A 144,179-nucleotide genomic window follows, 5' to 3' on the forward strand; every position below is an offset into this window, starting at 1 on the left:
AAGCACAGGGTTCATGAAGGTGAAGTAACTCTAGCTTATGTTTAGCTTAGATAAGTTGGAGGTGTTCTAGCTCACTCCTAGTGAAGTAAGATTCTAGTAGGGATGGATGGATCAATTGATCCCACATAGGGTCTAGTGCTTCTACTTAGTCATTAATGGTTTTGAAGTTATAAAGTACTCATTTTTTATGGCATTACTTTATGGTTGGCTTATTTCATTTAGTTGAGACATTGAAATTTTTTCTTTTGTGATTCTCTTGTGTCATCTAGGCACTCTATTTCACCCTAGACTACTCTTTTTCCCTCTTTGGTCTACACACATATTCACCCTCCACTTGGTCCTTTTTATAAGTATATCCATGCACATTCAAAGGTAGCACTAATAGCTAGGTACCTCTGGTGCATTTCGGCTCATGGCATAAAGTCCATGCTACATAAGGTGGTGAAACTCCCTCGCCTATGTTATTACTTCCGCACTTCGATGTCTATTGAAATTGTTATATTGATGGAAAGGTGTAAATTGTATATATCTCAGGGTCCAGGTAGAGGGGAAGGGTTGGTTGCGTAGATCCCTAGGGAGGGGATCTCTCACCTAGTATTAGAGACAAAGGTTATTTTTTGCACATAAAGGGTAAACTAAAAATAATATTTCTAAGAGAAAACAGTATTAAAGAGCAAGTTACTTTTTGAAAGCGCCAAAAAGCATTCTAAAGCGAAAAATGAAGTACTATACATTGGAAAACTATATTCTTATTTTTAAAAGAGACTCAAAAATTGGAGATCTTACAATTAAGCTCTTTGGAGCAATTGTGGACCGTTGGATAAAGCTAAAAGAGACTCAAAAATTAGAGATCTTACAATTAAGCTCTTGGGAGCCATTGTGGACCGTTGGATAAAGCCTATCGATTGGTGCCATATGGAAAGGTAATGATTAATAACTCCTTTTCTTCCTATTTCTTGGAAGAGAGATATTAGTTAAGCATCGTCTTAAGTATACCACTCTGAGAGAGAGTTGACATTTATTCTCCCATTTCGATAAAGAGATAGTCATCCTCTTATGTAGGCCATAGTGACGTTTCGATTGATAATCATCTTAATGCACCATTGGGCTCCTAATTTCCTCCTCACAAACTCTTTCAAAAACAAAACAAGGTATTTCTGCGATGAATAGCTTTTGCTCCCTACATTCGAGTCTAAAAAGTGTTGGATGGTATGCATGTTGTAAAGGGTAGCAAATTCAACATCCAATGGAGAAAGGGCCCTTCAATGAAGAGCCCCTTTGAAGAGCCTAGGGTGGAGGGCTCCAAGGCCCACTAGCATACCACATGTTCTTGCTCAAATTGTTTCAAGCAATGCATTATCATCAGGTCACCCTGCCTTTTGGCTAATAGTAACTATCTTGTACCATAACCCACAGATTCAAGTCAACTTCATGCTAAGTACAGTATTAAGAAACCATAACTGCTTCTACCTCATTTTCAGCACTGGTTCTAGGAGGATACAACTGTTCTTCAGCTTTCAGTATATTTCAATAGCCTGATTCAAAATGATCAAAGAGAGAAGAGGAGTTTTTTTTAGGAACAATCCCAAGAGACCTCGAAGATATATTCAATAAGTCTTGAACTCTAGACCTGTTAACCACTCTACAACACCAATTCCCTCTTCTGATTCACACGCATACATGCACTCGTGCTCGCGCGCGCACACCCCCATGAGAATAGAACTGTCTAAAACCGTAGGAACAATCCCAAGAGACCTCAAAATCTATCTGACGAGTTTAGTATGATCATTCCATGTGGATGGGCAAAAGTACCACAGAGTATTGGATGCTTACAATGAGGGCCGCTTGACCCAATTGTTCTCGTACCACAACAGCAAACCCTCAAAGGATATGTGGGATATTCCTGTAGTGGAAGAATTTCTCGAACAGATCTTGATTAAGCTTGTAATTGGTTAGAGAGGGCACACAATGTATCCTGAATAGGGCCACATCAATCCCTGGTCACGTAATGGTTAGATTTACACCACCTCAGCTTGATTGGACTATGCACACTTGGCGTTAAGTTAGTGTCAGCATTCTATTCTGTGTTCCTTTGGAAGATGAAAGCTTTTAACACCGCTATGTATCATCCGATCGAACCCTTGCCTCACATACATCAGGAATTATACCAAAAGTTTCGAGTGTGTCCATCAATAGCTTGTGCAACTCACAGTACTTTGAGTATAAAAGGTCTCCCTGCAGCACAATTAATGAACCCACATTAGTATTTGTATATAAAAGGTCTCCCAGCAACAAAATTAATGAACCCATCATAGTATTTGTGAGCACCACAGCTACATTTTGATGTCACATAGCAAGCGCATTTCAGAAAAAAATCAACTTTGTATATGCTTTCTTACCTCAGCCTCTGCCCTCACAAGGTTTCTCTTTAAAATAACTAACAAATCTGCCAAGTATCTGGTGGTTTCATTATCCGATCCAGCAGCTTCCCTAAAAACAAACATACGCTTCAGCCATTACTGTCTTCATTTCCCCAACAGCCCAACAACCCAAAGATTGTGATTATTGAAGGGCAGTTTCACACGGGCAGCGTTCAACCCCCGCCTACTTGCATCATCAAACGGAGCTTCAAGCTGTCCACTCTACCGATTTTGGCAAACAGCCTGTTCTACCCCCACTTGTATTGTTGATGCTGGAACCCGAAGTTTCTGCTTTACGCAGCATACGCCAAATTTGATGACAAGAGACGGGGGTTTTACCCCTGCCCGTGTGGAACTGCTCAAAGCACGAACTAGCAAAATTCTTACTCTATCTTAGCTGTGACCTCCGCATCGAAATCTGGAAAGTTCTCTTTCTCATCTAAGGTGCAAGCTTGAAGCCTTCCAACCTGTGGTAAACATCCATTAGAAACAAAATAGAAGGCAGAGTGTAGTCGTCCACCACCAACAGAGCTCTAATCAAGGCAACCTTGTTTATTGTGCCGGAAAGTTTGGTCCTGTCAATCAGTGCATTCTTGCTAACCTTCCGTCGAGCCACACTCTTGATTTCTTCACGTGCCTTGCAAGCATCAAAAAGTACTCTTTTTGTCCCTCTAGCATCTTTGGGAAGCAGTTTAGGTGGGCTCTTTGCAGCAGTTTCAATTTTCCCTGCCTGCAACAGAAAATTTGTAACGAACACAAATACCGATTCAAACATGCCATTGGCCGTGAAAAGGACAAAAGACTCTCAATCTATAAGCTGCATGAATAACAACAAAACCCACATGTTGATCCAATGCCCAAAGTAGGTTCAAAGACAGTACATGCCAGCAATATGCAGCTCTGCTAGCAGTCTTGAAGACGTAATCTCTAAAGAATATAGGACTGGTAACATAAGGGAGACCAGGGCTTGACAGAGTGTGCAAGTGGTCATTTCACAATTATACAGCCAGCGATCAATTAATACATCAACGTGATCATTATTTGCTCAGTTGGATATGCGCACAAAAATCATCCACTCTTAGTGCATGCGTGTCTTATAAGTTGAGCACAAAATACCACATACCTTCAACGAGACAAATTTGCCTGTCCGACATGCTTCATTGATCCGCTCATGTGCCTTTGAATCCTTTCCACATTTTTTGCGTGCTGAGCGACTCAAAGAATCCAAATCTGGTGATACGGTATGACTCTTTACAGAAGAATGATTTTTTGATGACAATCTCATGTCAGAGCACTCGGTTCCTATAGTGGCTCCCAGCCTTGCTTTGATCTCTGGTGAGGAGAAAGCCTGCATTATCACCAACAGCATGTTGAGAGAACGACAAGAGGTGATGTAATAGTTCAATGCATTCCACTTTTAAGAAAGTTTGAAACATTAGGATCTGAAATAACTCAACCACCTGCGATTGACCTCCATTGGAAGCTTTTATAATGCTTTCAACAAAGCTTAAGGTCGCTCTTTCCCTCTCCTCTGCTTCCAAAGCCAGTTGCTCAGCCTGTGCAGCTCTCCTGTCCGCCTCTGCCCTTCTTTCCTCGGCATCCTCTGCTGCCTCTGCAAAAATTTCCCTGTCATTCCTGAAGAGTTCGCACTCTTTCACCAATTGATCATAGGCAGCTTTGAGAGTATCAAACTCGCCAATCTTCTGTTTCAAAGCTGTGGCACTCAGAGAGGCCTCCACCTGCAAATGATCATCACCACATGTTAAAGCGGAGATCATAGTTGATGATTATCAGATGTTTGAAAAAGTTTGAAAGAATTGGAGTTTAAAATCGGGTCTCAAACTTGACCCTATTTGGATTCTACAAATTGCGTTCTCTTTGCAATAATCATTGATTCATGACCCATTCTATGCACACTGTTCGATTGTCATGAAAATGCTACTTGCTTGCAAATGCTCTATTTTAATACTCAAAAGTTATTTGGACCTCCAGGCTAAAAATTTACTAAAATGCTGAAAAATTAGGGTCCAAAATCAAACTCATTTCAAGCTTTCAAACTCATCTGCGTTTGACATCTGATTGGTGTTTGAAAAAACTAAGGCAGAGATCTGTAATCCAAGCAAGAAGAACTACAACATGTGTAACAACAATGTAAATGTAAAACTGGGTTTTGGGTCATCTTTTGACAAGCGCCTCACACACCTATAAATGATAGAGAACCTCAATCTTTTCAGAGCAGCTCAATTATGATACATGAAACAAAAAAGTGTGTCATGACAATACTAAATCTAAAGCTTCTGTTTGGGTCAGTGCTCAAAGCAGTGGTGCTTTGCCAATGCCAAATTTTAAACAAGTAGATGTGCGAAAACAAAACGTTTGCATCTAGTCAAGAACTACAAAGTGTGTCACCACCATGATACCGCGATCCTGCATGAATAGCGTGAAATTGCTTGGTGCGTTTTTAAACTGGAAATACTCTTATAAAACCGGCTCTTGAGTAGCAGTCTGCAGATATATAGGTTCTCCAGTTTTTGATGACAAACTTACACACATAGCTATTAATACTGCTTGGTACAATGACAACAATAGACAATTGAGAAATAAACCAGCTGACATGAAACAAACAAACATTTAGAACTACGACAATGCGTGATCATAGCAAAACTCATTTGAAACCAGCTCATCTATACCTGACATGATGCGTGAATTTTTTTCTGGACCTGAAATACAAAACAGTGCTGGCTAGTGACCAGCCAAGCAACAACCCGTTTGACCAAGAGAAAATCGGATAATATTACTCCAAGGCTTGGTTTTGGCAACTTGCATTTCCACTATGTCATTTTTTGACATAAAATGCAGAAACTGCACACCTTACACCTTGCTATTCGACCTACTTTACATTTATCTCAATAAGAAACATAACAACAAAGTATGAAAACCACAAATGAAGCCATAGCCTTGTAACGTCACAGAGAAATGCCTCTGTATTTGGCAGGAACTAAGTATACTTTTCTAACCAAAGAATCACAAAGAAAAGAACTAAAGAAAAAAGAAACCGACCTTGGCTGAATTGTATCGGGCTTCAAGCTCTTGATGCTTGTGCAGCAAATTTCTGAGCTGGGCGTTGAGGAATCGAACAGAACTTTGGGAGAGGGATAGGTGATGCTGCAGCTGAGCTTCCACAGACGGCTGCCCAATCATGGAATAAACCATAGCACTGATCTCATCAACAACATGCCTTGAAATTTCACCTGTTGCCTCTGCCATGCCCGTTTCTGCTAGGAAGGCGCAAAACAGGAAGCAAAGGCAGTGCTCGTGAAACCCTAATTCAAGCTCTTGCTGCGGTGAACTATTGATGCAATTCCAGCAGGCACAACGAGAGGCAGAACACAAAACCTCAAATCAGCTAAATGTCCGCAAGACCATCTTCACATACCCTAGTCGGGGCACTAGGATTGGAACGTGGATTATTCTTCAGTCAAATTTTACTAGTAACGGAGTACATACACAGAGGGTTCGGAGGGAACTGTCTTACTCGTCATGCATGAGTGCGGAAAACTTGGCATGAAAGGCAGCGGTATCCAGGGGACTCGTTTAGTGCCTGCTTCGGTTTCCTTTGAAGCGCGAAGCTACCAAGAAAACAATGGGGAGCTCGTCTCTGAGGGACTGGAGGTACCGTTGGCCTTTCAAAAGAGAGCTTTGCGGCTCCAGTTCATCTTGGGTCTCGTGAGTCGTGACGCCCGGCAAAACTGGTTGGAAGAAATTTTTGTTGAGCGCCGCCGGCAGTGCTCGAAAAAAACCTAGGTTTAGTGTAAGGGAAAATTACCAAAATACCCCTCTAATTTGTGGAAATGCCCAAAATACCCTTCAAATTTCAAAAATTCCCAAAATACCCTCGATATTTTGTCATAATTTCGCAAAATATCCCTCAAATTTTCCAAATTTCCCAAAATACCCCCAGTTGTGAGATTAAATTTTTCCAAAGATTAAAAAATTTGTACCTTTCATAAGAAGACTGATTGTCTATCAATACAAGATACTAAAACTAGAATTTGAGTAGGTTATGTAGGCTTTGGAGATGAATTGCTTCATTATTTTTAGATATAATTGCCCTTTTTTGCGAGGTAAATTGTGACAAATTACATGCTAAGCACTCAAAAACGGATCTTGATTGTCAAAAAAGAATAAAGGAATGATAAGCTTGAATAATTCAACCAAAATAGATACAAGGGTATTTTGGGAATTTTTGAAATTTGAGGGGTATTTTGGGAATTTCCACAAATTAGAGGGGTATTTTGGTAATTTTCCCTTAGTGTAATCCCACCACCTTTAAATTATATTTGATTGAAGGTGAGAAAACCTACAAAATTTTGAAAAAATTAGTGTAATTTGGTATAAAAAACCTTCAAATTTTGTCAATTTACCGCTGTTGTTTCAAATATGTATGTTTGCCAAGTTTTTGGAATAAAAAATTTTTCGAGCATTGGTGCGTAGCGGCTAGGCCTTAAAGTTGACTCCCGAGTCCCTCCCCTAGATTTTGACTAAATATACATGAATCTTAGTTTACATTTTTTGAGCTTCAAATGACACTCAGCGTGTAGAAGTTGAGCGTCGATACTGTGAGGCCCTCTATGGTCGTGGGTGCTTAGATTTTCCTAGATCAATTACTTGATCAATCAACGTACTTTGGTGTGGGTGAGATCTGAAATCTGTTGTTACGACTGCTCCTCTAGCTGTAAAGAAATTTGTGATCTGTCTCTGAGACCTCAGACGAGACCTCAGACTAGCTCTCCCTTGATGTCCTTAGCAAGGTCTCTCTATACATGCGTAGCTCAAGTAAAGGCAATCCGAGCAACCTCTAATCCTTGTATCTCATGACTCTAGAGAGTGGTCCAAAACCAAAACAATGGAAGCATCCTCGTATCTCATAGTACATCAGGCAATGACATATATAGTGTAGCTCTGTCTCTCGCTCTATACAACATAAGTGACATGTTCTAGCCTTTTCTCATACTCCTCAAAATTTGCACGCACACACACACACACACACAGATTGTTTTGAATAAGACGTGGCCTCGTCTACAACTTCCCCCATCAACAAAGCTTACTCCACTGATATCAAACATAAATTACACACTATCACTAAAATCAGTTTTGTAGTAGGTAAGGAGGAAGATACACAATCCGCAATTCTGTGAACATGGGATCTCTGTTTATAATCAAATGATGGCAAGCCACTCCCTCCCCCCTTCTTCAACCAAGCCTTATCTTGCATGAAGGTTTGTCCGGTCGATGTCCAATGCCACGATGCCAAGATATAATCTCTCTTTCTACTATGTGCCCCTCGTTCGCATTAGTGTCGGCAACACCTTCGTCTTCATTCAAAATCTACGTTCGTTGTGAGCCCTGACGGTGTGCATGGTGGCAACATCCTCGATGCTGGCACACCCATTGCAAAGCTCAAGTGAAAGACCAAAGGATGGACTGGCATGTGGTTCTCCTCCCAACCTCCCTACTTATAGCCCTTGGCCCTTGCAAGTAGGTCCCCTTAACTCATGCCTGGCCCTCGACTCCTAGGTTTACTGAGCCATTCAGTCCCTAACCCTTGGCCTGCTGCCCGGTCCTACCATTGGCCTGACATTACTCCCCCCTTGGAGAAGCGTTTTCTTCCTCGAAAACAAAAGTGATGGTATCTTCATAAGAACACTAATGTTTTCCACCGTGGCATCCCTCATGGATCCAACAGTTCATCAGAGCGGAATCCGGTTCAGTAGGAGGCTCAATAAAATCAAGAATAACATCCTGATTTTCCACATTGTTGTCCCTGTGCAACCGTCGTGGTTAACCGACTCATAACCAACATAGCATGAAGACTCCATGTAGAGCTCATTTGAGAATGCTAAACGAGTTATCACAACTAAGAGGTGTCTAAATACAAACCCAGGTTTCATACTTTCTGAAGATACTGGAACGTGCAATAAAACCTCTGCTCAACTTTCCATGAAAGTAATATGCTGACATACTCATCAGCTGCAACCAAGTCCTTGACTTGCTGTTGTTTCGTGCCAGTAGCAAACCTCATCAAAACTGATGATGAAGGGTGAGAACTTGAGAATAACAAGCAAAGACTAAAAGTAGTCGCAACATGCCTTTCATTATATGAAGCAAACTCCAAACCAAAAAGGTAACCGATCCAGTTGTGTCGCTTCGTGCTAACGTATGCAATTAACATATCCTTTAGCGTGGTTTACTAACGTATGCGCTTAGCATATCCTTTAGTACTAAATAGAATGGTTGTAAACTGTCCATCCAACGTGGGATGAATAGCAGAGAATAAGAGTGAGGTGCTTTCCCCAATCAATTAAAGACAGTCTTCCGTGACTAACGATAACCTACGACTAACCAAGTAAGGTTCCAATTGGATACTTGATGTGAATTTGAGTAAAGTAAACTCATAGAGTCTAGGTTATCCAATCACAGACACCCATACTAAATCATTATCGTATATGGTCGGGTGTGAACTCATACTAAATCCGCTAGAGAGGTTGCACTTGAAGTGCAAATACTTGCAGAAACAATAAAGTCCATGAATTTGCATGCCACTTCGAACAAATATGTGTTAAACACCAGGGCCCATAACACCTAGGGTGCATGCATTTAACAAAACAAATTCGAACTGCAATTTCATGACCAGACTTGCCATGGTAACGACGTGAAAGCCATGTAACATAAGTTGGGCCATAATAGAATGTGAAAATGCAGTCACACCTAGGTACCAACCGTGAGACATTCTCATTAACATAGTATACTTGGCTATACGTAGAAACAACCATCCGTTACTTGGTTGTTTCATAGCACTTGTAATCTCAACAAGTCCGTACTTAGTACCCGACAATTTTTGGCCACTTAAATTGTTCCTGATAATGTGTGCTCCAAATGGTCTAACAAACGAATGCGACCAGCACCTAGGGACGTCGTCGCAACACATCATTAGAAATTAGGTGCCAGTGTGTCAGTCCCAGAGACTCATATTCTCCACATGTGGAATATGTCTCAAATGAGGATGTCAGCAAAAGTGACATCCATCAAGTACGAGATGTACTTGTGTGTGGAGGTAACTGTAAACACTCTGCGACGTGAGTGAGAGGGACCCTCATAGACTTGCTCCACACTGGCTAAACCGAACTCCGTGAGTTCCTAGACCATGTTGTATCCCATGTGACAACATGTGCCAAACGGAACCCTATCATGTAGTTCTATAATTGTTTCAACAAGAATCAAACCTATCATGGTATCTTGATGAATAGTGAAGAGAGAAAGAGACAACACTTTCTCAAAAGGCGATACTCATACATGACCTTGTTACGTGGCTAAAGAGCAAGCTGGCTGAAAGACTTCTAGCTTAAACATCCACTTGACAAAGACAAAGAAATTGAAACTTGTAACCCTGGGTGTTGCCTTTGCAATCCAAACTCGTTGGCTATAGTCAACCCATTGGCAAGACCCTTGATATAAACTGCTCAACTAGCAGGTAATGGTAACCAACATAGTCGACCGTGTACAAAAATGTTTGGAATCAACTTGAAAAGTTGAATTTTCCCACTGCCCATGATAGATTGCGGACTTATTTCCTTGAAAGTATAACTGAAATAGATCAAACTGTGATCCTCAATGCCTATGGGGTGATTTAGTAATCACCCGCTGGGTCTTACCCCAAAATTGCGCTTCCATAGACACTCGTAGTGCTATAGAGAGAGAGCAAGAGATCCACACAAGTGAGAGACCTAGCTCTTATGAACAACTATGCTGTCTCAACTTTTTGCTGCCTCTAGACTCCCTGGTAAAGATCAGTTGATGTGAGTTTAAGAGTATCAGAAACTCAACTCGATTTTGGCACTAAAAACATGTAGTGCTAATAGAACACCAAAAACAGTTGTAATGGCAAGACTCTTGCTTGGTCATCAACATCGATGGGGACTCGACTAGGTATATCTATTGAAGCTGGAGAACAATCACCCAGGAGATGCCAACATTTGGGTCCTACCCTAGGTCTGACAATGGCTCTTAGCCTTTGTGGCTCATAGCCCTTATGCCAATAACAAATTAGTGTTCAATCAACAAGCCGATGAAGACTAATTTGGGTGACGTCTTGGCCACTTGCTAGTTGAGAGTTAGAGCACCTTGGCTCAACTAACTCACGAGCAAAACATGTATCAAAAGCTTCTTAGAAATTTTCATTATTCTTTGAGAGAAAGAAGAAAGAGAGCATGCTGGGCTGAGGAACTTTCCTTAAGTTGTTGGAGTGTGTACCCAATCTTTGTGCTCTTACGCATCTTATGCCTGGCTTGTAGCTTATCTTATAAGTATGCAACAATCTGCTTGTATGACGCTCTCATCGAGAGAGGTAACAGAGAACACGAGTCACATCTTGACCCATCGATCTTGTAGGGGTCGTGATTGTACGAGGATGACTTAAATAGGGCACTTTTGCCTGTGAAATAAGTGTGAGATTTAGGTTACATTTAGTGTTGTTGTGTGTTGACAACAACCAAAAATCATGTTAAACAATCCATAACTTATCTTGTCCTTGATAGAGTTGCTAGTGTGATAGCGGAAGCGTAATTCATGAGGCGGTAGAATTGAATCCACCTAGCTAGCATGCCTTGCATGCAAAATTGTAAGCCCTTGCCGAGAGTGATGGCCTCAAACCTGAGAGCATCCCTAGCCTTGGCCTGTTGCCTGGTCCTACCATTTGCTTGACATCGAGGCTAGCATCTACTCGGCCGCTATCGTTGTCATCAAACCGTTCATGGCCAATTTCACACTTGTCTGAGGAAGTGTAGGTGTCTACAACACTTGCTACACTTATCCCATTCATGATGATGGTCTTCCCTATGAGGACTATCTAGACATTCCCATCGTTGATCCCTAGTAGCAACACCCTCATCGATGTGCAAGCCAATAAGACGTGTCCGGAATTTTACGCAGCATCTGCTGGCCCGTCGCTTATGTTCATGCATGTTGTTTCCATGTCCCTAGGGCCATACCATTGCCCAACATCAGCCCCTGAAAATGCTCTCTCTCTCTCTCTCTCTCTCTCTCTCTCTCTCTCTCTCTCTCTCTCTCTCTCTCTCTCTCTCTCTCTCTCTCTCTCTCTCTCTCTCTCTCTCTCTCATTAAATCTCCTAATAAGCAAACAGTAACCATTCCCACATTAAAGTATTTCAAACGTTAAAAGCCCATTCTCCTCTTGGCAAAGGCATTCTTCTCCACCCATCACACCCCCCCCCCCTTTTTGCCTCCACATGCCCATCTAAACATACCCAAATACATGCTACATTGCATAAAATTATTGTCACAAGTGAGACCTCGCGAGCTGCTAACAATGATCATGGGCATTCAAGTTTCAACTTAAATATTAAATTGGTTATTGGGACAAAAAGATAGAGCCATGAGCGCCAACCTAAGCAAGAGATTTTGTGAATTGCCAGAGAGGTAGGACTAAGGAATCGAGCTCAGCATTGATGGGTTCCAACCTGTCCATGAGTAGATAGCTTTAGATTCGCCAGCAAGGGGCCAAGGCCTCATGATCCATTGATTGTCGACCTAAAGGTTGAAGGCTGAGCTATTGAGAAACTTGAAAGATGATGGACTTCAGAATCCAGATGGAGTTGGATTCTAAAACCAGGAAGAAGAGGAGGGAGTTCGGACTCTAAAACTTGGAAGAAGAGGAGGGAGTCGGGACTCGGGAGCTGCAAGTGATGCGACTCTCGACACAGATTGCATGGGACTCTCGACACCTTGCTCCTTATACTTGGGACTCTAATGACACCTTGCCCCTAGCACAAAAGCTTCATGCTGACGCCTATATCGACCATTTTAAGCGTCATTTGATGCCCAAGATACCAATGATGCCCAAAATGGCCTCCAAATTTAAGGCCTAGTGCCACTGCTCACATGAGTTCCTTTAGAGCCATCATTTGCCTTTTTCGCCCTTTTCGGACGTACATAAATTAACGAAAAAGGCATTCGTTCAATTATTGGTTGCCCAAAGTCGGCGCCAATAAGCAGCGACTGCTTGGCAGAGGCGTCGCCCTGGAGGCTGAGGCTGGAGACCTGCAGTTTACGTTAACCTCAACTCTCTAGGCCCTCGGTGCACTCCACATCACCCGAGGCTGCTTCGTATTTGCAGCCTATTCGATTAGCCTGATGCAACCCACACCATGAGAGAGAGAGAGAGAGAGAGAGAGAGAGAGAGAGAGAGAGAGAGCTATCATGTCACAGCTAAGGAATATATGATGGCAACAGCTGCTTGCGATCACCTTGGCTCCTCGACCATAACATAGAAGTTCTACATATGCAATTGTGCTTCCTCCTGAATGGCGAGTTCCGATAATTCACAAGCAATTTTAGCTTTAATTGTAGTTCTTTTAATGTGTACAGAGGATAGTTCGCACATTAATGGTGAGCAATATTAAGCTCGATGATTAGTGTAGTTTGTAACAGCTATCCAACATCGCCTTTAGCTTTAAGCTTGCTTTAAGCCACGACAACAATCCAAACTATCTACTGTTGCATGCATTGTTCGGCCCAAAATTCTATGCTGTTGGAATTTGTAAACAATGAATCCATTGCTTGCATTCTACTAGATCATGCAAAGCTGGAAAGCTAGGGCTCCACTCTTCTCCAAGTGCAACATCACAAATGTTATTTATTGCTCTAGTCATCTTTCTATTCATGGCGTCGCCAACGACTTTTGATCAACACCTCGAGGCGCTTGTTGGAGTTCAAGAGTGGTGGATATTCCTGCGCTAGTACGCATTTTGGTCCCAAGTTCAAAGGCAAGACTGGATCCGCGAGGAGGATTACACAGATGATCTTTTCAAGGTACCATATGCCTTAACCAGTCTTTCAAATTATTTTACAAGCTATTGTGCCTTTTCTTCCATCGATCGATAGAGATAATTTTGTTTATCCTCTGATAGACCCAGAACTTGCTCTTAGTTTTACCCTCCTTAGGCTTGCCCACAACAATTCCACCACTCACATTAGTGATACCTTCGGTGTCGGAGAATCAATTGTGCATAAGTATTGTGACCATGGTGGACATCCTTGCCACACGGTTACATCCTCAATACATGAGTGTGCCGTCCGGTGAACGGTTGGTTCAAATTATAGCTGAATTTTTGGCCATCACTATGTTACCGAATGTGTGTGGCACGATAGATGGTACTCACATAAGGTTGGCTAGGAGACCGAAACGTCGTGGCACTCCTGCATAGTATTGGTGTAGAGACCATTTCCATTCAATCCTATTGTAGGCAGTGTGCAATGCAAGGAAAAAATTGTGGGATGTGTGCGTGAGCGTGCCCGAAGGCACTAACAAGGTTGCGCACTGTAAGAGCTCTGTGTTGTATAGGCACATGAGGTCCCGAAAAGTCCTCTCTGCTCCAGTAATTACGTTGGAGTGTTTGCGCATCCAACCATACCTCCTCGTAGACAAAGGCTATGGTTCTTCCTCTATGATGATCACTCCTTTTGGAGAGGGCACCGCTCCTAGTCAGGGACCCTGGGATGAATTCAATCGTCGCATTTCTAGAGGACGCATTGTAATTGAAAATGTTTTTGGCATCATGAAGAACAGGTGGTGAATTTTGTAAAATATGCATGTAGACCTTCGTCAAGCTCCAACTTATGTGATTGCATGTTGTGTGCTTCATAATATTTTGGTCGAGCGTGGTGTGCATGCCATGGATAGAGAAGAGCAGTTTGATCCCCATCCAAATATTTTGCCCGCTCCAAGAAGTGCTAGGAGAGAGCGTATTCTAGGTCAGAGAATCCGCAACATTCTATATAGAGACTGGGTTGCCAGATATCAATTAGCAAATAACAATGCCAGATGAGACTCACGGGAGTTCTTGGCATTCGTCAATTGTAGTGATCCACATAGTTGGTACGTGCACTCTTCCACCCTATCTCCATGTTTCTACCTTTCTATGTTCATACCCACTCCATAGCTCATTATCCCAGTGACTACCTTACTCTAACTTCATCTCTTGCTAACTTGTACGCTAACCTCATCTCCAGTGACTACCTTATGTTCTAACTCCATCTCCCCTTTATCTATAACTCGATCTATCTAACTCTAGATGTCACTCTAAGTAACTCTCACTCAATGTCATACTCTAATTGCCCAACCACTCTAACTATCTTTCTAACCGTCTATGTCAACATCTAACTATTAGCCTAACTATCTGCCTCTCTAACTCTAACTTTTTTGCATATCGCTCTAACTCTAACTATAACGCTAACTCTTTCTCTTACTCACTCTAAATACCCAACCACTCTGACTATCTTTCTAACTCACTATAACAACATCTAACTATAACGCAAATTATCTGTCTTTGTAACTCTAATTCTCTCTATCTAACTCTCCAACAAGGTTCTAACTATAAAGCAAACTATCTTTCTCTCTAACTCTCCAACGAGGTTCTAACTCCATCTCCCATTTATCTCTAACTCTAGATGTCACTCTAACTAACTCTCACTCAAAGTCATACTCTAACTGCCCAACCACTCTAACTATCTTTCTAACCTCTATGTCAACATCTAAGTATTAGACTAACTTTGCAAAATGAGGTTCTAACTCTAACTATAACTCCAACCATCTATCTCTCTCACTCTAACTACAACTCTAACTTATTCTCTAACTTTATCCCTAACTCTCACTCAAAGTCATACTCTAACTACCCAACCGCTCTAGCTGTTAACCTAACTATCAATTATGTCTAACTCTAACTCTAACGCTAACTATCTATCTCTCCAACTCTAACTATAATGCTAACCATCTATATATCTCTCTAACTCTAACTATAACGCTAACTTATTCTCTAACTTTTTTACTAACTCCCTCTCTCTTGTAACCCCTCTATCTCTAACTCTCTCTATTTAACTCTCTAACGGTTCTCTACCTCCATCTCCCCCTTATCTCAAACTCTCTCTATGTAACTCCATACTTCACTCTAACTCTATCTATATAATTCTCCCTCTAATGTATAATCTAACTACCCACTCTAACTCTATCTTTCTAACTTTCTATGTGCACCTCTATCTCTAATCCTAACTATGACGCTAACTGTAACTATAACTGTAACGAAAATTTTCTGTCTCTATAACTTAAACTGTTACTATAAATTTATCCCTAATTAGCATAACTTTAGCACTATGAAAATCTCTAAGTGTTTACCGCACTGTTTTACCGCGTTTTGTAGAGAGAAGGTCCAAACTCAGCTGGAGAAGGAAGAGAGAGGAGGGTGGGGTTTTTTTTTAATTTAAACTATTACCGCGAGTTTTTCCACGATTATTACCACGTTTATTACCTCAGATATTACCACTTGTATTATCACGTTTATTTTCAAAAAAAAAACTTAGCGCCTAAATTTTCAAATTCTGGCTTAAACATCCCCCCCCCCCCCCCCTTTTCAAATTTTGGTGTTTCCCTCCTCTCAATAAAAATTAAAGAATATCGTATGAATTAATTTTCAAATTTAAAAAGAAAAGAGAAAGAGGGATAGATAGATAGATAGATAGAGAGAGAGAGAGAGAGAGAGAGAGAGAGAGAGAGAGAGAGAGAGAGAGAGAGAGAGAGAGAGAGAGAGAGAGGGGGGGGGGGTGGGGGGTGATAATAAAATTACACTTGGTTATAGGTAAAATAATCAATGTCACTTGATTAACATAATTGAGCATGTTCACAAAATTAGAGAGAGGAAGAGGGGGGAGAGATAGATGAATGGATTACATGACCAAAAAACTTCATAACTGCAAAATGGTTATGAATCATCTTCGAAAAGATCCCTACATGAGGCATCATTCAATTCTAAGCCCATGGCTCCTAAATCAATAAAGAGAGAAACGGAATTGTCGTTTGTGGATGCGTTGGCTTCATCATTTTTGAATTCGTCATCCTCCATCTCATCATCTTCATCATCAGGACAATCATCCTCGCTAAGACTTTCCGCCGCCAAACTTGATTCATTGACCTCCCTCTCCTGTGTCTCCACCTCATCCAAAGTCGGAGGTGGAAGAGGGTCGAAGATGGTCTCCACTTCATTAGTGGAAAAAATGGTTCTCCCCTAAGGTGTTACAGGAATTACAAACCAAAGTTTTGGTTGGTGGATTGATGGGATATAGATGACCTATAAAAGTGAAGCTCACAGTGAGTAACATTGGTATAATTAATGCTACAAGCGAATAAGAATAAAAAAGATACATGCCACTCACCTGCTCACAATTATGTGGTAAAACTAAATTGCCATACCTCCCTGTGTGATGCATACTAGAGTCCACCATGTAGAGGCCATTCTCATGTCGTGTAAACACATTTGCAAACAACTTGCACTCGAAGATGAAGGTATGAAAGGTTCTAAGATTGACCTCGAGTATCCTTTCAATTGTAACATTTAATGGTCTAGTAACTTGTGTGTAGCAGAAAATAGCATGAACATAGTGAGCATTTTATTAGAATAGATTCCTAATGAGAATAACAAGAGTGCTTGGGTGGAGAGAGCAACAAAAAGTATAACATCTAGTTAGATAGCATGAACAATACTTCAAAAGAGAGAGAAATTAAGCAATTGACAACAGTTGAAGACCGGATTTGCATGGAGCCGATCCCCCCTCCAGAAGGCTTTGAATTATGGTTTCTCCCATCAAGAGAGACATTTTACAATACAATTCTTTGTGTTCCTTCAATACTAGCTAGTGCAATGAAGATAGAAACTTCAAGCACTAAGCACAACACTTATCAAACACAACATCAATTCCCTCACGGTCTCAGACCCAAGACCTCACACACCTTCGGAGATGGTGAGAGCTAGCGGGGTATGAGAGTAGATTGAGAGGAATAAGGAGTAGTCTTACAAGAAAGATGTACATCTCCTCACATAATCACTCATATTAGCATAGCTTAGCTTGGTAATTACCAATATGGTAGACGAGATGAGCATGCATTGAAGCTTGGCTCTTGGTTGGATTTGCATCACAAAGCCAAGAGTTGTTGGTGTAGGCCTCCCTTGTCACAAGCTTGGAGTAGGTGGTAAGCTTTCCATTAAAGCTTGAGAAGAGAGAGAGAGAGAGAGAGAGAGAGAGAGAGAGAGAGAGAGAGAGAGAGAGAGAGAGAGAGAGTCTTCTTGCTCCACACATCGATTGTGTGAGTGTGTAAGTGAATAATGCCTTTGAAAAATCAGCCCCCTCTCTCTCTCTTGGTCGACCCCTCTTGCTATTTGCTCATGCTCACTCCCTATTGGACGTCCCCAGGCTCAGCCAATGGAAATTAAGTAGCATAAGTGATAGCCTTCTGACATGTGTCCCCCTTTCCCCTTTTGTGAGAGCTTTAGGTAATTAATTAATTCAACTAATCTCTCATTGGACCCCTTTGCCTCTTGGCCAATAAAAATCATGCAAGCCTTTGGGCTACTGAAAGCTCATTGGTCCCCTTAGGACACTGTCTAGAGAGATTAATTCATATTGATTCTTTTATTAAGTGTTTTTGAATTAACTAAACTAGATTTACTCTAGCCTGATTCTCATTGATCCACCTCCAAGGCCATCCAATAGGATTTGAGTACACCTTGTGGCCATCTGGCCTAGGGAGTTGACATGTGTCCCTCTTTCACCTTGTGGCCATCTGGCCTAGGGAGTTGACATGTGTCCCTCTTTCCCCTTGTGTACAAATGAAGCTTGTGAGTGTGTGTGGGTGTTTGTCTCTCATCCCCTACTTCTTGGGCTTGCCCCCTCCTATGTAGGGACTTGTGAAGACTTTTGTACACACACACAAAGCATCCAAATTTCCTAATCTTCGACCTTTGGACACAACCTTTGAATTTTGGAACCTTAGCATTTTGGAAGTCTTAATGGGCTGAAGCCTAAGGTCTTTGGAGCCCATTGTTGCACATAGCTCTTTTGCAGATGGCCCCCCCTTTGGATCCCTATTTTCCCTCTTTTGAATCCCTATTGTGGCCGGTCTACCAGCTTAACCAATATTCTAGCTTTTTCTCCCCTGGCACTTCCCCATATCAAATGATTAGTTTAACATGAGAAAATCATTTAGGAGAATTAGAAATTAGTTATTATGACATTACCTCTCTCTTGAAATCATAGTCGTCCTCGACTATGGGGTAGAGAAGATGAAGCATATTCATTAGTCCTTTTCCTAGCGGGTAGAGGGTCCCTATGTTACCCTACGACATGAGGAATTCCAAAAACCGAGCAAGATTTGTCGAGCGAACTAGAAATCGAGCAAAACCTGCCAATTAGAGAGGATACAACACATGGCATTGTCAACTTTTCTTACATTTCGACAATACTTAATGTCATGTGAGATTTCATAAATTTAGGAAACACTATAAATTTGCTCATTATATTTCTCTACATCTAGAGGCATCTGTACATATGCAAGAAAAACCAGATTTTCTTATAGGTGTGAACATTCCATTTCTCTCTCTCTCTCTCTCTCTCTCTCTCTCTCTCTCTCTCACACACACACACACACATACACACACACACATAGAGAAGCAATGAGAGTCAATAATAATTAGCTATGCACTCTGACCTTTGAGAATGATAAAGAAACCTCTCTCTCTCTCTCTCTCTCTCTCTCTCTCTCTCTCTCTCTCTCTCTCTCTCTCTCTCTCTCTCTCGCACACACACACACACACACACACACACACACACCAACTTTTGGCAAGACAAGAGCACAAAGGAAAGGTGATGGAAGGATCAAGGGATGGTTTGTGCAAGGAATTTGAGGACACAGAGGACATCCGCAACATATGTGTAGGGAATTTGACGATAGAGCATTGGTGACCTTTGGATTTAGCTAATAGGCATGGAGGAGGAGGAGGAAGAGGAGGAGACGGAGGTGATAATTGTTGGGGGGGAGGAGGAAGAGCGCTAACACACACTAGAAATCTGTACACCATCTAGTAGTAGTGGAGGTGAGCATGCTTTAGATGTGTCGTAGCTCTTAACATTCTATAATGTGCTCGATATTAATAGTGAGCGAGAGTGTTGCAAGACCTCTTGCTTGCTTTGCCAGGATTGAATGGTAGTCTTTCACAATGTATCTTGATTGCCTCTAGAATAGGCATGTCTGATGCTTTGTAACCATGCCAATTATGGCATAGTTGCAAAACTAACCTTTTAGGAGCATTCAATGATTGAAAAAACGTTCAAAAATAAAAAATAGCTACCCGCCAAAAAGGCGGAGCCAATCATGCCTCCCATTGCGTGATGATGTCCCCCCCCCCCCCCCCCCCCGTTAGCAATCTACTCCCTCCCAAGCTTGACAACTTACTACTGCCAATTTTCAATATCCATCCCCACTCATAGCAAACCTCCAATTTCCAGTCGTCAATATCCATCGCCACTCGTAGTGAACCTCCAACTGCAAGCCCTCGCCACTAACGATGCCCCACATGAACACATAAAGGAATTTCGATGCCTGCCATTAATGAGGGAAGGTTTAGTAATGCATAGTTATCCCAACGAACAATTATGCCTAGCATGACCATAGTCTTATATATATAATCTTTTGAGAAACCAAAACCTTGTCTAGGAGCATTTAACTGTGAAGACAATTTGGTATCTTTGTTAAATATTCGATTGCATTCGACTACTCTCTCTCTCTCTCTCTCTCTCTCTCTCTCTCTCTCGTAATCGTACCGAGGTCCGCCAAGTCAAAGGTTTCTTGTAGAGCCTTTTGAGAATTTGAAAAACCCCCGATATGTGACGCCGCATTCCAGAAGCTCTCTCTCTCTCTCTCTCTCTCTCTCTCTATGTTAACTTCAAAAACAATGCCATAGAATACCAAATGGGAGCTACAAAAGAAACAATCATGGACAACCAGCGGGGCTTGATAGATACATTCGAATAAAGATGGAAATGGAGGCTGATGATGATGAGATGGCCATTTTCCATTGATGCTCTACAGCTTATGGGTCGCTGCTATGTGCCTGGTCAATTGAATATGGAATTTGTGCTTGGTCTATCTCAATATTATCGGGAGATAGCCATTTCCCTATGACTGTGTGTTGCCCTCATATGCAAGAGCTATAAGGTATGGCACAAATAAAACCAAAGAGACTTGGGAGCTAGATTAATATTTTCGTTGTTGAACTCTCTCTCTCTCTCTCTCTCTCTCTCTCTCTCTCTTTGCATCACATATAAAAGAAGTAGATTGATATTTAACATTCACATACAAATACTCAAAACATTTAACAAACCAACCAAGCATCCATCCCTACACACAACATTGGGCCGAAAGCGATACTGGGCCGTACATCCAAACTAGTGATACTTCACAAAGCCAATGTCCTGAAAGTTGGAATAGATGTGGAAGGAGTGTGCCATTACCTGCCAGAATTTGGGAAAAATCATTTTTCTATACATACAAAACTCCCTTCCTTGAATCTGCCAAGAGGAAATTTTAGAAAATTAGGTTTATTTGTCAAATTTTTACACTATTATTCTCTATTTTGTGTCTCCTTGCCTTCAGCGGGCATTTATGAAACTGAAAACGGTAGGATATTAAGAGAGACGCATTTTTTCGAAGACTGCAACCAGCTTGCACCTTACCAAAGCCTAGCGTGGAGAGAAGGTAGCTGCCAACACTGTATAACAATGGACGATGGGTGTTAAAGATCTCTCTCTCTCTCGCGTCTGTATTGAGCTCGCCACAAGGCAAAACTTTTGAGAACTTGAAAACTCCCTAAATCAGGACGCGGCGCCGCGTCTTGATTTGGAGGGGTTTCTGGCAACAGGGAAGGAGGCCTCCAGACTCCGGCAAGGCACTGCGTTACCCTTCTCCACATAAGTAGTGCTCAAACTTCACAGCAGATTTTCGTAACAGAACGCCTCCAGCCGATTGCTGAGGAAGCTCCTCTAATATGATGAGGATGCGGTCAGCTTGAGGGACAACCTTGGAAACGTCCACCTCCTTTACAGCAGCACTTATAGGCAGCACAATGCTCGCATGACATGAAGAACCCTTAGAGCCAGTGTTGGATGTGGTGAGCAAAGCAGACGGAAAGGCTTCTCGAGCAGAGAAGGCGCTGATTCGTGAAGCTGGAAGGTTGGGCAATGGCAGCAGTCACCACAGAAGCGGAGGATAGTGCGTCCATTTCTTCTTCTCTTCTCTCTCTCTCTCTCTCTCTCTCTCTCTCTCTCTCTCTCGATGTCCGCCAAGTAAAGGTGAAAAGCCCCCAAATCAGGACGCAGTGCTGCGTACTGATTTGGAGGGTCTATTTGGAGCAAAGCTCAAAATTGACCATGCCATCATTGTCTCCTACCCTGCTATGCACCCTCACCATTGGGAAAAGAACACTGCCTCCCATGTTCTATAGAATGATGCTCATAACACCATGTTCTACATGCAATCAGCATCCCCTTGTCTGTGTGTTGCAAGCAAAAACATGCACGTCCACGCGCACAGATACACCCTCTCCGAACATATGCGTGTTGTTGGCATCTCTCCCTCTCTCCATGTTTGCCTTAAACTAAACCATTTGCCTTTGCGTCCACCCTGACACACACCATTGCTCGTCTATTTCATGTCCCTGTCCGACTCTGCCATGTCCCCAAATACTTTGAACGAAGCGGTCAACACACATCCAAACCCCTCAAATCAATCCGCGGCAACGTGGATTGATTTTGGGGGTTTTTAGGTCCACATTTTGAAGCAAGTAGGGGTACAAACATTTAATTCAACATTGAAAGTCCCTCTCCTTGGCTCGATGAAACTTCAACCTCTTGTTTGTCCGTATTCATGTGCACATGCAAAGCCCCCTTCTGCTCTTTGGCTCTTGGAAAGCACTCAAAGCTTCTCACTCTCACAACTTTGATCACCACATGTTCCTATCATGCTCCCATTGCACCTACATGCTCCTGGTCATGTGCTCTCTTTATCATCATCTTATCTACAGCTGCACGTGACAAAGCTCCTGAACATTGCCAGCCACATGCTCTTGTCCCTCTCCCATTGCAGAAATATGCTCTCTGAGCGACAAGTTATAGAAGTATTGTGCGGTTGTTGATAAACACAAAGTGCAGGCGCACGCGCGCACACACACAGAGACTGTGTGTGCATGTGGCATGGCCTTGCACCCATCATTGAGAGACTCCGCGTGCATGCGGCCTAACCTTGTACCCCTCATCGAGAGACTCTGTGTGCATATGACCTAGCCTTGCATCCCTCATCGAGCTGACACAATGCACAATGCACTCGTCATGCAAAAAAATCCATCGCCTTCTCTCTTTCTTTCCACATGCCATGTCCACTTTTTTCTCTTCCACTCACTTTTGCTCTAAAAGACAGAGCATCTCTTAAGATCCTCCTTAGTCAACCTCAACCCAAAATGCCCTTCACCATGCCATAGTGAATTTGCACAGGGCTAGCATTTATCTTGTGATCCCCCCCCCCCGACCACGGTGCCACTCATCTCCGCATCTACAATTGAAGCAACTCTCCTCCCCCTATGCTTAAACTATGTATAACATCTGCTATATATTAGGCAGGATAGAGATAGCCTAGTATTGCACACAACCACGACAGGAGATGAAGTGGGACACGGACAACCCAGTCCACTTTTCGATACCCTCTGCACCCCTCTCGATGTATGTTTGTCCAAAGGATACTGATTCTCTTGCTTCTACTCTCGTCATCAACTATGCAACGGATTTGTCAAGTGTGACACACAAAACGCCTCTTCTACTGTCTGCAAACTTTGGGGGGGGGGGGGGGGGGGGGGGGAGGGGGGGGGGGGGGGGGGGGGGGGGGGGGGGGGAGAGAGAGAGAGAGAGAGAGAGAGAGAGAGAGAGACATAGAACAAAACCGAACCCACATGTGGAAAGAGCGAGAATTCTCTCTTAATCTTTTCCTTCTCTTTCAAATAAAAGGATCTTGTGAGATTCCTCTTTAAAAAAATTGGGCCATCCATTTCTCCTACTTGAGGTCCTTCCATTAGTAAGAATCTACAAAGATGGTCACATGTCTCCCAAAGGAAAAGGCAAGAGGAGAGAGAGAGAGAGAGAGAGAGAGAGAGAGAGAGAGAGAGAGAGAGAGGGGTGTCATTTGTAAGGGCAAGAGACAGAGAGATGGATTTTTTTTTTCATGGTCTATGTTAACTCTTTCTTTCCATTCCATCGATGCTCTGCGGCTTATGGGTTGCTAGTTTGTGCCTAGTCAATCAAATAAGGCAATTGTGCTTCGCAATGCTATCATGAGATGGCCATTTTTCATTGATGCTCTACAGCTTATGGGTTGCTACTATGTGCCTGGTCGATTGAATATGGAATTTGTGCTTGGTCTATTGCAATATTATCGGGAGATAGACATTGCCCTATGACTATGTGTTGCCCTCCTATGCAAGAGCTAAAAGGATGGCACAAATAAGACCAAAGGCACTTGGGAGCTAGATTATTATTTTCGTTGTTGAACTCTCTCTCTCTCTCTCTCTCTATCTATAAGGTCCTGCTCGGTTTTTTGACTCGCTTGAGAAACCTCGCTCGGTGAATGGTAACACTCTACGATATCATTCCAGAATGGATGACTAGTCCATTTGGCGCTTGAGAGCCTAAGCTGCCGCAAGCATGTCTGCACATTAGTCCTATCAATATTCCATAGTAGAGTGACAAGCTCTACTTGGTGTTTGGGAGACGTCATCTCCGCAAACTTGATCTAAGCATGCATACTACTTCATTTTTGTGCACAATAAAGCAAAAGAGAGTCTTATAAGACAAGAAAAACTTTGTTCATTTTGAACATTTGCACATTTGCTTACTCTTGGGAAGCATTGTAAGCATTGACAAGGTTTAGGTTATCCTTTAGTTGTATGCCTTGCATCTATCTAGCATATTCAAAAGGATAATTCTTAAACTTAATAAGATATCGTTGGATAGTCTTACCGCCTCTTAGTACCTTGTCTTCATGTTGGAGAATGGACTCAGGCTGCAGTACCTCTTCTTGGTCCTCGATCTCCGATGGGTCTTCAATAGGTTGTTCTTGAGGTGGCTCTCCTTTGTAAGGCTTTAATAGGCTCACATGAAATGCATTGTGTATGAGCCAATGGCTGGGCAACTTGAGTTGATAGGCCATCTCATTGATTGATATACATTTGGATGAAAACATGTTGACTTGAAGCCATTTTTAGATTATAGTTGAGGTGATGCTTTTGTCATTTTGCAAGCGGGCCACTAGAGAAACATTTATGATGGGTTTATTCATTCTTGATAGATATTATTGGTACATTTTGCCATAAAAATTACCAAAGATTGAATCCATTGGAAGATTCATTAAAAGCATTGATATGCAAAGAGTGTGCCTCTATTCCTAAGGAGCAATATTTTTGCATGAGCATATATTGAGAGTCCCAAGCATCAAACTCTAGAGGTTGGAGAGACACTAGCGTTGGCCGATGTTTGGATTACATGACTAATGCAGAGATTCTACACATTGCTAGATCTAGATGTATCATAGCTTGAAGACCTAAAAGGGAGGTTTGTGCAAGGGTAAGGAGTCTTCAAGAAAGCACCATTGAGGCCTTGGGCAAAGATAATGTCAAGAAGTTTTGTACAGACAATACCAATGCCCACAACCTTGAGCTCTTTTAAGGGGAAAAAAATACTATGGAGATTTCTCATGGATGTCTCTATAAACATTGACGGAGAAAACCTTGAGCTCTTTTAAGGGGAAAAAAATACTATGGAGATTTCTCATGGATGTCTCTATAAACATTGACGGAGAAAACTGTGGCAAGAGATATTCTGATACAACAAAGAGTCTCTTTGAGGCTATTCAATTGTGGGGAGGTACCAGATTGCATAACTTCCTTTCTCTAAATCTTGAGGGTCTACATATGTCCACGACCATGAGAGGTTCAAGGAAGGCACATCGCTATCAAATAGGTCTGCAAGAGGATACTTTTCAACATGTAACAACTATCTACAAGTATCACATGAGTAGAAACAAGGTTCCTTTGGCAAGTGTGTTTGCCATTGTTGCAAAAGATGAGATTGTGATCAAAAGAATGGTTAGATGGATAGCCAACCAGAGATGCCGAACTTCTTAGCTTTTGTTGAAGAAAGCTAGGGCATACATGCCAAGAAGATTTTGTCGATATTGCTGGTGTTGGCAAAGTTGGATATAACAAAATTGTAAATGCCTTTCATGAATATGAGATTGCTCATTATGCTAGGGTATTGATTGCCAATCCTCTCCTTGAATGTCTATCAAATCTTGTACTTTCAGTACAATTAACATGTAATAAGTTTTGACTCTCTCTTCATTAGAGCAGAGTGGGATGCAATATTTTCTTATTGGAATAAGCATTTGAAGGACGTGGTTAGCCCTTTGATTGGTCATGCTTCTGATGGGAACTCACAACAAAGAAAACTCATGAGAGAGGACTATACGTCCCTTATGGGGGATCAATTTTTCATTCCTTGGAAGAATTGGCCGTTAACCATTAGGAAAAATATGGACTTTGCATGGGCCTTGTATGCAATCCTAATTTTTAGGGATTAACGCTAATGTTGTAGCGTTAAGGAGACAAGGGCATTCAAGAGGCTAGTTTTGAATAGGCTTTTTTAGCCTTTTTTTATAGGCACATGTAGGATGTGGACCTAGGAGGTCACTTTCTCTCTTTAGCTTTTTGAAAGTGAAGGGAGTAAAGGAGTGTGGCCACATCATCAAAAATGTGTGTCACTAAGAGCCAAAAATTGACTTGTTTTCAAAAAGAGTCATTTTTACTTATTTTTTTACTTAAAACTCCTCCCCTATAAAAAAAACAATTTTTTGACCTACAAGCACACAAAAAAAACCATTTTTTGATCTTTTTTGACCTACAAGCACTAAAAGTTCACTTTTTCAAAAATATTCTCTCCCTTCCCCCCCCCATTAAATATGATACCCCCTCCCCTAATTTTAAGCTTGAGAGATAAATTATTGGGGGCCGGACCCTAACTTATACGCTTAAGTAACTTGTAAAAGGACCCCCTTCCTCTGCACTTACGTGGTGCGGTAAGGTTTTCATGGTGAATCCCCTGGGTTCCATCCATCCTTTGATAGCCTTTCTACGTTTCTTCAATATCTTGGGAGGGGAGAAGCAGGTTTGTTAGGCTATTGCAAGCGGTTGTCTATGGGTGCAAGTGCTTCTTTGCATTTGTGGATGCACAAATGTCAATCTCTTCAGCTCAAAATAGTGGCATTACAACGAGGTATTACCTCTTTAGAGAGGGAGGTTGAAACTCTCAACAAAAAATATAGGAAAAGAATGTCTACATTATGAAGCTTACCAACACCATCACATATTTGAAAAAACACCCCTTGGTGCAAGGGAACGATATACTTCTTACTTTTGGTTGTGTTCTTCTTATCATAGACTTTGAAGTCTAAGGTCTTGCCTCTACTTGTTTTGCAGTGCTTGGCACAAAGGTTTCTTTTGTGGTGAAATCGATGTGTCAAATAGTGAAAGGTTAGAGAGGTTAAGTGTCAACATTTTTCCTTTTAAAAAACCTTCTTTAGAACATCGTTGTAGGTAGGTGCTTCAAATACATGCTTACTGGAGGTGGGTAATCTCATCATAATGTATATTTTAGGATTGTTTATTCCCAGTTGGAATGAAAATACTTGCAAATTTGTACAATATATACTTAACAAGTGTCTTTATTATACAGCTTGCAAATGTTGAATTCATACATGTCTTGTTTTAAGAACAGGTCTCTAACGTGTCATGGTACAAGGTGACTTATTACTATGCTAGTTGAGTGGTGGCGTTTGCAACAATGGCACAAGAGACGGCCATAGCATGAATCTTTTACGGTGGCACAAAGCTCTCCTCAAGCAATGTGGCTCCCAATACATCAAGAACCATTATGCTAACATGAGAGATCCCTAGTAGGACAATACAACGGCTTTCCATCAGCAACACACCCTTTCCTAACATGAGGGCACCCCACCAAAGACATTTTTTATGTGATAGCTCACCCCATATGAGCATACCATGTCATGGAGTGGATGCAAGAACTATGACCGCACTACCCCTTGTAAATTGTTCATGAATGTATGTTTATCAAAGTCAATGAGAAGAAATTTGGACTTTTTTGTTTGTTGATGTGTAAGAGCACTCTAGATCTACCATATTCTAAGATTTTTTAATAAGTTAAATAAGACTTGTAGTCATTTAAAGTGTAAATTTGTTTTTTTTTACATGAGAAGACATGATAAAGTAAAAGAGATCTTTAAGGAATAACCCTCGGTGAGATTCCTACCTTGAACTTGTGACACCATATCTCTCCTTGAATTCTTTGGTTTCTATCGTTGTGGGGAGTCCAAAGGGGACCTATTTTTGAATTTTTAGCAACAAATTTTATTTGAATGAAATTTTGGTTGTTTAAGAGTTTGTACACAGTCTAGGAGTTCATTCTGATTGTTTTCCTTCAGTTTCAAATTTTGATCGAGGGCACTCCTTGGAAGCCACTTTTGAAGGTGTTAGGGTCAGATTTTGGGAAAGTTTTGTGTGTAAAAAATATTGGCCTTAACACAAGGAAAAACATTGGTTCTTTGAGTATTTTCATATTCCATGGTTTTGATGCTTATTGGAGCCCGTAGATTAAGGAAAAAGTAAGAAATGTCTGTTTTACATCATTTTTTTAGAAATGGCCAACTTGCACGTTGATTTTTGGAGAATCTGAGCAAGATATGACTTTTTTACATCACATGGTCGTCGAAGAGCGTGACAACATGAACAAATTCATGTGAGACAAGCCCAAACAAATTCGGAGCCGATTGGGAGCTACAAGCTATTGAAAACAACTTAAAAGTTCAACTTGAATCATTGCCAAACAACTAAAATATGCTTGTATTTATCATTTTAAGGCCCCATGGACCCTTCACAAGAGGGACCACAAGGGTGATCGAAATGGCCAAACAGGGTCACAGGGGCCCTTGTCTGGCCATTTCGTGCACCCTTGTGGCCCCTGTGACCCCTGTTTGACCATTTCACGCACCTTTGTGACCCCTCTTGTTGAGGGTCCGTAGGGCCTTAAAATGGAAAACAGGACCTTTTTTTAATGTATGGCCATGACCCCCCCCCCCCCCCCCCCCCCCCCCCCCCCCCCCCCCAATTTCCCCCCATTTTGTTATGTGTTCAAAGGCGGGTCAAAGGCCTCACAAATCCTGTGCACTTAACATTAAGCACTAAAAATCGACCAAACAAGGAGCCAGTTTTTACTTCCTTGTGTCCACCCCCTGCTCTTGGGAATGTTTTGGTAAAGGCATTTCTTTGGTATTTGAAACTACATGTAGCCTCTATTGTTATAGTATCCAACCAAAGGGTTCTTGATTAGCATTTTACATAGGCACGACTCGTACATATCTTCTATGCTAAACAATGTATGCGTTAATTATAATTTATGTTTACACTTTCTCTATCTAAATGAGCTACATAGTAGAAGTCAAATCCAGAATTTAACAGTTAAGTTCACAAGGCAATAGCTATTGGTATCATCTTTAGCAATACCAATAAAATAGCTACCAATAGCCAATGAATAGGGATATTTAAGAAGATTTGATACCAAGCACTTGTCAACACTACTCAAAAAAGGTGGCAACTCAAAGGCTTTACAATATATTTATGTTGAAACATGAATCAATAATAAGTTAATTGTTTACCTATCAATCACCGGGTGATGGCATGTATAGGTGGTACCAAAAAGGAGAGTCTTGGACACCTCTGTTCGGAGGAGAGAGAGGGGAATAAGGCGGGCTATCAAAAGAGATTTTAAATTCAAATATAAGAAAATGGATCAACCTTCTTTTATTTAATCCAGCTGAACATTCTAATTTCATTATGATCCACTCCTGGTACATGCCTCTGCTACCATTGGTATTGTGGCTCTCTCTCTCTCTCTCTCTCTCTCTCTCTCTCTCTCTCTCTCTCTCTCTCTCTCTCTCTCTCTCAGTAGCCTCTACTTATGAATTTCACAGCTCCATGCTTGTCTCCCACCTTAGGCATGGAAGGATGATGTTTTTGATGATGAAGTCCATTTGACCATGACTGTTTCATCTTCTCCGGTAGCAACTCAGCACCTTCTATATTCTCTCTCTCTCTCTCTCTCTCTCTCTCTCTCTCTCTCTCTCTCTCTCTCTCTCTCTCTCTCTCTCTCTCTCTCTCTCTCTCTCTCCATATGAATACTATGACTGTATTTTGATGGTCTTCCATGCTATATCATCAACATCATAACTTGTTCCACATGGAACCTCATAATGTTCAAAATGGCAGTACAGGCACCCATCTTCCTCCAGTGTCTAGTAAACAATGCATACCGGGGTATCTTTTGCCCGGTCTACAAAACTGCTGGGTTGCAAAGAAGAGGGAACAAAGAGGCATTGAGAAGAGGATGACACAAACGTGTGAGGATGATGACATTGATGACGAGAGGAAAAGAAAATATGCTGGGAGGTTACTAAGTGCTGGCGTAAACAAACAAACGGGCTTTCCAAGCCTCTTCAAATGAGGATTCTACAAGAACTCCTCCTTCATCCAACGTTCTTAGTTTTGCAACACACATTGGAGATAGTTGAGAGAGTCATTTTCTCTAACATTCATCATACATTATTTGAGGTGAAGAAACCCCATACAACTAATGAGCTGTTTTTCAAACGGGCTACTATCATGGCATGCATAAATGGAGTGGGTGGTGGTGATGATCAAATGAGCAATAGAGATGTGGCCAAGGCTTTAGGACTGCACTGAAGAAATTTCATTGCTGCAAGTTTTTGGCTACATCATGATGCGGAGGACGGATCACTTCCCTTAGACGCTTTTCACTGTCAAGTGCATAGAGAAAGCATCGTAATGAGCGAAGTTAGGGAAATTGTCTTTCAATATTGGATGGTGGAAACCCACATCTCCCCAAACAAGAAAGATGTTGTTCAAAAGAGAATAGGCAAGAGTATGAATGTACTACATCCAGTGCATCTACTTGATTTGCCTCAAGTGTATCACCCCAAACATGTGAGAGTGTGTCATAATGCTTTACTCTATGCTTGTAATCCCTTCCAAATGCTTTATCAACCTTGAAGGTGCCTCCAATTGCTTAATTGATTTCATGTGTATGTTAGTCCATTATAGTTTGTTGTACTTTCAAGTGCTTATGAGTCTTTGAGTGCTTCCAACTACCTGCAAGTGGACCTAGATGCTTGTTAGTGCATTATAGTACTTCACCAATCTTTATGGTTTTTGATAGAGCTTTTTAATGCTTGTCCGTGCATTAAAGTGCTTGCCCTTGCTCTATGGCGCTTGAGTAGTGTTTACATATGTCTCTCAGGGCTTGTACGTGCTTTACGATTCTTGAGAGGTTTATAAGTGTTTAAATATGTCTCTAAGAGCTTGTAAGTGCTTTTGAGTGCCTCCAAGTGCTTTAAGTATACTCGTATTTCAGAATGATTCAGAGTGATTTCCACATTTTTCAAGTGCTTAAAAATGCTTCTAAGTGCTCTCAAGTGAAGGCTTGCTTCAAAATACTTATGAGTGCTTTCAAGATTTCATAAGTTATCCCAGGTGCTTTAGAGTACTTGTATGTGCTCATGGGTGATTCTGAGTCGGCCAAGTGCTTCAAAGTGATTCCAAGTGCTTTAGAATGCTTCAGACTGCTTCCACGTGCTTTGTAGTGCACTCCAAGTGTTTTCTAGTGCTTCTAAGTTATTTAATTACTTTCAAGTGCTTGTGAAGGACTCTATGTGCTTCTGAGTGCCTTTGAGAGATTTTAAGTGCTTTCAAGTGGCTCAGAGTTTTAAGCATATTTGTATTTTAGAATGCTTCTTAGTGCTTCCACATCTTTCAAGTGCTTCAAAATGCTTATAGATGCTTCTGAGTTCTCTCAAGTGCTTCCAAAGGCATGCTTTAGAATACTAATGAGTGCTTTCAAGAGGTCACAAGTGATCACAACAGGTGTTTCAGAGTGCTTGTTTGTGTTCAAGGATGATTTTGAGTCGGTCAAGTGCTTCAAAGTGCTTGTTTGTGCTCATGGATGATTCTAAGTCGTTCAAGTGCTTCAAAGTTCTTCAGATTGCTTCCACATGCTTTGTAGTGCAATTCAAGTGTTTTCTAGTGCTTCCAAGTGATTCTTATTTCTTTCAAGTGCTTGGGAGTGACTCTATGTGCTTCTAAGTGCCTTTGAGTGCTTCTAAATACTCTAGGTGATTTAGAAAGACTCTGATTTTGAGTAATTTGAAGTGCTATGAAGTGCTACTATGCGCTTCCATGTTCTTCCAAGTGCTGCCAATTATTTTTATGTGCTTGTGATTGACTCTGTGTGCTTCAACGGGCTTTTGAGGGCTTTCAGTTACTTCCAAAAGCATGTTAGAGGTACCCAATGTGTCTTACTATGTTTGCAGGGAAACTTCTACATGCGGTTCCAGGAGCTTCATCCTAACATTGGGATCTCCCTCAGATGCTTTGAGGGTCTAAAGCCATACTTTGTACGCAAGCTGAAGGACCGCAACACTTGCTGTTATGAATACCATGTTTAACTTGTTTATCTTAAGGAAGCCTTCAGTCAGATGCGCCAGGGAAGATGTGGGATGCATGGAAATTCATGCTTTTGTAGGTGCCTTGTTTGCAGTCCCATGGTGAAACAACGTGGTGCATAGCATCAAGTGCCACATTTCCAACTTTAACAGATCTATGGGAGTCTATATTGTGCCCAAATCCCATTGATTGTGCTTATCACAATAGAAAATGTTTTTTGGGAACATGCCAACAGTGTGGCATTGAAAGGCTCTTATTGTGTCCATGATGTGAACAGAGTGATGGCATCTCTTTGATGACTGAGAAGCTTTTTGAGCAGGTTCCTATACAAGAAGTGGATAAGACAGATACAAGAAAAGCTCAAAAAGACCTCGTGGTTTGTCATATCAGTCCGATGAGTTTCATTTCCTTGCTTCAAAGAAAATTGGGGAACTTTATCAAACACAACTACAAGTACAGATGGCAAGCTCATTAGTTCAAGGAGTGTTTGGATAACTTTCCTAACAACGTAGTGGTGTCTGTAGTGGATTTTGTAAAGAATTACTCCTTCAAGGTGTAGAATGAGATTCAATCAAATTATGCATTGGTATTCAACTCAGGTCACAATTTTGGTTCACATTTCATACTTACGTTATGTGCTTGGTGCCATTCAGAAGACAACCCACTTCTACATTTGTGATGACAAGAATCATGACACTTTGTTTGTGCAGCATTGTTTTTTGTTACACAATGACTGACTGAAACATCAAGGCTATAATGTCAAGCGACACTGGGTTTGGTATGATGATGCTGCTTTATAGTTCAAAGCAAGATGGCCATTCTATATTGTAGCCTGCTACTTCAATATGAATGGCATCGAGATGATGCACAACTTCTTTGCTTCTGGCTATGCGAAGGGTGAAGACGATGGGGCTAGTGCAGTTCTAAAAAGAGTACCCACACATGAGCAATTGAAACCTGATGGATGCGTGTTACATAACACTTAAACTGTGGTCGCATTCATCAATGCAACCCTTTGAAAACAAGAACCGCAGACAATCAAGAAAGTTGATTGTTTATTCTGGGAGGTCAAGCTTGGCGATTTAGACAGACACACAGAGTGGGATTGCATGCAAATCAAATGGTCTTGATCTTTTTATTGTGTCAATGTTTATAGCCAAGAGAATATGTATGGGCTAAGGTGCAAACTATTGTCTTGATATTGCCATGCATTCATGAAAGGTCAATGGAGGAGATGTGCAAACAAAGACCATGTGGAGGGATGGGAGTACTTGCAAATACAACCCATAGTCAGGGATGAAAATGATAGTCTAGCATCCAATGATGATGATGATAAATATGCCTCCATATATGCTGGCCACCACGACGACCTCAACGATGCTTTGATGGTTGTCCAAAACTTTGCAGTAGCTGCAAAGGAGCCAGACGCAGACTTCTACATTCTCAAGTGCACTAACACATAGTGCTTGACTAAGAGCTGTGAAAGGGATGAATGGCACAACCATATTAAGAAAAAATCATTTGTTGTTGAGGGACTATTTTATGACAAGGTAAATGGGCAAGATGATACCTATGTGCTTTTGGACAACAAGCACGCTGCTCTTATCTACTCCCATCTAGTGCGATGCATCTGTTGGAATTAGGGTTGCAGGAAAAAACACACGGTTTGGAGAAGATGAAGGAAGCTCAAGGCACACAATAGAGAGTGTATCACTTAGTGTGCAATGAAACGATAGATAGCCCTAGAGTCATGGGCGTATATACAATGCACGGGGGGGAAAACCTCCTAAAGAGGGAAAAAATGAAGTATGTGAGAGTGCCCAGTAATATTATCCACAAGGTTTGGTGCATTATTGAAATCCCCACAAAGAAATGCATTGGAATGCCAACAATAGGAGGAGATTGAACCCCAAAACAATGCCCTATCAGCACATGCTATGTATGCATATAATTTTCCAAATTCAAAGACTTCCTGATTAACAATACATTGAATGACCATCCATCTCCCAGCTGGGTCATTAAAAACCAAGATCAGGAAGATCTCATGTCAAACAAGTATAAGCACTCCAAAATATCCAGCTAATCTTCATAAGCTATCCAATAGCCCACGAAGTAATCAGTTTGTCCAAAAAAATTATTATGGTTATGCTCTTGAAGAACAATTATGTCCGCTTTACATGTATGTACATATTTCCAGGTAGTCTGCCACTTTTCATGACTACATAACCCACGCACATTATAGGAGATTTAAGTTGAATAACTATGCATCCTATATAGTATATATAGTGGGCAAGAAAACAAGAAAAAGGAGACTTAAGTGCTAGTTCCCCTTGGCACATCCTCATCAGCGCAGGGTACATGAGGAGGACTAAAGACAGGGTCAGGTTGCAATGAAGAGGCTTCCTCTGTAACTACATCCTTTTATGAGCGAACAACCTTGTCCCAATCCTCAGCCAAAGAAGAGTTGCCGTTACAAGGGAGTTTTTCATTCTTCAATGGGGGCATATAGTTGTGAGAAGATGTCAGAATGCGAGATTTAATTGTTTGCTTGGGCACTATCTGAGCCTGAGAGGTTGAAACCTATTCTTTGCCTTTATCTTTGCATTCAGAGAAGCAAGAAGTGTAGAAAATTGTGATTGCTTCCCTTTGCCTTTATTCGCCCAGCTATCGAGGTGGAAGCTAAAGCACCTTTGGTTTGTACCTCAAGAGAAGATTTCGGAGGTGGGGGAGGCTGAAGGATAGGGACAGCTGAAGGAGGTGGTGGCTTGGTTTTAGACATTCAGACTGCATATGACCAAATTTTCCACAGTGGAAGCATGAATTTGCAAATTTACCCCATTTGAGTTTGAATGGGCACTTTTTGACCATTCTATCCCTAGAATCATCAGAAATGCATGCTAGTGTGGGGATGTTAGTGTCCCACAAAATACAGAAACGAGTTGTGTTTGCCTCTAGCGTAGGAGGGCAAATGACCTTGCCCAACTGGCCAACCAACAAGAAAAGAAAGTGGTGCCCAGTATGAGGAGAGTCCACCACCTCAACACAGACAGGGCACTTATGACAAATGAGGCTCTGATAATCCTTGATGAGACCCTAAGGCAAAACATGAGTCGTTTGCATATTGAAGAAGAGAGGAAACGTTTCAAGCAATGCATCTATGGCATTCATGTCTGCTAGTAAGACCTCATAAGACCCTGTTACGCCAAAGTAAACCTCCGGTAGTACTGCATGCCGCTTGAGTAGGAAATCAACCCATTGGCCTACATCTTGAGCAATAGGCATTTTGCCCGAGAAGAAAAGAATCACTACATTAGGGTACATTGAGCAACGGGATCCATAAGCTCCTGCACATGACTGCGCACTTCCATGATAGGGGCTGGCCCCTCTAGGCGTGCATCTTCGATCCTCGGCATGCATCTTCAATATCCTCATGTAAGCATTCTTTGATAAGAGTCAAGGCATCCATACCCAAATTCTCCATGGCTTTTCAATGCTTGTAAATACATTATTCAAGCAAAACTATCAGTTGACGTATTCACACACCCAAAATTGTGGCTACGTTGGGTGCACCACAAACACCAAACGTTGTACACAAACACACACATAGCCACACATACACACACACACACACACACACACACACACACTTGCATTGTCTCAAACATACACATACATAGGTATACATGCAGCACCTAGAATGAACCCTAACCTTCTAAAAACCCTCACTCACAGGCGGCAAATAGTCCTCGCACGTGCATGGAGAGACCCTGGCAAGAGTGCAAGGCGCTGAGGAGATATGGAAGGCAACGTGAGCGGGTGTCCCTATAACACACACCTTTGCACAATTTTATAACGATCCTCTTCAACAACAAAAGGTATGTCAAAAGCATATGAAAGCCATTACAAACGATGTGACGAAGGCAAAGGCATAACCAAACATACATCAAGCTAATAAGAGAATCTTCAAACATTTATCGATAAAAATATTTCATTTACTTTGCAAAAGTGTTTAAGGTTTGAAATTTGTTAAGTCATAAAGTGTTCCAATGGAACGATCGGATTGGAAATCGGACTCTGGAACTATTAATTATGGCATTTATTTACTTGGAAACGATAGGTTGATATGAGAAACTTAAGCTTTAAGAAAGCAGATGTAATTTTAGAATAGGATGAGTATTTCTAAACGAGAATGAGTATTTTTAGAAAAGAAAGGGAAGTAAGACAAGATTAGAGCTTCTTTTCTTGGAAGCCAAGCCTCTTCTAAAATTAGAGACTCAAATCGGAATGCGTCCGTAAAAAAAAAAGCCGCGAACGTGCACGAACTTATCTTTCTCCTTTTCGTTATTCTTAGCTTGTGATTTTGGCTCTTGAGAGCTTATATAAAGGCCCCTCTACCCTCACTTTCAAGACACACACACAAAAGTTCTCAGAAGCAAAAGCTCTCTTGCCATAACGCCAAAGTTACTTTCTCCCCCTCAACCTCTCACCCCGATCCATCTCCATCTCTATCACCATCGTGTTGTCCCTCGGATTGTTTAGTTCTCTTTCTCTCTCTTTTACGATCTTCTCGCCAAGCAAGGAAACCATAACTCTACTTTTCACATCAAAGCTTTCCTTTTTTCTTTCGTAATACGATGGCCCCAAAGCGAATAACTCGAAGCTCTAAGGATGCTCACATCGTTCCACCTCGAAGGAAGGTGCAAAGGAAGGTATTATCTACTCCAATCATAACTCAAGCAGAGGTATAGACTCCCAAAGAAGTTGAAGCCATCCAATCTCAAAGACAAGAGATCGTCGAACGTGTTGCTAATCTAATAAGATAAATTTATAATTCTGTTTTCTTATTCATGTTACCTGGGAAGCTAAGCATAAGAATTTCCTTAAACCTTCTAAAAAACGTGATTCTATCACAAGAAATAAGCATATATTTTCGTAGAATAGTGAAAGAATTGTTTGATAAATTGTCAATGTTTGATAAGTTATTATTGTTGCTTGATAAAATTGTTACTGTTGATATGAAGAGTTGGTTGATCATGTTTGAAGAATCATTCAAGAAGAAGACTTGTTGGTGAAAGAACATCTTTTGTTCCTTGCGATTAGCAAGATGCCTCGCGATTAGTGAGATGATCCCACGGTTAGCAGAGATTAAGCTGAGGTTATCGGCTCTCTTTTTATTCCTCACGGCTAACAAGATGCCTCGAGATGGGAAGGTTGCGCAACTCGCTGTTAGCTAATAAATAAATCCTTTGTAAAGCTATGTTGGTTAGATAAACAAAGTTGGCGTGTACCGGCAAACCATAAGAATTGGAAATTTTCTTTTTTTTTGAAATATAGGATTGTCTTCATTAGGCCTTGTTTGAATTGTTTTGGTGTTGTTTAAAGAGCTATATAAACGAACCTATGTCTGGAACTAATAAAAGAACCCTGTTTTTATTTGTAAAACAGTGTGAGTAATTAAAAAACAAAAAGAACGAGTGAGTGTAGTGTGAAAAGTGGGAAACTAGTATCCTAATGAATCTAGGTCACGGATGGGTGGACCCGATTAGTTGGATACTTTTCACAAGATTATTAGTTAGCCAAGTATAAGTCTCATATTACACCTATGATTTATGAAAGACGATCGTGCCTCTTAAACGTGAGAAAAAAGGCGTTGTTTAAAGATCTTAAGTATGTCAAGGAGATTTTATCTTTGTGATATAGGAATTAGCTCCGATTAAAAATCCCTTGATTATCGACATGATCTGTGGTGTATGACCCTTGTGTCTACGATCACCATGGGTAGAGGACTTCGTCTCTTCTGTTGCTCATATCTCTACTTCGTGAAAACAAAGTAGGGTGTCGTCAATGAGACTTGAGAATAAGGAAGGTCCTCTATCAAGTCGTCTCAATCTTCTTGGGATTGGGGACCTCACAGTCTAGCCTCTTGACTAGTGAGTGGCCAAACGGCTTGTGAATTTTATAACTCTCTTGCCTACTTTGCTTAGCAGTTAAACCCCCATCCCCTCTCTCTCTCTCTCTCTCTCTCTCTCTCTCTCTCTCTCTCTCTCTCTTAATCCAAAAAATCATTGTGTATCCCACCCTCTCTAGGTAGTGGCCTCATAGACTCTATCTAGAGCATATAACATCATCATCCTCCCAACTAATACGAAAATAACAGTCTACTTGGTGGTTTCTCGGCCATGTGATTGGCTCTCCATGTTTCACAATAAATAAATTGATTAAACGTTAATAACACTCACTAATCACATCTCCGCACGTAGGAAACTCTTTACACACAAAGGTCCTCTTACTCACCCTCACTCCATCTCTCTATGTAGCATACTCACTCTACACTTCCATGCTCTCTACACTCCAAGCACCCATGGTCTCTTGATAGGACCTCACACTATGTAGCATACTCACTCTACACTTCCATGCTCTCTACACAAAGGTCCTCTTACTCACCCTCACTCCATCTCTCTATGTAGCATACTCACTCTACACTTCCATGCTCTCTACACTCCAAGCACCCACGGTCTCTTGATAGGACCTCACACTATGCACACTAAAAGGTTCCACTATTGCACACCATATCACCATCGTGCTCACACCAGGTACCGTATGTTGTCTCCTTTGACACGCGAGGAAAGTTACCTTATGTACGGATTCGATGAATAAATGGCCACACCCAAGGGTTACCTATTTCAGAAGTTTTTAGTGTGGTATGTGTTTCTCGTCGCGTATGATGTGCTACTCGTTACTTGGTGGTGCGTCGCACTCTCCCGCTTTGTTGCTTTATTTTAAGATATATGTATGGCTCTCTCTCTCTCTCTCTCTCTCTCTCTCTCTCTCTCCATTTCTTTATCAAGATATGCATGTGCTCCACTGTTTAGCATGTCATTTCTCTCCTTGCTACATCCTAACCACAAAATAGCTAAGGGGTGCCCCTATGTCGTTTGCTCTTGATGAGGTATTCATGAAGTACCTTAATGTATAGGCCATCGAGTTTATTTTTCATTCCTCAACATCAAAGTAGTCTCCAACATCATGAAGACTACACTTCAAACATATCTTCATAACAGTGGCAATAAATTTACAATCTTTGAGGTGGAATCTTGCAACGAAACAATGTACTTTGCTCGCAACAAAGCAATACCTCCATCAATTCGCTTAAATTGTATGCCCAATTGATGATGCAAAACCCCCAAATCTAAGATCTCAAAAGAGGCATTCAAATGAGCCTTAAAATCAACAATGTGTGCCTCATTTGGTCCAACAAATAACATGTCATCAACATAGATCACAAAGATCAGAAATACATCATCCGCACGCTTAGCATACAAAGTGCTCTCAATGGACTATTTTAAAATCCATGAGCATCCAAGTAAGCAAGAATCTTTTCAAACCAAGCATATGGAGCCTATTTTAAACCATACAAACCCTAATTCCAACCCTTTTTCAATAAAACCTTCAAAAATGCAATTTTAAAGTCCAATTAATTGACATTCCAACCATTATGGGTTACCAATACACAAATGCTACGAATGGTAATCAAACAACAAGTGGAAGACAAGTTCCATTAAAAGCAATGCCCTTCTCTTGGGCATATCCTTTTGTCAAGAGTCTACCTTGTAACGATCAACGCTATCATCAAGCTTACGTTTCATCTTAAATTCCACTTAATACCAATGGTCTTTTGTTAGGTGGCAAGTCACACAAAGTGTCAGGATTCATCACTCAACTTGCGAGAAGACTTTAGGTGGGATTCATGATTTAGTGTGCATTGAATCACATACAACAAAAACTAGAGCTTTGGGAGAGTTTGCATGGGCAAGTTGGTTTCCCTATGTAAGTAGTCATTTTCTTGTTTTTATTGGTATCAAAGTTTCACCTTCCATACCTTCCTTGCCTTGGCACAAAAAAACTCATGGGAGCAATCACATGAAAGGAGAAAGAGACTGTGGACCTCCATAGAATCTTGCAAGAATGCTATCAACAATGTAGACAGATCAAGTTTGGTCTCTACAAGCAACCATGAGCAAATTGACATAGTTCTCTCAAACCTGCACACCGATTTCCAAGTTTCCATTATTTTTTTAAATTTTTAAATTAATATTGAAATGCTTGTAGGCAACTTATTTTGAGTTTCGTCTCTTCACATGATAAAAGCCATTCCCACTCCTCCCGAAAGCTTGAGGAATTTCTTCAACACTTGCGAGTCTGCAATATGGCATCATCAACATCAGCTTGAGAGCTGTTTTTTTTTTTTTGAAATTCTGCTTTTCAGCAACATGTTTTTTGTCTTAAACAGATGCACACAATTGACCTATATCAAAAGTGAAGTCCATGAAGAAATAGAGGTTACATACTCCTAAAAGCTTTGTCAAAGTCTTATCAAACGTGTTTTTATTCACAGTCCAAAGCCCCAAGGGAAGGTTGTTGGCGATGGGCTATGGCATATGCCTTGCCTCTATGTGAGGATGGGCTATGCCATATGACTCACCTCCCCACCCATTATGAAATTCTTGACTAGCAATGTTCATTGAATGTTATAAACAAAACTATGACACAACTTGAGATTCGTGTTTATTCCTTCATACATTCAAAAATAACGCTATGAACGATGAGGGCCCTCAATGGGAGAAACAAAATCCATGCAATAGGAGAAACAAAATCTATGCCCGACATCCACAAAGAACATTTGCATTAAATACCCTCTCAATTTCTCAAGATACTGTAAAGTTTGGTTTAGGGTTGCCGCACCAATATGAATTCGGGAGCACCATCTGCACCAAATACCCTCTAAATTTCTCAAGATACTCCAAAGGGTTTAGGATTGCCACACCAATATGAATTCAAGAGTGTCATTACCCTCAAAAACACATGCACAAAGCATTTTGAAGTGCATGTGTAATTGAGGGTAAGACATTAATAATTGGCCCCAAAAAAAAATTACCGTTAATAGACATTAGCTGATAAAAGACCCTTCCAAACATACTGCTCAGAAATATATATATATAGAAGTGTCCATATGGTTATATTCATCTAAGCACGGTTGGCAGTGATCTCTTCGATCGCAGCTCTTATATCATGAAAATGGCATTACTCCAGAAGGACCCTTGGTCATCCAAGAGGATTCCAACTAATAGGGGCTGAGGCATACCATGCCGACCCTGTAAAGAATTGTGTGCTTTTGTTAAGATGGGCACTCTACTTCGATCTCTCGAAGTTGCAACGCTGATTTCTCTGGATATACAGGTAAAATGTGGCACCCACTCCCAAGCTCAAAACCACCTAGTGTTAACAAGTGTGGCACAACACGAATTGTCCAATGATAAAATGGGATGTTGCAGTAGTCACGAACAGGGGATGAATGTAACATGTAGTTGAAGGGCACATCATTGAAGAGACGCTCCATTTTTCTCACAGTCGTCAAAAGCATCTTAGCTAAGCTTTGCAGCTACAGACGACAAAGCCAACACACGATCCAACTAGTTAGCACAGAATTTGTAAAAATTCTCAAATATAACCTCTGAACCAGAATATATACATACCCAATTTTTAACAGCATACAAAACCACAGATAGCCTGTAGTGTGGGGAAATACTGACGCATGTATACAACCAAATTCAAGCAAATCCATGAACTCAGCACAATTAAGTAGTGGTGAATGAAGACATCATTTATTTACAGAATCACACAAAAAGAGAGATAAAAAAAGGGTAGAAGTTATTCTTACTTGAAGATCATCAATGTCTTCAAAGTTGGAAGCATGAGTTTGTGGCACAATCCACGTCTCATAAGGAAATTTGGGGGCATAAGGTGCAAGCACTGCATATTCTGTCGAAGAGTCTATTAAGCGACTCCCGTCTGCAATGTCATGTCTCACAATATCACAGAAGATGCACCTCCCTTCTCTTTGAAAGTAGCTTCTTGCATTGTCAATCTCCAGCTCCACATGGTGAGGAATGATTGGGAGCGCAATAATTTGGCTATGGGAATGCTCCATAGAAGCTCCTGCTGCCTTGCCTTGATTCTTGAAAACCTGCCGATTGAAAGTTTAATTAAAATGCAGAAAACCTTCCTTCCTGCTGATAGGAAACAAAATCATTCAAGCATTTTAATATGTGCATATCTGCAGCATCATGCACAGACACAAAGAAGCCTACACGTAAATAAAGCTGAATAAAGCATGTATGCTATCCATGTTTCAGGCTCTAAAGCTACCCAAATTAGCTTCACGTCAAGCCAATCCAAGACTGAGGGCTCTTTTTCCCGGAATGGATAATATGTCATTTATGCTGGAGGATAGAAAGAGCATCATTAAATGCATTGTACGAGTTCTATCTTTTTGTTTTCAGTAAAATTCCTCGTACAATAGGCCATCTATGCCCACAGAGGGTGTGGGCATAGATAGAAGTACAAAGTAGGCCCCAGATAATAATATCACCTGACCAGCACAAAGCCAATGCAGAGAAAATGCGCAAGATAACTCGGAAAAAATGGTGAAACCGCAAAAACCAATACAAACTGATACCAGCATAAACCACCCCCCAAAGAGACTAAAAAAGTGACCTGGCAGCTACAAAAGGAAGGAAAGGGAGAAGATAATTGAAGAAGACCCTCTGCTCAAAAACTACAAGCTACAAACACGTATTACAAAGACCATTAAAAAGTGATAATGGAGTACAAAGCGAAAGCATCCCTTAGATGTCATACCAAACCACTGCAAAACAAGTTGAAGCAAGAAACAGAAGCCATTCCAGAAAGCCCAAGCTGCACATGACAAACACCCACCCCAATGTAAGAGAGAGCCCATGCTTGAAATATAGGCACCCAGTACAAAAAACCAAGGTGTGAGAGAAGAAGAGATCAAGGAACTCCAAGGCTTGGAATAACAAGCCCAACAAAACAATTGCTCGAATTATCCTGGGCTGCGTCACGATGCACATTGCACAAGACGGAGCAGTTCACTTGATCAAGGTGGCTCTTCCAAAACACCAGCGCTGCAGTCACAGGCTACTTGTCATTCCTAACAAAAGTGAATTATTCTTGGAAAAGATCCACTTTCTTGGCCACATAGTCACGAAGGATGGTGTCAGAATGGATCCCGCAAAGGTCGAAGCTATTACGACATGGCCAAACTTGAAGACTGTGCACGATGTTAGAAGCTTCTTGGGAGTGTGTTCCTACTATAGAAGGTATCAGGAATTTTGTAGAGATAGCATCACCTCTTCACGCTTTGCAAAAGAAAGAGGTCACTTTCAGATGGACCCAAAAAGAGATTTCAGCTTTTAGTCTCTTAAAGGAAAGGTTGACTTCAGGTCCGGTAATTGTTTTGCCGGATCTCAGGAAGTCATTTGTAGTCCAGAGTGACGAGTGTGGCAGTAGCATCGGAGCAGTGCTAATGCAAGATGGATAGGTAGTAGCTTATGAAAGCTGAATTTTGTAAGGGCCACAGAAGACTATGCATGCAAGTCTATGAGAAAGAGCTCTTGCCCGTGATTGATGCGCTTTCTAGTTGGAAGCACTACCTTTTAGGTGTTGATTTTGTTGTCCAAACAGACCATCAGACCTTGCGATACTTCTTGACACAGTCAAAGCTATCCGAAAAGCATATGCAATTGGCAAACATTCTTTCTATGTTCCACTTCCAGATTATGCATGTGGAAGGCAAGAAGAATGTTGTGACTGGTGCGTTATCAAGGAAGCCACAATTTCAGCTGTCAATTCCTTATCATCATGAGCTGGATGACATGAAGGAACAGTATGTTACTGATGAAGATTTTGCAAGGATTTTTGAACAATTGCAAGAGGGCCAACATCATGAGCACTACCTCCTCGGAGATGATTTATGATGATCCATGGCAGACTTTGTGTCACTAGGCTATTGCGACATAAAGTCATGGTAGAAAGTCATGTCCCACCGTATGCATGGCATCGTGGTATTGATGCGACAATTAAAGCGGTAGACATTCTTCTATTGGCCTCCCTTGAGGAGAGATGTGGATGCCTTTGTGCGAGCATGCATGATTTGCCAAAAGGTCAAGGCAAAAGGCACCAAGGTTGTTACAACCACTGCCGATTCCGGATAAGCCATGGGAAAGCATTGCTATGGACTTTATCTTTGATCTTCCAAGAACTCCAACAGGGAATGATGGTATATGGACCATTATTTGCAGGTTCAGCAAGCAGGCCCATTTTATCCATGTCAGGAGGAAGATAAAACATGATCAGATGGCACGCTTGTTCAATTACAACGTGTTTAAATACCATGGTATGCCACAATCGATTGTCAGTGATCGTGATCCTCACATGACCAGTTTGTTCTCGAGAGGATTGTTTGAGAACATGGGCACTACGCTCAAGTTCCCGTCTTCGTTTCATCCACAAACTAATGGGCACTCAGAAGAGGCTAATTCTATTGTCTTGGATCTGCTGAAATCATAGTTACCGGGGAACGCCCCCTAGCCCCCGTTCCGGCGTTCCGAGGGGGCAGTTCCCTTCCCGAACGTTCCGAAACGTCCCGAAACGTTTGACGTTCCGGGTGGCCAGTGCAAACCGGAACGGCCGTTCCAGAACGAAACGTTCCGGAATGCCCCTGGAACGGCCAACGGCTACAAACAAATTTGGCAAAAATTGAAAAAATTGAAGTAAATGTTTGGGCTTCTTTTTGAAGTGTGCAAGGCCTCAAGGACTCATAAAATGCACCCCCCTCCCCCTTTCTCTCCACAAGCTAATCCTCAAGGCTCAAGCTCTCTCCCTATCACACTCTCAAGATCTCTCCCTCTCAAGACTCACTCTCTCAAGGCTCAAGGCTTTAAGCCTTCAAGCTCTCTTCCTCTCCATCCCACTCTCTCAAATCTCTCCCTCTCCCTCTCACTCTCTCGAGTCTCTCCCTCTCTCTCTCTCTCTCTCTCTCTCTCTCTCTCTCTCACATCATCTAGTCATAGCAAGATTGAATGGTCTTCAAAACGAGTTTTTTGTGAGTATTAGAGTCAAAGCACTCTAATACTCCTTGTATTTAAACACAAGAAGCTAAAAAATGCACTATTTGGGTGTTTTTTATACCTCCCGTTCCGCACTGTTCCCGTTCCGAACCCCTAGCCGTTCCCCCGTTCCGCGGAGATCTCGTCGCCGTTCCCGTTCCGCGTTCCGGGTAACTATGGCTGAAATGCTATGTGTCAGATAATAAGGGCAAGTGGGAACAATATTTGCCTATGCTTGAGTATGCATACAATAATACCGTGCATTCGTCCACTGGCAAGGCACCTTTTGAGATTGTTGAAGGCGGCAAAAACGTTCCTCCCATTTTTCATACAAAGGACAAGATATTTGAGGTAGATAGATATGTTGAGAACATGGATGTTAGGTGCAGCGGAATGAATGTTGTATTTTCTCAAGATTAGTGATCTTTACTGCTCAAGGTTCCTTTTAGTTCTTAGGGAAAGAGAGAGCTTTCCGTCTTATAGAGAGTGTGGTGATCACGAACAAAGTGAGTGGATCTAGTGCGTGCAAATGAATGAGACTGAGAGAAGGAGAGAGAAGAGATACGACACCGAGGGGTTGTAAAACCCTCCTCCGAAGGCCCCACTCTCGTCGGCGAGAGTGGTCTACTCTTTGATTGCACAAATGCGTACAATTCAAATGCTATGGACTGATGCAATGAGACTATGCCGGTTACGACGACGGTGATGACGACGGCGACTTGGGCTGAAATCTGGGATCTTCTAGATGTTGAATTTCTTGGATTGTTTCAAGGCTGAAAATGGACTGTTTTGGCTGCGTCTTTATGGCTGAAAATGGGGGATCAATCTGCAACCATCTAGGGAGAAAATCTGCTACTTTATCATGGCTGAGATCTCCGTTTCTGCAATGGCTGAAACCTGCGTTTTTCTCCTATGCTGAGTGCAGATCTGCTGGCGTTTTTGCAGGGCTGATGGTGGCTGAAAATACTGAGCACCTGCTGCGTGTATAAGGCTGAATCGCTGAGCATTCAATGCTGAAATTCTGCAGGCTGAAACGCTGAATCACTTGCTGCGTTTTGGTCCTTAAAAATGCTACTGATGCATAGGCCAGGCTAGCGTTAGTGATCTTCTGATGCTGCTGCCAATGAAGGTAAAACGCTAGGGCAAGAGGGGCTTGAGAGGGGGCGATGGCAGATCTTGGAAACGCCAGGGAGGGAGAGGTATGGCGCTAGGGGGTCATAGGGGGGGGTACTGCTGAGAAGTTGCCTGTTGAGCGGGAAGCTCCTGCTGCCTCTTCTGCCAGAAAGTGTGAACTTTGGTTTGCTTATATATTAACTTACCAAAATTGCCCTACCTAGTGAAAATCCCAATAAATAGGAAAATAGGCTAAATGCACTGGAAAATTCCCCTAATTGATGCTAATGGATTCTAATGGGAATTCCGATGATCATGCTGTGTGCAACCGGAGGATATGCATCTAAGCTAAGTGACTGGGCATGCACGGTCTACGAATAGACTCACAAAAGTGCCAGATCACTGCTAATCTAGACTTGACTGAACTGAACTAAACCCTGCTGTGGTGTAGCTTGTCCACGGACACATAGGGTTGGGATGTGTGACGTGACATCCCCTCCTTTTCAAAGTGAGGTACTGGTACCGAACTGTATGGCGTCGAAGGAGATCACCAATAGTATCCGGAATCCTGGAAGGGACTCTTCGCCGGCCCACTCTGATGTGTGGGTCGTGCGGTACTTGAACTTCATAAAGGTCTGCAACGCTTGCTTCTTTGAGCCGCGCCGAAAGCGACACAAAGTCTTCTGAATCTCCTTGCTTGCTTCAACTTCGTCTAGAGTCCTGCTTCTTTCGTCTTCAAGAATCTCCATGGCTGAAAATTCTTGAAACCATCTCCAACACAAAACCATGAACATACCCATTCCATGTAAAGTGAAGGAAACAAATATTGTCTTCTCTAAAGACTGTGTATGCAATGTAGATGAACAAATAGACGGAGTGACAACCCGTTCATCAAACACGTGCAAACAATGAGGTCGAATCTTTTCTGTTTGATCGAAATCAATCAACTGTGGCAAATCACAATGGAAATGCCCATGCTTGGTGCCCATACTATCATGTGATCTTTCGGAAACTATGTCATACCAAGGAAGAAACATGGAATGTGACTTCTTGACATACAGACTTTTCAACTTTTCATGAAAATTCCGCATACATTCGTGCTCATCCATGAGAGAAACGTGCTCAACATACAATATGTCATGCCTAGGAAAAGAGATCACATAACGATGCTGACTAAAATACAGGAAACCTTCACAAATGAAACACTCGAACAATGCGTGCGTATCAATCATGCGAACACATAATACTTCCTGTGATGATTCTTTGGACCAAGGCTCGAGAGCCAAGATCGGTTCGTCCTGAATGATCGAATCGTCCTGTGGGGATTCTTTGGACCTTGACTCGAAAGCCAAGATCGGATCTTCGTGATTGATCGAATCTACAACGAGGTTAGCTTTGCTAAGAAAAGCATCCACTAACACATCATCCTTGTGAACAATCACATCCTCTTCATGCAATTCATCATGTTTGTCTTTATCATCCAAATCATCATGCACATCATGGTCAATCAATTCATCACCATGCTTCGCATAATCATGCAAATCCTGTGTGTCATGCTGTGGAGAAAAAAAGATTGAGAGAATCTCCTTCTCTTGAATCTTGTCAATCTTGTCCTGCATATTAGCAATGAGAGATGGAGAATGAGCAATGTCCACTCCATGAAAGACAGTAGGAGAATCACTTTTGGCATTAAGAGTTAAAGTGCTAGCCTCCCAATCAACGAGAGAGTTGATTTCACGAAACCATTTCATGCCTAAAATCATATCACATCCTGAGAGAGGAGAAACAACAAATCTTCTAGTGAAGGCAGTCTGTTGAATTGCAAACAACACATCAAGGCACTCCTTCGTGATGAGAGCGTCCATACCAGGACGAAAGCCAAAGACCTCGATAGGAGATCTCGGACTAACTTCGAGGCGGGCTCTCTCAACAAGAGAGGGGCTGATCACATCATGCATACTACCTGGGTCAAACAATATGACAAAACGGTGCCCTGACATACGACCATAACATTTAATGAGAGAATCATCAATGGGAGGGTCCTGAGAAACTGTGGGCACAATCGTATTATCATTTATTGCATTGACAGATGTAGTGGGTATTGTGGGTTCTTTAGATTCATTCGATTCAAGCTTAGGACATGTTCGTTTTATGTGACCCTTAATGTGACAATGAAAACACGACCTTCCTTAGAATACGTGCTTTGTTCTTCCGAAGTGATGTAACCTCCTACAATTCCTTGTGCTACCTTTTCATCTGGAGTAAGCTTAGGTTTAGCAATTGTGTTAGCCTTACCCTTAGATTCATTGGAAGAATTCTTTGATGAGAGACTGTTGGAAGATTGGTTATAAGAGTTATCATTCTTACCATTCTTACCGTTCTTACCGTTCGGCGGGTTCTGAGAAGTCTGCGAGGTACTTGTGGAAGTCTTGTTCTCCTTATGCTTTCCTTTGTTGTGCTTCATCTCGTAGGCGAGAGCAATTGCTACCGCTTTGTTGAGATCGATTAGATCGAGTACCTCCACATCATACTTGATATACTTGTCTAATCCGTAAAGAAATGCCTCCTTGCGCTTCGCATCGGATTTGCGTAATTGAGTGCTGAGCTGCAAAACCCGATTAGAGAAAGACATAACCGGCATACCGTTTTGCTTGAGAGCTCGCCAATCGTCCTTTAGTCGTGCAAGGTACTGAGGTGGCATAAACCGTGCCTTGAGCTTGTCTTGGAAATCAGCCCAACTAAAAGAGAGGGGCGTGAGATCGTCGGCTTCCTCTAGGTGCGCGGCTAGCTGTGCCTCTTGCCAAGCCTAATACCAATTTATGGCATCACCGACAAGGTACATAGCTGCCGTCAAAACTTTGCTATTGCCTGTTTTCTTAGTTGTCGCAAAATAAGCATTAAATTGATGCAACCAAGAATGAATAACAGTAGCATCCATCTTACCGTCATACTTACTGAAAGTCAACTTCTCTGTGACTGGATTGTGTGAATCCGCCTCGTGGCTTGCGCCACTTGACGAACTCCCACGATCTTTGGGTGATTCGGCCTTCGAGGCTAGGACTTGGGAAATAAACTCTTGTTGACGAATCTCCCTTTGAGCTTCTCGCTCGGCGTCCCTTTCTGCTTTGCGTTCTTTGCATTCAATGCGCTCGCGTTCGAGGGCAAGTCGCTGGTCTTCTTGTCTTGCGGCAATTGCAATGCGCTCACGTTCTTGAGCAAGTCGATGTTCTTCTTGTTGTGCAGCAAGTTTGTCGCTTTGTTTTTCGCGCTCGCGGTCCTTGGCTTCTTGTGCACGGGTCTTTGCCGCTTGTTCATCTGCTTTGCTTGCGAGTTGTTCCAAGGCAACTCGATTCGTTTCTTGTTGTCGTGTCATCATGTCCAACATTGACTTGACCATCATCTCCATAGGAGTGAGGACAACTCGTGGCGTAGATGGCGAAGGGGGAGGGTCGGAAAAATCTCCTGGTGGGGAAAATCCTTCGTCGCCTCTCTCATGCTCATCACCTGAATGCGAAGTATCCATGCCGCTTCGGGTGACGACCATGCACTATGATCTTGGGGTCTTAAGCTCGCGAGGAACTTGGTTCTTGAGGGTCTTGAGGTTCTTGAGGTCCTTGACTCGTGAGAATCTTGGGTTCTTGAGGTTCTTGAGGGTTTCTTTTGCTTGCAAATCGCGTTGGAGAAGGATCTTCTCTTCACCCAAGTTTTTTCCTTTTCTGCGGGCGCACCCCTTGGCGGCCTTGCGCTCACACCAAGGTTGCTTTTTCCCACCTCACGTCGATTGGCCGGCCACTAAGTGCACGGTCCGCTCTCAATGAGTGAAAAGAGACACAAGGGGAGGTTGGACAAGCCCTTCTTTCTTGGGATTCCTGTCACTCTTCAACAAAACACGATTAGGAATCGCCACGCCCAAGTAAACTTGGGTTCGTGCGATTGCAACAAGCAAAAAAAAATTCTTGTGGTTCTTGTGGTTCTTTCCTTGAGTAATGCAGAACACTTCCAAAGCTCTGATTGTGTTCTGCTCAAGGTTCCTTCTAGTTCTTAGGGAAAGAGAGAGCTTTCCGTCTTATAGAGAGTGTGGTGATCACGAACAAAGTGAGTGGATCTAGTGCGTGCAAATGAATGAGACTGAGAGAAGGAGAGAGAAGAGATACGACACCGAGGGGTTGTAAAACCCTCCTCCGAAGGCCCCACTCTCGTCGGCGAGAGTGGTCTACTCTTTGATTGCACAAATGCGTACAATTCAAATGCTATGGACTGATGCAATGGGACTATGCCGGTGACGACGACGGTGATGACGACGGCGACTTGGGCCGAAATCTGGGATCTTCTAGATGCTGAATTTCTTGGACTGTTTCAAGGCTGAAAATGGACTGTTTTGGCTGCGTCTTTATGGCTGAAAATGGGGGATCAATTTGCAACCGTCTTGGGGGAAAATCTGCTACTTTATCATGGCTGAGATCTGCGTTTCTGCAATGGCTGAAACCTGCGTTTTTCTCCTATGCTGAGTGCAGATCTGCTGGCGTTTTTGCAGGGCTGATGGTGGCTGAAAATACTGAGCACCTGCTGCGTGTATAAGGCTGAATCGCTGAGCATTCAATGCTGAAATTCTGCAGGCTGAAACGCTGAATCACTTGCTGCATTTTGGTCCTTTAAAATGCTACTGATGCATAGGCCAGGCTAGCGTTAGTGATCTTCTGATGTTGCTGCCAATGAAGGTAAAACGCTAGGGCAAGAGGGGCTTGAGAGGGGGCGATGGCAGATCTTGGAAACGCCAGGGAGGGAGAGGTATGGCGCTAGGGGGTCATAGGGGGGGGGTACTGCTGAGAAGTTGCCTGTTGAGCGGGAAGCTCCTGCTGCCTCTTCTGCCAGAAAGTGTGAACTTTGGTTTGCTTATATATTAACTTACCAAAATTGCCCTACCTAGTGAAAATCCCAATAAATAGGAAAATAGGCTAAATGCACTGGAAAATTACCCTAATTGATGCTAATGGATTCTGATGGGAATTCCGATGATCATGCTGTGTGCAACCGGAGGATATGCATCTAAGCTAAGTGACTGGGCATGCACGGTCTACGAATAGACTCACAAAAGTGCCAGATCACTGCTAATCTAGACTTGACTGAACTGAACTAAACCCTGCTGTGGTGTAGCTTGTCCACGGACACATAGGGTTGGGATGTGTCACGTGACAATGGATGAAATGGATAAGAAAATTAAAGTTGCCTTGGAGAAGACTCGGGCAAAACGAAAAAAGGATGTTGATCGTCACCTTCGTTAATTGCTATTATCACCTGGTGATTGGGTTCTCTTAAGGTTCGAAAAGGCAAGGTTAAAGAAGATGAAGGGCAAGGAACTGCTGTTTCCTAAGCTCAGCATGCGTTAATATGGGCCTTTTCAAGTGCTTGACAAGATCAGCGATGTAGCTTACAGACTGAACTTCTCTCATGCGTGGAAGATTCATGATGCGTTTCACATGAGTCTTCTAAGACCCTTCGTGGGTGATGTGCCAGAAGATATGCCAAATGAGGATAACCAGAAGTTGAGGAACTTGATGAGATCTTGGGACCTCAGCAAGTTTTGGCACCTAAGGACAGAAAAGTTAAAGGACAAGTTGCAAGACGCTACTTGGTGAAGTTCAAGAACTATCCACCTATGGATGCAAAGTGGATGGAACAGCATGAACTCTCAGAGTCACGAAATGTATTGCACCTTTACCTTGAAGCCTTTGGGTTACAACCTACTTATGCCCCAACCCAACGTGTACAAAGGAGGGCTAATGATAGAGCTAGCACATCAAATTTAGAGCATCTGGACGCAAAGTCTGAGAGCAGAGGTTCCTGCGGGAGTTGTACTTTGCTCAAGATTAATATAAAAGAAATACCGAAAGAGGCACCAATCTTTGGGGCCAATCTCTTTGGGCACAGACGTCGAAACTACGCCGAACCGTGTCGACCAAATTGAATTGTGATTTTAAAGTTGTGAAGTATTTTTAAGTGATTTCCTCTCGTGTCGCGATAGAATCTAGACTTGGGGTGTCCAAGTCTGTTATGATGGTATCAGAGCACGGCCAATTTCTCTTCTACCGGGAAATCCGATCCTTTTCTCGCGACACTTATGGATTCTAACAGACATCAGTCGACTTCTTCTGCATCTGGGAATGCGGGAGGAGATCGCGGAGAAGATTCTCATAAGCAATCAGAGGAAGAGTACGGCCCACCTCGGCCTACTCAGGCAGAGATTGAAGAGAGGGAATGTCAACAATTGGTTGACGATGCGACAAAGATGATGGTTAACATTGTGAAGGATCCAAAATTGGTAAAATATTTTGACTCAGCAATCCTTCGACGAAGTGCACACCCAGTGGTAGAAAGCCACAGAGCCACCCATCAAATCAGCACTCAAGAAACCTCCTGCTCCGAGGATGTTTACAGAGCAAGAATTGGAAGAGGTGGTTGATACACGGATCAGTCAGCTTTTGGACCCGAACAATAAAGTGAAAAAGCGCAACAAAAAGCAGAAGAAGCGTGTACGATTTGAAGGACTATCCAGTTCTTCTTCTTCTTCGGGCAGTTCTTCTAGCTCTTCTGACTCGAGCGAAGAAGACAAAATAGGGAAAAAGCGAAGCAAAAAGCAAAGCTTCAAAAAGGGCAAGAAAAAAGCAAAGAAGACTAAAATTTCTGACGGTTCTACCGAGGACTCATCCTCCGATAGTTCGGACTCTGATGATCATAGGTTTTATGCCAAAAGAAAGCATTTTTACAGAGCCAATCAATATGATTTCCTCGACAACAAGGGAAAAAGCCCAAAGAATTCAAGGAGGGAGGACAGGCAGTAAAGTTTGAGCACTTTTCAGAGTTTCGAGATGCTCCCAAGACATAGCATTCTTCTGGAGGCCGCAATACAGAGCACTCCAAGATCAGACGAGCGACATCCTTTCTAAAAGGCAATGCACGGACTTGGTGATCCATTTTGTTGTTAAGGAAACAAGCATCGACAAAGTGGTTGAAATTTAAGAAACTCTTTATTTCTTCATGGCTCACACAAGAATACGAACGAGACGTGATTACTGACTGGAACCATGTTCGGATGGTCAAGACAGAATCATTGGATTCTTACCGTGAAAGATCCTAGGAAATTTTTCTAGATGTTTCATTCTTTAAGAAGATCAATTTCAAGGAACAGATTGAACAATTTAGTTGTGGACTTCCCAAAGAAATTTGAGACTACTGTCTCGAACAGAAGTCCGAGTCTATACAACAGTTGATGGGACATGCGAAGGGAGGATTTGCTATACATTCGGATAAATTGACTTACCCATTAGATGAACCTTCAACAAATCATAGCAGAAACAATCGACGAAAAGATAGACGACCTTCACTGACAGAAAATTAAAGAGATGAATATTTCAAAGCAGGGGAAGTGTTTTGAATATGGAGAACAAGGATATATCACTACAAAGTGTCCCAAAAGAGACAAGAATCAGAATGAAAGGCACATTGACAGAGCAGCAGGACCAGGCGATACTCGTTCCAGAACCGCTTTTTGAATTAGCATTATGGATTTATGAAACAAACCTTTTGTTTTGGAAGATGATGAATTTTGAATAAAACTGATGTTTTCTGAAGGAATCTGGAAAAAAGAGTAGGACTTAGAATGAGATTGAGCAATGACGGCTTGTCACGTGACACATCCAACCCTATGTGTCCGTGGACAAGCTACAACACGACAAGGGTTCAGTCAGTCCAGTCAGTCTAGATTCAGAAGTGATCTGGCACTTTTGTGAATCTGTTCCCAGACCGTGCATGTCCAGACACTTAGTGTAGATGCATATCCTCTGGTTGCACACAGCATGATCATAAGCATTCCCATCAGAATCCATCAAAATCCTTAAGGGGAATTTTCCAGTGCACTTAGCCTATTTTACCTATTTTTGACATTTTTCACTTATTTATTAAGTGACTTTTGTCGGAAAGTAGGTAGGGCAAATTGAGTAAGTTTGTATATAAGCAAACCTAGACTAGCACTAATTGGCAGAAGAGGCAGCAGGAGCACCATTGCTCAACAAGCAACTTCTCAGCAGAACCCCAAGCCCTAGCGTTTTTGCTCCACAACAAAAGCCTAGCGTTATTGGACCAGATCAGCCAACGATTTGCACTTGCAGATTCCGGCGACAACAGAACATTAGATCAGCCTAGCGTTTTGCATTTGCAGAACAACTGGCGACAGATTTGCAGATTTTCACGAATCACAAGAATTTTTTTTGCTTGTTGCGGTCGTTGTCACCAGCCTGTGACTACTATCTATCCTTTTTGTTGATTTCTTTCTTATTATCTATTTACTTTCACTTTTTGGAAACACCCCTCAGGAAATCTAACTGCCCTGTATTGCATAGCTAGTGTGGAACTGTCCAAAGGGAGTCCAGGCCTGAGAGAGCACTAAGGTTGGACAAGGACTATGGTTAGCCAAGTGGGGTCATTGACTAGCCAAAGTGGAATCCTTTGCTACAGAGGCTACATTTCAGTTCTGGGTGTGGCTGCAGTGTACAAAGGGGGTCGGATGACCTAGAAAGATACAATGGCAGTATCTCCTAAAATTTAGGGAACTGCTATTTTGGGACCTGAAAATGTGTTTGCGTCATTACCTCGGGAATGACAAGGGGAACATTTTCTTTCTCTGCCGTGAAGTCAATTGGGCAACCGGTTGGGAGATTTTTAGCGGCAACCCTGAAACGGGAAAATGCTTATAAATGTGCCAAGTGGCACCTTCTGGTGCACTTTCCTCATGCAAGAGAAGGGGGTGCTGATTTTAGAGAGGAGAAGGGCTCATTTTCAGCCTGTCACAGGTTAAGAACTATGGAGTGCTTGCTTTCCCTCTTATGCACAATGCGGTGCCAGGAGTGATGCCCTGCACGCCACGCATTGCCCTCTCTCTCCCCTATGGCAGTATGTTAAGCCAAATTCAGATGCAAGTGAGCTTCCAGAATTGGCTTCAAAGTTGGGAATCAGACCTGAAGAGATGGGGTATACAGCAGAGGCAAGTTTGGCATGTCCTGGCATACAGAGGCTGTGACACCCATCATTGGAAAGTTGCGTCTACATATCCAGTCCTATGTAGATGCTGAAGAATTTTACATCATGCCACTGGACGGATGTGATGTGTTGTTAGATATTCCTTGGTTGTTTCGTGTACAGGGAATCATGGATGCCTACAACAAAAAGATCACTGTACAGAGCAGGGGAAAGACTATGCTCCTATTACAGAAGGTTTATCCGAAATTTCGTTGAGATTGCTTCACCTTTACATGCTCTTCAAAAGAAGGCAGTCACCTTTAGATGGACACAGAAAGAGATTTCAGCTTTTAATCTCTTAAAGGAAAAGATGACTTCAGATCCAGTCATTGTGTTGCCAGATCTTAGGAAGTCATATGTGGTCCAGTGTGATGCCTGTGGTAGTAGCATTGATGCAGTGCTAATGCAAGATGGCAGGGTAGTAGCCTATGAGAGCAAAATTTTGCAAGGGCCAGAGATAACCATGCAGGTCTATGAGAAAGAGTTACTGGCTGTGATTCATGCGCTCTTAAGTTGGAAACACTACCTGCTAGGTGCAGACTTCGTTGTCCAAACGGACCATCAGACCTTGCCATACTTCTTGACACAGACAAAGTTACCTGAGAAGCATATGCGATGGGCAAATATTTTGTCCATGTTCCATTTTCAGATTGTGCATGTGGAAGGTAAGAAGAACGTTGTGGCTGATGCCTTGTCAAGGAAGCCACAAATTTCAGCTGTGTCAATTCCTTATCATCATGAACTTGATGATATGAGAGAACAGTATGCAAATGATGAAGATTTTGCAAGGGTCTTCGAGCAGCTAATGGATGGACAACGTCATGAACACTATCTTCTCGTCATGAACACTATCTTCTCAAAGATGGGTTCATGATGATGCTTGGCAGATTGTGTGTCACAAAGCCATTGCGACGCAAAGTTATGGAAGAGAGTCATGTCCCACCGTATGCGGGGCATCGTGGTATTGATGCTACGGTTAAAGCGGTTGAGACATTCTTCTATTGGTCTACATTGAGAAGAGATGTGGATGCCTTTGTGCGAGAATGCCTAATATGCCAAAAGGTCAAGTTTGACAGGCAAAAGGCACCAGGGTTATTGCAACCACTACCTATTCCAGATAAACCATGGGAAAGTATTGCTATGGATTTTATCTTTGATCTTCCGAGAACGCAGACAGGAAACAATGGTATTTGGACCATTATTTGCAGATTCAGCAAACAGGCTCATTTTATTCCTGTTAGGAAGAAGATAAAACCAGATCAGATGGCACGCTTGTTTATGAGCAATATTTTCAAGTATCATGGCATGCCACAGTCGATTGTTAGCGACCGTGATCCACGCATGACAAGTTTGTTCTGGAGAGGCTTGTTTGAGAATATGGGCACCACGCTCAAATTCTCTTCGTCATTTCATCCTCAAACAGATGGGCAGTTAGAAGAGGCAAATTCTACTGTCCTAGATCTGTTGAAGTGCTATGTGTCAGAGCATAAAGGAAAGTGGGAGCAGTATTTGCCATTGGTAGAGTATGCATACAATAATACAGTGCATTCATCAACTGGCAAGGCACCTTTTGAGATAGTTGAAGGTGGCAAGAAAGTTCCTCCCATACTGCATACAAAGGACAAGATATTTGAAGCAGATAAGTATGTTCAGGACATGGATGAAATGTACAAGAAGGTCAAATTGGCCTTAGAAAAGACTCAGGCAAAGCAAAAGAAAGCAACTGATCGTCACCGTCGTGAAGTAGTATATTCACTTGGTGATTGGGTGCTTTTGTGCTTTGAAAAGGCAAGGTTAAAGAAGATGAAGGGCAAGGAAAGACTGTTTCCAAAGCTCAGCATGCGTTACTATGGGCCTTTTCAAGTGTGCGACATAATCGGTGATGTTGCATATAGGCTGAAATTGCCTGACAGTTGGAAGATTCACAATGCGTTTCATGTGAGTCTTCTCAGACCCTATGTGGGTGATGTGCCACAAGATATGCCAACTGAAGATCAGCCAGAAGTCGAGGAACTTGACGAGATCTTGGTCCCTGAACAGATTTTGGCACACAAAGAAAGGAAAGTGAAAGGCAAGGTTGCTAGGCGTTACTTAGTAAAGTTCAGAAACTATCCACCAATGGATGCTAAGTGGATGGAAGAAGGTGAACTTGCAGAGTCACCAACTGTGTTATCACTTTACCTTGAAGCCTTCGATTTGCAACCTACCTTGACCCCTTGAGTTTCAAAGCTACATAGATTGTCAATATGACAATGGCTTTTGAAACAAATGATGTACATGGTATTTAAAGTGAGCTCAAATGAAATACCTCTTACATGAATGTTAGAGCTGTTCAGATTGTCAGTATGGCAATTGCTCTTATGGAATGTCCAAAAGTTTAGTTAGTGCTATAGAAGTGAGTATTTCTTGTCAGTTTGTCAAGAATACAGTAATTGCTTCTATTAAAGAGTACATGTGTAACTGCATTCTTAAATTGTCGGTTTGGGTATATTCGAAAGTGTTACGGGATCCAACGTGTACTATAAGACACTGGCAAAATGTGCAGCTACCATTTTGTCATTGGAAAGTTAGTGACTCAAAGCAATGGCAGAGTGCGAAGCTACCACTATGTCATTGGGACAGGGTTCACACGCAGGCAATACATGTGTCGACGAGGTGTTGAATACACCAGGGTTGACAATGAGCATGTATGTGTCGTACATGTGTCGACAAGTGGTGAATACATCAGTGTTGACTAGGAGCATGTACGACATATATACCTTCATAAGTTCAGAATAGTCTGAACTCACGAATTATAAGAGGGAATAAAGCACTCATAAAACTATAAAAGCAAGGGACACAAGAAAAGAAAAGAAAAACAAAAACAAACAAACTAAATCACTTTGTTTGCTACGAAACAAAACTAGATATAACAAAAACATTATTAACTTAAAAATGTTTTTAAAAAAGCATGTGTAAAATAAGTTAATGCAACATATTTGGCTTAAAACAAGTACTCAACTTTAAGGGAGGGAAAAAAAGGATAAGACATCTTAAAAACTTAATCCTAGAAATCAAACTTCACACAACAACTTCTAACGAAACACATTCTTAAGTCCTCAAGTAAGCTAAATACGAAATCGAAAAATCAATACTACTACAAGCCTACAAAGAGCAAAGAACCAAACTTGACAATATGTGATCTCAACTTCGCTGCTTGTCCAAACAGGAAGAATAAGATTATCACCTTTATCATGCATAGCTTGGACAACAACTATGACATCCCAACTCACGTCGTCAGTGCCCAAGAGTAGGTGCAGGTTTATATAGAGGTCATTCATGCTTTGAACGTACTCTACAAAACCAACGAGCTGAGTTTCTATCACCCTCCGGAGGTGATGGGCATACTCAGCCATGATAAAGGCTAACATTTGTCAAGCTATATTAAAAATACTAGAAGCGCTAAAGATCAAAACAACAACATAAGGTGTTATTAAGTCAAACAATAAGTGGGCTTTTTAGCTCCCCACTTCTATTGAATTTACTACTGATTATCTTGAACATTCCAAAGGAAGAAACATTAAAAATAAACTTACTACGATGCAAAAATGAACGAACGTTTTTCATGATTCTTTTGAATGAGTATCCTTTTTCAACTAGTAAAGAAATAAGATGGCAAGATTGAGCAACAAAAGTAGATTTACTAGAACAAAGACGAGAAAATCTAAATAGTTGAGAGCAAATGACATCGTACTTAGCTAAAAGAGAAATGTTCGAAGAAATGTGAGGCATACGGATGATTTTTAGATTGGCATATTCTGGTTCAAGGCGCTTATCATAGATATCTACTTCTAATCCCAAGGGAGTTTGGAAAATCTTAAGGTCTAAAAAGGCACAACAATCACTATTTGTGGTAAGTTAAGTTCACAAAACTCCTTGGGATAAATTCCTCCACCTAAAGAACTCGAATTCAAGTACATAAAATCTTGAAAAGAAGGAACGTCAGGGACAAAAAGATCATCTACAAAGCGTCTTACATTGCATAACTTGTGCAAAAATATTGGGCAAGTGTTAGCAAGGACAAGACGCTCCATAAAATCAAACTCATAAGTAAAAAGATAGAAATTAGCAAGAAAAACAACACAATTGGTACCCATAGGGATACCAATTGTTTGCTTGAAAAGAGAGTCGCCGATGGTTATATATAAATTGTCCAAAAGAAAATCTAACCAAGATATGATGTCAATGTCATCTACAATTCTGGTGAATCTCTTTCTTCCTTTGTCTACATCTACATTCTTAGTTTTCAACCATGAGAAGTCAAAGTTCAAGGCTGACTTTTCTACTAGCAATGCCTTGTACCTATCCTTCTCAAGCTTGTATGCAAAAACTTTTGAAATAAGAGACTTGACTCTAAATCTAAGGTCCTCCAAATTTAGCTTCGTGTATAGCGTTGTAAAGTCAAAAGTTTGGAGACATAAAGGAGAAGATTTCTCCTTGAGGCTTCTTGAAGAGTTCAAAAACTTTAAAACAGGAATCACACCTACTGAATCATTTAAAATCCAACTTGAATCGGTAGGTACGTCTACTTCCTTTAGCATGTTTATCCACAATTCATTTACGCTAGGTAAAATGGCTTTGAAACAATAACTAAGCCATTTGGAAACCTCGGTCAAAGAGGTGTTACAAGAAGCAGCTATAAATCTAGGCTTTATAGGGTTCTTGTGGAACTTCCAAACGGTATATAAAAAAGGTAATTTAGGCTAGCACTTGAAACCAAAAGACTTACAAAAGTCTTGATGTTTTAAGATAACCTCTTGCATAGAAAGATCACAATCATTGTAAGTCTGAGAGTTTACCTCACCTAACAAGCATTCTAAATAGAACTTTTTACACGTAACAACAAAGTTATTAGAGCACTTATCTACATAAGAGATTACAAAATCGCGATGAAATTTCCTAAGAGCATCACGATCAGAAGAAGATAAGCTATTCCTTCCTGAAGAAACGTTCCGAGAGCAAGATGCTAATTTCAAAGAAGCTTTCTTGAGGATTACAGACTTCCAATGGGTAAAAATACCTTGAACTCCTAAAGACTCCTCAAACTTTACTACTAAACTAGAAATTCCTTTTTCTATGGCTTTGAGAAGGCAAGAGTCGTTTGAGGAAGGGAGCCTATATTTAGTACCTCTTGAGAAAAGGTCTTTCAAGGAATCCGAAGGAAGGATAGAACAATCGGCAGTAACTACATGACCCAAAGCTCCATTTACGTAAGAAGAAAAGACATTTTTACTACAAGGGCAATCAATACTTGAGATTGCTAGCCTCTCTTGCTTTTTAAGGTTACGTCCTATGTCACTATAGTTGAAAGCTTTTTGTCCTAAAGTTTTCACGTATTTGAAAGCTACGACAGGATGGTTCCATACCTTTCTCACACAAGGAGGGAGAGCATCCAAAGCTTCTTGAGATCTCAAAATAGAGCTTAATCCAATCTTGTCTAAGTCAGGGGAGGTAAAGATAGTTATCAACAAATCTTTCTTTCCAACCAAGGGATTTTTCAGACTAGGACATTTGGACTTCATAAATTTGCCTAACAGTACTCGAAGTTGAGTACTATGAGACTCTCTTAGCTCCAAATCTTCATAAGAGTAGTTCTCAAGGGTATACAAGAGCTTAAATAGGATCCTTATATTATACCTTTCAAATAATTTATAAGAAAAAGAACCCAATTCCATGGCACCAGCGTGTTTGAGATTTCAAGAGGGGGGTATGTCACCAACGTGTGACTACTATCTATCCTTTTTGTTGATTTCTTTCTTATTATCTATTTACTTTCACTTTTTGGAAACACCCCTCGGGAAATCTAACTGCCCTGTATTGCATAGCTAGTGTGGAACTGTCCAGAGGGAGTCCAGGCCTGAGAGAGCACTAAGGTTGGACAAGGACTATGGTTAGCCAAGTGGGGTCATTGACTAGCCAAAGTGGAATCCTTTGCTACAGAGGCTACATTTCAATTCTGGGTGTGGCTGCAGTGTACAAAGGGGGTCGGATGACCTAGAAAGATACAATGGCAGTATCTCCTAAAATTTAGGGAACTGCTATTTTGGGACCTGAAAATGTGTTTGCGTCATTACCTCGGGAATGACAAGGGGAACATCTTCTTTCTCTGCCGTGAAGTCAACTGGGCAACCGGTTGGGAGATTTTTAGGCGGCAACCCCGAAACGGGAAAATGCTTATAAATGTGCCAAGTGGCACCTTCTGGTGCACTTTCCTCATGCAAGAGAAGGGGGCGCTGATTTTAGAAAGGAGAAGGGCTCATTTTCAGCCTGTCACAGGTTAAGAACTATGGAGTGCTTGCTTTCACTCTTATGCACAGTGCGGTGCCAGGAGTGATGCCCTGCACGCTACGCACTGCCCTCTCTCCCCTCTATGGCAGTATGTTATGCCCCACTAGTGGGCTTTTCATTTGACCAATGTACAGTTGTGTGGGTTCATGCGCGATTGCCAAGGCAAGAGCCTCTTGCACAGGTACTGGATTAGCTAGCGGCTAATCCCCCGCAGGTACAGGTGATTCGGAGAGGTTTCACGCTCGAAATCTCGTCCGATTCAAAGGGCAAGTAGCCCTACGGGTGCGGGAGCTCGAGGACTTGCTAACGATGCAACCGGCACGCGAAACGGAGCCCGAAACAGTAAATTACAGCCTGCTGTGTATTTTTGCAGGTTTAGGGTTTTGGCCCTAAACGGACCCTAATACCCCCAGGAAGTTCGGGGACGCGAGGGGACCGTTGTACATGTGATCTGGTGCATTTTCGGGGCTGAAAACAGAGAATTCAGCGTGCTGCAGATTCTCGCCAGGTTTTGCAAAGTGCCCGTATGCGTCGGGAAAGTCAGTCAATGTGTGGGAATACTGACTGTGAAGGGTCCTAGAACAGTTATGCTGCCGAAATCGGGCCGGAACAGTTGAAATTCAGCCAAGTGTGTGCGGGGCAACTTGTAGGGATCCACAGCGTTTATTCCCTCTTTTGAACAATAAAGAAATACCGAAAGGGGCACCTAAGTTAGGGGCCAATCTGGTGTCGGTCTACTCATACAGGTGCAATCTAGCAGCCTGTATCCCTCTCCCCTTTGTTGTGTCTTGAAAGTACAGGTAAAGTGGACGACAAATTAAATGGGTGAAAGCTAAATCAAGGTTTAAGGTAAAGTCTACCGCCCTTTTTGGATTGAACAGGCCGGTTTCAGTCGTACGAACCCAACTTCGCTTGGGCGTGTCGATTCCTAATCGTGTTTTTGAAGAGTGACAAGAAACCCAAGAAAGAAGGGCTTGTCCAACCTCCCCTTGTGCCTCTTTTCACTCATTGAGAGCAGACCGTGCACTTAGCGGCCGGCCAATCGACGTGAGGTGGGAAAAAGCAACCTTGGTGTGAGCGCAAGGCCGCCAAGGAGTGCGCTCACGGAAAAGAGCAGAACTCGGGTGAAGAGAAGATCCTTCTCGAACACAGATTGCAAGCGAAAGAAGACCCTCAAGACCCTCAAGAACCCCAAGAACCCAAGTTCCTCGTGACCTTAAGAACCCAAGACCACAAGAACCCACGACTTCAGAATGGTCATCACTCAAAGCGGAATGGATACTTCGCTTAGAGGTGATGAGCATGAGAGAGGCGAAGAAGAATTTTCCCCACCAGGAGATTTTTCCGACCTTCCCCCTTCCCCATCTACACCAAGGATTGCACTAACTCCTATGAAGGAGTTGACGCAGTTGTTTATGGAACGACAGTTAGACCGCAAAGCACGAAAAGCACAAAGAGAAGCAGACAGAAAGGCCTATGAAGAAGAGATGGCAGACATGGATCGTGAATACGAAGAAAGCATGGCAGCCATAGAGCGTAAGTACAACTTAGAAGACAAAGAACGACAAGCCAAATTGGATCACGAAAACAAAGAAAGTCAAGCAGAATTTGATCGCGAGTACAAAGCCATAAAAGAAAAGAGCAACCAACACATGAAAAAGTTCTTGCGACTCTTTTCTCAAATGCAAGCATAGATGCAAGAGATTCAAGAGACCGCGACTCTCTCAATCTCTTCTTCTCCAAAGCACGACACACAGAATTTGCATGATGATAAGCATGATGATTTGAATGATAATGATGAGCATGATGAATTGGATGATACTGATGAGCATGATGATTTGCATGATCAAGATGTGATTTCTCACAAGGATGATGATTTGCATGAAGATGACGTGATTGTTCACAAGGATGATGAGTTAGTTGATGCTTTTTCTAGCGAAGCTAACCTCGTTGCAGATTCAATCAATCACGAAGGATCGATCTTGGCTCTCGAGTCTAGGTCCAAAGAACCCCCTCAGGAAGAACCGATCTTGGCTCTCGATCCTAGGTCCAAAGAACCCTTACAGGAAGTATTATGTGTTTGCATGATTAGTACGCACGCAATGTACGAGTGTTTGATTCGTGATCGTTTCCTGCATTTTCGTCAACGTTTGTATGTGATCCCTTTTACTAGGCATGAAATATTGTACGTTGAGCACGTTTCCCTCATGAATGAGAACGAATGTATGCGGATTGTTCATGAAAAGCTGAAAAGTATGCATTCAAGGAAGTCACATTTCATGTCTCTTCCTTTGCACGACACAGTTGTAGACAGAGCACAAGAAAGTATGAGCACCAAGCATGGGCATTTCCGTTGTGAATTTCCACAATTGATTGATTCAGATCAGAAGAGAAAGATTCGATCTCATTGTTTGCATGTATGTGGTGAACGGTTTGGCACTCCGTCTATTGGTTCATCTACATTGCATGCACGGTCTATTAGGACGACAAGATTTTTTCCACTCACTTTACATGGAATAGGTATGCTCATGGTTTTGTGTTGGAAGTGGTTTCAGGAATTTTCAGCCATGGAGATTCTTGAAGACAAAAGAAGCATGACGCTCGACGAAGTTAAAGCATTGAAGGAGCCTCAGAAGACTTTGTGTCGCTTTCGGTGCGGCCCAAAGAAGCAAGCGTTGCAGACCTTTATGAAGTTCAAGTACCGCACGACCCACACATCCAAGTGGGCCGACGAAGAGACCCTTCCAGGATTCCGGATGCTATTGGCGATCTCCCTCGACGCCATATAGTTCGGTACCAGTACCTCACTTTGAAGAGGAGGGGATGTCATGTGACACATCCAACCCTATGTATCCGTGGACAAGCTACAACACGACAAGGGTTCAGTCAGTCCAGTCAGTCTAGATTTAGAAGTGATCTGGCACTTCTGTGAGTCTCTTCGCAAACCATGCATGTCCAGACACTTAGTGTAGAAGCATATCATCTGGTTGCACACAACGTGATCATAAGCATTCCCATCAGAATCCTTCAGGGGAATTTCCCAGTGCATTTAGCCTATTTTACCTATCTTTAACATTTTTCACTTAATTATTAAGTGACTTTTGTCGGAAAGTAGGTAGGACAAATTGAGTAAGTTTCTATATAAGCAAACCTAGACTAGCACTAATTGGCAGAAGAGGCAGCAGGAGTACCATTGCTCAATAGGCAAATTCTCAGCAGAACCCCAAGCCCTAGCGTTTTTGCTCCACAGCAACAGCCTAGCATTTTTGAACCAGATCAGCCAACGATTTGCACTTGCAAATTCCGGCGATAGCAGAACATCAGATCAGCCTAGCATTTCCCATTTGCAGAACAACTCGCGGCAGATTTGCAAATTTTCAGCCCTAGCATTTTTGCATCTACTTCACACCCTAGCGTTTTGCAGATTCTCCGTGACGGAACTTCAAGAAACCCCAGCGTTTTCAGTTTTCAGCCCTTAGACACCGCAGATCAAGTCCCGAACCCCGCAGATCTCACCTTCCCGCCGCAATTCCTCGTTGCACGGTCAGTTTCAGCAAGGTTTACAGTTTCAGCCTGAAAGACACAGATTTCAGCATCTGCGTTTTCAGCACGTCGCCGTCGCCGTCGCCATCGACATCGTCATCGACATAGAGTCAGAATTCAGCAAATACAAGATTTGCAGATTTCAGCCCTTAGAGTTTCCAGATTTCAGCTGTCTCGTCGTCGTCCTCATCGTCGTCGACATTGTCGGCAAGTCCAAGCATTGTAAAGATTTGTGCAATCAATAGTAGACCACTCTCGCCGACGAGAGGAGGGCCTTCGGAGGAGGGTTTTACAACGTCTCTGGTGTCGTATTCTCTTCTCTCTCTATCTCTCAGTCTCAGTGTCCATTCACTTTGTTGTGATCATTGCACTCTCTCATTAAGAACGGAAGACTCTCCCTTCCATAAGAACAAAAGGAACCTTGAGCACAGTTCGGAGCACTCATCTTGAGCAAAGTTCAAACATTCATTCCGCTGCACCTTACACAGCTCCTGAAAGAACCTAATACGAATCATGAATCACGACTGATTCAATGGAATGAATGACTGGACCACTCTGTTCAGCATGAACTTAGTGATGGATTGGGGTCTCGGAAAAGTTTTCTCGAATACGACAGTGCTTGACGGAAAAGATTTCTCGCACACGACAGCGCTTGAGGTGAAAGATTTCTCACACACGACAGTGCTTGAGGCGAATGACTACTTACACATGACAGTGCTTGAGTCAAAAAATCTCTATAGACATGATCGCAATATGGGATTGTTAACCCGACATCAGTGAGGTCCGGAATGGATCTAGATGTGGTTACTAAATACGTTGCTTGCAGTCATTGTCTGAGATTTGGAATGATTTTTTAATGTGATTTGTCACATGATGTTCTGTGATGTCATCTGCAGTAATGTGACTGTCTATCGTCTTTGTACATGTGCTAGATGTGTCGTGTCTAGTACGTAGGTAGTAACAGTCAGTGTCTACTAAGACAGTTTATGGCCTCTGTCTCTTTTGCAAGCGTAATCGAGGGCGATTACAATGCTTTCAAGAGGGGGGTATGTCACAAACTGGTGACGTGGCATGCCCAGACACACAGGCAGCAGGATGATGTGGCAGAATCCCGTATTTTGCGCTACATTGCCAGTCTTTGGGGCCAATCTCTCTGGGCATGGAACTACGCCGGGCCGTGTCAACCAAATTAAACTGTGATTTTAAAGTTACGAAGTATTTTAAGTGATTCCCTCTCGTGTCGCGACAGAATTTAGACTTGGGGTGTCCAAGTCTGTTACACTCTATGGTGAGAGAGGTCTATGCTATTGATTGCACAAATCTCGTACAATGGACTAAATGCAATGGACTTGCCGACGATGTTGACGACGATGAGGACGGCGACGAGACGGGCTGAAAACTAAAAACGCTAGGGGCTGAAAACTGCAAATCTTCTATCTGCTGAATTCTGACTCTATGTCGGTGACGACGGCGATGATGACGACGCGACGACAATGCACTGAAAATGCAAATGCTAAAATCTGCAAATAGCGGGCTGAATCTGCAAACGCAGGCTGATCTGACCGTGCGGCGAGGATCTACTGCGGGAAGGTGAGATCTGCGAGGTTTGGGGGTTGCAAAGCGGGTCTAACTGCTGAAAACTGAAAACGTTGATGCAATGGATGTGCTTGTCGCCGGGAATCTGCAAAACACTAGGATGACTTGCATGTTGCAAAAATGCCACACTGATCTGGGAGTCTGCAAACGCTAGGTGATCTGATGCTGTGGAAAATGCCAGGGCTGATTTGCAACTGAAAAACGCTGGCTGGTCCTTGTGGCTGAAAACGCTAGGTTCCCTTGTCGGTCTTGCTGAGAAGGTGCAGCACTGCCAGATGCTATCTACTGCCTCTTCTGTCGGAAAGTACTAGCGCTAGCTTTTCTTATATACTAACTTACTAACTTTGCCCTACCAGTTTCCCAACAAAGTCACTTAATAATAATAAGTGAAAAATGGCTAAAATAGGGAAAATGGGTTCTATGCACTGTAGAATGCTCCTGATGGGTACTGACTGTAATTTGATGATCATGTTGTGTGCAACCAGAATAATATGCAACTACTCTAAGTGTCTGGATGTTACGAGACTGGGCACCCTCCTGTTGTAGTGGTTAGCTACAATTGGGATAGCTTGCGTAATGGTTAATTATGTGCTGTCTATTTATTTTACTAATTGAGTTGATGATGATTTTGTAGAGTGGAATGTGGGGAGTTGATGAAGAGGCGACGGCAATTACTCTTGGCCATTTTATATTTGCACAGTATCTTAGAATATCATTTCAATAAGCCACTATGGCTCTGTAAATAGTGTAGTGGGAACTCCCCTTATGGGTCATGCAAGAACTAATGAGCTTCACTCATTTACAAAAGTGAAGTGGTTGTAAAAGACGGGCCTCAATTTTTGGCACCTTAAACTCAAAAATAATATATTAAATACCAACTCCACAAGAGAGGTGGCGTGGAGTTTGGGGCTAGATTTAGGCCTTTCTCTTGCAGATTCTCTTCTCTAATCTCTTATGCTATGGTTATTTGCTGTGTACTCTCTAATCTAGTCTCCATCTCTTACACATCCCTTACACTCTCTTACAAGCATGTCTATGTCAATTCTATGTTTACTGTGTGTGTGTGTGTGTGTGTGTGTGTGTGTGTGTGTGTGTGTGTGTGTGTGTGTGTGTGTGTGTGATAGTCTAGGTGTGAGTGTGTGTGCTTGGAAATTGGAAGAAGAGGTGGACAGGTTGATGGTGATGCTTGGAAGCTTGTGTTGAATGGTTTAAGCGATCGATCTCCCCCTCTTCTCCCAACAGTGGTATCAGAGCGAAGGTTTGTGGCAACCGACAACCTGATTGTCGAATTTTAAAGAGGAATTTTCAAACTTGCAGCATCGGATTTGCAAATCAAGGCTTATCTGACGATTAATTGGCATATCGGCTAGTTATTTCCACTTACCGACAATCCAAGTTCGGTATGGCAAGCTTAAAAACTTCAGTATATTAGCTAACTCTTGTGGATTGTTAGAAAGGAATAGCACGAGACAAAACCAGAGCCGAATCCGACATCGGAGGAATCAGAAGGAAGTTTGGACGGCTAAAGCTTGGAATAGACTAAATATCAAGAAGAAGATTAAAAGAAGAAGAGTTTGCGAGATCTTTTGAAGTTGCGTCGGCAATCCATCAAACGAATCCTGCAAACCGTGATTCGAGGAACAAAAGAATTTATTTCGCTTGGAGGGTGCCATTGCCGATTGCGGGAAGCCTCCTTTGCATGCAAAAGGATTTGGTGAAATTCTGCCACATCCTACTCAAAGCTGCCGTGGGAAGGGCCGCCAAGCCATGCTGTCGACCTGCACGAAAAAGCTTGCAAATGCCACCAACATGGTCGCCTAGGACTGTTGGGCAATAGCCGACTCTTCCTCGCGGTCTGAAGGTGACCCTGCACGGTGGGAGGGATGTTACGAGACTGGGCACCCTCCTGTTGTAGTGGTTAGCTGCAATTGGGATAGCTGGCGTAATGATTAATTATGTGGTCTATTTATTTTACTAATTGAGTTGATGATGATTTTGTAGAGTGGAATGCGGAGAGTTGATGAAGAGGCGACAGCAATTACTCTTGGCCATTTTATATTTGCACAGTATCTTAATATATCATTTCAATAAGCCACTATGGCTCTGTAAATAGTGTAGTGGGAACTCCCCTTATGTGTCATGCAAGAACTAATGAGCTTCACTCATTTACAAAAGTGAAGTGGTTGTAAAAGAGGGGCCTCAATTTTTGGCACCTTAAACTCAAAAATAATATATTAAATACCAACTCCACAAGAGAAGTGCCGTGGAGTTTGGGGCTAGATTTAGACCTTTCTCTTGCAGATTCTCTTCTCTACTCTCTTATGCTATGGTTATTTGTTGTGTACTCTCTAATCTAGTCTCCATCTCTTACACATCTCTTACAAGCATGTCTATGTCAATTCTATGTTTACTGTGTGTGTGTGTGTGTCATAGTCTAGGTGTGAGTGTGTGCTTGGAAATTGGAAGAAGAGGTGGACAAATTGATGGTGATGCTTGGAAGCTTGTGTTGAATAGTTTAAGCGGTCGATCTCCCTCTCTTCTCCCAACACTGGACATGCACGGTCTGCGAACAGACTCACAAAGGTGCCAAAACACTTCCTAAGCTAACTCAACCCTAGTCATGAAGTAACTTGTCCACATGCACATAGGATTAGATGTGCACGTGACAAATGGGCTATAGAGTATGGCTACCTCAACTTCATAGGATTATACACAGCCGAGATATTGTATTTAATGAGGCAAAGCTGCTTAAAAACAATGTTGCCTCTGATGTTGACTCTGAAAAGGTCAATTTCAGTATGTACAACCACCTATCGATTCTGAAATTGAGCCTCAAGATGCACCACAAAGCCCTAAAATTCTTGATGAGCCAATGGTTACTGAGCCAGATTATGTTGGACAACCATTGCATGCACCTGAAGGGGATTTACAGCCAAGAGAACATGCGAAAATAGGGCTGAAAATGATAAGACAACCCATAGATGATAATGTTGTCGTCCCTCTTGATCTAGAACCTATGCCAATTAATGTAGATTATTTGGCAGGTTGAGAAGACCGGTTCAATGATTTGACCCCTCTTTGCAATATATTATGATGACAGATGAGGGAGAGCCTCTTACATATAAAGAGGCCATGTCATTTGATTCTAAGAGCAAGTGGGAGTTGGCTATGCGCTAAGAAATCAAGGCACTGCATGCCAATGATACTTGGGATTTGATTAAGTTACCCAAAGGTAGGAAAGCCATTCCTAACAATGGTGTATAAAATCAAAGTTGTCAAAGGCAAACCCAAGTACAAAGCTAGGCTTGTTGCCAAAGGATATGCGCAAAAGGCGCACATTGATTTTCAAGAGGTGTTTTCTCCTATTGTGAAAATGACTACCCTTCACGTTCTTTTTGCCCTCGTTGCTATCTTAGATTTGGAGATGGATCCACAGTAACACGAAACGGGCGGAACGGGGGCATTTCGTTCCATAACGGCGTTCCGAGCAAGGCTGGCCGGGGAAACGGCTACGGGAACGGGCGGACGTTCCGGTTCCGAAACGTAACAGCGGAACGGCGTTCCAGCCGGGCGGAACGGGACGGAACGGCCGGACGGAACGTCTGGCGGCAGTTTTTAAAATTCAAATCTGGGTGGCAGTTTTTAAATTTCAAAAACAGGCGGCAGTTTTTGGAGCGCCCACTCATGGGATGGTTCACACTAGAGGTGTGTGTGTGTTGGGGGGGGGGGGGGGGGGGGGGGGGGTCTTCACTATTTTCTCCTATAAAAGCTAATGCACACCCCTCACAATTTCATAGCCCTCACTCTCCCGCATTGCTACTTGAGTCTTGAAGCGCAACTCTCTCCCTCTCACCCTCCCTCTCAAGCTTGAAGCTTGAAGCCACTCTCTCACACCCTCTCTCAAGCTTGAAGCTTCAAGCCTCTCTCACCCTCTCTCTCAAGCTCGAAGCCACAAGCTCTCAAGGTTGAAGCTTCATCCCTCTCGCAACTTGCAAGCTCCATTCCAATTTCCTTCATCGCATCCCTCTCTCAAGCTCCATCCCTCTCTCAACTTTCAAGCTCCATCCCTCCATCTCTCTCTTGAGTTTCAAGCCTCAAGCCTCAAGTCTCAAGCGCCATCAACATGGCACAAGCTTCCGCATCAAATGAAGGTTCCTCGGTTGGTAAGAGAGGAAAGAAGGATGAGCCTTCATGGTGGGATGAGGTGCACTCCAAAGTCTTGGGCAAAGAAGGCGGTGCAAGATCATGGACGTGCAAACTATGTGGATTTCAACGCAAATCCGGGACAAGCAAGGTTCGAGCACATCTCCTTCACATAGTGGGGGAGCAAGTGAAACTTTGCATTAATGTGACGGCCGAGAAGAAGAAGGAGCTTGAGATCAAGGATGCCATCATAAGAGCCAAAGCAAATGATCGACCCAAGCGGAAAGCCATTGACCCCAATCACTTGGTTTTTCCTTCTTCTACCACTCATTCGCACGCTTCCGTTGGAGGTAGTAGTGCGGCGGCTCAATCATCATTTCAAACGAGCACTCCCTCTCATCCCACCCATCGTCAACGAACTCTAGATTCGTCATGGGATCCAAAAAAGAAGGAGGATGTGGATGCCGCCGTTGCCCGCTTTTTTTATCACGATCATATCCCTTTCATAAAGGCTCGGTAAGTTCCAAGTTCTCAATGCTCTTTCATATCATGACCATAACTAGTATGTTTGTTTTTCAATCTACATTGTCTTCTCTTTTGACCTTTGTGACATGTACATTGTATAGGTCGGACTACTTCAAGGCAATGTGCACAAGGATTGGGGATTACGGGCCACGCTACGTGCCACCCACTTCAGAGGCCCTCCGTACTACTCTTCTTGATAGAGAGAAGGCCGTTGTGGAGATGGCAGCCGTAAACATGAAGCGACAATGGGCCAAGTATGGAGTGACACTCATTGCAGATGGATGGAGCGACACAAGGAGGAGATCCATTCATGGGCTTGTGGCTTATTGCAAGGGAGAGATGTACTTTGCCCACTCACATGACGCCACAGAAACAGGGAAATCCGCCGATGTGCTTGCTGGAGAGTGGGCGTCTGCCATAGAGATCATTGGCCCAGAGATGGTGTTGCAGCTTGTCACGGATGGGGAGGCATCAAACAGGGCAGCCGCCGCCATTTTGGAGGGCATGTATCCCCGCATCAAAGTGTCATTTTGTATGGCACATTGTCTCAACAACCTTTTAAAGGATATAGGGCGCCTACCTTGGATTGAGCCTCTCATTACAAGTGCGTCCAAGATAGTGTCCTTCATCAACAATCACAATCTCCTTCGTGCTGCGTTCTTGAAGCGGTCAGGGGGTAAGGTTCTCTTGAAGTATTGCGAGACCCGCTTTGCCTACAACTACCTAATGGTTCATCGCCTATGCGAATGTCAGAGTGCAGTGCGGCAGACCCTCATCAGTACGGAGTATACTTCCTCATCCTACGCAGGTTCAGTCGCAGGGATCTTATGTGCAAGCAAGTCAGAGGATCCCCAGTTTTGGGAGTCACTGAAGACTATAGACCAAATGGTACAGCCGGTACTCCACTTGCTTCGAGTAGTTGATGGCATGCAACCTTGCATTGGCAAGGTTTATGAGGCCATGGATCGCATGGTGGAGGCCCTCCAAACACTTGAGCCAGATGCAGATAGGTTTGAGGAGATTAGCTTGCTTTGTCAGAGCAGATGGCACGCCTATGCTTCCCCTTTCCATGGTGCGGCTTTTGTGCTGGATCCAGAGTTTCAAGGTGCAGGACAGGAGCATGATGGGGAGGTGACCAAGCAATGGAACGAGATCTTGACCATGTTTCACCCTGATCGAGAAGAGCGCCACAAAATCAAGGATCAACTTGCTATGTACAGGGATATACGAGGATCATTTGGGCTTGCCGATGCCCAAGTTGATCGCACCAAGATCTCCTCAGTTTTGTGGTGGCAGGACTATGGCTCAGATGGGCCAGAGCTTCAGAGACTAGCTATCCGCATCCTCAGCCAAGCGGTTAGCTCCTCTTGCTTGGAGCAATTGTGGAGTGTTTATAGCCACGTTGCATCCAGGAAGAGAAACCGACTTGCAGTGGAGAAAGCAAATGATCTTGTATTTGTGAGTGCAAACTTGCGTATGCTTTGCAAGTCGGCATTCAAAGTATCAGATCCCTTTCTACAGTGGGAGATGGAGGCAGAGGCGGAGATACTTGGGGAGGGTGGATCTACAGAGGTTTTACATGAAGTGGATGATGCGGACGAGCCTGTTGGGGATGAGGATTGGGATGACATCCATGATCTCCATGACACCACTACAGATTGGCAGGCTGGCTCTTCTGCCACTGGTCCTTGAGCCTTGGCCCTTGACATGTTTCCATTATGGCATTTTGGCATCTATGTATTGAGCTCTTGAGTCCATAGTGGCTAGACTTTACTCTTGAGCCTCGACTCTTATCTTTTCTCAGTGCTTACCATTTTGTAGTGCCTTGGCTGGCCTTATAAGCCACACTTGAATTTATAGTCATAGTCTTTTAAGTTTTTAATCAGTCTTTCTGTCTATTCAACTTTATTAAGCTCTTCAATCTTTGCACTTCCTAGATAATGTTATTTGTGATGCACTTAGTATGTTATGAGGTGTCTACAACCCCGGTAAATTGAATTTACATCCGCAACCACTAACGCGCATCACGCACAAGCGACATGTTGAAACTTAAAACATGCTTGAACATGATTCTAATTATCCAAGTAGGTGTTAGAAGCTTGGCTTATAGTTGTTTCCTAACTTATAGGTTGTTTTGAGGCTAATTTCAGCGTTTTTTGGTGGACCGTTCCGGCGTTCCCGTTCCGGTCCCCGCCTATACGTTCCGGTACCGTTCCGGAGCCCCCCGTTCCGGTTCCCCGTTCCCATTCCAAGTAACTTTGGATGGATCAAATGGATGTAAAGACAGCATTCGAGCACCGTATCCTTGAAGAAGAGTTGTACACGATGCAACCGGAAGGTTTTGTCATCCCTAGTACGGAAGAGCTTTTATGTATGCTCAAAAGAAGATTGTATGGGCTGAAACAAGCTTCTAGACAATGGTACAAAAAGTTTGACACTATCACACTTAAATGTCACGTGACACATCCAACCCTATGTGTCCGTGGACAAGCTACAACATGACCAAGGTTCAGTAAGTCAAGTCAGTCTAGAATAGGAAGTGATCTGGCACCTTTGTGAGTCTGTTCGTAGACCGTGCATGACCGGTCACTTGGATTAGATGCATATCCTCTGGTTGCAAACAGCATGATCATCAAAATTCATCAAGGGAATTTTCCAGTGCATTAAACCTATTTTCCCTATTTTTGACCATTTTTACTTATTTATTAAGTGACTTTTGTTGGGAACTAGGTAGGGCAATTTTGCTAAGATAATATATAAGCAAACCAAAGCTAGCACTATTTGACGGAAGAAGAATGTCACGTGACACATCCAACCCTATGTGTCCGTGGACAAGCTACAGCATGACCAGGGTTCAGTTCAGTCAAGTCAGTCTAGAATAGGAAGTGATCTTGCACTCGTGAGTCTGTTCACAGACCGTGCATGTCCAGACACTTAAACTAGATGCATATCCTCTGGTTGCACACAGCATGACCATCGAATTCCAGTCAGATCCCATCAATAGTATTTTTACAGTGCATAGGCCTATTTTCCCTATTTTTGACATTTTTCACTTATTATTTTTAAGTGAGTTTTGTTGGAAAGTAGGTAGGGCAATTTTGCTAAGTTTGTATAATTAAAAACCTAGCGCTAGCACTTTCTGGCAGAAGAGGCAGCAGGAGCTTCGGTTCAACAGGCACCTTCTCAGCAGGAACCCCCAACAAGGCCTAGCGTTTTTGCTACACAGCAACGAGGCTAACGTTTTGCATCAAGAACCGAGATCAGCCAACGTTTTTGCACTCGCAGATTCCCGGTGATAGTAGAACCATAGATCAGCCTAGCGTTTTGCATTTGCAACACATCCGGCAAAAGCAGAACCAACAAAAGCCCTAGCGTTTTTGCAAGAAGACTTCAAATCAGCCCCGGCGTTTTTGCAGATTCACCGCGACAGAACATCAAGAACCACCAGCGTTTTCAGTTTTCAGCCTTTAGCACTCGCAGATCAAGTCTCGAACCTCGCAGATCTCACCTTCCCGCAGCAGATCCTCGCCGCACGGTCAAATTCCGTAAGGTTTACACATTCAGCCCGGAAAAGGCAGATTTCAGCATCTGCGTTTTCAGTGCGTTGTCGTCGCATCGTCGCCATCGACATAGAGTCAGAATTCAGCAGATAAAGATTTGCAGATTTCAGCCCTTAGCATTTTCAGATTTCAGCCCATCTCGTCGTCGTTCTCATCGTCGTCGACATCGTCGGCAAGTCCAAGCATTGTAGAGATTTGTGCAATCATAATTAGACCGCTCTCACCATAGAGAGTGGGGCCTTCGGAGGAGGGTTTTACGTCGTCTCTAGTGTCGTATTCTCTTCTCTATCTCTCAGTCTCATGCACCTTTATTCACAGTGTTCATCCACTTTGTTTGTGTCCATTGCACTCTCTCACTAAAGGAACGGAAGGCTCTCCCTTCCATAAGTAAAAGGAACCTTGAGCACAGTTCGGAGCACTCATCTTGAGCAAAGTTCAACATTCACTTCCACTGCAGCTTACAAAGAAGCAGAGCATCAGGCCCCCAAGTGCAGCAGGCCCTCTGGAGACCCTTCTCAGCAAGACGACCCTCCCCATAGCCTGGCGTTTTCAGCCCTAAAAAGCCAGCGTTTTTAGGTCCTTGAACCAATTTTCAGGCCCTTGAACCAACGTTTTCAACAGTGGTTGCAGCAGCAGCATTCAGCCCTACCAGCGTTTTTCACCTAGCCTCATCAGTGTTTCTTTCAGCCACGAACCAGCGTTTTTCCACAGCCATGAACCTGCGTTTTGCACAGCCATTTCAGCCAGCCATTAGCATTTTCTGTCCACAGCAGTGGAGCGATTTCAGCAGGTATTTCAGCCCGCAAAGGGGCAGCCTATTAGCGTTTTTTGGACAGCGTTTTTGGTGAGCAAGATTATAGCGATTTAACACCAGCAAAATCAACAGATAGAAGCCCAGCCGATCCGGCGATTCCAAGCAAGAAAGAACAGCTACCGACTCGAAGCATTCAGTTTTCAGCCATAGTCTCATCCTCGTCGTCCACACCGTCGACATCGACATCACAGCATTTAGACTCATTGCATCAGCCTTGTATCAGATTGTGCAATCAATAGTAGACCACTCTCGCCACCGAGAGTGGGGCCCTTGGAGGAGGGTTTGACAGCATCTCTGGCGTCGTATTCTCTTCTCTCTCTCTCTCTCTCAGTCTCGTGCACTTCCACGCACAGTGTCCATTCACTTTGTTTGTGTCCATTGCACTCTCTCATTAAAGAACGGAAGGCTCTCCCTTCCCTAAGAGAAAGAGAACCTTGAGCACGATCGGATCACTCATCTTGAGCAAAGTTCGACATTCACTTCCGCTGCACCTTACATTGGTATCAGAGTTTTGGCAGTGTTCTGTATCACTCAAGGAAAGAACCACAAGAACCACATAATTCTTTTTGCTTGTTGCGGTCGCACGTAACCCAAGACCTCTTGGGCGTGTCGATTCCTAATCGTGTTTTTGAAGCGTGACAGGAAACCCAAGAAAGAAGGGCTTGTCTAGCCTCCTCTTGCTCTCTTCTCACTCATTGCGAGCAGATCATGCACTAAGTGGCCGGCCAATCAACGTGAGGTGGGAAAAAGCAACCTTGGTGTGAGCACAAGGCCGCCAAGGGGTGCGCCCGTGGGGAAGAGTATAGCTCGGGTAAGAGAAGATCCTTCTCTAACACGGATTGCAAGCTCAAGAAGAACCTCAAGACTCCAGAACTTCAAGACCCGCAAGAACCCCAGTTCCTCGTGAACCTAAGAACCCAAGACCCCCAAGAACCCAAGTTCCTCGTGAACTTAAGAACCCACAACTTCAGTGCATGGTCATCACCCGAAGCGGAATGGATACCGGGCATGAGAGTGATGAGCAAGAAAGTAGTGAAGAAGAATTTCAGCAACAAGGAGGTTTTCCCGACACTCCCCCTTCGCCATCTACGCCAGGAATTGCACCAAATCCCATGGAGGCTTTGGTTAAGTCGATGATGGACATGATGGCAAAGCAAGAGGCGACTCGCATTGCTGCGGAGCATGACCGCCAAGACAGACAAGATCGCAATCGCTTGGCGGCCGAGGACCAGAAAGAAAAAACAGCGGCAAGAAAGGCCGACTTGGAGCAAGCTCGCCTGGCAGCCGAAGCAAGAAAGGCCGACTTGGAGCAAACTCGCTTGGCGGCCGAAGAAAGAAAGGCTACTATTGAGCGTGAGCTTGTGCCAGCGCGCTTGGCGGCCGACACAAGAAAGGAAGCGGCCGAAGAAAGAAAGGCTACTATGGAGCGTGAGCGTGAGCAAGCGCGAGCGGCCTTGGAGTTAAAGCGTGAGGCCCAGAGAGAACAACGCATGAACGACTTGGTACTACATGTCCTCGCCTCGAAACCCGAACCGGCCAAAGATGTTGGTGGTTCATCAAGTGGCGCAAGCCGAGATTCGGATTCCAACAACCCCATCACCGAGAAGTTGACGTTCAGTAAGTATAATGGTAAGATGGATGCTAGTGTTATTCATTCTTGGTTGCATCAATTTAATGCTTATTTTGCGACAACTAAGAAGACAGGGAATAGCAAGGTTTTGACGGTAGCTATGTACCTTGTCGGTGATGCCATCAATTAATACCACGCATGGCAAGAGGCACAGCTAGCCGCGTATCTAGAGGAAGCCGACGGAGACGCGCCGCGCCCCTTTCCTTCAACTGGGCCGACTTCCAAGACAAGCTCAAGGCACGGTTTATGCCTCCTCAATACCTAGCACGATTGAAAGAAGATTGGCGCAATCTGAAGTAAAATGGTATGCCAGTCATGCCTTTTTCTAACCGTGTTTTGTAGCGCGGCACTCAATTACGCAAATCGGATGATGAGCGCAAAGAGGCTTTCCTTTTTGGGTTGGACGAATATATCAAGTTTGATGTAGAAGTCTTTGACACCGCAGATCTCAAAGGCGGTAGCGATTGCTCTCTCCCAAGAGATGAAGCACAACAAGGGCAAGCCTAAGGAGAACAAATCATCTCAAAGTGCATCCCAGACTTCTCAGAACCCTCAAAATGGTAAGAGCGGTAACTCTTCTAACCAATCTTCCAATAATCTCTCAGAAAAGAACTCTCAAAGTGAACCTAAGGATAAAGCTACCACAATTGCTAAACCTAAGCTCACTCCATATAAAAAGGTAGCACAAGGAATTTTAGGAGAATATATCACGTCGGAAGAGCAAAGCACTTATTCTAAGGAAGGTCGTTGTTTTCATTGTCACATTAAGGGTCACATAAAAAGAACATATCCTAAGCTTGACTCTAATGAATCTAAAGAATCCACAGAACCCACTTCCTCTGTCGATGCAATAAATGACAACACGAGTGTGCCCCAAGTTTCTCATGACCCTCCCATTGATGAGTCTCTCATTAAATGTTAAGGTCATATGACGGGGGCAGCATTTTGTCATATTGTTTGACCCAGGCAGTATGCATGATGTGATCAGTCCCTCTCTTGTTGAGAGAGCCCGCCTAGAGGTTAGTCAGAAATCTCCACTTGAGGTCTCTGGCTTCGCTCCCGATATAGATTCTCTCATCACGAGGAGTGCTTTAATGTGTTGTTTACAGTTCAACAAGCTGCTTTCCGTAGAAAATTTTTAGTCTCTCCTCTTTCCGGATGTGGTATGATTTTGGGCATTCGATGGTTTCGTGAGCATAACCCTCTCATTGATTGGGCGGAAAATACATTCACTTTCAATGCCAAAAGTGACTCTCCCATTATCATTCGTAGAGAGCAAGTTGTTCATTCTCCATCTCTCATTTCTAATGTGCAGGCGAAGATTGAACGGATTCAGGAGAAGGAGACTCTCTCAGTCTCTTCTTCTCCAAAGCATGATACACAGGATTTGCATGATGATAAGCATGATGAATTGAATGACAATGACATGCATGATGATTTGTATGATCAAGACGTGATTGTTCACAAGGATGATGGTTTAGTTGATGCTTTTTCTAGCGAAGCTAACCCCCAGGCAGATTCGATGAAACACGACGAATCGATCTTGGCTCTTGAGCCTGGGTCCAAAGAACCCTTACAAGAAATACTATGTGTTCGAATGATTAGTCAGCATGCAGTGATCGAGTGTTTCATTCGTGATCGTTTCCTGTATTTTAGTCAGCGTCTTTATGTGATCCCTTTTCCTAGGGATGACATATTGTACGTTGAGCACGTTTCACTCATGAATGAGCACAGATGTAGGCGGATTGTTCATGAAACGCTGAAAAGTATGCATTTAAGGAAGTCACATTCCATGTCTCTTCCTTGGCACGACACAGTTGTAGAAAGAGCACATGAAAGTATGAGCACCAAGCATGGGCATTTCTGTTGTGAATTGCCACAGTTGATTGATTTAGATCAGAAAGAAAAGATTCGATCTCATTGTTTGCATGTCTTGGATGAATGGGTTGGCACTCCGTCTATTTGTTCATCTACATTGCGTGCACAGTCTTTAGAGAAGACGAGCTTTTCCAGTCACTTTACATGGAATGGGGTATGTTCATGTTTTTGTGTTGGAAGTGGTTTCAAGATTTTTCAGCCATGGAGATTCTTGACAAAGGTAGACGTATGACTCTCGACGAAGATGAAGTATTAAAGGAGCCACAAAAGACTTTGTGTCGCTTTCGGTGCGGCCCAAAGAAGCAAGTGTTGCAGACCTTTATGAAGTTATCGCACAACCCACACCTCACCGTGGGCCGACGAAGAGTCCTTTCCAGGATTCCGGATGTTATTGGCGATCTTCCTCACGCCATACATTTCGGTACCAGTACCTCACTTTGAAAAGGAGAGGATGTCACGTGACACATCCAACCCTGTGTGTGCGTGGACAAGCTACAGCATGACCAGGTTCAGTCAGTCAAGTCAGTCTAGAATAGGAAGTGATCTGGCACCTTTGTGAGTATGTTTGCAGACAGTGCATGACCAATCACTTAGACTAGATGCATATCCTCTCGTTGCACACAGCAAGATCATCAGCATTCCCGTCAGGATCCATCAGGGGAATTTTCTAGTGCATTAAACCTATTTTCCCTATTTTTGACATTTTTCACTTATTTATTAAGTGACTTTTGTTGGAAACTAGGTAGGGCAATTTTGCTAAGATAATATATAAGCAAACCAAAGCTAACACTATCTGGCAGAAGAAGAAGGAGAGCATCAGGCACTCAAGTGCAGCAGGCCCTCTGCACCCTTCTTAGCAAGATGACCCTCCCGATAGCCTGGCGTTTTCAGCCCTAAAAATCCAGCGTTTTTAGGTCCTTGAACCAGCGTTTTCAGGCCCTTGAACCAGCGTTTTCAATAGCGGTTGCAGCAGCAGCATTCAGCCCTACCAGCGTTTTTCACCTAGCCTAATCAGCGTTCTTTTCAGCCACGGACCAGCGTTTTTCCACAGCCATGAACCTGTGTTTTGCACAGCCATTTCAGCCAGCCACTAGCGTTTTCTGTCCACAGCAGTGGAGCGATTTCAGCAGGTATTTCAGCCCGCAAAGGGGCAGCCTATTAGCGTTTTTTGGACAGCGTTTTTGGTGAGCAAGATTAGCGATTTAACACCAGCAAAATCAACAGATAGAAGCCCAGCCGATCCGGCGATTCCAAGCAAGAAAGAACAGCTACCGACTCGAAGCATTCAGTTTTCAGCCATAGTCTCATCCTCGTCGTCCACACCGTCGACATCGACATCACAGCATTTAGACTCATTGCATCAGCCTTGTATCAGATTGTGCAATCAATAGTAGACCACTCTCGCCACCGAGAGTGGGGCCCTTGGAGGAGGGTTTGACAGCATCTCTGGCGTCGTATTCTCTTCTCTCTCTCTCTCTCTCAGTCTCGTGCACTTCCACGCACAGTGTCCATTCACTTTGTTTGTGTCCATTGCACTCTCTCATTAAAGAACGGAAGGCTCTCCCTTCCCTAAGAAAAAGAGAACCTTGAGCACGATCGGATCACTCATCTTGAGCAAAGTTCGACATTCACTTCCGCTGCACCTTACATAAGGAACGGAAGGCTCTCCCTTCCGTAAGTAAAAGGAATCCTTGAGCACAGTTCGGAGCACTTATCTTGAGCAAAGTTCAACATTCATTCCGTTGGACCTTACATTGATACCAAGCTTTTGCAGTGTTCTGTATCACTCAAGGAAAGAACCACAAGAACCATAGAATTTTTTTGCTTGTTGATGTCGCACAAACCCAAGTTTGCTTGGGCGTGTCGATTCCTAATCGTGTTTTTGAAGAGTGATAGGAAACCCAAGAAAGAAGGGCTTGTCCAGCCTCCCCTTGTGCCTCTTTTCACTCATTGTGAGCGGACCGTGCACTTAGCGGCCGGCCAATGGACGTGAGGTGAGAAAAAGCAACCTTAGTGTGAGCGCAGGGCCGCTAAGGGGTGCGCCCGCGGAAAAGAGCAGAACTCGGGTGAAGAGAAGATCCTTCTCTAACACAGATTGCAAGTGAAAGAAGAACCTCAAGACCCGCAAGAACCTCAAGACCCTCAAGAACCCCAAGAACCAAGACCCCAAGAACCCAAGTTCCTCGTGAACTTAAGAACCCAAGACTTCAGTGGATGGTCATCACTCGAAGCGGAAAAGATACTTCGCTTGGAGGTGATGAGAATGAGAGAGGCGAAGAAGAATTTTCCCCACCAGGCGGTTTTTCCGACCCTCCCCCTTTCCCATCTACGCCAAGGATTACACTAACTCCTATGAAGGAGTTGACGTAGTTGTTTATGGACAACAAGTTCGAACACGAAGCAAGAAAAGCACAAAGAAAGGCCTACGAAGAAAGTATGGCAGCCATAGATCGTGAATACGACGCAAAAATGGAAGCCATAGAGCGTGAGCACGAGCGCGAGAACACAGAAAGACTAGCAAGATTTGATCGCGAGAACAAAGCAAGAATGCAAGAGATGTTGCGACTCTTTTCTCAAGTGCAGGCACAGTTGCAAGAGATTCGGGAAAAGGAGACTCTCTCTGTCACCAGCGTGTGACTACTATCTATCCTTTTTGTTGATTTCTTTCTTATTATCTATTTACTTTCACTTTTTGGAAACACCCCTCGGGAAATCTAACTGCCCTGCATTGCATAGCTAGTGTGGAACTGTCCAGAGGGAGTCCGGGCCTGAGGGCAAGAGAGCACTAAGGTTGGACAAGGACTATGGTTAGCCAAGTGGGGTCATTGACTAGCCAAAGTGGAATCCTTTGCTACAGAGGCTACATTTCAGTTCTGGATGTGGCCGCAGTGTACAAAGAGGGTCGGATGACCTAGAAAGATACAATGGCAGCATCTCCTAAAATTTAGGGAACTGCTATTTTGGGACCTGAAAATGTCTTCGCGTCATTACGTGCAGTTTGACATGGGGATCATTTTGTTACTCTGTGGCCAAGTCAACAGAGGCTGCAGGTGAGATATTTTTAGACCCGAGGGTCTAAAGCGGGAAAATGCACAAATGAGTGACACTTGGCACTTTGAGGCCAGTTTACTACTTATAGAGAAGGCAAAAACGTGATTTATAGCTGGGAGGCTCATTTTGCAAGTCTCTGTCACAGGTTAAGAGCTATGGAGTGCTTGCTTTCCCTCTTATGCACAGTGCGGTGCCAGGAGTGATGCCCTGCACGCTACGCACTGCCCTCTCTCTCCCCTTTGGCAGTATGTTATGCCCCTCTAGTGGGCTCTTCATTTGACCAATGTACAGTTGTGTGGGTTCATGCGCGATTGCCGAGGCAAGAGCCTCTTGCACAGGTACTGGATTAGCTAGCGGCTAATCCCCCCGCAGGTACAGGTGAATTCGGAGAGGTTTCACGCCAGAAATCTCGTCCGATTCAAAGGGCAAGTAGCCCTACAGGTGCGGGAGCTCGAGGACTTGCTAGGGATGCGACCGGCACGCGAAACGGAGCCCGAAACAGTGAATTACAGCCTGCTGTGTATTTTTGCAGGTTTAGGGTTTTGGCCCTAAACGGACCCTAATACCCCCAGGAGGTTCGGGGACGCAAGGGGACCGCTGTACAGGTGATCTGGCGCATTTTCAGGGCTGAAAACAGAGAATTCAGCGTGCTGCAGATTCTCGCCAGGTTTTGCAAAGTGCCCGTATGCGTCGGGAAAGTCGGTCAATGCGTGGGAATACTGACCGTGAAGGGTTCTAGTACAGTTATGCTGCCGAAATCGGGCTGGAACAGTGGAAATTCAGCCGAGTTTGTGCGGGGCAGCTTGTAGGAACCACAGCGTTTATTCCCTCTTTTGAACAATAAAGAAATACCGAAAGGGGCGCCTAAGTTAGGGGCCAATCTGGTGTCCGTCTACTCATACAGGTGCAATCTAGCAGCCTGTATCCCTCTCCCCTTTGTTGTGTCTTGAAAGTACAGGTAAAATAGACGACTAATAATGGGTGAAAGCTAAATCAAGGTTTGAAGTAAAGTCTACCGCCCTTTTTGGATTGAACAGGCCGGTTTCATGGTTCCATCGACGGGATTAAATCACTTTTTCCCATAGAAGTGAGCCTTGGTCAGTTTTGGGCTTGAAGACACAGGGATCATAGACCAGACACAGGGAATTGTAATTATGGCTGACAGACCAGATGATGTGACTGAAGAGGTTTCGTCTTCACAGGGTCAACAGACACATGAAGTAGGTGAGTCCTCAAGACCACCACAGACTGATGACGATATATTCAGGACCCAGTTGGCTACTGTTGTGGCTATGTTCACACAAGTAATGCAGAATCCGAGGTTTTTAGCCTTTCTGCAACCTCCTGTTCCGTCTCAGCAAGTTGGGTCACTGGATCATATTCAAAAGCCTGTTAAGGCTCGAGCACAGGTGATTCATACCGCACAGTCAATGGAAACACCTATACACTTGACGGAGAACATGCAGTCTCCACAACCTGTGCCTAAGGTGCAAGAACAGGTGGCTGAGATGCCAGTTTTTCAAGCTGTACCAGTTCAGCCCGCCACCTTTCAACAGCCTATAGCTGGTTCTAATGGGCAGGGAAGCAACCTACAGGCTATGCAACAGGTCTTCCCACCACCTTCAGTACACCCTGGCTATTTTGGAGGTGGATCGGTATTTCAGAGCATGGCTGGTCATGCACCTGGAAATCAGTTTTATACGCCAGGAACAGTGTTTGGGGGTGCTCAAACGATGATGCCTAACCCCATGTACAGTGTCATGGGTATGCAACCAGGGTTTCAAAGCACTCAGGGACAATTCGGGATGCCACACGCAAATTTTGGTATGGCTGGAATTACAAATCAGCAGCCAAATATGGCATTTCCAGGTCAAGTTAATAGCGGCCAAGGAACACAAATGAACCCTAATAGTGTTCCCATGTTTCAGTCACTTCCATATGACAATTTAACGCCGCTGGAGAGGCCAACTCCGTACAAAGAAGGTGGCAAAGGTGTGTCATTCACGACCTTTACAGGGTTTGATGACAGGAAGAAGGCTCTTTCATTCCTCCAGCAGTTTGATAAGGCCTATGCAGGGGGAAACTTTACAGAGGCTTCAAAGGTCCGCAAGGCAGCCACTTTCTTGACAGGGAATGCGGGACAATGGTGGACAACTTTATTGCTTCAAGGGCAAGCTCCGTCCACATGGATTTACTTCAAGCAGATTTTTGCAGCAGCATGGTTATCTGATGATTTCGAAGCAGATGTCATGACAGAATGGCACCAGCTAAATGCTGCCACTTGCAGAAATCTGGATGATTACAATCGGAAGTTTTGGAAAGCTCTACTTCCAGTAACTTCCTATAGGTTTGTGCCATTGACAGAACAGATAGAAAAATACTGTTGTGGCCTACCCAAAGGATTGAGAAAATACTGCACAAAGACCAAAGTCACTACTTTGACGCAGCTCATCGAGGTAGCAAACACTGGCAATGGTTTGCTCAAGGGAGAAGATTGTGAATTTAACACTGGCGTCAAGGCAGGATCAGGCAAGAAAAATTCAGCCAAGAAGCACGTTCCCAATGAGGCTCCTAAAGGGACTCAGGAGTCGGCCAACACAGGGAAAGACAAAGCTACGGCTGAATCAGAAAAAGGACCAGCAAAGAAATGGAAAAGACGTTTTCCTCGCAAGTCAGAAGAGCAAAAGAAGGTCCTGAGGACAGAGAACAAATGCTTTATATGTGAGCAGCTTGGCCACATTGCTTACAACTGTCCTACAAAGAAAAGGCCAGCTGATTCTGAAGACAAGGAAGACAAGAAAGGAAAGAAGCCCATGGCTGGTCTAGTGCCAGATATGGTGGGCGACAAGCCAAATTCAGATGCAAGTGAGCTTTGCAGAGCATGGGGAAAGGTTAGGGATCAAACAGTGCTTATCTTCTTTGATCCAGGTGCCAAAGCCAACTTTATTTCCCCAGAATTGGCTTCAAAGTTGGGAATCAGACCTGAAGAGATGGGGTATACAGCAGAGGCAGGTTTGGCATGTCCTGGCCATACAGAGGCTGTGACACCCATCATTGGAAAGTTGCGTCTACATATCCAGTCCTATGTAGATGCCGAAGAATTTTACATCATGCCACTGGACGGATGTGATGTGTTGTTAGGTATTCCTTGGTTATTTCGTGTACAGGGAATCATGGATGCCTACAACAAAAAGATCACTGTACAGAGCAGGGGAAAGACTCACATTCTGGATGTAAAGCTTAAAGGGGAGTCTATTCCTACTGTATCAGCTTCTGCTATTACTTCTGTAATGAAAAAGCATCTTTCTGCGTACTTGATTTTTGCACGTGAAGTGTCAGATTGTGATGAATCAAATTTATCTGTGCTAGATAAAGAAAGGTCAATGTTTTTACAACAGTATAGTGACTGTTTTTCCGATTCATTACCGTCTCAATTACCGCCAGAGAGACCCGAGGACCATGCGATAGATTTGGTGCCAGGCTGTAGCCCACCAAATAAGCCTCCGTACAGGGTTAGTGCGGCTCAGCAGAAAGAGATAATGGGCCAAGTACAGGAGCTGTTAGAAAAAGGGCTGATTCAGCCCAGTTCATCTCCATTTTGTTCTCCAGTGTTGTTGGTGCAGAAAAAGGATGGCTCATGGCGTATGTGCATCGACTACTGTGCACTGAACAAGAATACCATCAAGAATAGGTTTCCTATACCTAGAATTGATGATATTATGGACAAATTAGAAGGAGCAGCTATGTTTAGCAGGATAGATCTAAAGAGTGGGTATCATCAGATCCGCATTAGATCAGAGGATGTGCACAAGACTGCTTTTAGAACAACGTTTGGCCTTTACGAATTTTTAGTGATGCCCTTTGGTCTCACAAATGCTCCTGCTACGTTTAATAGGATGATGGACAGAATTTTCCGTCCACACCAGCAGTTTGTTGGTACATTCTTTGATGACATGATAGTCTACTCAAAGAATGAAGAGGAGCATAGGCATCACTTGGCCATTGTGTTCAAAGAGCTACGCAGTCATAGGTTGCTCATCAATGCAAAGAAAAGTGAGTTTTTTCTGGAAGAGATTCACTTTCTGGGACACATTGTCTCAAAGGATGGTGTCAGAATGGATCCTGCAAAAGTTGAAGCGATCAAGTCATGGCCAAATTTGAAGACGGTGCATGATGTCCGAAGCTTCTTGGGACTATGCTCCTATTACAGAAGGTTTATCCGAAATTTCGCTGAGATTGCTTCACCTTTACATGCTCTTCAAAAGAAGGCAGTCACCTTTAGATGGACACAAAAAGAGATTTCAGCTTTTAATCTCTTAAAGGAAAAGATGACTTCGGATCCAGTCATTGTGTTGCCAGATCTTAGGAAGTCATTTGTGGTCCAATGTGATGCCTGCGGTAGTAGCATTGGTGCTGTGCTAATGCAAGATGGCAGGGTAGTAGCCTATGAGAGCAGAATTTTGCAAGGGCCAGAGATGACCATGCAGGTCTATGAGAAAGAGTTACTGGCTGTGATTCATGCGCTCTTAAGTTGGAAACACTACCTGCTAGGTGCAGACTTTGTTGTCCAAACGGACCATCAGACCTTGCGATACTTCTTGACACAGACAAAGTTATCTGAGAAGCATATGCGATGGGCAAATATCTTGTCCATGTTCCATTTTCAGATTGTGCATGTGGAAGGCAAGAAGAACGTTGTGGCCGATGCCTTGTCAAGGAAGCCACAAATTTCAGCTGTGTCGATTCCTTATCATCATGAACTTGATGATATGAGAGAACAGTATGCAAATGATGAAGATTTTGCAAGGGTCTTCGAGCAACTAATGGATGGACAACGTCATGAACACTATCTTCTTAAAGACGGGTTCATGATGATGCATGGCAGATTGTGTGTCACAAAGCCATTGCGACGCAAAGTTATGGAAGAGAGTCATGTCCCACCGTATGCAGGGCATCGTGGTATCGATGCTACAGTTAAAGCGGTTGAGACATTCTTCTATTGGCCTACATTGAGAAGGGATGTGGATGCCTTTGTGCGAGAATGCCTAATATGCCAAAAGGTCAAGTTTGACAGGCAAAAGGCACCAGGGTTATTGCAACCACTACCTATTCCAGATAAACCATGGGAAAGTATTGCTATGGATTTTATCTTTGATCTTCCGAGAACGCAGACAGGAAACGATGGTATTTGGACCATTATTTGCAGATTCAGCAAACAGGCTCATTTTATTCCTGTCAGGAAGAAGATAAAGCCAGATCAGATGGCACGCTTGTTTATGAGCAATATTTTCAAGTATCATGGCATGCCACAGTCGATTATTAGCGACCGTGATCCACGCATGACTAGTTTGTTCTGGAAAGGCTTGTTTGAGAATATGGGCACCACGCTCAAATTCTCTTCGTCATTTCATCCTCAAACAGATGGGCAGTCAGAAGAGGCAAATTCTACTGTCCTAGATCTGCTGAAGTGCTATGTGTCAGAGCATAAAGGAAAGTGGGAGCAGTATTTGCCATTGGTGGAGTATGCATACAATAATACAGTGCATTCATCAACTGGCAAGGCACCCTTTGAGATAGTTGAAGGTGGCAAGAAAGTTCCTCCCATACTGCATACAAAGGACAAGATATTTGAAGCAGATAAGTATGTTCAAGACATGGATGAAATGTACAAGAAGGTCAAAGTGGCCTTAGAAAGGACTCAGGCAAAGCAAAAGAAAGCAGCTGATCGTCACCGTCGTGAAGTGGTATATTCACTTGGTGATTGGGTGCTTCTACGGTTTGAAAAGGCAAGGTTAAAGAAGATGAAGGGCAAGGAAAGACTCTTTCCAAAGCTCAGCATGCGTTACTATGGGCCTTTTCAAGTGTGCGACATAATCAGTGATGTTGCATATAGGCTGAAATTGCCTGACAGTTGGAAGATTCACAATGCGTTTCATGTGAGTCTTCTCAGACCCTATGTGGGTGATGTGCCAGAAGATATACCAGCTGAAGATCAGCCGGAAGTCGAGGAACTTGACGAAATCTTGGTCCCTGAACAGATTTTGGCACACAAAGAAAGGAAAGTGAAAGGCAAGGTTGCTAGGCGTTACTTGGTAAAGTTCAGAAACTATCCACCAATGGATGCTAAGTGGATGGAAGAAGGTGAACTTGCAGAGTCACCAACTGTGTTATCACTTTACCTTGAAGCCTTCGATTTGCAACCTACCTTGACCCCTTGAGTTTCAAAGCTAAATGGATTGTCAGTGTGACAATGGCTTTTGAAACAAATGATGTACATGGTATTTAAAGTGAGCTCAAATCAAATACCTGTTACATGAATGTTAGAGCTGTACAGATTGTCAGTTTGGCAATTGCTCTTATGGAATGTCCAAAAGTTTGGTTAGTGCTATAGAAGTGAGTATTTCTTGTCAGTCTGTCAAGGATACAGTGATTGCTTCTATTAAAGAGTACATGTGTAACTGCATTCTTAAACTGTCGGTTTGGGTATGCTCAGAAGTGTTACGGGATCCAACGTGTACTATAAGACAGTGGCAAAATGTGCAGCTACCATTTTGTCATTGGAAAGTTCGTGACTCAAAGCAATGGCAGAGTGCGAAGCTACCACTATGTCATTGGGACAGGGTTCACACGCAGGCAATACATGAGTCGACGAGGTGTTGAATACACCAGGGATGACAATGAGCATGTATGTGTCGTATATGTGTCGACAGGTGTTGAATACATCAGTGTTGACAGTAAGCATGGACGACATAGATGCAAACGAGGACGTTTGAGATTTCAAGAGGGGGGTATGTCACCAGCGTGTGACTACTATCTATCCTTTTTGTTGATTTCTTTCTTATTATCTATTTACTTTCACTTTTTGGAAACACCCCTCGGGAAATCTAACTGCCCTGCATTGCATAGCTAGTGTGGAACTGTCCAGAGGGAGTCCGGGCCTGAGGGCAAGAGAGCACTAAGGTTGGACAAGGACTATGGTTAGCCAAGTGGGGTCATTGACTAGCCAAAGTGGAATCCTTTGCTACAGAGGCTACATTTCAGTTCTGGATGTGGCCGCAGTGTACAAAGAGGGTCGGATGACCTAGAAAGATACAATGGCAGCATCTCCTAAAATTTAGGGAACTGCTATTTTGGGACCTGAAAATGTCTTCGCGTCATTACGTGCAGTTTGACATGGGGATCATTTTGTTACTCTGTGGCCAAGTCAACAGAGGCTGCAGGTGAGATATTTTTAGACCCGAGGGTCTAAAGCGGGAAAATGCACAAATGAGTGACACTTGGCACTTTGAGGCCAGTTTACTACTTATAGAGAAGGCAAAAACGTGATTTATAGCTGGGAGGCTCATTTTGCAAGTCTCTGTCACAGGTTAAGAGCTATGGAGTGCTTGCTTTCCCTCTTATGCACAGTGCGGTGCCAGGAGTGATGCCCTGCACGCTACGCACTGCCCTCTCTCTCCCCTTTGGCAGTATGTTATGCCCCTCTAGTGGGCTCTTCATTTGACCAATGTACAGTTGTGTGGGTTCATGCGCGATTGCCGAGGCAAGAGCCTCTTGCACAGGTACTGGATTAGCTAGCGGCTAATCCCCCCGCAGGTACAGGTGAATTCGGAGAGGTTTCACGCCAGAAATCTCGTCCGATTCAAAGGGCAAGTAGCCCTACAGGTGCGGGAGCTCGAGGACTTGCTAGGGATGCGACCGGCACGCGAAACGGAGCCCGAAACAGTGAATTACAGCCTGCTGTGTATTTTTGCAGGTTTAGGGTTTTGGCCCTAAACGGACCCTAATACCCCCAGGAGGTTCGGGGACGCAAGGGGACCGCTGTACAGGTGATCTGGCGCATTTTCAGGGCTGAAAACAGAGAATTCAGCGTGCTGCAGATTCTCGCCAGGTTTTGCAAAGTGCCCGTATGCGTCGGGAAAGTCGGTCAATGCGTGGGAATACTGACCGTGAAGGGTTCTAGTACAGTTATGCTGCCGAAATCGGGCTGGAACAGTGGAAATTCAGCCGAGTTTGTGCGGGGCAGCTTGTAGGAACCACAGCGTTTATTCCCTCTTTTGAACAATAAAGAAATACCGAAAGGGGCGCCTAAGTTAGGGGCCAATCTGGTGTCCGTCTACTCATACAGGTGCAATCTAGCAGCCTGTATCCCTCTCCCCTTTGTTGTGTCTTGAAAGTACAGGTAAAATAGACGACTAATAATGGGTGAAAGCTAAATCAAGGTTTGAAGTAAAGTCTACCGCCCTTTTTGGATTGAACAGGCCGGTTTCACTCTCGGTCTCTTCTTCTCCAAAGCATGATACACAGGATTTGCATGATGATTTGAATGATAATGACAAGCATGATGATTTGGATGACAATGACAAGCATGATGATTTGCATGATCAAGATGTGATTTCTCACAAGCATGATGATTTGCATGAAGAGGATGTGATTGTTCACCAGGATGATGGTTTCGTTGATACTTTCTCTAGTGAAGCTAACCTCATTGCAGATTCGATCAATCACGAAGAACTGATCTTGGCTCTCGAACCTCGATCCAAAGAACCCCCTCACGAAGAACCGATCTTGGCTCTCGAGCCTAGATCCAAAGAACCGCCTCACGAAGAACCGATCTTGGCTCTGGAGCTTAGGTCCAAAGAACCCTCACAGGAAGCACTATGTGTTCGCATGATTAGTCAGCAAGCATTGGTTGACTATTTCATTCGTGATCGTTTCCTGTATTTTAGTCAGCGTCTTTATGTGATCCCTTTTCCTAGGCATGACATATTGTTAGGTTCCTTAGGTTCTTTAGGTGGGGCTGTCTTAGGACAAGCCACTTTAATGTGACCCTTGACGTGACATTGATAACAACGACATTCCTTAGCATAAATGACTTGTTTTACCGTTATGTATCCACCTATAATTCCTTTTGCGGCTTTTTCATCAGGGGTTAGCTTAGGTTTAGCAGGTGTTTTAGCTTTACCCTTAGATTCATTGTTAGAGTTCTTTTCCGAAGGATTAGAGAAAGATTGGCTAGAAGAGTTACCGTTCTTACCATTCTAAGGGTTTTGAGAAGTCTGAGTGGTACTTGGAGAAGTCTTGTTTTCCTTAGGCTTTCCCTTGTTGTGCTTCATCTCTTGTGCGAGAGCAATCGCTACCGCCTTGTTGAGATCGATTGGATTGAGTACCTCGACAACAAACTTGATATACTCGTCCAATCCATAAAGGAATGCCTCCTTGCGCTCAGCATCCGGTTTGCGTAATTGGGTACAGAGCTGCAAAACACGATTAGAGAAAGACATAACAAGATACCATTTTGCTTGAGACCGCGCCAATAGTCCTTCAATCGTGCTAGGTACTAGGGTGGCATAAACCGCGCCTTGAGCTTGTCTTGGAAGTCGGCCCAATTGAAGGAAAGGGACACGTCTTCATCAACTGCCTCTAGGTGCGCGGCCAACTGTGCCTCCTGCCATGCGTGATACCAATTAATGGGATCACCGGCAAGGTACATGGCTGCCATTAAAACCTTGCTATTTCCTGTCTTCTTAGTTGTTGCAAAGTAAGCATTAAATTAATGCAACCAAGAATGAATAATAGTAGCATCCATCTTACGGTCATACTTACTGAACGTCAACTTCTTGGTGACAGGGTTTTGGAGTCCGAATCTCGGCTTGCACCACTTGATGAACCACCAACATCTTTGGCCGACTCGGGTTTCGAGGTGAGTACCAACTCTTACATCTAACTCCAAGGCGGCTCGTCTGTCTTTGGCCGCTACTCGTTGGGCTTCGCGTGCTTGCTCACGCTCAAACTCAATAGCTGCCTTTCTTTCTTCGATCGCCAAGCGCGCTTGCTCACGCTCACGCTCCAAGGCTACCCTTTTCTCTTCACGCTCGCGATCCAATTCTACTTTTCTTTCCTCGACTGCCAAGCGTGCGTGTTCACGCTCGCGATCCAAGGTTGCCTATCTTTCTTCGCGTTCGCGATCCAATGATGCCTTTCTTTCTTCGCGCTCGTGCTCCAAGGCAGCACGTTGCGCTTCTTGTTAACATCATGTCCATCATCGTCTTGACCAAAGCCTCCATAGGATTTGGTGCAATCCTTGGCATAGATGGGAAAGGGGGAGGGTCGGAAAAACCTCTTGGTGGGGAAAATTCTTCTTCGCCACTTCCATGCTCATCACCTCCATGCAAAGTATCCATTCCGCTTCAGGTGATGACCATACACGGAAGTCTTGGGCCCTTTAGTTCACGAGGAACTTGAGTTCTTGTGGTTCTTGGGTTCTTGAGTCCTTGAGGTTCTTGAGGTTCTTTCTTTAGCTTACAATCTGTGTTAGAGAAGAATCTTCTCTTACCCGAGCTCTTCTCTTTCCCGCGGGCGCACCCCTTGGCGGCCTTGCGCTCACACCAAGGTTGTTTTTCCCACCTCAGGTCGATTGGTTGGCCGCTAAGTGCACGGTCCGCTCTCAATGAGTGAAAAGAGAAACAAGGGGAGGCTCACAAGCCCTTCTTTCTTGGGTTTCCTGTCACTCTTCAAAAACACGATTAGGAATCGACACGCCCAAGTGGACTTGGGTTACGTGCGACCGCAACAAGCAAAAAAATTTATTATGGTTCTTTTCTTGAGTGATACAAAACACTGTCAAAGCCTGATACCAATGTAAGGTGCAGCGGAAGTGAATGTTGAACTTTGCTCAAGATGAGTGCTCCGACCTGTGCTCAAGGGTCCCTTTTACTTACGGAAGGGAGAGCCTTCCGTTCCTTTAGTTAGAGACTGCAAATGATCACAAACAAAGTGGGTAAACACTATGCATGAAGGTACTGAGACTGAGAGATATAGAGAGAAGAATACGACACCAAAAAAGTTGTCAAACCCTCCTCCAAGGGCCCCTCTCTCGACGACGAAAGAAGTCTTTGCAATTGATTGCACAAATCTCTACAATGGTCTAATGCAATGGTCTTGCTGACGATGTCGACGACGATGATGGCGACGATGAGATGGGCTGAAAACTGAAAACGCTAGAGGCTGAAATCTGCAAATCTTGTATCTACTGAATTCCGACTCTATGTCGGTGACGACGGCGATGATGACGACACGACGATGATGCGTTGACAACGCAGATGTTGAAATCTGCATACAAAGTTACAAACGCTTGTTGATCTGATCGTGCGGCGAGGATCTCCTACGGAAAGGTGAGATCTACGAGGTTTGGGGGCTGCGGTGCGAATGCTAACTACTGAAAATGCAAAACACTGATGCACATGGATGTTTTATCGCGGGGAATCTGCAAAACACTAGGTGATCTGCAAGTTGCAAAACGCTAGGGCTGTTGCTGAAAAAACACTAGACAATCTGTTGTGAATCTGCAAAACCCTAGGTTGATCTACAAGTTGCAAAACGCTGGGGCTGAACTGCAAATGCTGAAAACGCCAGGCTGTTCTTGATAACTCAAAACGCTAGGTTGTTCCGAGAAGGTGCACTGCCAAACACTTGGTACCTGCTGCCTCTTCTGCCAGAAAGTACTAGTGCTAGCTTCTGGCTTGGCCAAATTGCCCTACCCAATTTCCCAACAAAGTCACTTATTAATAATGAGTGAAAAATGGCTAAAATAGGAAAAATAGGTTTTGTGCATTGTAAAATGCTCCTGATAAAATCTGATGGTAATGCTGATGATCGTATTGTGTGCATGTAACAAACTGCTGACGTGTCGACCTACTGAAGAACGGAGCTACCGGCCGAGGGGCCTAAACCCTAAGAAGAACAAGTAACACAAGAAGAAGTCCTACCGACTTATGGGGACCCCGTTCGATGGGGCCCCAAGTGACAAAGGATTAAAATAAAGCGGGACCTGCACACACAGGCGCAAAAACTGATGACGTGGTAGATTTTCGAAAATTGCGCTAGCATGATGACGTGGCAAGCTGTATGGATTTCCGCGTTTTGCGTTGGCTGATGACATGGCAGGCTGTACGGATTTTCGTGATTTACGCTGGCAACTTTTTGGCTTTGCTTTTGGACAAGATGCTTTTGAGTTTGAAGGCTTTTCACTATAAACTGCTTTTGGGGCCTAGGGCCTTTAAATATGAGGTTAGGGCTCATTCTCTAGCATGCTTTCTGGCGAAGTGCAGAGTCTGGAGTACCGGCTTGTACTTGTTGATGCAATATAAAGAAATACCGAAAGGGACGCCAAGGTTTGGGGTCAATACTCAAATTGGGGTGGAATTCCGCCACTTCGTGTCGCATGTCGTCTCTCTTTCTCTCTTAGTTCTGTTTTTATTGAAGTGCTAAAAGTTTGTTCAGTTTGTTCTTTTCTATTGGCACGTGGTGCCCATCTTGTGACAGTGCGGCCAGAGGATATGCATTTACTCTAAGTGCCTGGACATGCACAGCCTGTGAACAAACTCACAAAGATGCCAGAACACTTCCTAAGCTAATTGAACCCTTGTCATGAAGTAGCTTGTCCATATGCACATAGGGTAGATGTGCACGTGACATTTTACTTCATGTAAGGTGTGCAAAGACTAGAGAGAGGAGAGAATGATACTGTGAATGAAGGTTCTGTGTGAGAGAGAGAGAGAGAGAGAGAGAGAGGAGACTAACCCCCTCCAAGGGGCCCTCTCTCTATCGCTAGAGAGGTATTTGCTTTAGATTGCACAAATGTGATACAATGGTCCTCGATGTTGAGATGTTGATGAGATCTTGTCATTGATGATTGGATCTGCAAGGCTAAAGGCTGAAAATGCAAAACGCTAGAGATGTTGAATGGGATCTGCAACTGTGACCGGGCTGATTTGCCGTCGCCGATGTGTTGAAAACCAAAAAATGCTGGCTGATCTGAAGGCTGAATTTGAAAACATTGGGACTATGGCTAAAATCTGCAAGTTCTGAAAAGTGCTAGGGCTGAAAACTAATGGCGATGCAATGAGACAGGGCATCTGAGAATGAGAGAGAGAGAGAGAGAGAGAGAGAGAGAGAGAGAGAGAGAGAGAGGCTCACCATGCTGATAATAAACCATTCTCACCACGCTTGTATGAGAATGAGAGAGAGAGAGAGAGAGAGAGAGAGAGAGAGGCTCACCATGCTGATAATAAACTACTCATACAAGCGACAAAGGGTGATCCAGCATGGATCTAACGTGCCTCAAGGGATAGACCCAGGTACACAATTGCTACTACTACTGCTGCTATTGCCACCTACTTGTGCACCAGAGGCCACTGACACAGCCTCGACATGGGCTAGGACCCCATGACCCCAACATTGATCCACCTCCTTGCATGAAGAAAGAACTGGAGACAAAGAGAGAGAGAGAGAGAGAGAGAGAGAGAGAGAGAGAGATGTGGTAAGCTTTCACTCCGAGACACTACCTACCCCTCGAATGCGCATCACAACTGCAAACAATGTTTTCTTTCTCTTCCACTCAAGGGGCATTGTCGCACAATCCTACCCCCCTTGACAAGCCCCACAATTTTGAGCGGCATGAGTATACATTTGCACATGCTCAAATACGAGAGAAAAAACTTTTGGGTTATGGCTAGTCTCGTAAGCCTGTAGAAATCTATGATGCCAATATCAAGCAGAGGAAGGTCACAAAAGGGTTGTGATTGTTTGATTGCTAGATCTTGTCAATCTATGATACCAAATATTGAGCACGGTGAAAAGAGAATCTACACATGATGCAACTTTACCAACACAATGGAGTGTGAACTAGCAAATTCTCCTTCCACACTAGCAAAGAGAGGCACTTGTATTATTGCCAGTGAAGTGTGAGCTAGCTATTCCATATAAAAATTGGAAATACCGGAAAAACAGACTTATCGTAAGCTATCTTATGTAAGAATCACATTTGAAATCTAATCCCTTGGCAATTCTACCGGCATAGATGTATACACGAGGATTGGTGATATAGGAAGCTTGCCCATCTGTTCCCAACTCCAAGGGTCTCGAAAAAGTCCTTGTGGCTCTATAATTGCGAGATGAGTGCAAGTCGTGGCATCTTTTGGCCTACGTAAGGCCATCTTATTTAGTGCTTAAGAGGGGGCGGTAATGTGGGGGCCACACACACTTTCCCATCATCTTATGTAGGCCACTATGACTATTCACCTTGCTTTTATGCTTGTTCTAAACGTTTGAGTGGCTTTGGCACATCATGTGTAGGATGGATCCTAATGTGACACGACTGTCATGTCAGTTTGTGTAAACAGATATATTCTTTATCAATTTTTTGGCAGAAAGCATAGATAGTCGAGACTTTGGTATGCCTCTAGAGCCTATGGCTTCAGGATCGTTATGGATGAGCCAGAACTGATTCTAGCAAGGCCACGCAGCTGCATTTAAAAGAATTGTAGCTTCTAACCCGCTCTTCTCCAGTTCACAATGTTAAATGCAACTACTTATGGTCCAACATTGCATCTGAGAAAGAAAAGAGTACCTGAATATACTTGAAGTGGCCATCTTCTCGCAAATGGTTGATGCGATTCCTAAAACATAAAAGAATTTCTTCCACATTGCGCAGAGATAGACTGGTAAACTTCACATCATGAAGAGGGGTCTCTATGACAACCTCATGGGAGCCCGTACCAGGACTGCGGCAGCCGCGGAAAGGGCTCATGTCTTGCTCGTCTCTTTCCGTCGGTTCATCATACGAAGCCAAGCTCTCCATTGAAACTGCAGGGTAGATGTTCTTGACAACACGAACACGCCAATCAGGGGCGCCCACCTTCGAGCCCTCGCGGAAGGCGAAGAGCTCGGCCCCTGTCTCAAGCTCATGACCCTGGCAGAAGGCGCAGGGTCCTCTTTTTGCTTGTGCTGACGGGCGGTCTTCTTTGAAATCAGAGGGTCTCATACCCCTAGCTTCGGACAATACTACCCATTTGCCCAGCACAGGGTCCTTGCGAAGCTCTGGCATTGGGTCCGTGCTCGTAGCAGTTGCCAAATAGCTGCTAATAATAGCACCAAAATCTTGGGTTTGTTTTTTTAATTATACAAACTCTTCTTTCACCCTCCAAAGCATTACACAAACTCTTCTTTTACCCTCCAAGCTTGGGTGGGAAACTGAGTCTCGAGTCTTCAGTCTTGAATTTCACTACTAAGAACAAAAGAAGTAGCACGTTTATAAAGGTTGCCTACAAAACATGGAGAAGAAGAATTCACCATACTTAGTTCGGCAAAATCTCTCTCTCTCTCTCTCTCTCTCTCTCTCTCCTTCCTTCCTTTTGCCTTTGGGCTGGAGCTCCTTAGCTCTGTGTTGTTTTCACCATATCCAAAGGGTGGGCCTGTCTTTGAATGCCTTCACCATGAAGGCATGTGGCCTTACACAAGAAGGTGGCATGGGTGAGAGAATTCACGAGGAGATGGCTAGTTAGGGGCTACTTGAGAAAGATGTCATGCTTGGAAGTGTTGGTTTTGCGGGTGTGTGTTGTGTCGAGAGTGGGGGTGGGGGGGGGGGGGGGGGGGGGGGGGGGGTGGATGATGCAGAGAATAGGGAATCTAGAAGGTGGAAATCGTCTTTAGAGATACCTTACACGAGGGACTACCTAGACGAGTTATCTCGTGGAGTTAATAGCAGCTACCCAATTGTGTATGATTGTGCAGTCAGTCATAATTCAATGCATGCACCTATAAATAGGACCCATTAGTCCCATTTTGAGGATTGGAACTCTTGAATCTCGTATGCACTTTTTAGAGCTTACGAGCACCGATTGTACTTCTGAACCACATTTTGAATTTAAATCTACATTTCTAATTGTTTCATTTCATGTCATGTGAAGTCTTTCATTTCAGTTCAGTGTTTGTCTGTGAATTCCCAATCCAGTATTCTGAAGTCTGGCTATGTTCATCTTATTTGAACTGATATTGGGCATCTAGCTCTAAATTTCTAACTCTCAAATAGTTGTCAAGTAACCAACTCATTCCATTTTGGCAATCAAAGTGGTGAGCTAAATCTCTTAGTAGGAACCAGTCTCCTACTTAGAATTTAGAGTCAATCAGCTAGTCACAATGCCTTCATGTCGTTTAATGAGAGAAAGGAGAGCTACTATAGTGTTTGTTGAGAATCAAGATCATATCAACACAATAGTTGAGGGCTATGATGAGGAGCAACAACACACTCAAGGTGAAGAAACTAATGCCAATTTAGGTTGAAGAGGGGCCGAACATCGAGCCTTTGAACACTCGGCACATTCACAAAGACAAAAGTCTGAGAGAGTTGAAAGATGCTCTCATTCACATGGATCTCGGCATTCATATGGGAAAGGCAAAGCAAAAGTTTATACTAATGTCAGACTTCAATGATGCCAGTAAGCTAGTAAACGAGCAGAATCACACACAAAATCCGATCAAGGGAAGGAGCCTGACACAGTTACAGAGAATAATGACGACTACAATGAGAAATGGGAAGCATGCATGGACCATCATGATAAATACAGACATCGGGAGCGAAAATTAGATCACAATGATAAATATATACGTTGGGAAAAGAAATTAGATCATCATTGATCCAGACATAGTGAGTAGCCCAGTGATCTGAAAATTGCTAAGGCAGTCAAAGAGACGATCCAAATATCCATATACAAGCCATTGAGCAATATGTTGATTTGAAGATGACTAGGCAAAGTATTTTCCACAAACCATGAAGGATGCAGAAAGGAAATGGTACTACCATTACCAAGCCTACAAGCTTAGAACTTATAGTAAATTGAAGAAGGCTTTCTTGTTAGAGTACAATGAGAACCACAAGAATGAGAATATCCTCTGCGAACTGGAAAAAATCATGCAGGGCATAGTATCTGATAGGAGTTATCCTAGGGCGATCACTTTTAAAAATGCATATCATATCACATGAGTTAATTATCCAAACTGTATGCTTTTAGATATACATTAGAGAGGGGTGGGGTTTTTTTTAATTAGCCCGTAGTACAAATATAATATGTATATAGAGGTATTTTTAATAACCTCTTGAACGCACGCAATATGGGGAGGTTGTGATAAGTGATCAGCCCGAGGGAGTTACGTGGAGAAAATCAAGGAACTAACCATGCAGCGAAGTGAACCGCCATGAGCAAAACCCATGCATGCATGGTTCTTGAGTGGGTTCAAAAGAACAAAATTAAGAGAATGGGAGGTACAAGCACCAACCTAAAAGTTTAATTATTTGGTGCAAAGAGCTTCGAAAGTCGAGCAACAAGCTAAGAAAGAAAAGGGCCGAAAAGAAAAGAGAGTTCCACTTCCAGTGAGTCATCTACTGAAGGATCGACAACCAGCTCCAGCTCTTCGAATAGTGATTCAGAAGACACATCCAAGAGTAGGAAGAAAGGAGCCTGAACTAAGAAGATTGAGGCATTGTCCAAGCACATATTTGAGATCTCTAAGACCAGACCTTCAACATCGAAAGTAGACTCCTGGTGTACAAAATGTAAATCAAAAGAACATCAGTTTAATGAATGTTGCCAGTGCACTTATTGCAAAACTTTTGGGTGCCTATGAAAAAGTTGTAAAATCATAAGGCATCATTTCAAGGAAGAAAAGGATGTTTCCATGATAGTTTTGACAAACCCGAAACCAATCAAACAAGAGAGGCTACCTAAGAACATTGACAACGGAGCTAGTACAAGAGGACGCTATCTGAATTTTTCTTGTAGAGGTAGAGGTACAGCTGACTTGACCAACGTAATTTCAATCGCTACATTTGTGGAAAGTACGGATAGTTTGTAGCACAATCTCTAGAAAATCTGAAAGCTGAAGTAGTCAAGGGGAAGGTAACAGAGCCAATTGTAGTGCACATGATCACTAGGAGAGTGGCATTGTCATCAACAATTACCAGATGAGAGAACAAGTCAAATGAAGCAAAGTGAAGAGGCTCATAAGTGAGAGAAACAAAGGGTTGTCTATAAGGCTAAGCGAAAGGCCAAGGAAGTGGATGATGACAGAAATAGAGGGCGTTGGCAACTCAGATCACTTAGGATCTACAGCGGAGGAAGCCAGAAAGGCCATAATTCTTAGAGGCCAAGACCATTCAAAAGTTTTTGTCGACAGCTTCATAATCTCTGGAAGTGGAGATTTCAGCTTTTGAATCTGACAAAAAGAGTGTTGAAGTAGAAACTCAGAAACTAGCAAAAGGATTTGAGGAGCATCCTGAGAAAGAGTTATGACAAGGAGACGACAAGTCAAGGTGGACTTGGCCGAAACTGATAAAAAGGATCTGGAGACAAAAAATGTTCAGCCGCAACAATCCAAATCTCCACAAAAGGATCCATCAACTAAGAGACACACAAGGCTAATAGAGGCATGGCACTGTGACAATAGTTTTCCAAAGGGAAGGTCGTCTAGTTCATATTGTATTTCTAGAAACGAACAAGAGGAGATATATGTCAAAAGTGTGTGAAAGAATCTAGAAGCCAACTATTGACCTCGATGATATCATAAGGACATTACCTAAAATGGTCAATTTCATCAGAAGGTAGAGGAAGAGAGAGTTGGACGCAATGGTCGTTGACTTATCTAAAATTAAGGATGATGAAGTATCAGTCTTTAGATTGACTAGAAGGTCATAAAGTAGTGAGAACCACTATCAGGTGTCATTTTGGATGGGGTTGCTGGGCTAAATGCTTTTGGTGAGCACTATTGGGGTAAAGGCGGTGTGCCTCTTACGCAATCGGACACGCTAGAGACGTCCGACTATCCATTACTTGTACACACCTTATTGTTTACTAGTTAGAATAATAAGGACTCTCTCTCTCTCTCTCTCTCTCTCTCTCTCTCTCGCACACACACACACACGCACGCACACGCACATAGTGTCATAAAATCTAATATCTACCTATTCCAAAATGACTTTCTCATATTGAACTGATCATTTAATATGGGGGAGATTAATGGTAACAAGAGGTAGAATATAGACATGTGCATATAATGGAGCTTAGAGGATCTTAGGGTTAGCTTCATTAAAGACCTCCAAAGGTTAGTGTTAAAATTCCTTAGACATAGAACCTTAAGCAAGATGGGGTTGACCTTGAGGTGAGAACCCTACCCAAGCTTGAGGTGCTTGTCGTGCTTGTTGACTAATGTGCTTAATGTGTTTATGGGAACCTTGCCTGAGCTTGAAGTGCTTGTCATGCTTAAATGACTAAGGTGCTTCAAGTGTTCAATTCAAACTTGATCTCTCAAGAGGCATAAAAGATTGTCATGCTTAAATGATTAAGGTGATTGAAGTGTTCAATTCAAACATGATCTCTTAGAAGCATAAAAGACACATGTCAAGATCCTTCCCATTTGCATCATGATGTGCTTGAATCCTATTGGATAAGTTTTAAAGGGGTCCAATGAGAATTTAGATGCATTTAAATAAATAATCAAGCTCTTTCTCTCAAAGAGAGAAAAGAGGACACTTGTCCAAATGATATAATTAAATAATACAAGAGAGAGAGAGAGAGGTCGACCAAGCATGAGAGGGGGGACTGATTTGTGCATCCTTATTTTCATTCTCTCTCACACACACACATACACTTTGATGGTGTGAAGCAAATAACTCCATCTCCTTCTTCAAGCTTGAGAAGCTGAGAGCCGACACCAACAACTCTTGGCTATGGAGTGCAAATCCAACCAAGATCCAAACTTCAATGGCATGCTCACCACCTTTGAAGGTGTTTGAGGTCTTGGAACTGAGGCCGGGGACAAGTTAATGCTTTCATTAATTTGATTAAGGGCATAATTTTGATGCATGAAGCTTTCCATCTTCATTGCATCGATTAGGTCTTAAGGAGCTCGTATTGTACCAAGTCTCTCATCATGGGAGAATCTATAATACAAAAGCTTTTTGGAGGGGGGACCCCTGGCTTCAAGTAAATCCGGTCCTCAATTGTTGTCAACTTCTCTAATTCTCTCTCTTGCAAAGTGTCATAATAACTAATATCTAATTGTCCTAAATGATTTTCTCATGTTAAACTGATCATTTAATATGGGGAAGTATCACGGGAGAAAAAGCTAGATTATTGGTAAGGCTAGCAGATTGGTCACAGTAGGGATCCAAAGGAGAGAAAATAGGGATCCAAAGGGGGGCCATCTGCAAAAGGCCAATGTGCAACAATGAGCCCAAAGACCTTAGGGTTCAACCCATTAAGACTTCCAAAATGCTAAGGTTTCAAAATTCAAAGGTAAGTCCAAATGCTCAAGCTTAGTGGAATTGGATACTTATGTGATGACCAAAAAGTCTTCAAGTGATCCTAGATAGGAGGGGGCGAGCCCTAAAGGTAGGGGAAGAGAGAGAAAAGGTGAGAGAACACACACAGACACACACACTCCAAAGCTTCCCTTTACACAAAGGGCATAATGGACACATGTCAGCTCCCTAGCCCAATTGCCCACAAGGTGCACTCAAATACTATTATGTGTCCATAGAGGTGGACCAATGAGAATTAGGCTTCATTTAAAAACACTTAATAAAAGAACCATAAGAATTAAGCTCTCTAGAAGACTATTGGCCAGTCTCCCAAGGGGTCCAATGAGCACTCAACAGCCCAATGGCTTGCCTGATTCCTATTGGCCAGAAGACAAAGGGGTCCAATGAGAGTTTGATTGCATTATTTAATTACCTAAAGCTCTCACAAAAGGGTAAAGGGGGACACATGTCACAAGGCTATCACTTATGTTTGTCAATTATGATTGGCTAAGCTTTACAGGGTCCAATGGGGTGCCAGCATGAGTAAATTGCAAGAGGGGTCAACCAAGAGAGAGAGGGGGACTGATTTTGTCAAGGCACTATCACACACACTCTCACACAATCTCATGGGGGAAGCAAATAAGACTCTCTCTCCTTCTCAAGCTTTAATGGAAAGCTCATCACCTACTCCAAGCTTGTGAGAAGGGAGGCCTGTACCAACAACTCTTGGCTTTGTCATGTAGATCCAACCAAGAGCCAAGCTTCAATGCATGCTCATCTCCTCTACCATGCTAATTACTAAGCTATGCTAAGCTATTATGAGCGATTATGAGAGGAGATAAACTTCTTTCTTGTAAGACTACTCCTTCTTCCTCTCAATCTACTCTCATACACTGCTAGCTCTCACCATCTTCGAAGGTGTGTGAGGTCCTGGGTCTTGAGACTGTGAGGGAATTGATGTTGTGTTTTAAAGTGTTTGCTTAGTGCTTGAAGCTTCCATCTTCATTGCACTGGCTAGTAATTGAAGGAACACCAAGAATTGTATTGTAAAATGTCTCCCTTGATTGGGAAAACCTATAATACAAAGCCTTTTGGAGGGGGGACCGGCTCCATATAAATCCAGTCCTCAACTGGTGTCAACAGCTTAATTTCTCTCTCTTTTGAAGTATTGTTCATGCCTATCTAACTAGGTTATATACTTTTTGTTGCTCTCTCCATCCAAGCACTCTTGCTATGCTCATTAGGAATCTATTCTAATGAGATGCTCACTATGTCTATGCTACTTTTCGCTACACACCAGTTACTAAGCCATTAAATGTTACATTGGTATTAGAGCACAAGGTTTCTCTTTTCTTGCTCAAGAAGGGAGGCCCTCAAGTTAGCTATAAATGGTTGGTATTACTAATTGCAATTGAGTAAGTAGAATAGGGATTTTTCAGCCTTGCAGTGCACCTGCCTTCGTGCAGATAACGGGGCATCACCATCGAGAGCTATGGTCTTAATAGTGGAGTCCTACGGGGCTTGCCTACGGCTTAACCACTATTGAGCTATTAGAAGCTTGACAGGAGCCGGTACTGTTTTGGTGTTGAAAGACCCTCTCTTTTATTCCTTGCAATTAATGATATTTGAGCCATGGGTACAGGAGCTTGAGTGCTTTACTAAAGGGGTAAAGAGGAGTAGCAACTAGGTCTTGAAGTGTCAAAGTACACCTAAAAAGGTTTACACCTAAAAGTTGTTAGAATGACTGACAATAGTAAAGAAAGTGAAATTAATGTTGATAGCTTTGATTCTGCTAATGAGTAGGCTACTAATGATGCCCCTATGCTTGTTAACTACCTTGTTTCTAGGCTTCAACAAGCCATGGGCAATCTATCCCTCCAAAGTGAAGTGCAACGGCAGCTTCGTGCTCATGCGATTCTCCAAGCCCCCCACCACAAAGAGAGAGTACCTAGGAAGCCTCCTTGTGAGACTTCCAAAAGAGGCCTCTCTCCGATTTGGGAAGAAGAAGAGGATCCATATGAAGGGCTCAAAAATTTACTTCTTGATGATGCATCTCCTTCCCAAAGGAGAACTCAAGATCCCCCACCAAAATAACGAGAAAGAAGTGAGTCTCCTGCCACCTCGACGGAGATGGCTCCACGAAGACGGCGGGAAAAACGCTCTCCACCACCTCCTAAATGGAGAAGACCATCTCACACTTCTCCACACCATAATTCTAAGAGGGATGACAGAAAACAAGAGAAGAAAAAGGCGAGAAACAGGTCACCCTCTTCTCCATCTTCTTCATCTTCTTTCTCTTATGAAGAAAGTGATGGTGCATACAAGGAAGACCAAGGCAAGAAAAAGGCGAGATAGAGGTCACCCTCTTCTCCATCCTCCTCAAATTCTTCCTCCTCTGAAAAAAACAACGGTGCAACTTTTGAACCACCAAAAAGAAGAGGCCATAGGAAATCCTATGCCGCGTGGAAGAGATCGTCCAAGCTCAAGAAGTTCAAAGAGGGAGGAAAGACCATCTCTTTCCTTACCTACGATGGCACCTTTGGTGCTATGGACAAAGTCTTTGCTTCCATCCATCAATTTTATGCGGCGTTTGGAGATGAGGGCTTCACAGAGTCCTCTAAGCTACACCATGTAGCTATGCACTTTCAAAAGTTTGCCAGGCAATGGTGGTCTAGCCTACGGGCAAACAATGAAGCCCCACAAACATGGAAAGCTTTAAGAGCTTCCATCATGAAGTAGTTTTTGGCTATTGATGCCAAAGACAAAGTACTCACCGAATGGCGAATCTTGAAGCTCTCTCCCGACGAATCCATTCACAAATATGTAGACAAGTTTTGGGACTTACATCTCAAAGCCACTGTCTTCAAAAAGATGGATTTTGGAGAGCAAAAACAACAATTTTATGCGGGCTTAAATGAAGAAATGGTGGAGTATGTCAACTCCCAAAGGCCACGCACCATATCTACGGTCATACACCATACCATGGTGGCTTCACGAATCAATTTCCAAACAAGGGCTAAGAGAAATCCTAAGCCCATGAAAAACAAGGGTTCTAATGAGCCTAAGGGGAAGGACAATGTCTAAAAGTCTCCTAAGGGCAATTCCAATAACAACAAAGCTAAGGAGAAGGGAGTTTACAAAGGCAAAAACAAACTCTCTCCTGAAGAGCTTGAGTGTGATCGCAAAGATAACCGTTGTTTCAAATACGGCGGGCAAGGGCATGCATACCGTGCTTGGCCCCAAAAGAACGCCCCCCATGAGCCTCCTAGAGCTACCTTGGTTGAAATCCAAGAAGAGGAAGCTCACCACAAAGGATCTCCTCTATGCCATGCTTGGGGAAAGTTAAGAGAACATGATGCTTTTATTCTCTTTGACCCTGGTTCTACTCACAATTTCATATCCACAGAGTTGGCCACCAAGCTAGGCATCCAAGCCTATGAGATGGGAGATGTCCTACCCGCCGCCGATGGTGCTTTCAAGGGGAAAGAAGCTTGAGTTAATCCCTTAATCAATAAATTGAGGCTCCGTGTCTAAAGCTATGTGGACAAAGAGGACTTCTTTATCTCTCCTCTCAAGCACGAGGATGTAATCCTAGGGGCACCATGGTTTGATCGCATGACCGCCAATGTTAAATTCCTTGAAAGGAGAATCTACTTTACGTTCATGGAAAAAGATATGTACATAGATGCTAAGGAGTTGGGTAACACCATACCCATTGTACATACGCAAGCTTTCAATAAGTCAATAAAGAGCTCTATTTTTATGTACATGATTTTTGTTAAAGATTCTCAAAATGAACCTAATGCTTTAGCAAAAGAAAATATAAACAATGACAAGGAATTAGAGTTATCCAATTTTCTCAACGGTTTCAAGATGTTTTTATTGACGACATCCCTTGTGAACTACCTCCTAAAGAGGCAATGATGACCATGCAATTGAACTTCTTCCAGGAAGTTTACCGCCTAATAAACCTCCTTATAGATTTTCTCAAGCTCAACAAGAGGAGATTATGCGGCAAGTGCATGAGTTAGTTGAGAAGGGCATTGTTGGACCTAGCTCATCTCCATTTTTTTCACCCCTGCTATTAGTGCAAAAGAAAGACGACACATATCGTATGTGTGTCGACTATAGAGCACTAAATAGGATCACTATCAAAAGTAGGTTTTTCGTTCCACGGGTAGAAGACCTATTTGATAAGCTACAAGGGACCTGCTTTCTTAGAATTGACTTAAAAAGTGGCTACCATCAAATAAGGATAGTTGATCAAGACATTGTAAAGACCGCATTTTGCACTATGTTGGTCTTTACGAATATATAGTCATGCCTTTTGGCTTTACCAATGCACCAGCTGTTAGGAAATATGACGTAGCTAAGTAGATAATTGAGTAGATTACTTAATGGAGAGAGATAATTTTCACACACAAGAGATTATAGAGTAGAGAGAGAGAGAGTTACACACAATATACGTGGTTCACCCAATGTGGGCTACGTCCACGGGAAAGCAGCCACTCATTAAGTGGCCTAGTTTAGCCTAAGGTCCTGTGTCAGGACAAGGGTCCTGTACCCTAAGAACTAGGTTAGTCACGGACTACGGCCAAGGGTCGGGCTAGGCAGTGTGGACAAGGGATCCGTCTAGGGCAAGGGGCTAGGAGCCCGCCTATATAAAGGGAGGTTGGGAGGAGGATCCTAGAGTCTAGTTCCCTAGTTCTTACATTGGTATCAGAGCTTAGGAGTCTCTCTTCCACTCTCTCTCTAGGCGTGGTCTCTTTAGGTCCCTAAAAGCAAGGACTTTTGGTGAGAACCGTGGCTTTTTTGAGGCTTTTCCAAAAGTAGCAGTTTTCCTTGCCAATTCGGGCAAGCTTTCCTGGTTTGGACGCGAAGCTATGGTGCACGAAAGCTGGCGCCCTGGGGAAAGGGGGGAGGTTCCATAACCTCGCGGCCATTGGCCACTTGGGCAAGCCGCCATAGCTTCTTCTCTCTCTTTCGTCAAGTCTGCACGCTGTCTGCGCCTTTTTCTTCAACAAGGTGAGTTAATTTCACATAGGCATGGCCACTTGAAACTCATTTTGAGCCTTGGCCACTATTAGCGGCCCTTCCCACAAGCAAATTGGCGACTCAAGGTAGTCAAGCAATCCAGAGCAAGCTACAACCGTCGAGGAAAGTCCCTCAACTTTCACGGCTTAAGATTTTACTGGGATACTGTAGAAAATTCAGAACCTGCGTGCTCTGGTGGAAGGCAAACAACCACAAATTCCAACAAATTTGCCGTTTGCATACGATGCAAATCCAATTATCCGCCACTATGAATTGATCGATCTTTTTGAGTGCATCCTCGGCTGCAAAGCCAATTGCTGATTTCGCGGTTGCTTGGGATTTACAATCCGACTTCAAATTTGGCGTTCGATTCAGTTGAAGACATAATTACCCAGTTAATTATCGCAACCTGCTATGAGCTCATTCTAAATCAAGGTTTCAAAACGTTTGCAAGACCGTTCATCATGTCTACATTAGACGACTTGCAATTTGCTGGACTGCAAACAATGCGAACAAGTTTATTGGGAAGCTCGACTTTCTCAATATTTTCAATGTCATCGGCAATTTGAACTTCCTCGGTAATTTCACCTCTTTGCCAATTCTACCGGGATTTGAAATTCACCTTCTTTACCACCGCCGGCGAAGTAGCACGGCTCACTATCGACATTTGTGTTCGATACAGCTACGAGCTTTTTTGCACTCTAAGGTACCGTTTTCTATTTGTTCGCACAACACATATTCGCCATGAGTGCGGAAATTGATGATCAACACATGTTTGACTTTGAATACCTGGAATTGGCTCCACCTGTGGAGGTCATGGGGCCGGATACTCTCACGGAGAGTACCATATTGGCAACAGGGATGGATGGTGCAAACCTAGGTGATCTATCTCTGTCTCCTCATTTATCAACCCCTCCTCCTTAGAGTGTGTTGGATATTCTAGAGGATGACAGTCAATTGCCAGATGCCAGGGAGTTTGTCACTCAACAGGACTGGCAAACTTTTGATGCCCGATTTCGCAAGCTAGCGGTAAGAGTCCAAATATTGGTAACGCAAGTAGAAAATCTTACACAACTAATTTACAAAATGCTACAAGAATCAGCTCCCCGCTTGCTAGCAACCCAAGGGGTTGTCAATTTACCAGTTATGACCAAAGAGGTCCAACATGTCCAAAATAATTCAGTTGTCACAACAAATCGGGGCACGACCAACGTGGTCAGGAAGCGCCTATCACCATCCGACTTTCAACGTGCAAAAAGTCAAAAATTATGCTTTATTTGCTTAGGAACACATAAAAAAAAGCAGTGCCCACATGTCGGACAACTTAAGCATGATGCATGAGTTTGTGATTTGACATGAACTCTAGTTTTGGTGCATGGCACAAGAGTTATATGGCTTTTGAACATGTTATGCTTAGTCATTTTCTCATACTTCAATATGGATTTTCAGCGTATTGTACGTTTTTTTTTGAATTGGGTACTGTTACGCCCCAATTGTTTTTTCTGCCATAGTCATTTTTGGTACGATCAGTCACATCATCACGGATTATACGATCTGCCGAAAACGTTTTGAGATGCATGCAAGATCACTGAATTAGGGTGTATATGATACACGTGTCCTACAACTTTAAGTTTCGCATTTACTTTGGACAGTATTATGAAAAGCCAAATGCTTGGCCCATTTCACATGACACAAGGCTTTTAATTTGTACTCCGATTACCTCGGCGACAAGAGCGGTTGGCAACCAAGTTTGGGGCACCAACATTATTCAGGATATCATCTCATCGAATCCATACCAGTCTAACCGGTGCAAGGCACTTAGGGTGTTGACGTTCACGGTTGTCACGGTAGCCACGGGCTTCCGTTTTTGTATGCAAGGCATGCTACCCAGATGGTATAAAGTACGCTCTCACAAATCACTCTGTCAAGGACACTGTTAATTATGCATTGTTTCCCATAATTTTCGGTTGCTATCAATGCACACAAAACAACCTAAAACTTCTACTAGATTCACAACCCATACACGGTAGATGGTCAAGATGTGACTTGTGTTCCCTCTCGCGATGCGAACACTATACAGTCAGCTGGTTGGATGCTTATAGGATAAGCTGGCAGTTAGGCATAAGATGTCTAAGAGCACACATTATGGGCACACACACACTAGCATTGTAAGGAAAGTTCCTCAGTCGAGCATGCTCTTCCGTTCGTTCTTCATCTCTTTCTCTAATGAACAAAATGAAAATTTTCTACGAAGTTTGTTTCATGTTTCACTACTGAGTTCTCCTGAGCCAAGATGCTCTACAAATTCTCAGCTACAAATTGGGCAAGGTGCCATTCACATTTATTTTCATCGGTTTACCGATTGCACACTCATTGCCATAAGGGCTATGAACCACGCACGCTGGCTAAGAGCCATTGCTAAATCTAGGATAATATCCACTTGTTGGTATTCCTTGGATGATTGTTCTCAAGATCGAACAGCCCTACCCAGTGGAGTACACATTGACGTTAATTGACAAGCAAGCCTCTTGTCATTACAGATGTCATTATGGATGTTTAGGGTGTCATTTTTGCACTACATGTTTTTAGTGCAAACGCTCATGTGAGTTTTTTGACAATCTTAACCTCACACCGGCTGATCTCTACCACGGAGTATAGACACAACAATCAGGGGTGACAACATGGTTTTAAGGGATCGGTAGTTCACTCGTGTGGGTCTCCTGCTCTCTCTATAACACTACGAAGTGTCTACAGACATACAGTTTTGGGGTAAAACCCAACGAATGATTGCTACATCACCCCATAGGCATTAAGGATCACACTTTGATCTGCATTGAGGATCACTGTTGATCTCTCCCAGTTCTACTTTCAATGAAAGTATTCCGCAATCTACCACGCGGTAGGAGACGAACACACTTTTTAAGTTGATTCCACTCAATTTGTACACGGTTAACCATGTTAGTTACCGTTTTCTCCTAGTTGAGCAGTTTCTACAAAGAAGTCTTATCAAGGGATTTGACTACTTAGATTCTAATTCAAGGGCTTCGGTTGTAAAGGCAACAACCAGGGTTCCTAGTGAAATACTGCTTGTTTTTTAGGTAGGGGATGTGCTCCTTTCCATTTGCATACAGGTAAGTGTACATTATGTTATTGCATTTTGCATACATGTAAGTGTACAATATGTTATTGCATTTGCATACATGTAAGTGTACTGACTTGGTGTCAATTGCATGTTTAGTATGCTTTGCTTGGTGTTTCAAGACGTCTAAGTACGCTTGAATATTACAGACCCATGCCAAGGGTATGTCGGCACAAAGTATTTTGGGCCAAGGGTCCAATCTGTCTTTCTGCCTTATGCAGTTACAGTCCTACTTGTAGGGTTCAATTTGGCACATGTTGTCACATGGGATACAACATGGTCTAGGAACTCAAGGAGTTTGGTTTAGCCAGTGGAGCAAGACTAATGAGGGTCCCTCTCATACTCCCGTCGTAGAGTGTTTGCAATTACCTCCACACACAAGTACGTCTTGTACTTGAAGGATGTTCCTTTTCACACATCCTTATATGAGACATATTCCACATGTGGAGAATATGAGTCTCTGGACTGACACTGGCGCCATTATTTCAATTATGTGTCACGACAAAGTCCCTAAGTGCTGGTCACATATGTTCTAGGCCATTTTTAGCACGACGTATCAGGAGCAATTTCGTGGCTAGAAATTGTCGGATACTTAGAATGACTTGTTAAGGTACAAGTACTGCTAAACAACATTACAGATGGTTGTTTATACATATAGCAAGGCTATAAGTTGTTAATGAAAAAGTTTCATTGTCTGTACCTAGAAGTGATCTTCTATTGTGATTCAGACATTTCAACAAGGCTTGCAAAAGATTGCAACTAAAAGTATTTAGTTTCTTTTCGGAACTATTTACATTCCTTTTAATGTGTGCTAGGCGCATCACATTTGCCATAAGTATTGGCAAGGACCATTATGGATATACAGGTTCGGGTTAGTTTTTGCTAAACGCATGCACACTAGGTGTTATGGGTCCTAGTGTTTAGCAAAGGCTGATTTGGAACGGCATGCATATTCCTGAGGTTGTTGCTTATGAAGCATTTTGCACTCTATGTGAATTATCTCTATGAGATAACTTTTGGGTCTCCTAATCACCAATAGAGGTCATGGCTCGGTTTGGGCGTTTGTAGATTTTTTCAAGTTAACCATGATGGTTATACACTACTGTGATTCCCCATTTACCAATCATCTGGGATGACTGTCTGTAAACCGTAAGGAAAACACACCTCAGTACTGTCGGTTACCCAAGGGGATAGGCAGATTACAAAGAGTAATATTGCGCTAAAGGATCTGCTAAGAGTACGTTAAAACAACGCATTTCTGAATAAATGATTTTCTTCCTATTCTAGAATTTGCTTAAGTACAATTTTTCGACTTTGAACACCTCTTGTGGTGGGGAGTTGGAAATCTGGCTCTCAACTTGCGGGACAGTTTCCTTGAATTATTCCAGTACCTTCAGAAGATCTGAACACTGGTTATGCCGTTCGACAACTCTTCGTTATGGTTTCTTCTTTACAGTACTCAAGTGAGTTATAAATGGAGTTACAAATTAGACCCAAGTGACTCTTAGTTGTGGCTACTCCTTTACAGTACTCACGTGAGTTATAACTGGAGTTACCATTTCGACCCAAGAGGTTGCAAATGGACACAATGTTGAAAATCAAGATGTTGCTCTTGGTTTCATTGAACCTCCTCACTGCACCAATTATCGGTCGTACAGGCAACTGGCTCACTTATGGGACGTCAATAAAGAAAACATCAGTATTCTTAAGAAGATAGTACTACTTCTGTTTTCGAGGACGAAAACTCTTCCTTAAGGGGGAAGTAATGTCAGGACAAGGGTCCTGTAACCTAAGAACTAGGTTAGTCACGGACTACGGCCAAGGGTCGGGCTAGGCAGTGTGGACAGGGGATCCATCTAGGGCAAGGGGCTAGGAGCCCGCCTATAGGATCCTAGAGTCTAGTTCCCTAGTTCTTACATCCTGATACCTACTTAAAGCCAACTAATAGACCAAACTCAAAGAGAAGAACAAGGTACTAGAAGTTTGAAAAAATTATAGCATCTAAATTGGCAATGTCACAACTTCATAAATTTTATGCATTGTTAGAAACTCAAATGACAAGATACAAACATGTAACTATGGAAAGCATAGATAAAAGGAAGTATTACAGATGATATAATAGAGAACATCCGTTGTAGCATGTAAACATCCATTTTCGTTGTCCTTTGAAGGTATCTTTATGTAGTCACAAACTGCACAATAGTCACCACCAAACATCCACCTTCTAGAGCACATCAGTGGGAAGAGGTACCAACCCTTATTGAACACAAACAACATAAGGAACCCTAACCTAATTATTTACACTCCCCCTAAAGAGTCAAGGGAATAGGATATTGTAGAGATTGGGGGGAAACCCTAAAGCTAAACCCCTATCCTCGTCGTTGAGAAAAACAAAGTCATCATCGGTCAGACCATATGTGCCATCCGTGTAATCATGTAAATCATCTTCATCATTAGAGGCATAAATGTTTACTAAGAAAGTCACTAGATGCCTATAGTCATCTTGGTCAAGAGGGTAGTCTTGTGCAACGGGAGAGACGCTCTCTACTAAGTATGGATTAGTCGTGCTCAAGAGACGTATCAGTCATTCTAACTCCTCAAAATTCCTCTCATATGCTAGCATACCTACCAAATCCCATTCACAAGCAAGCACCGGAAAGACCATGTGATACACTTGTGAAAAATAAGGAGGGTACCTCTCACCCAAGGCAGGAGTGGATGACTCTAACGTACTAGCCATATCTGTACACACATATAGATGATGATTGGAGTGCAAATATTATAAGGGTCATGTCCTTGTGCATAGTGTGTTTTTATGATTTTGTGCTATGTATAGAACTCGTACATGCCCAGATTTTTGTTTGGTGGCTCTTGTTCTTTTACTTTTTTATTTTTGTCTTGTGAGTATAAGGCTTTATATATGCATTCCCTAAGATTGGGAGATTGAGAGGTCAGGGAGGAAGGTTGAGAGGGAAGCAAGTGAATGATGGATGTCAGCAAATACTCCCCCCTTCCTTGGGTAGATCATACCTTTTGGAATGATGTCGTCACCTTTTGAAACCAATCGTTCCAAGTTGTTATGGGTGAAGACTTTGACCAATAGTTTTCGACCATCCTAGGCATTTCATCTAGTTGCAAGGGTGGTAAGGTACTCTCCTATGATTTTATTTGCAACATTGTTGTAGGTGGTGAACTTACAACGGGAGGTGCAAATTTCCTCCTTGTTTGTATGGATATGTACAATGGTAAGTGGAAGTTGTGTCGAAGGTTCTATTTTCATATGAGAACTACATGAAGAGCAAGAAGCTTCATTTGACTTCCCTGTTCCTGATCTAGGTGGAACAAATCGTTCTTTCTTCGGTACCCAGACTAGCTCTGGAGCGGTGTGTAGCATTCCCTGATTTTTTTCCTTTCCGTGATCTTCAATATGTTTTGAAGCTATAGGATTGGGCTCACATGAATCAGGTGACAGGTAAGAGCACAATTTACGTTTTGGCACACAGATTTGATCATTTCCTTTATAGTAGCCTTGGGCTTCCAATAGTTTTTTGGGAATCCAACGGAAAGTTTCTCTACATTTCTTGGGGCGAGTGGGACGTCTCTTACCAGGCTCCTATCTTTTAGCACTAGCTATGGTTGCTAAAGAAGCTTTAGGGACCCACTTGTATGTTTTCTTTGTTATATTAGGGTGGGTATGGTGTGTCTCAAGCTTTATTTCAACTACAGCATTTGAAGCTCTAGAGAGTTGGGCTATGGGGACATATGGTGCAACCTCTTGGACATGCAATGTTTTGGGTTTTATTTCCTTAAGAGGCAATATCTCAAGGACTATGGCTTGAGTGGTAGGGCAAAGAGTTGGTGTCTGTGTTGTGACACCCCTAGTCCCCAGTCAATAGTGCATTTGGTGGCTATCATCCACGTGCATCCTAAGTTTATATTACCCTCCGTAGTTCCAGCAAGCATGACCAAAAAGTCTTGAGCTATAACCCCATTGTCATAACTGACCAAAGTGTGCCAAATTCCAAAAATCGTAGTTTTTTTCTTGTTGACTGTGCACGTCTGTCGCACGTGTCAATGCAAGGGACTTGCCGATACACTGTGTGCAAGCCACAAATGGATCCAAGCACACAACTAGACTAATCTAGCAAACTCAAGAGAGCAAGGGTGTGTCACTCACCGCCCTACCCTCGCCTTCGTGGAGGATTTCTCGCCGTGAAAAAGAAGGAGCTGTTGCTGCGTCGGGCTCAACCGCTTCGCCGCCGCCGTGCCGTCATCGCAATGATCGATCACTCTCTCTCTCTCTCTCTGTCGCTCTCTAACGCATACACACACACACACACACAAGGAGATGAAGAAGAAGAAGATGGAGATAGAGCAAGAGCACTCTTCAATTGTACAAATGAAAGAATGAATGCTTTTTAGGTTTAGGTGACTTTTACATGAGCTTGCCCCATTCACACTTGGACGCCCATACTTAGCCAACTAACCCTTGAATGTCCATGTTAGAGTGAGCCTCTCATCGGCGATCACTCTTACCCTTTTCCTATTGGACCGACAAGCCCGGCCCATGACTACTAGAAGTGGATGCCATTGGTTAACACGTCCCCCTTCCTGATGTAGATTCCGTCCTTGGAATATAACAGTGCAGCATCAAGATCCACGATAGAAGTACCCGTGTCAAAAGAAAAACAACATTGTGAAAGCTTAAAGGCAACATGTAAATGTGTGCAATAAGTGAGCTGCATACATGATATTTTAGGAAATGCAAAAACAAATTCATGAATTGTAACATTGTCAACTAAAACAAGCTTAGTACCTGAATAAAATGCAATTGAATTAGGGTCTATTAGGTCGACTCTAAGAGAAGTACACAAGAGCTAGGGCTAAACTAAGTATTAGATTGACCAATGTTAATTAAAAAATATTGCCTAAAGAGTAGTTAACCTTAGGAATGCTCGTCGGGGTCTAAGAACTAATGGTCTTGTCACTTATACCACTTAAGTGTGATCCATATAAAATACAAGGAAATCTGTGCTATTTGCTTTCTCTTTTCTTTTTCTCTTTTTTTTTGTGTTTTCTTTTTTGTTGTTGTCATAGTTGCTACAAGTAGCTGGGGGACTCGAGGTCTCAAATACAAGCAGCTGGGAGACTCAAGGTCTTAAATGCCAGCTTGAGCATAAACTAGCCGGGAGACTCAAGGTCTCAAATACCAGCTTAACACATGGGCTTCCATAACACAAGTCACACTTAGGTGGAATAAACTAGAGAGATCTATATCCTCATAGCCTAAAACATTACTAAAGTTACTACAATTTACAGACTATTTAGGAATTAAAGTTAGCAATTAAGTGGCCTAGTTTAGCCTAAGGTCCTGATACCTACTTAAAGCCAACTAATAGACCAAACTCAAAGAGCAGAACAAGGTACTAGAAGTTTAAAAAAATTATAGCATTTGAATTGACAATGTCACAACTTCATAAATTTTATGCATTGTTAGAATTTAAATGACAAGATGCAAAAATGTAAATGTGGAAGCATAGATAAAAGGAAGTAGTACACCTGATATAATGGAGAACATCCATTGTAACATGTAAACATCTATTGTTGTTGTCTTTCAAAGGCATCCGTATGTAGTCACAAACTGCACAATAGTCACCACCAAACATCCACCTTCCAAAGGCACATCAATGGGAAAAGGTACCAACACTTATTGAACACAATTAAAAAACATAAGGAACCCTAACCCAATTATTTGCACTCCCCCTAGAGAGTCAAGGGAATAGAATATTGTAGAGATTGGGGAGGAACCCTAAGGCTAAACCCCTATCCTCGTCGTAAACAAAAACAAAGTCAACATCCGTTGAGACCATATGTGCCATCCGTGTAAGCATGTAAATCTTCTTTTTCATTAGAGGCACCAATGTTTACTAAGAAGGTCACTAGACGCCAATATTCATCTTGGTCAAAAGGGTAGGCTTGTGCAATGGGAGAAATGCTCTCTACTAAGTATAGATTAGTCGTGCTCAAGAGACGTATCAGCCATTCTAACTCCTCGAAATTCTTCTCACATGCTAGCGTATCTACCAAATCCCATTCACAGGCAAGCACCGGAAAGACCATGTGAAACACTTGTGAAAAGTAAAGAGGGTACCTCGCACCCAAGGTAGGAGTGGATGACTCTAACGTACTAGCCATATCTGTACACACAGATAGATGATGGTTAGAGTGCAAATATTACAAGGGTCGTGTTCTTGTGCATAATGTGTTTTTATGATTTTGTGTTATGTATAGAACTTGTAAGTTTCCACATTATTGTTTGGTGGCTCTCGCTCTTTTACTCTTTTATCTTGTTTTTGTGAGTATAAGGCTTTATATACACATTCCCTAGGATTGGAGATTGAGAGGTCAGGGAGGAAGGTTGAGAGGTAAGCAAGTGAATAATGGATGTCAGTAAACACTCCCGCTTCCTTGGGTAGATCATACTTTTTGGAAAGATGTCGTCATCTTTTGAAACCAATTGTTCCAAGTTGTTATGGGTGAAGGCTTTAACCAATATTTTTTGACCTCCCTATGCATTTCATCTAGTTGTAAGGGTGGTAAGGTACTCTCCCATGATTTTATTTGCAATGTTGTTGTAGGTGGTGAACTTACAATGGGAGGTGCAAACTCTTCCTTGTTCGTATGGTTATGTACAATGGTGGGTGGAGGTTGTGTCAAAGCTTCTATTTTTGTATAAGAACTACATGAAGAGCAAGAAGCTTCATTTGACTTTCCTGTTCTTGAGCTAGGTGGAAAAAAATATTCTTTCTTCGATACCCAAACTAGCTCTGGAGCAGGTGTGTAGCATTCCGTGATTTTTTCCTTTCCGTGATCTTCAATTTGTTTTGGAGCCACAGGATTGAACTCACATGGGCCAGGTAACAAGTACGAACACAATTTATGTTTTGGCACCCAGATTTGATCATTTCCTTCATAGTAGCCTTGGGCTTCCAATAGTTTTTTAGGAATCCAACGCAATATTTCTTTACATTTCTTGGGGCGAGTGGACGTCGCTTACCAGGCTCCTGTCTTTTAGCACTAGCTATGGTCGCGAAAGAAGCTTTAGGGACCCACTTGTATGTTGTCTTTGTTATATTGGGATGGGTCTGGTATGTCTCAAGCTTTATTTCAACTACATTAGTTGAAGCTCTAGAGAGTTGGGCTATGGGGACATATGGTTCAACCTCTTGGACATGCAATGTTTTGGGTTTTATTTTCTTAAGAGGTAATATCTCAGGGACTATGGCTTGAGTGACAAGGCTAAGAGTTGGTTTCTGCATTGTGACACCCGCTGTCCCCCAATCAATAGTGCATTTGGTGGCTATCACCCACGTGCATCCTAGGTTTATATTACCCTCCATAGTTCCAACATGCATGACCAAAAAGTCTCAAGCTACAACCCCATTGTCATAACTGATAGAAGTGTGCCAGATTCCAAAAACCGCAGTTTTTGTCTTGTTGACATCCTTGACTTGGATAATACTTTCAGATAGCAGATTATATTTAGCACCCGTGTCCAATAAGGCATTATATAACACTTTTCCATAGGCATTGTTTAGCTCAATAGGGTATCGTAGAGGTGTGTCAAAGCCCAACCAATCCTTGTCGATTTCAATGTGGAATGCATGTGTAACTTCAAGGTTAGCCTCTCGTTGGCATCTTATGCGTTGTTGTCGCTCCTTAGCCTCAGATTGAGCTTGTATCTTCTTCAATTCTGTTTGTGCCTTGGCTGCCTTTTTTCTATGGATGGCACGTAGCTCCTCTTGGCTTAAAGCATCGTAGTATCTTTTAAATTTGCTCCCATTGAGGATCATTTGTCTCGCATCGGCCTTACGTGTCGCCTTGGGTTTCGCCCACTTTGTCACATAGTTAGCGGCATCGATACTATATCGAGATTGAGTGTTACGAGCTGTCGGACTAATTGGGCCCACAAAGTCCAAACCCCATTTTTCAAATGGTCAAGTCACTTTAACAGGATGTAAGGGCATCTTATCCTTTCGTTGTGGATCTTGTAATGTTGGCATTCATCACATCCTTTTACAAAAAGTGATGCATCCTTGAATAAGGTAGGTCACCAATAGCCTGATTGCAACACCTTTCTAGCTGTTAGTTCCCCTGAGAAATGTCCTCCGGCTATACCCATGTGGGCTTCTTGTAGTATGTATAAATACTCATCCTCACGGGCACAACATCTAAGAATATCATCCTTCCCTAGCCTGTAGAGAGTTCCTGCAATGAGAGAGTAAGGTTCACATTATTTTAACAGTTTTTGAGCTATGTCCTTACGAAGCTCTTCGGGTGGAAAACCATTAACTAGAAAGTTCACAATCTTCTCACTCCATTCAGGTATGGTTTTGACTAGGAATAGCGAAGTATCGGGCAACTCATCATCAACTCGAGTAGGGGCTTCACCATTGGGTATGCAAGACAAATGATCCGCCATGACATGTCTTTCACCAGGTCTCACCACAACGGTAAAATCAAACTCAAGGAGAATTAACAACTATAGTGTAATTCTTCCCGTGGAACAAGGTTTATTTACTAGATACAACAAGGCTTGATGATCAACATAGAAAACAAACTTGTTGGCCAGAAGGTAATAGTGAAATTTCTTCACTGCATAAAACATACCTAAACCTTCTCGCTCTGCAATGGTGTAGTTTCTCTCGACATCATTCAATTGACGACTTGCAAAGCTAATGGGGTTGTCCAGTTTATGTTCTCTTGGCTGAGCTAGAACACACCCAATAGCAAAGTTTGATGGATCAATATGCATATGGAAAATTACATTCCAATCAGGCACTTGTAGAATAGGAGCGCTAGTCAAGGTCTTTTTTAATGACTCATAAGCATGGTCACACTCCGCGGTCCATTGCAACTCAATAAGAAGCTTGTACAAAGGACGAGCTATCTTGGCAAAGTCTAAAACAAACCGTCAGTAATAACCAACATGGCCCATGAGCCTTTGAACTCCTTTATAGTTTGCAGGTGGTGGCAATTCAACAATGGCTTTAATTTTGCTCTCATCTGTGGAAATCCCATTTTTGGAACTATATGCCCTAAAATGACTCCATGTTTAACCCAAAATTGGCATTTGAAAGGATTTAAGGAGATGTGATACAATCTTCACTTCTCAAACACTTTTTGTAAGCATGATAGATGTTCTTTCCAAGAGGAATAAACAAAAAGGTCATCTAAGAAAGCTTCACAAGACTCCCTCAAATAGTCTCTAAAAGCAGTGTTTATTAATCTTTGAAAGGTAGCAGGGGCATTAGTTAAGCCAAAAGCCATAACATAAAATGCGAAAACTCCAAATTTAGTTATAAAGGATGTTTTAGCTTAGTCCTCCAGCGCAATTGTGATTTGATTGTAGCCAGAGTACCCATCTAAAAAGCTATAAGCTTCCTTTCCTACAACTCTTTCAAGCACATGTTTTGAATATGGCAAGGGGTAATGGTCCCTCCTAGCGGCAGCATTGAACTTCTTGAGATCCACACACACTCTGATTTTCCCATTCTTTTTTGGCACAATTACTATTGGAGACATCCATTCTGAGTGCTCTACAGGGTATATGAATCCGCATTTCACAAGCTTTTCAATCTCTTCTTGAATGATTTTTGCATCTTTAGGATTCATTGGGTAGGGTCGTTGCTCGAAGTGGTTTAGCCATGCTATTTATGGGGATTGTGTGTTTCACCACGGAAGGTGGAACACCTTTCATATCATGATATGTCGAGGCAATTATATCCCTGAATTCCTTGAGAAGTTCTTTAAGTACACACTCCTCAGTCTCTATCAGCTCTTGGGCAATGAAAAGAGGTTTGGAATCTTCTCCTGGGTCTGCTAACTCTATTTTCTTAACTATCGCTGCACCATCATAGACTCCATTGCTCCCATTGATAGGTTTTATTTGAGCCTTTGTATGCACAACCTTATGTTCCTCTGTGCTATAGGATTCGAAATGTTCATGTGCAGGGTGTAAGTTTGTGGGGTCGTGTTGTTCTGTGGACTGTGATTTCACTTCCCATTCCTTTTGTTGTTGAGCTAACTCTCGATTATGTCGTCTCCTTACAGTACGGCTCAATTTTGGCTTCTCTGTAGCCTCTAGTTGTGCGATGTCAATGGGTTGTAGACTACACCACATAACGCTTTGAAGGTATTCACCCCAATTATCTGCCAACTTCCGATGAGCATCACATGCCCCTATATAATTAAGCCATTCTGTGGTAGATTTCTTTTTGTTTATTCTAGTCCGCCCATTTGCTTGATATCGTCGCCTCTTATATCTCTTACTCTTCTTGTCTAATTTTTCATTAAAACCAATCTCTAGTGAAGAGTCACCAGATAAATCGCTTCTTGTGTCTTCTGCTCCCTTGGATAGATCGTCATCTCGGGTACCACTGGGCCCTGAATGGTTTGTCCCCACATTTGCACTAAGATTTAACTCAGATTCTTCGTCCTCAGAGTCAATTTAGATTGATGATTATGACCCCAAATCGTGTGGGCTATAGTCTTGTGAGGCGTTACTGGTTCCAATGCCAGTCAAACCTTCATCTTGTAGGTCATCAAAAGCTATATGCATTGCTTCTAGCATATTCAAGGGTACGAATGGTGGCATTTCATCCCCCTCAGGTGTTACTCAGGTCATCCCCCTGTTTCCCCAAGTGTCTATGGTTGCTGCTAGGTGGACCCAATCCACATTGTCTGACTCAATCATCCCAGGTAGTACATCCATATAAAGAGAATCTTCTCCAACATTAGTGTCCGCTTTACACGTGCAACAATACTGCAATGGGGCCGAGTGAACTGTGGTGTCGGATCTATGATCAATTATAAATTTGTCCCCTAGAGGATGTGCTCGACCAGTTGCAAGATCCACTCGAATTACAGAATCTTGGAACTGCAAGTAGACATGGTTTTTAGACCAGTCATGCACCATTTTTGCTTCTCTCATGAAAGGACGTCGTAAGATCATCTCTGATGTCATAGTGTGCTTGGAGAAATCCATAACAATGAAGGTAAATCTTATTTTATGTCCAAAGACCTTGATCTTGAGATCTTCTAGCATCCCAATAGGTTTAACAATAGACGCATTGGCCATCTTCACTACTATGGTTGTGGTTACAAAGTGAGGTCTTCCCATAGTGTCCCAACAATTTTTAGTCACAATGCTAACCCCATCGCCACCATCAAGGATTCCCTTCACAGTTAATCCCTTAGTAGTGATTGGTATGGTCGCATTGGATTTATCACCCTCAAAGTATTGTCCCAACTTTTTAACATGTATTTCTACAACAAGGTTCTCATCTAGGTTGGGTTGTGGATCTAAGTGTTCCTCCTCTATTGGCATCTCCCTAGCTCCATCCATTTGTGCAAATTGTCGTAGCCCGACCTTTAGTTCTCCATTTAGAAAAGCTCGAAAAGCTAAAAATAGCTTAGGGTCTTTATATAGTTTGGACATGATGGTGGTTCTAACTTCTGAACACATAAAATCCATCAATTTATATAGTTTGGACATGATGCTGGTTCTAAATCCCTTTGGGTATCTTCTACCAAAATCCTTAATTGCTTGACTCGCTCAATCTCCTCTGTAGGGTTTGGATAAGTTCCTATCGTCTTCTTGGATCCGGGCCATTGTGGCTCATGAAGATCTTCCTTGTTGTTTTCTATCTTATTGGTCATTTTGGTCTCCATGGTTTCACCTGAATCAAAATCCTCTTCAACGTCGTTCATATATACGGGGTCGACAGCAGTCCTTATGTTGGTTTTTGAACTGGGGTCTGACTTCTCTGCTTTTTGCGATCTCTTCCTTCGTGTTTTCTTCTTTTTCTAAGATTTGGCAATTGATGCCGTGCCTCTTTCCTGAAGAATATATATATATATTTGGAGCATCGATCATGTGAGTACCTTTACTGGTACCACAGGCGTACTTTGTGATGGCTCCTTGATAACCTCAATCAAGTTTAATGGCGTGATCTTCGGTGCATTTGTATTATTTGGACATTGGGCAATCAAATGATCTATGCCACATCGATTACACATGAGTATCGGCATTGTAGGCGTGCTCGCTTGATTGGTTTGCATTAGTGTGGCATTCTTTTGTAGCCTAATAGGACACTCGGCCACACGATGTGGACCTCCACACTCATAGCATTGAAGAGGTGGTCTCTTAGCAGTGTAATTGATATTTTGGCTTCTTGCAGCAAGAGCAGCTACTTGATAGACAGGTTTGACTTCTCCCCAATAGTCCTCCATGTAGTATTGTGGACTTTCTTCAAGCGCATCCATCCCATAGACAATATTAGGGTCTATATCCTCCTCACAACCTTCCAAACAAGCAATAGATGACTCACAACCCACTTGATTCACAGAAGTGATTCTCGGATGTAGTGGTTGCGGTCCTAGCATTGGAGGTGGTAAGGGTGTTGTTTGAACAACATTTTGGGCCCTAGGGACCATGTGTTGTGACGTTTGTTCAAGAGGTGGAGCCGGCATCAATGCAATCACTCGAGGTGTGTTTGTCCATGCTAAGGTTGGTCTATTGGCCATCTCACGCTTAAATACTATGCAATCCTTAGCTTGATGACCATACCTCCCACAGGCATTGCAATTCCCATCGAATTTTACTCTAAAAGTAGGGCATTCACTGGTACTATGCGGTCCATAGCATATTGAGCACCATTGTTGCTCCCTTCTTGGATACATATGATTGTTTTGCGGAGCACGATTGTCTCTAAGATTCTCTTGAACGGCCTTGGTGAGATCTGCTAAAGTCATCTCATGTATCTTTGGCTCCTTAGCAATAGGCTTTAGGGTCATTGGCTGATGCCCCGATGCTTGCGAGCTAATAGATTTAGACTCAACAGACACTCTATCTCCTTGAATCATTAAATTATCCTCCAATTGGATCGCATTGGTGGTGACTGCTTCCCAAGTGGTGATACCTCTAATGACTAGACCATTGTAGATATCCTCATGTCGTAATCCCCTAATGAATCTATCAAGCATTTGATTATTATTGAAGCGCTCATTTGGATTACAACGAGAATTCAAATGCTTTAAGCGACCAATAAAGTCTCTCACCGACTCTCCTTCCTCTCGTTGGGCTTTTTGGAGCTGAGAGGCAACACCCCAAAGCACTCCCTCATGTATCTATTCTTTCAAGAACAATCTCCTAAGAGTAGGGTAAATTGTTTTTTCTTCCGCCCTTAGGGTTCTATACCAATCCCCTGCCTTCCCACTTAAGGTTAAGCTTAAAGCATTACTCTTATGCAGGTGATTGTGTTCTCATAAAGAATCGCATATTTGTTCAAACACTTTGATATGCTTTTTCACATCCCCGTCTCCACTAAATTTTTGTGTGAGCTTGGCTATTTGTACTGCCTTACTTCTAGGCTCTCTATCCGGTGTGTTACGCATATTCTCAGCAATAGATCGACCGATAGATTGAGCAAATGTTGCCAAGTCACCTAAGTGAGCAGGCATAGTGGGTGAAGGTGCTCCAGAGACTACATGTGGAGTAGCTATTGGCATTGGGCTTGGCACATAGGAAGCCCTTGGGTTACACGTTTGGTATGGTGTTGTGCCATGTGGTGGTCCAAAGTTCATATGTGTGCCCCTAGGCGTACCAAACATCGGATGTGACATGCTAATGCTAGCGTGTATGGTTCCATGGAAATGAGAGCTTGGGTGTTGTGGTTGTGGAGCATAGGTAGTTGACACAATGGGAGTGGTATGGACTACATGAGTACGAGGACCCATGGGTGTATACGATTGGTACACACTTGTAGGTACTGTTGCAGGCATTGAGCTACCATGTAGCGGTGCTTTACTAACAAATGAGGTCCATGGCGTGTTTGTTGGCATGCCCATCATTGGGGTAGGCATGGTAGCCGTGGTGTCATCAAGGGAAAGATGAGCTAGACTTGGAAAGGTAAAGCTATCACTTGTGGGTTCAGATTGCATTGAGACCCCTGGCGAAACAACATATGGGGGATCCATCGAACTTACCGAGGGAGTCTCCATTTGCGATAAGGTTGGTTGTTTAGCCTTCCCTATATCCAAGAATCTCATGAGACCCGTTGAAGGCATGTGGATCCCTTTGTTCTGTCTCTCTAGCTCAATAACCCTATGGATGACCTCACAAACTCTTTGTTGTTGATCCTCCACACTAGTAGCACACGTTGTGGATTGTAGGACATCTAACCAACCCACGTGATAGGTGTGACCTGTGCAGGGCTAGAAAAATACATTTTTCCTAACCAATCAAAATAAGGGAAAACTTGAAATTCTTTCGGTTTTTAGGTCAAAATTTGAAGCTTTTGCCGGTAATTACACTGAAACTTGTGTAAATCTTCCGGTTTTATTAAAGGCAAGCTCAAAATCTAACCGGGATTTTATAATTTCAACCGGTTAAAATACATTAGACCCCGATTTTTTTCTAACACTGGACCTGTGTATAGGTCGGTTAGAGTTTTCGTTTGTAGTTCGTACTCCCAATTCTCATTTAAGAATGCTCCATCTAGGCTTGAGGTGCTAGGGGTGTCCTTTGAGCTAGATACAATGTTGCTCTCTATGGGTTGGCCCTTAGTGGTTGCTAAGTCAGGCGCACTCGATTGCTCTCCTAGCAAGGATATTGACATTTGAGCTTTCGCTTTTAACTCACTTCGTTGCTCCGCCTTGCGTAAGCTCTCAATTTCTTTTTCCCTAGCCGCAATGATATACCGTTCAACTTCTTGTACTTCGGCAAGGCTTCTACCATCAGGTAATATAACCTCGGATGGGAATAGCTCTAAAGAGTCAGGGTGTGCAGTTAATGGAACATTCACGTGCACACTCTCCAAGAGCATGGGGTCTACGTTGGTCATGAATGGCGAATTTACTTCCCCATCCCCCTCATTTAAATCATTAACTCCATGTTCGGAGCGAATGGCTCTACTAAAGGTTTCCTTCAAGTGGCTAAGCACGCTCGGCCCGGAGCGTGGAGCCATGGCATGCATGTCTTGGCTTGAGCTATTGGGATTAGGCATTGGGAAACCCTCCATGACATCGTAGTCAGAGGAAGAGTCACTAGCCGCTATGTTTGGGTCTTGGTTTGTACTACCTTGGGTCCCCGCCGAGGGCCCGGAACCTAAGGTAGGTGGATATTGAGAACTCGCATAAGTCAAAACGCTCTCTAGTTGCTTGGCCTCTAGCACACAACCAAAGCGAAGATACATGTGTCTTTGGCACCCTACAAGCGTCGGGAATAACCTCGAAGGTTAACCGCTTACTTTTTTAGGCATCAATTTTTACTCGTTTTTTTATTTTTTAAATTTTTTTTAATGATCGGTTTTTGGATTAGAGCGTGTGATAGCTCGAAACGAGCATATCACTCAGGGGTTGTGGTGTGCTTTACAGCACAACGTTCGGTTACCTGAAGCTCCGTTGGTCCTCAAAAAGGTCTATTTTTACCTACGCGTGAGGCTAAATACGTAAGTTTAAAGGGGGACTGAGGCCTGAGCCTGAGCGTGGGCTTGGGCTTAGGTCTGGGGGATATTCTCGATCCCAATCCTACCTTTAAATTTTTTTTTTTTGTTGGGATAAAGTCTTCGTGGCCGCACTGTGAGCGCGAGCACACACACACACACCTAACCTACCTACTTACAACTAATACAACTACTGTTACACACTAACACACTAGTACAATAACTCATTAGCTAATAGAACTACTTACTGTACTTTACACAAAACTAACATTATGGATCTACTACCTTAATCTTAACACTTTATCACAGAGAAAACACAATACCTTTCAACACCTTATTAACAAAAAAGACACAATACCTTTAACAAAACAATACACAGCAGCAAAACAAACTCCTTCTCAACACACACACGTTCCTTCTCTACCTTTTCTACAATTCAAAATGCACCTCAAAGTAGCATAGAGTGCTACTAAAGCTTAATGCAAGGCATTTCCCCAGCAATGGCGCCAAAAATATGCGCGTCTATCGCACGTGTCAATGCAAGGGACTTGCTGATACACTGTGTGCGAGCCACAAATGGCTCCAAGCACACGACTAGACTAATCTATCAAACTCAAGAGAGCAAGGGTGTGTCACTCACCGCCCTACGCTCGCCTTCGTGGAGGATTCCTCGCCGTGAAGAAGAAGGAGCCGTCGTTGCGCCGCGCTCAACCGCTTTACCGCCGTTGTGCCGTAGTTGCAATGCTCGATCACACACACACACACACACACACACACACACACACACACACACACACAAGGAGATGAAGAAGAAGAAGAAGGAGACAGAGCAAGAGCACTCTTCAATTGCACAAATGAAAGAATGAATGATTTTTAGGTTTAGGTGACTTTTATATGAGCTCGCCCCATTCACACTTGGGCGCCCATACTTAAGCCAACTAGCCCTTGAATGTTCTTGTTAGAGTGCGCCTCTCATCAACGATCACTCTTACCCTTTTCCTATTGGACCGACAAGCCCGGCCCATTACTACTAGAAGTGGACGCCAATGGTTAACATTGACGCCCTTGACTTGGATAATACTCTCAAATAGAAGTGGCTTTCCCAACTGACACCACACTCCATAGGATAACAAATTATGTTGAGCTCCAATATCCAATAATGCTTTATATAGTACTCTCCCATAGAAGCTATTTAGTTCAATTGGATATCGTAGAGGTGGCTGAGATTCCAATGAATCATCATCGGTGTCTTCAAAAAATACTTTCGTGATTCCCAAATTAGCCTCTCGTTGGTGTCTAAGACGTTGTTGTCTTTCTCGAGCCTCAAATCTTGCTTGGATCTTTTTTAAGCTATGCCTGTCCTTTGGCTACTTTCTTTTTATGGATGGCACGTAGCTCCTCTTGGCTTAAAGGATCATAATATCTTTTAAATTTGCTACCATTGAGGGAATCCAATAGTTTCAACTCCATCAAGAGTCTCCACACGAATGGTTCCTTGTGGGGTGATTTCACATACTCTATATGGTTCTTTTCCGGCATATTTCAACTTTTTTTTTTGTTACGCACTCCATACATAAGGACTTTATCACCAACATTGATATCCTTGTTCTTTAGATGACGGTCAAACCATTTCTTCCTCCTATCTTTCTCCACAAGTGCGTTTTGCACAACCAATTGCCTTTCTTCATCTAACCTCTCAAGGATATAAGCGTTCAACTAAAGGGTTACCATCCCAACCTTCTTGTGAAGCTACACGCAGACTAGGAATTACAAACTCCCATGGCATAACTGCTTCTTGGCAATATACCATTTTGAATGGTATACAATTAATAGCCACTTTGTAAGAAGTACGATAAGCCCATAAGACTGAAGTCAGCTTCAAATCCCAATCTGTGCGATGAAATTCCACCGTTTTGGTCAAGATAGAGATTAGGTCTTGTTGGTACTCTCAGCTTGGCCATTTGCTTGTGGATAATAAGGTGTGGACTTATGGTGAGCTAGCATGAAGTTGGTAGTGATTTCTTTTATCACTCATTTATAAAATGAGTGCCATTGTCACTCACAATCTCAAAGGGACAACCAAATCTTGTAATAATGTTCTCAAAGAGAAACTTGGCAGTTCACCTTGCATAAGCCTTACGTGTCACCCTGGCTTTCGACCACTTTGTTACATAGTCAGTGGCAACGATAATATATCGAGATTGAGTGCTATGAGCTGCCGGACTAATTGGGCCTACAAAGTCTAAACCCCATTTTTCAAATGGTTGAGTCACTTTAACGGGAAGTAAGGGCATCTTATCCTTTTGTTGCATAATCTTGTAATGTTGGCATTCATCACATCCTTTTGCAAAAAGTGATGCATTCTTGAATAAGGTAGGCCACCAATAGCCTGATTGCAACACCTTTCTAGCTGTTAGTTCCCCTGAGAAACATCCTCCGGCTATACCCATGTCGGCCTCTTGCAGTATGTAAAAATACTCATCCTCACGGGCACAATGTCTAAGAATATCATCCTTCCCTAGCCTGTAGAGAGTTCTTGCAATGAGAGAATAAGGTTCACATTCTTTTAACAGTTTTTGAGCTATGTCCTTACGAAGCTCTTTGGGTGGAAAACCATTAACTAAAAAGTTCACAATCTTCTCACTCCATTCAGGCATGGTCTCGACTAAAAATAAGAAAGTATCGGGCAATTCATCATCGACTCCAGTAGGGGCTTCACCATTGTAAAGAATGAGGATGCAAGAGAGCTACACAAGACAAGCACAAAGCACACAAAGATGGAAAGCTTCTTCTTCTTCGTCACAGAAAAGAGAGTACAAAAAATGACTAAGTGCTAAAGCTGAAAAGTAGCACATATGTACATGCGGTCACTAAGTGTGAACTCGCTAGAAGCATACTAGGCTGGCACTATAAGTGTAGTCCAACTGTAGAATCACTGGCAGAGATCCTCCGTGTCGGTCACCTAACGCGCCAGTGAGTAAATGCTGTAAGCGGCCAAGACCCGTAGTGGATGCCAGTTCAAGATGTAGAGCTCGACATCTCAACCCTCCCCCTCGAGCTCTGCATGTCGCAGAGTCCAAGCATAGTCCGAAAACATCGAAGCTTCTCAGCTCCGAGGGCCTTGGTAAGGATATCCGCTATCTGCTCCTTTGTGCTGACGTAGACCAAGTCGATGTCGCCCGCCAACACTCGCTCTCGAACGTAGTGGTAATGGACCTCTATGTGCTTGGTCCTGGCATGGAACACTGGGTTGCTAGCCAACTGCATGCTGCTGAGGTTGTCACAATGGATGAAAATCTGCTGGTCCACCTGCACTCCCAAGTCCTCAAGTAATGTGTGTAGCCAAGCTACCTCGCACGCCGCAACTGCTGCACCTCTGTACTCGGCCTCTGTGCTCGATAAAGCAACCGTAGGCTGCTTTTTGCTGCTTCAAGTAACAGCAGCACTCCCAAAAGAGAACATGAAGCCACTCGTAGATCTCCTATCAACAATGCTATCTGCCCAATCTGCATCTGTATACCCATATAATGCTAATGGTGCATCTGCTGCATAGAACAACGCGTAGTCAAGAGTCCCTTGCACATACCTAAGTGTGCGTCGTACTCCATCCAAATGTGGCTTCCTCAGAAGCTGCATGAACTGACTCTCCAAGCCTACTGTGTAGCTCAAGTCTGGCCTCGTGATAGTCAAGTAGATTAGACTACCCACAATCTTCCTGTACATGTTGACATCCTCAACAACATCACCCTTCTCTGCACTCAGCTTTGCATTCACATCCAAGGGAATAGAAATTGGCTTACAATCAGCCATACCATACTTTGACAACATGTCCAAAGCATACTGTCTTTGTGATAGCCATACACCCTCTGGAGTCCTGATCACCTCAATGCCAAGAAAGTAGCGCAACTCTCCTAAATCTTTCATTTCAAACTCCTGTTTGAGACCCTTCACATGGTCAATCTCCATAGCATTGTCACCAACAATAATAAGGTCATCTACATATATGGTAATGACCACAATCCCCACATCACTCTCACGTACATAGAGTGAATGATCAGCATGAGCTCTCCTAAAACCAATACTGACAAGATACTTGGCAATCCTGTCATACCATGCTCTAGAGCCCTGCTTCAAACCATACAAAGCTTTGAGAAGTCTACATACATAATCTGGGTAACTTGGATCGACATAACCAGGTGGCTGATCCATATACACTTCCTCTTGCAACTCACCATTCAAGAAGGCATTCTTTACATCCATTTGATGCATAATCCATCCTCTAGATGCAGCCACTGCTATGACAGCTCTCACAGTCGTCATCTTTGCCACTGGAGCAAAGGTCTCCTCATAGTCTATGCCATACGTCTGTGCATAACCCTTTGCAACCAGCCTTGCCTTGTGACGCTCAATGTTACCATCAGCCTTATGCTTGGTTTTATACACCCATTTATAGCCAATAGCTTTCTTGCCGCTTGGCAATGCACCAACTCCCATGTGTCGTTTGCTTCCAATGCAGCCATCTCTTCATTCATTGCATCATCCCAATGCACATTTCCAACTGCATCCTCAAAACATGTGGGCTCCACATCTTGTATCACCTTAGCCATGTAGGCTTGGTGATGCGCTAGTTACCCATCATAAGTCAATTTCTGAACTGGATTTCTGACTCTATTAGATCTGCGCGGTCCTGGGTCACTCCTTTGCCCTCTAGCATCTTCTTGTACTTTCCTTACACGAGGTGTCCTGACAGCCGGAATTCCAAATTCCTCATCAAGACTTTGTTCAGAACCATCTGAATCCATGTCTACATGTGAAAAACCTGATGATGCATCAGCCATAAAGGGAGGTTCATCAACCTTTTCCTTTCCTTTTCGTGATACATTCCCTGTACCTGCTGGTGGAGTAACCTGCGTACGTAGTCTACCATTCCATGGCTTCTCAACAGATCCACGAGAAGAGGACTCTTGTGGTCCACTCAAAACCTATGACTGTGGCCTCACATTTTGTACAACCACATCATCTTTTACATCAGCCCCAATAGTGCCATGTGCATTACTGTACCAGCTGCTCATTTCATCAAAGACTACATCTCTGCTCACTTGTAATTCTCGTGTAGTAGGATTGTAGCACCTGTACCCCTTTTGTTCAAGGGAATATCCCACAAGAATACATTTCTTTACTTTAGGATCCAATTTCCTATGCAACTCATCTGGTACATGAACGTAAGCTATGCAACCAAACACTTTCAAGTGTGCCAAATCAGGCTTTGTGCCTGTAAACTTTTCCTCAGGTGTTACATCATGCACCGCAATTGTAGGTGTCCTGTTCATAATGTACACAACTGTATTTACGGCTTCAGCCCAGAAATGATGAGGCATGTTCTTCTCATTCATCAATGCACGTGCAACCTCTGCAATGTGCCTGTTTTTCCTTTCTGCGACCCCATTCTGTTGTGGAGTATATCTGCATGTAAACTACCTGCGTATACCATGCATTCGTAGAAAATCTGAAAAATCATTGGAGAAGTACTCTCCCCCTCCATCTGACCTCAATGTCTTGATTTTCATATCTGTCTCCTTCTCAATCATGACTTTGAAGTCTTGAAAGTGACCAAACACTTCACTTTTGTTACACATGAAGTAGACCCATACTTTCCTTGTATGGTCATCAATGAAAGAGACATAATACCTGCAACCATGTATACTTGTAGTATCGGTTGGACCCCAAACATCTGTGTGCACCACCTCAAGTGAATTTTTACATACATTGCGCTCATGTGGAAATGAGCCCTTTGACTGTTTTCCAAACTGGCATGCTGCACACACTTTATGCATACCATCCACCTTGAATTTGGGCAAACCTTTTACAATCTATTTTGATTGCATGCTGCGCAATCTCTGCTCATTGACATGGCCAATGCGTTTGTGCCAAATGTCAACATCAGCCATAACACCTGTGCCCTGTGCAAATAATGTAGCTTTTACCTCAGGCATGTCTACATTCAACGTAAACATTCTGCCCACACATTTTCCCTCTGTGATCAGCTTACAGCCATTCTGGAAATCTTCTACATAACAGCCATTCGGATTGAAGCGAACCTGCAAACCCTGCTCAACCATTTGTCCAACAGAAACAAGATTCTTTGTAATGTTTGGGACATGAAGTATATCTGCTAAGTACTTTGATTTCCCACTCTTCGTATTTAGAGGTATGTCCCCTACATGAGCAATGGGGTGAGCTGTGTCATCTCCTGTCTGCACATAGCCTGACACATCTGGTTTGCGCATATCTCTAAACCACTCTCCACGAGACGTCATGTGATTAGAGGCACCTGAATCCACATACGAAACATCATCTTGGGTGGAATTCTCTGCAGTCATTATATTCATTACATGCTGCATAACAAACATGCGCTCGTTTTTGCTGTCATCTGCATCTCTACTAGATGCATAGTTGCCCTGTTCTCTCTTTCTACTTGCTTTTCCCTTTGGACAGTCACGTGACATGTGACCTCTTTCACCACAAGTCCAACATTCTCTGCTATCTGGAGTATGTTGTTGCCTGCTTGATCCTGCACCACGACCTCTTTGACTCCCCCTGCCTTGAGACTGGTTTCCCCTGCCACCTGTATTGTTTTGATTTGATTGACCTTCCAGAAATTGGCCCCTGCAACCCCTTGGGCCTCGACCACGACCTCTACCTCTACCTCTGTTGGAGTTAGAATAGAAGGCCTGTTCAGAATTATTTCTGCCATGAGAAGAAGATGTGTCAAGGTTCTTCTCCTCAAGAATAAGCATAGAAATCAAATCTTGGAACACGGGGATGTCGTCTCTTGTATTCATGGAAGACCTAAAATGTACATACTCATCTCCTAAACCATCCAAGCATGCACGGACAATGTCATCGTCTTCCACTGAGACTTTAATAGATCCAAGAGCCTCAATGATACTCTTGATCTTCAAAGCATAATCATTGATGGAGAGGTTGTTCCTCTTAACCTGATTTAGCTCCGACTTTAGTTGAAGCTTCCTGGCCTTGGTGTTCACCTCGAACACTCTGCCTAAGTTTTTCCATGCAATGGCGGGGGTTTCAGCATCCTGTAGATAGCCCATCATGCCATCTGTGATGCTCATAGAAAGCCAATACATCACTTTGCTCTGGCCTTGCTGCCAGTCCCTCAAAGCTTTTCTTTGTTCTGCTGTAGCATTTGCCTCGGGAATCTCTGGTTCCTTTTCATTGTCTCCTTCTACATAGTCCCAATAACCTTTTCCTTTTAGGAAATTAGTTATTCTGAACTTCCATGCAGGGTAGTTATTTTTCTCAAGCTTCTCAGTAACAATCTGACTGAAACCGTCAGACATCTTGAAGCACTAAGACAAAATAGCTGCAATATGCAAAAACCTGCAAATCTACTGAACCTGCTATCGTGGTACCTGTAACGCTTTCTACACTCAACGAGTGTCCACAATCAAGCGTACATACAACCACTGTACTTGTACAGTAAATCTCTGTGTACTGCACTTTGGAGACCTCTTCAGAAACTTGTGCGAAAAACCTGGTCGTGGATTGCGAACGAAGGGATTGTGATGCTCTTGCTCTCTTAGCCTCTCTTGCGTGCACCAGGCTCTGATACCATGTAAAGAATGAGGATGCAAGAGAGCTACACAAGACAAGCACAAAGCACACAAAGATGGAAAGCTTCTTCTTCTTCTTCACAGAAAAGAGAGTACAAAAAATGACTAAGTGCTAAAGCTGAAAAGTAGCACATATGTATTGCGGTCACTAAGTGTGAACTTGCTAGAAGCATACTAGGCTGGCACTATAAGTGTAGTTCAGCTGTAGAATCACTGGCAGAGATCCTCCGTGTCGGTCACCTAACGCGCCAGTGAGTAAATGCCGTAAGCGGCCAAGACCCGTAGTGGATGCCAGCTCAAGATGTAGAGCTCGACATCTCAACAACCATTAGCTATACGAGACAAATGATCCACCATGACATGTCTTTTACCAGGTCTCACCACAATAGTAAAATCAAATTCAAGGAGAATTAACAACCATCGCGCAATTCTTCCCGTGGAACAAGGTTTATTTACTAGATACAACAAGGCTTGATGATCCACATAGAAAACAAACGTGTTGGCAAGAAGGTAGTAGCAAAATTTCTTCACTGCGTAAATCATACCTAAACCTTTCCTCTTTGTAGTGATGTAGTTTCTCTTGGCATCATTCAATTGATGACTTGCAAAGCTAATGGGGTAGTCCAATTTATGTTCACCTGGTTGAGCTAGAACACACCCAATAGCAAAGTTTGATGCATCAATATGCACATGGAAAATTACATTCCAATTGGGCACTCGTAGAATAGGAGCGCTTGTCAAGATAAGCATGGTCACACTCCGCGGTCCAGTGGAACTCAATAAGAAGCTTGTACAAAGGACGAGCAATCTCGGCAAAGTTTAAAATAGATCGTCGATAATAACCAACATGGCCCATGAACCTTTGATCTCCTTTACAGTTCGTAGGCGGTGGCAATTCAGCAATGGCTTTGATTTTGCTCTCATCTGTGGAAATCCCATTTTTGGACACTACATGCCCTAAAATGACTCCATGTTTAACCCAAAATTGGCATTTGAAAGGGTTTAAGGAGATGCGATATAATCTGCACTTCTCAAACACTTTTCGTAAGCATTATAGATGTTCTTTCCAAGAGGAATACACACAAAGGTCATCTAAGAAAGCTTTGCAAAACTCCCTCAAATATTCTCTAAAAGCAGTGTTTATTAACTTTTCAAAGGTAGTAGGGGCATTCGTTAAGCCAAAATCCATAACACAAAATGCGAACACTTTAAATTCGGTTATACAGACTGTTTTAGCTTGGTCCTCTAGCACAATTGTGATTGGATTGTAGCCAGAGTACCCATCTTAAAAGCTATAAACTTCCTTCCATGCAACTCTTTCAAGCACATGTTCTGAATATGGAAAGGGGTAATGGTCCCTCCTAGTGGCGGCATTGACCTTCTTGAGATCCATGCACAATGTGAGTTCCCCATTCTTTTTTGGCACAATCACTATTAGAGACACCCATTCTGAGTGCTCAATAGAGTATATGAATCTGCATTTCACAAGCTTTTCAATCTTTTCTTGGAGGATCTTTGCATATTTAGGATTCATTGGGTAGGGTTGTTGCTGAACAAGTTTAGCCATGCTATTCATGGGGATTGTGTGTTGCACCACAGAAGGTGGAAAATCTTTCATATCATGATATGTTCAAGCAAATATATCCCTGAATTCCTTGAGAAGTTCTTTAAGTACACACTCCTCAATCTCTGTTAGATCTTGGGCAATGAAAACAGGTTTGGACTCTTCTCCAGGATCTGTTAACTGGACCGTCATAAAGTCCATCGCTTCCATCGATAGGTTTTCTTTGAGCCTTTGTATACACACCCTTACGTTCCTCTGTGGTGCAGGATTTGAAATGTTCAGGTGGAGGGTGTAAGTCTGTGGGGTCTTGTTGTTCTATGGATTGTGATTTCACTTTCGATGCCTTCTGTTGTTGAGTTAACTCTCGATTTTGTCGTCTCCTTACGGTACGGCTCAATGTGGCTTCTCTATAGCCTCTAGTTGTACAATGTCAATGGGTTGTGGACCACAACACATAACGCTTTGAAGGTATTCACCCCAATTATCTACCAACTTCCGATGAGCATCACATGCCCCTATGTAATTAAGCCATTCTATGGTAGATTTCTTTTCATTTATTCTAGCACGCACATTTGCTTGATATCGTCGCCTCTTATATCTCTTACTCTTCTTGTCTAATTTTTGATTACAACTGATCTCTAGTGAAGGGTCTTCTACTCCCTTGGATAGATTGTCATCTGGGGTACCAATGGGCCCTGAATGGTTTGTCCCCACATTTGTACTAAGATTTAACTCAGATTATTCGTCCTCAGAGTCAATTTAAATTGATGATTCTGACCCCAAATCGTGTGGGCTATAGTCTTGTGAGGCGCTACTGGTTCCAATGCCAGTCAAACCTTCATCTTGTAGGTCATCAGAAGCTATATGCATTGCTTCTAGCATATTTAAGGGTACGAGTGGTGGCATTTCATCCCCCTCAGGTGTTACCCGGGTCGTCCCCCTGTTTCCCCAAGTGTCTATGGTTGCTGCTAGGTGGACCCAATCCATATTGTCCGACTCAGTCATCCCAGGTAGTACATCCATATAAGGAGAATCTTTCTCCAACATCATTGTCTGCTTTACACGTGTAACAATACTACAATGGGGCCGAGTGAACTATGGTGTCAGATCTATGATCAATTATAAATCTATTTCTTAGAGGATGTGCTCGACCAATTACAAGATCCACTCGAATGATAGAATCTTGGAACTACAAGTAGACATGGTTTTTACACCAGTCATGCACCACTTTTGCTTCCCTCATGAAAGGATGTCCTAAGATCATCTCAGATGCCATAGTGTGCTTGTAGAAATCCATTAAAATGAAGGTAATTCTTATTTTATGTTCAAAGACCTTCATCTTGAGATCTTCTAGCATCCCAATAGGTTTAACAATAGACCCATTGGCCATCTTTACTACTATGGTTGTGGTCCCAAGGTGAGGTCTTCCCATACTTTCCCAGCAATTTTTAGTCACAATGCTAACCCCAGCGCCACCATCAAGAATTCCCTTCACAGTTAATCCCCTGGTAGTGATTGGTATGGATTCATCGTCCTCAAAGTGTTGTCTCAACTTGTTAACATGTATTTCTACAACAAGGTTCTCATCTAAGTTGGGTTGTGGATCTCAGTGTTCCTTCTCTATTGGCATCTCCCTAGGTCCATCCATCTGTGCAAATTGTTGTAGCCTGACCTTCAGTTCTCCATTGAGAAAATCTTGAAGAGCTAAGAATAGCTCTGGGTCTCCATATAGTTTGGACATGATGGTGGTTCTAACCTCTGAAGCCATGAAATCCATCAATTTGGCAATATTTAATGGCATCTTTTGGGCTTCAGTCCCTTGACATGGGGAAGATGCGATCTCCATTTCTTTGATAGGGTCAGGTAGTCCCTTCGTAAACATTCTTTCCAACAAGAAGTGAGTACGCCCACTTTCCCATGACTTTAAGTCACTTTCTTCTTGGATGACACTAGGTATGGCTAGAGGTCTATGGACTTTGTGAGGTTGTTGTTGTGTAGGGAACAATGTGTTTATAATCTGGATCTACCTAGGTGCTGGTTCTAGATCCCTTTGGGTATCTTCTACCAAACTCATTGATTGCTTGACCCGCTCGATCTCCTCTGTAGGGTCTGGATAAGTTCCTATCTTCTTCTTGGATCCTGGCCATTGTGGCTTATGATGATCTTCCTTGTTGTTTCTTTCTTAGTGGTCATTTTGGTCTCCATGGTTTAACCTGAATCAGAATCCTCTTCAGCGTCATTCATATACGGGGTCGTCACCAGTCCCGATGTCGGTCTTTGAACTGGGGTCTGACTTCTCTTCTTTTTGCAATCTCTTCCTTTGTATTTTCTTCTTCTTCTGAGATTGGGAAATTGATGCCGCGTGTCTCTTTCTTCGAGAATATAATTTTCTTTTTGGAGCATCGATCATGTGAGTACATTATTGGTACCACGGCTATACTTTGTGATGGCTCCTTGGTAACCTCAATCAAGTTTAATGGCGCGATCTTCGGTGCATTTGGATTATTCGAACATTGGGTAATCAAATGATCTATGCCACATCGATTTAAACATGAGTATCGGCATTGTAGATGTGCTCACTTGATTTTTTTGCATTAGTGTGGTGTTATTTTGTAGCTTAATAGGACACTCGACCACACAATGTGGACCTCCACACTCATAGCATTGAAGAGGTGGTCTCTTGGCATCCGAGACTCTCGTTTGTCCTCAATAGTCCTCCATGTAGTATTGTGGACTTTCTTCAAGCGCATCAATCCCATAGGCAATATTAGGGTCTATATCTTCCTCACAGCCTTCCAAACAAGCAATAGATGACTCACAACCCACTTGATTCACAAACATGATTCTCGGATGTGTTGGTTGCAGTCCTAGCACTGGAGGTGGTAAGGTTGTCGTTTGAACAACATTTTGGCCCCTAGGGACCATGTGTTGTGACGTTTGTTCAAGAGGTGGGGCCGGCATGAATGCAGGCACTCGAGGTGTGTCTGTCCATGATAAGGTTGGTCTATTGGCCATCACGTGCTTAAATACTATGAAATCCTTAGCTTGATGACCATACCTCCCACAGGCATTGCAATTCCCATTGAATTTTACTGTAAAAGTAGGGCATTCACTGGTACTATACGAACCAAGTGTACTGACCACCATTGTTGCTCCCTTCTTGGATACATATGATTGTTTTGCGGAGCATGATTGTCTCTAAGACTCTCTTGAATGGCCTTGATGAGATCTGCTAAAGTCATCTCAGATATCTTTGACTCCTTAGCAATAGGCTTTAGGGTCATTGGTTGATGCAGCGATGCTTGTGAGCTAATAGATTTAGGCTCAACAAACACTCTTTCTCCTTGAATCATTAAATTATCCTCTAATTGGATCGCATTGGTGGTGACTGCTTCCCAAGTGGTGATACCTCTAATGACTAGGCCATTGTAGATATCCTCATGTCGTAATCCCCTAATAAATCTATGAAGCAATTGATTATTATTAAAGCACTCATTTGGATTACAACGAGAATTCAAATGCTTCAAGCGACTAATAAAGTCTCTCACAGACTCTCCTTCCTCTCATTGGGCTTTCTGGAGCTGAGAGGCTACACCCCAAAGCACTCCCTCTCGAATGTATTCTTTCAAGAACAGTCTCCTAAGAGAAGGGTAAATCGTTTTTTCTTCCACCCTTAAGGTTATATACCAATCCCCAGCCTTCCCACTTAAGGTTAGGCTTAAAGCATTATTCTTATGCAGGTCATTGTGTTCCCCTAGAGAATCACATATTTATTCAAACACTTTGATATGCTTTCTTACATCCCCATCTCCACTAAATTTTTGTGTGAGCTTGGCTATTTGTACTGCCTTACTTCTAGGCTCTCTATCAGGCGTGTTACACATATTCTCAGTAATAGATCGATAGATAGCTTGATCAAATGTTGCCAAGTCACCTAAGTGAGCAGGCACTGTGGGTGAAGACGCTCCAGAGACTACATGTGGAGTAGGTATTGGCATTGGGCGATGCGTAGGAAGCCCTTGGGTTCCATGTTTGGTACGATGTGGTGGCCCAAAGTTCATATGTGTGGCCCTAGGCATAGCAGGCGTTGGATGTGACATGCTAATGCTAGTTGGTATGGTCCCATGGAAATAAGAGCTTGGGTGTTGTGGTTGTGGAGCATAGGTTGTTGAAACAATGGGAGGGGTAGGAGCTACATGAGTACGAGGACCGATAGGTGTATACGATTGGTACACACTTGTAGGTACTGTTGCAGGCATTGAGCTACCATGTAGCGGTGTTTTACTAACAAATGAGATCCATGGCATGTTTCTTGGCATGCCTCATCATTTGGGTAGGCATGGTAGCCGTGGTGTAATCAAGGGAAAGATGAGGTAGATTTGGAAAGGTAAAGCTATCACTTGTGGGCTCAGATTGCACTGAGACCCCTGGAAAAACAACATATGGAGGATGCATCAGACTTATCGAGGGAGTCTCCATTTGCCATAAGGTCGGTTGTTTAGCCTTCCTTGTATCCAAGAACCTCATGAGACCCGTTGAAGGCATGTGGATCCCCTTGTTCAGTCTCTCTAGCTCAATAACCCTATGGATGACCTCACAAACTCTTTGTTGTTGATCCTCTACACTAGTAGCACCCGTTGTGGATTGTAGGACATCTAATCAACCCACCTGATAGGCGTGACGTGTGTATAGGTCGTTTAGAGTTTTTTTTTGTAGTTTGTACTCCAAGTTCTCATTTAGGAACACTCCATCTAGGATTGAGGTGCTAGGGGTGTCTTTTGAACTAGATGCAATGTGGCTCTCTATGGGTTGACCCTTAGTGGTCGCTAATTGAAGAGCACTCGATTGCTCTCCTAGCGAGGATATTGACATAGGGGCTTTCGATTTTAACTCTCTTTGTTGCTCCGCCTTGCATAAGCTCTTGATTTCCTTTTCCCTAGCCGCAATGATATATCGCTCAGCCTCTTGCACTTTGGCAAGGCTTCTACCATCAGGTAATATAACCTCGGAGGGGAATAACTCTGAAGAGTCAGGGGGTGCAGTGAATGGAGTATCACGTGCACACTCTCCAAGAGCATGGGGTCTATGTTGGTCATGAATGGCAAACTTACTTCCCCACCCCCCTCATTTACATTGTTAGCTCCATGTTTGGAGTGAGTGTCTCTACTAAAGGTTTCCTTTAAGCGGCTAAGCACGCTTGGCCCGGACCGTGGGCCCATGGCATGCATGTCTTGGCTTGAGCTATTAGGATTAGGCATTGGGTAACCCTCCATGACATCGTAGTCAGAGGAAGAGTCACTAGACGTAATATGCGGGTCCTGAGTGGTATTACCTTGGGTTCCCGCTGAGGGCCTGGAACCTAAGGTAGGTGGGTATTGAGAACTCGTGTAAGTCGAAATGCTCACTAGTTGCTTGGCCTCTAACACACGACCAAAGCACAGATGCATGTACCTTTGGCACCCTACAAGCATCAACAAATAACCAATTACTAACCAATTACTAAGCTATGCTAAGCTATTATGAGTGATTATGAGAGGAGATATGCTTCTTTCTCGTAAGACTACTCCTTCCTCTCAATCTACTCTCATACCCTGCTAGCTCTCACCATCTTTGAAGGTGTGTGAGGTCTTGGATCTGAGATCATGAGGGAATTGATGTTGTGTTTTAAAGTGTTTGCTTAGTGCTTGAAGCTTCCATCTTCATTGCACTAGCTAGTTATTGAAGGAACACCATGGATTGTCTTGTAAAATGTCTCCCTTGATGGGGGAAACCTATAATACAAAGCCTTTTGGAGGGGGGACCGGCTCCATATAAATCCGGTCCTCAACTGTTGTCAATAGCTTAATTTCTCTCTTTTGAAGTATTGTTCATGCCTATCTATCTAGATGTTATAGTTTTTGTTGCTCTCTCCATCCAAGCACTCTTGCTATGCTCATTAAGAATCTATTCTAATAAAATGCTCACTATGTCTATGCTATTTTCCGCTAAACACAAAAGTTACTAAGCCGTTAAATGTTACACAAAGTATCGTTCATGCCAAGATAATTAGGTATAATGAATATGTTGCTATCTATCATAAAGTCTTATCTTTACGCTCTTGAAGAATTCTCTTAAAAAATGATCACTAAAGTTATTTTAGTTCCACTACTTTCCATGTTACAAGTCTAATTCCGTTACATTGGTATCAAAGCTATTGGTTTCTCTTTTCTTGCTTAAGAAGAGAGGTCCTTAAGTTGTCCACGAAAGGTTGGACTTGTTAATTGCAAGAGGGTAAGTGGGACAGGGATCTATTTTCTCGGTGGGAAGAACTTAGTTCAAGGTACACCGTTGAGAACTATAGACTTAATAATGGAGTTTTTTGGAACTTGCCGCTATTGAGCTAATAGCAAACTCAGCAAGAATCATAATCCATCGGTCACTGTTAGACCCTTTCCACTACTCTTTGCAATCAAAAATCTCTAAACCACGGGTGTGGTTGCTTGAAAGCCGATTTTCAAGAGTCGAGAAGGGTAGCAACTACGATTTTGAGGATACAAAAGCACAAAGTAATATTTACATAAGTTTAATTAGCATGGTTGACAATAATAAAGTAGAATGAATGTTGATAACTTTGATTTCTCACTTGAAGGTGCTACTGAAGATGCCCCCATGCTTGTGAACTACCTTGTCACCAGGCTGCAACAAGCTATGGGCAACCTTGCCCTACAATCCAAAGTTACCCAACAACTTTGCAGCTATGGCCTCCTTCAAGCTCCCCAATACGAGAGAGATATTAGAAATCCTCTTAATGAGACTTCCAAAAGAAGACTCTCTCCGGTGCGAGAAGAAGAAGAAGAAACCACTGAAAGAGAAAAAAGTGATTCGGAGGATGTGGCTCCACCAAGACGGCATTCTCAGCAATTACCAACTCCTCCTAAGAGGAAACGATCTCAGTTCTTCTCCTCGTCATTCTGACAAGGAAGGGAGGAACCAAAGGAAGAAAATGATGAGAAAGAGGTCAGTCTCTTCTCCATCTTCATCATCTTCCTCTTCTCCCGACGAAGGCAACGGCTATTCTCCTAAAGAATACAAGAGGAGAGGACATCGCAAGTCCCATGCTGCTTGGAAAATATTTTACAAGCTAAAGAAGTTTTTGGAGGGAGGAAAGAGCATCTCTTTTCTCACCTATGATGGCACCTTTGGTGCTACATACAAAGTTTTGGCCTTCATCCAACAATTTGATGAGGCCTTTGGAGACGAGGGCTTCACAGAGTCCTCCAAGCTACGCCATGTAGCTATGCACTTCCAAAAGTCTGCCCGTCAATGGTGGGCTAGTCTCCGTGGAAAAGGCAAAGCCCCAAGAACATGAAAAACTCTACAAGTTTCCATAATGAAGCAATTCCTTGCAAGCGATGTCAACGACAAAGTGCTCACCAAATGGCAAAGTTTGAAGCTACTTTTCAATGAGTTTATCCACAAATATTTAGACAAGTTTTGGGATTTACATCTCAAAGTTATAGTCTTTCCAAGGATAGACTTTGCCAAACAAAAACAACAAATGGTCTTTCAAAGGATAGACTTTGCCAAACAAAAGCAACAATTTTGTGCGAGATTACCAGAAGAAATGGCCGAGTATGTCAACTCACAACAACCTAGCACTATCATCAAAGTCATCCACCACACTATGGTTGCTTCAAGGATCAATTTCCAACAAGGGGCAAGAAGAAATACAAAGATCGAAATGAAGCTAAAGGGAAGAGCAATGCTCAAAACTCTTTCCAAGGCAACACTAACACCAACAACAACAAGGCCAAGGAGAAAGGAGCTTACAAAGGTAAAAATAAGCTCTCTCCCGAAGAATTAGAGGCCTTTCGTAAAGACCATAAATGCTTTAAGTGTGGGGAGCAAGGAAATGGTTATAGTTCTTGCCCCAAAAGAAATGTACACAATGACACTCCTAGAGCTCCAAAAGAGAATACTCATTGCGAAGGCTCATCCCTTTCCTATGATTGGGGAAAGGTGAGGGAGAATGATGCCCTTATTCTCTTTGACCCTAGCTCTACTCACAACTTTATATCAAAGGAGTTGGCCACCAAACTAGGCATACAATCTTTTAAGATGGGAGATATGATCACTGCTGATGGAGCTTTCAAGGGACAACAAGCCTCTGTCATGCCCTTAATTGGGAAGTTGAGGCTTCATTTCCAAAGCTATGTTGACAAAGAAGATTTCTTCATCTCCCCACTTCAACATGAGGATGCTATTCTAGGGGTACCATGGTTCAACCGCATGGCTGCCAACATAAAGTTCCTTGAAAGGAGAATCTACTTCACCTACAGGGAAAAGAGCATGTATATAGATGCTAATAAGTATGGTCATACTACACCACTTGTAAATTTACCTCTTTTGATAAGTCAATGAAAAGCTCGATTTTTGTCTACATGATTTTTGTCAAAGAATCCACTAATGACCCTAATGTTTTAGGTAAAGATGATAGGAATCAAGAGGAATTAAGGTTGTCTAATTTCTTAAATGGATTCCAAGATGTTTTTATCGAAGACATCCCTGGAGAGCTACCTCCAAAACGAGGGGACGATGACCATAATATAGAGCTTCTACCTGGGAGCTCACCACCTAATAAGCCTCCTTATAGAGTTTCTTAAGCTCAACAAGAGGAGATTATGAGCCAAGTGAATGAACTGGTAGATAAAGGGATGGTGAGGCCTAGTTCCTCTCCCTTTTGTTCACCAATGCTTCTAGTGCAAAAGAAAGATGGCACATACCGCATGTGTGTGGACTATCAAGCACTAAACCATATCACTATCAAAAATAGATTTCCTGTACCACTGGTAGAAGATCTGTTGGATAATCTACAAGGCTTGACCTACTTCAGTCGGATTGACCTTAAAAGTGGCTATGATCAAGTAAGGATAGTGAATGAAGATATCATAAAGACCGCGTTTCACAC

The 144,179-nt window shown here is 43.0% G+C and overlaps 2 protein-coding genes and 1 pseudogene across 2 annotated transcripts; 1 reads left to right on the top strand and 2 right to left on the bottom strand.

Annotated features, from left to right (window-relative positions):
- Window positions 1–1,591: 1,591 nt before the first annotated feature.
- On the bottom strand, window positions 1,592–6,180 carry LOC147422548 (uncharacterized). The gene is made up of 7 exons (XM_086503550.1): window positions 5,481–6,180; window positions 3,881–4,159; window positions 3,544–3,768; window positions 2,968–3,150; window positions 2,808–2,887; window positions 2,400–2,490; window positions 1,592–2,235 (listed from the first exon to the last, which is right to left on the bottom strand). The coding sequence occupies exons 1-7, from the start codon at window positions 5,685–5,687 to the stop codon at window positions 2,119–2,121; spliced, it is 1,182 nt and encodes a 393-aa protein (XP_086359676.1). The 5' UTR covers window positions 5,688–6,180; the 3' UTR covers window positions 1,592–2,118.
- Window positions 6,181–13,123: 6,943 nt separating this feature from the next.
- On the top strand, window positions 13,124–14,322 carry LOC147422549 (uncharacterized; annotated as a pseudogene).
- Window positions 14,323–40,670: 26,348 nt separating this feature from the next.
- Window positions 40,671–97,143, bottom strand: LOC147422550 (putative galactose-1-phosphate uridyltransferase). The gene is made up of 3 exons (XM_086502931.1): window positions 96,632–97,143; window positions 41,723–42,028; window positions 40,671–41,443 (listed from the first exon to the last, which is right to left on the bottom strand). Exons 1-3 carry the CDS (start codon window positions 97,106–97,108, stop codon window positions 41,180–41,182), a joined length of 1,047 nt encoding a protein of 348 aa, XP_086359057.1. The 5' UTR covers window positions 97,109–97,143; the 3' UTR covers window positions 40,671–41,179.
- Window positions 97,144–144,179: the final 47,036 nt, after the last annotated feature.

The sequence above is a fragment of the Adiantum capillus-veneris genome, chromosome 27, assembly GCF_014529385.1.
Source record: "Adiantum capillus-veneris isolate H3 chromosome 27, ASM1452938v2, whole genome shotgun sequence".
Taxonomy (NCBI): domain Eukaryota; kingdom Viridiplantae; phylum Streptophyta; class Polypodiopsida; order Polypodiales; family Pteridaceae; genus Adiantum; species Adiantum capillus-veneris.

Bases quoted from the DNA above. Each gene is read 5' to 3' on its own strand.
- LOC147422548 (XM_086503550.1), bottom strand. From the start codon at position 5,687: ATGGCAGAGGCAACAGGTGAAATTTCAAGGCATGTTGTTGATGAGATC. The intron at 3,151-3,543 runs GTATGTGGTATT...TTTCTGTTGCAG, and splicing joins GCAAATTTGTCTCGTTGAAG to GCAGGGAAAATTGAAACTGC. The intron at 2,888-2,967 runs GTTGCCTTGATT...TGTTTACCACAG, and splicing joins TTTCCGGCACAATAAACAAG to GTTGGAAGGCTTCAAGCTTG.
- LOC147422550 (XM_086502931.1), bottom strand. From the start codon at position 97,108: ATGCCAGAGCTTCGCAAGGACCCTGTGCTGGGCAAATGGGTAGTATTG. The intron at 42,029-96,631 runs GTACTCTTTTCT...TTCAATCGGCAG, and splicing joins GCCACTTCAAGTATATTCAG to GTTTTCAAGAATCAAGGCAA. The intron at 41,444-41,722 runs GTAAGAATAACT...TGTCGTCTGTAG, and splicing joins AAGACATTGATGATCTTCAA to CTGCAAAGCTTAGCTAAGAT.